At 42.3% G+C, this 143675-nt stretch overlaps 1 protein-coding gene across 3 annotated transcripts; it reads left to right on the top strand.

Moving 5' to 3' along the window:
- The first annotated feature begins 22662 nt into the window (after window positions 1-22662).
- Window positions 22663-132747, top strand: ARHGEF7 (Rho guanine nucleotide exchange factor 7). 3 transcript variants are annotated; one of them, XM_084536336.1, is made up of 22 exons: window positions 22663-23069; window positions 34906-34992; window positions 62406-62490; window positions 65947-66077; window positions 68576-68777; window positions 73954-74042; window positions 80320-80414; window positions 80723-80818; window positions 88388-88510; window positions 97786-97924; window positions 98819-98878; window positions 100112-100258; window positions 102110-102196; window positions 105563-105641; window positions 107043-107182; window positions 107849-108073; window positions 110266-110359; window positions 114436-114525; window positions 117767-117943; window positions 126187-126286; window positions 126975-127029; window positions 129568-132747. In XM_084536336.1, the coding sequence occupies exons 1-22, from the start codon at window positions 22905-22907 to the stop codon at window positions 129688-129690; spliced, it is 2589 nt and encodes an 862-aa protein (XP_084392462.1). In that variant the 5' UTR covers window positions 22663-22904; the 3' UTR covers window positions 129691-132747. The 3 variants fall into 3 exon arrangements, with proteins under 3 accessions (XP_084392462.1, XP_084392463.1, XP_084392464.1); XM_084536338.1 differs by lacking the exon at window positions 22663-23069 and adding an exon at window positions 34735-34794; XM_084536337.1 differs by lacking the exon at window positions 117767-117943 and having other exon boundaries at window positions 22668-23069.
- Window positions 132748-143675: the final 10928 nt, after the last annotated feature.

Raw genomic sequence — 143675 nt, 5'->3', positions numbered from 1 at the left:
CCTAGAAGTGTTAGCTCCGTTTTATTCAGGATTTCCATGGTTTTATTGCCAGGCAGTTTAACTGAGAGTAATTCAATTTTCCCTTGCGTCTTTTATTATGGGAAAGAACCTGTAACTGCTGGGAGTTTGTATGATGCTTCACTTTTTTTTTTTTTTCTTGGGATAGTGATGTAATTCCTGCACGATGTATGTGTTATAGCATTACCTAGGCTTTACAGTTACTATTATACAGCTGACATACTTCAGGGAACATGAATGGGAAACTATCACTCAGGACAGCATATTTATAGCAGCAGCACGGTAAGAGCAGGAGCAGAGAGGGCTCTGACTCACCAGTGGTGATGCTCACCTTGTGATGGCTGTGACACGTCCTGCTCCCAGCTGCCCTTCCACCCTCTGACATGCCATTTTCAGGCCCCGGAGCAGACGTGGCTCAGCTGCTCATGTAGCAGCTGCTGAATTTCGGCAATTTGCAGCTCAGCATATGAAGGTAACCCCAAATAATTTTTGGCTTACCTTAAAATATTGGCCTGCCAACTGCAGTTCTTCAGCAGCTGTTCTCCAACTGAGACAGAGTTGCACCAGAACCAAAAATCTCTGGGGAAAGGGAGACAGGATTTCTACAAGTGGCTCCAAAGAGTCAAGAGGTTGGATGAGAGAAAAGTTATTATGTATACTGTGTGGAGAAACTCAGGAACATTTTCAGGCTCTTTGGGTGGAGTAGGTGCCACAGTCTTAACCCAGTTTCAAGTTGAGGTGAAGCATATCCAAGATAAGTCATCTCTGATCATCAGTCAGAACTCCTAGAGTGGGAGCCAGCTCCAGATTCACGAACCTGTTTAGATGCCTGTAGTGTGGGTTTCTACATGTGAGCTGTGTGTTTAATGTGCAAAAGAAGCAGCAACTACAGTCAATGGAGCCTTGAGACCAAGTTTGTATCTTTGTGTGTTATGCCCTCTCCTTTCATTGACCATGCCATGAGTAATGTTCATCGACTCATACTCATCTCTTTATTTCTGCAAGTACTAAAGGCCCTGTGCCTCTCTTCTTATTTGTCATTGTTTCTCTTTCCCATTTGTTGGTAATACTTCTTGAGTCTGTTTGGGACATAACTGTCAGAGACTTCACACACTTTTGTAGAAATCTTATGAACGTTAGTGGATTAAATAGTTTTTGCTTTATATTAGGGACTTGACTCAAAGACGTGCCAGTCTGGCTTAGCACTCTGAGGCCGTGTCAGCCTGCATCATTTGGTGTCCCTCCTCCAACACACAAACTGTCGAGTTTCTCACTGGATCAATAAGATTTTTTATGAGTTCAGAAAGGCTTGCTCTTTTTTTGTTGTTCATCCACATGAAATGGCATTGTGTGTTACCTTATTAATCATTCGGTTGTGCCTTTTCCTCCAATAGACCCTTTAAGAGCACAGCTGTTACCTTGGGCTCAGTTATAGGGAGTCCTTTGTGGTTCACTTTATCCCTTGGTGACTTCATCCATCTGTAAGATTGCCTGTATAGCCAGAGCACCTACAAGTTTCTTCCCATATCCCCAGCATTATAGTACTGGAAGAATTCCCCATAGGTCTGTGAAATGTACCCTTATGCTGACCATCATTATGTTTCCCTTTCCTTCCAAGACTTTCCAGGGGTTTTCATTAGTTTTTCCTTTAAACACTGTTCTTTACAAGTGTGGCTGGGATTAAACAGGAACATTGTTCAGAGAGAAAAGGGCTTCTGGTAGAACAGATGTCACTTGCAGGACCATATATCCCCCTTCCCTTGGCAACAGACAGAAGATCTGGCGAACTTATAAGTGGGCATCATGCCCTCCCAACAGATGGTCAGAAGTGCGGGGAGCCAAAAACCCATCTATGGACATGAAATATGTTTAAGAGGGCATGTCTGGACACAAATGTTGAACTAGCTTTTTAAGCTGAACTTCTGTGCCTGCAGTCAATCTAAATGAAGGGACGTGTTTTAAAAAAGGAACATTCTGTGTCAGCATATGGCTGCTTTGGTGTTTGGAGCTGCCGATGGTTATTGGGAGGGTTGAGGAGCAGAAGATCATAAAGTAATCACCATAATATAAGAGGTACTCCATTTGGGGTTTCTTTCTGTTGGGAATATCTAGGAAGAGACCAAACTAAAGTTCTGGTTCATCTGAGTTTCACAAAATAAGTTCAGGAAATCAGAGGAATCTGCAGTGCAGTTGCTGACCTGAACATGTAGCCGTAGAGTATCACCTGTGTTTTGGTAGAAAGTTGAACTTGTTTTCTTATGGTTTTGTCATATTTGCCAACAACATTAAGAATCAGAGCAGTTTTTATTGTGACAAATCTGTCTCACAAAATAAAGAAGTTATAATAGTTCTTAGAAGTTATAGTGGTTCTTAGCAAGTTTTTAGGAGAAAGTCTACATGTGCTACCGTAGCTGGGCAAGGAAAAGTATATTGCAATAAGGATACATAACGACATAAAGATTTGTGCCCTAAACTTTCCTACAGCTGAAAATGCTCACTAGCATACAGTCTATACTTTACTCATGATCTGCCTTTGCTTTTACCTGTTGAACTCTTACCCATCTGAACTTGAAAATCAAGTAGGTTTAAGTTGGTTGCCTGGTGTGCTAGATAAAGCCATAGCAAGCTGTGATAAACACTTGCAAGAAGTTTATTGGCTAACATTAAGAAACTGATGGAGATTTATATGCATCAAGGCAGCTCAGCTGCAGAATTTGTTTTTGCATGTGTGTAATGGAGCAGCTGACTTCAGCTTTGAAGGAAAAAAGAGTCAAAGATTCATGAACTGAGAGAGGGACAGAGTATTTCTGTGTGAGATGAGAAACTGAAGGAACTGGCTGGTTCATCTCTGTGTCCTGTGAGTGACGGCACAGTTGGAGTGCGTACCAGTACAAACACAGCTAGGTCATTCTTTACTCTTCATCATCAGTGCAATCAGACAGCTCTTGATAATTGCCTTTCTTGTGGCAAAAGGGAGCTTAACCTCTAGCTAGTGTGTGCTCTGGCAGAAATGCTACCAAATACAACAATGATTTGGTAGTGTGTGCACTTCCCTGGCTAGAGACTGTTTGGACTTCACTTGCCTGGCTAGAGACTGTTTGGATGTTTCACTTACAAGTGGAAATTGTGTAATAATTATTTTCATTCCCTGCCCAGCCTGTTTTGATGACCCAGGGCTGAATAGTCACGCCTCACATTGTCATTCACCTACACGTTCCACTTGCTGGATCCAACTCCGTTCTGCTTCACGCTGATTTCACAGCTATACTTTTCACTGTAATTTCTGAGTATTCTGAATTTTGGCATTTTCTGATGTAGCCAAAATCATTTGCCTCATGGTTTTATTTAATTTATTTATTTTTATAGTTGTATCCTGTATGGATGTACGATTTGACTGCATACATGTTGTTCTGTAGCTGGAGAAGATTATGAAGTCAATCTCTAAGTGAGCTAGCAGTGTGCATTCAGGAGCACTCCTCATTAGTTAGTTCATAAAAGCATTTTTTTAAAATTTCTTCAGCATGAATCTCAGAATTGTCTAGGTTGGAAGAAACCTCATGATCATCGAGTCCAACCTCATGAAGTACCCTGTGAACTCAGTACCAGCTTCTTGGTATTTACCAGCCTGTTTTCCATTCTCTTGTAGCCCAGCTAAAAATTACTTTGACTAAATCCTAGCTGACACAAAGTCTCATGAGCAACACGAGGTTTCCTTATTAATAGTATTTTATTTCAATTAATAAATGCACAACTGTGTTGAATTGTGGTGCCTGCTTCTGCAGTGTTCCCAGGCTCCTTGTCTCTCTAGCATTTAAAGCATGCACAGAGCTTGTAAGGAAGGTGGACACAGCCTGTCCTGTGGGGTAGAAGAGTAAGTCTGTGTGTGAGTGCTGCGAAAATGCCTCATCGAGGACCTAAATCCATGTTTCCATATACTGCCTGGAGAAATCCGACTGCAGTCCCGCCTGCTCCAAGCATGCCTTTGCGCAGCAAAGTGTGTACACACGAGTACTATGCCGAGCGCTAAGTAAATCTCCAGACAAATCTAAGGGAGTGTTACCTGGGCGAGGACGGTGTTGCTGACCTCTTATCTTCAGGGAATCGTATTTCGCAGTCCAACAGTTGCATAAGTTGACTCATGCAATGGATTCTCATCCTCATTTACAGCTAACATGCTACCCTAATTAATAGAAAAATTCCTATGTTTACAGAAAAAAAAAAAAAAAAAAGAATAATTTGATAGCAATTCCTTCTATTGCAAGGTCATCATAAGGAATCTCACTGCGATGATTTTGGTGGTGTTGGCACACACATCACAAGCCACAGACCCAGGTGCACACTGAATGCAGACATAGGTCACAGGGGTGGTTTAGCTGCTGGGCTATAGGCCAAGGTGAGGGCAAAAGTTTTTCATCACTCTTGTGCAGGCTGGGCCACGGTGTGGCATGGGGAGCTCGAGGAGACTCTGAAGTGGTAAACCTTCAAGTTGTGGACAGTAGAAAAGATGACAGTTTTTAAACTCTGTGGGTTCAGGTTTACCTGTGTTCTGCACAGAAAAAAAAAAAAGTCATCTTTGAGTCTGAATATGCAATAGGAGTGTGCACAGGGTGCTGCCTGTTTTCCTCACGTAGAAGCTTCTAGCTTATCAAATTACAGCCGTTTATTTAGTAAATGTGTCATGTCAATGAACAATTATTAATTGAATATGCTTGTGCGTGTTACCATGGTTAATTCTACACACTTACTGCAGAACGGCTGCGTAAATGAGGAGATTATTGGTGTGGCTAATATGTATGCCACATCTGATGCATAAAACAGAGCTTTCTTATTTGTAGACAGAGCCATGGGGACACAGGGTGGCCTTGGGACAGCCAAGCCAGCGGGCACTGCTGCCTCATGTCATTTGGTCTCGAGTTATTCCTCAGGTTAGACAGATGCAGGTTGCTAACCTGCATGGTTCTACTGCAACATTTGGTATTTTCCTTGAAACTTCAGCTTTTCTTTAAAAACCTCATTTCTTCCAAATAATAGTAAAGCCTCTAGCCCTAGGTATTGGAGGGAGCTGCCTGGAAAGATTAAAAACAATGTGGGAAGGATCCTGGAGGGCAAATAAATGGAGCTGAGAATGAATTACTGGGAAGCAAATCGGAAACTTTTTGCAGGCTCGTCCTTTTTGCATCTGAGGAATAAATCTGGAATTTGTAAAGGTGTAGTGTGTTCAAAACTGTAAAAAATATATGTAACAAAAAGCCTCTTTTTCCTGCAGTTTATTGTTATTAATGATTATTGAAAGGGTGAATGAGTTGGTACACGAAGTGGCCTGCTACGTTAACCCCTAAATTTTTGGAGTTTATGTTCCTTGGCAGCACAAGAAACTTTCCTTAAACCTTTCAGAAACGCTGATGCATTTGCTGGCTTTCCAGTTATTTTCTCCACAACTACATTTCTAGTACAGTACAGTATTGTATTGCTAATCGAGTAATTTTAGGAATTTTTTGGTAGAGCTTCCACGTTTCTCTGATGAATTCAACTTCTGAATTACTAGCTTTATACACTACTCTCAGCTTTCATTGTAAATAAAGATCTACACATTTCACTTTGCAAAGAAATGCTTGAAAATATGACTGGAGCACACTCTAGAGGCTTAAAAACTCAACGGCAGATAAATAACTCCAAATTTATTCATATTTCAAATTTCATGATTTTTAAGCCAATCTCATGATTTTTTTTAAGCTTGATTAGTTTCTGAGGAAGACTTGAAGCATGATTTATGGATAATATGGATTTACATATCTGCTTTTCGTTAGGAGAGCTATCTTTTATTAATTTCTTTCTGCTAATCTGCAGCTGAGTGTTGTATGTTCCTGATTGCTAAATCCTACAATCTAGGTCAGAGATGCATGAAACTCTGCCAGCTCATAGAGGTGCTGGCATTGTTTCTGGAGGGTTTTGGAAGCTTGCAAAATGTATCCTTGATAGATTTTATGAAAGGATCATGTCCTGGAAAGAATGAATGCTACACTTTATAAAATTATTTGGAGGACTAAGATGTGTATATGTAAATGAAGAAAATTTTTAACAGCTCTATGGATGTCATTAGGTTTTACTACTTAAAAAGGGTCATTACCCTATACTGAGGCTATATGTTCTGTGGCATTTTACATCTTGTCACTTGACTTGGGAACTTGCATGGAGAAATGAAAGTGCAAGCTTGATAAAAGTCTTGATTTATATGTTGCTTCAAATTGTCTGAGTTAAACCATGAGTCTATCCATCTCCACTCTGCAAGTAATTTTTATCTGTATAATACTTCCAATAAAACATGAAGCTCTTCAAGTGTAGCGAAAGGATTAGTGAATTCTTGGACTGCTGACACCTCAGGATAATGTTTAGCAATGGGTTCGAGTTACTCTCTTGAAGCATCGTGCAGATATGGCTAGAAGTCTAATTGAGTGACCTAGACAGCTGAGTGTTGTCACTGTATCTGAGCAGCAGTTCGTAAAATCATTCATGCTTTTTTTTCTGGGCTGTCAAATAGGCAGCTATCATCACTGTCACATTTTTGTTGTTATTTTCAGCTATTTATTAGGCATACATGTTGCCTGCTTGGACTGTGTTGATCATATATTATTTTATGCTGGCACTCCAGAGCCTCAGAGATGAATCAAACCAAGGCATCCACGTCTGGGTGTGGAGCAGACATCCAGTGGTCACAAGACCTTTCTTTTTTTAAACTGCAGTTGCCATCTCTGTTCCCACTTCTTTGGCTGGTCATTGCTTCAGGAGACAGAAGATCCATCCTCCGGCCTTAATTCCTGTGTTGATTACGCTGCCTACTGGAGTACCACAGGGCAGGACAAATCGTAGAATTGTAGAGTATCCAGAGCTGGAAGGGACCCACAAGGATCATTGAGTCCCAACTCCTGGCACCACACAGGTGTACTCAAAAATTCAGGCCATGTGACTGAGTGCATGGGATATCTGGGATAAAAGGGTGAAAAACCCTCAAAGATAAAGAAAATGCCAACCAGGAGCAAAACTGAAAGCATTTATTCCCCTTACACAGCAGGAACACACCTGAGCTGCTACATCAGAGTAAGTCCTCTAATGATTATTAAGGTAAGGGAAGGCCATGGATACAAAAAACGGTAGGACCAAAAAGCCTGAGTTGCTTTTCTGAAGGAAGAAATGTTCTGCATATCTCTATAGTTAACTGAACAATGCATCTGGGCAGATTTGTTTTCCTTAAAATGTATGTACCACTCCAGAACAAAACCAAACAAAAAACCTCACTTTTGATTGAAAAATGTTTTGGGAAAACCAAAGCATTTTCATTAAAAAAAAAATAAATACAGAGAATAAAAATAATAATAATAATAAAAAAAAGCTTTTTTTTTTTTTATCGGTAAAACCTATTTTCAAGGGATATTTTACTTACTTTCTCATCAGAAGATATTTTTACTAGTTCTACTGGTTAGTTTTCAAGACTAGATCAAATACCTCCAATTTTTCTGCCAACCAAAACTTCCCGCCTTTCTAATCTCTCACTTTCTTTTCACCTCTCTTTCACCACTTTTCGAATACCATCTGTGGTATTCATCGGTGTTTAATTCAGCCTTTGCCAGCATCCTGCATCTTGGGCAGGCCGAAAAATCTTGGGCTAGGCCAAACTCTGGTTACAGAAATGGTTTTGGCAGTACTAACTCCTGATATCTATGCACACACAGTTAAATTCCTCTGGGAAGAAAATCTTATGTTTTCACAGTAACTACCTACAATAATAAAAGAAAAATAATAATAATAATAATAATAAAAAGAAATAAGAAAGGATAAAAAGACAGGGGATAAATAAAGTAAATATGAATGAAGAAGAGAGCATCAAGAAAAATAGAAGGAAATAAAGTCATGTGTCATGTAACTGGTCAAAGAGGGAAATAGCATGTAATACACCTAAGAGAGTTTACATATATCACTTCATCTTTCAATTAAATAAGAGTAATTAAGAGCTATACATAAGATGGGACCTTCTTAGAGAAGACTCCATTCATTTTTGCTTTTTTTCAATGAGTTTGCTACAACTCAATGTCTGTTGTTGTGTGTGGTTTTTTTTTTTTTTTCCCTCCAAAAATTGTTCCTGATTCTGCAACTGCAAATAAAAACATGGGGTAATTTCTGCTTGCTCTGTAGCCTTTGTGTGTGCAAGCAGTACCTCCTTATATATAGCTTGAGGCTAAGGGAAAGCCAGTGTGAAGTGTTGCCAGAAGGGCTTGTTCCTTACCTGCTTTTTAAAAAGTCTTATTTGTTTAAATACCACTGGTTTTAAGTCTTGAGAAAAAAATACTCATTTTGTTGACCTTTTTCTTTTTTCAGAATTAAAAACAACAACAACAACAACAACAACAACAAAAAAACACAACAAAACAGTTTAATGGCTAGTTATGTGAGGATAGTTTGTAACACCTTTCTATAAACATTTTATGATTTATTACTCTTTATGTTCTCCAGGTTAGTGTTCAGCTCTGCTTCTTTTGAATTGCTTGTACAGCTGCCTTTGTCCTTTGCTAAAATAAAGAGGGACGTTCACAGTAGGGCAAAATTAAGAAAATCATGCAGTGGCTCTATAGTTTTTAGCTACTATTACACATGAGGGTGCATAATATCAGCCTGTGTGGACGGATAAAATCATGGTGCCTGAGTAAAATCTGTATGTATGCTGCAGTCTGAACTCTGCAGCGAAAGTTGGAGGGAGCCTTTCACCGCTGGGGACGTGACAGGAAGCAGAAGCTGCTCTGGCTTGGATCTGTAATGAAGTTAGCTCCAATTCATCTAGCTCATCTTACGGGTAGGGGGAGGCACTGTGAAAGCAATTATTAAGAGACAGAGCTAAGAACATCACTGAGCTCAGCATACTAAGCTTTTGAGCTTTTGTGATTTTATTAGATACACGGATGAGGTCACCTTTTAAAATAGCTGAGAGGAAGAGAAAGGAGAAAAGATGTGGGTTGCCTACGGTTGTGCTGCTAAAGAAATCAAGGAGCCTCTAGCTAACACACGGCGGTTCATTTTGGGCTGCTATTTTCATTATTCTGAAAAATATGCTGACAAATTGGGATTCCCCTGTTTCGTTTTGCTTACCTGAAAATTCTTGAGGAGTAAATCAGAACCATTTTTGTAAATGCAGCCTCTAGTCCTGGAAATCCATAAGCAACCACTGAAATTGTTTCAGTCTTTCTGGCCGTGGGTGACCAAAGAGAAATTCTGTTTTATGTCTGCATTTTAAGGCCAGAAGCACGACCGATTATTTAGTTTGACATTCTCTATATCTCAGATCACATCTGAAGTCATATTCATGGAGGCTCCGTTAGATAACTGGCTGCTGTCTCATCTGCTTGCTCAGTACTGAGTAATAAAATGCCTTGAGCATTTATATATAAATATATATATATACAGTTTTTCTAATGTCAAGGTAACTAATATGAATTTTCTTTAGCAAATACCATCTAAAACCTCTTGATTATTGATCTTTCTTGTAGAGGTGTAATTCTAGTTCAGATCATATTTTAGGCTGTAATTTAGAATCGGTGCTATCTTTTTATTCCTGTGTTCGCTATATAAAAGCTTCTGTACGAAATCGTCACGCTTGAAGGGCCATCAAGGTTCACGTAGTGCATCTTCCTGTTCCCAGGCAGGAACACGCAGAGATATATCACTTCTGACAGATACTTGTCTCATGCTTTCTTAAAGGTTGCAAACAATGCTAAGATTACAACAGCTCCCCAGAAAAGCTGTAAAGACATTTCCCAGTGTTGCATCTGAATTTGCCTTGCCACAGTTTAAGCCTGTTCCTTCTCATTTCATGCACCACAGACACGGGAAACACATTATTTCCATCTGTTTTGCAACAGCCTTTCTATGTGCTCGAAGATTTGCTCCATCTTTTCTCATAGGTCATACGCTTTGTGTCTTGCTCCTTCCTCGCATTCTCACTTTCCCCTTGCTGTTATCAGCAGCTTCATTAGCACATGTGCTTGTTGTTATTCTTAACATTATTTTACTTTTGCCTCAAGTACTTGGAGTTAGAAGCTTCACAGGGAATAACTCCTGGATAGTGAATCATCAAAGCTTGTTTTTATAATTTAGCTGTATTATTCTATCCATACTGATAAAGACACAGGATTTATAAAGTCAATACATCAAGAATTTTTGCCAAGTCATTGGAATATAAATAATTTATTTAAATACTGACTTCAGTATTTATATAAATACCAATTTCAGTTTTAATCTCCCCAGTATAAAAGTGCTCTCCACCTGGAAAACAGGTAGGTAACAGTTTTGTTTGCCTCCAGTTTCTGGATGTCACATTCAATGATTTTTGTGAAGGTGTCATTCCTTCCAGTGAAGGAATCTATATCTAAATATCTATATCTACATCTACATCTACATCTACATCTACATGTACATCTACATCTACATCTACATCTACATCTCTATTTATCTATCTCTATCTTTCTCTATATTTATACCTATATTTATATCTATCTATCTATCTATCTATACATAAATACATACATACATACATAATAGATACAGATATCTAGATCTCTATATCTTGTCTTCCAGAAAGATTTAGCTTTGACTTAGCTAGAAGACTGGTGCTACAGGCTGGTGGAGAGTTTGCCTAGCAGGCAGCTCTTGTTGTGTGATGGTACTCACTTCCATGCCCAGCTTTCAACAGTGAAACTTCAGTGCTGCCTGCCATGCACACCTCCACAATTGCATCTCACCTCATTGCTGAGCAGAACCGTGGGTAACTGAGGTCAGAAGGGACCCCTGGATGTCTCTAGTCCAGCCTCCTGCTCAAAGCAAGGCCACCTGCAGTTAGATCAGCTCGTGGTGGCCTTTCTCTAGCTGAGTTTTGAATAACTACACACACCCTGGAAGCTGCTTCTTCTGGGCAGCCTGTCCCAGCCCCTCATTGCTCTCCCTGTGACTTGATTTCCCACATCCACTCAGAAGTTCCTTGCAGTGACTTGAGTCTTCACCGCGTGTCTCTGAGGAGCATCAGGTCCTGTCTCCTCTGCAGCCCCCCATTAGGTAAGCAGAGGCGGCAAACAGCTGTCTCCTCAGCCTGCTCTTTTCCAGGCTGAACTAACCCAGCTTTCTGTCTCTCCTTTTATCTCACAGGCTCCAGCCCCTCAGCCATCCTCATCCCGTGCTGGACTGGCTCTAGATGGCCAAGAAATCTCTTGTTCTGGGGAGCCCAGGACAGGATGCAGTGCTCCAGAAGTGGCCTCACAAATGGGAAGCATCCCTTCCCTTGCCCTGCTGGCTGCACTCTGGCACTGAGTGCACAAGGCAGCAGGGCATTAATGTGACCAAGCTAAAGTTTCTGTACTGGCCTAAAAGTTTTATTCTTTTTTTTCCCCTTTTGCTTCAGGCTGTTCCAACGAGTTTTCTTCAGAAGCAGTATTTTTGCCTAGTCACCACGCACACAGCTTTACCTAGAGCTTTATCTCTCTCTGTAGTCCTTCTCACTCTTTTGTGCTACCAGCACCATATGCTTCCCAGGCCTTTAAACAAATGGGAACTAATGGCTGTGCTGGAAATTGATCTGTTTGCAGGCTTGTGTTGTATAAAGCCTGTTTAAAGGAATAACTCTCTGCAGATCTCATTTTCGTCTACAATATGTGTCAACATTATTAACTGAATATTCAGATCGCTTGCAACATTCCTCCCGTCGCTGTACTAACACCTCCCTGCAGGAGTGGATAGCGGAGGCTGCGCTGTGCTGCGGTTGGCAAACTCCTTCTGCGCTTTATTTTGGGAGCTCAACTGGCTGCTACAGAGGGGCAGCTTCCGCTCCGCCTGAGCACATCATGTGCTGGTTAAATACCTCAATCATGAACATATGTTACAGGAAATGCAGTCCCAGCACAGAGCTTTTATTTATTTATTTATTTATTTATTTATTTATTTATTTATTGTTATTCTTAGAGTTATGACTAAAGGGCCGTGTGAAAGTTCATGGTCTAAAAGTGAAGAGTTCTTGACAGTCTTTTTTTTTTTTTTTTTTTTTTTTTTTCGGTCCTTTAACTTGAAACACGATTCTTCTTGGCTTTAAATGGTAACTTAAAGCTGTAATTTACAGTAAACAATGAAATACCTTTGTTGAAGCTAAATTAGCTTATGAGAGACAGATTCTAGTGTTTACAAACCTAACAAAAAGAACATTAATTAACTATAAAAAGTTAAATTCTTTCAAAGTTTCTTTGTGTAGTTTTTTTTCAGAGTTATTATTTCCACCATTTGGAAGAGGAAGTTAAATTATATCCAGCTTTGTAGTCCAGCAGGCTTGACATGTCATCACTACTTTTTTTTATTTATTTTCCCTTTTTGTTAGTTTATTTTGCTGTAAATTATGAATATGTATATTTCAGATAGAACTATACAGTTTAATACATACAGCTCTAAAACATACTTTAAAATAAAGCAAATAATCTGCCTTGTGCTTTGCAAATTAAAACATAACAACAGAGTATTAAATAAAAGAGCCTGGGGTCCAGACTTTTATCTTATTGTATGGAATAGTAGCTCTTCCTCAAACAGCCCTGCTGTGTCTTTTTGAGGATTAAAAGCCCCTTCCACACAAATAAGACTATCCAGCTTTTTCACACAATGTATAATTATGTTTAATTACTGCTATAGAAGATCTGCTGTTATAGATGTTTAGGCAAAGATCCCACGGCATTTAATAGGGACTGAATAAAAATCGTGGAGTCAATCCGTAGCTACTATGAAGCCAAACGTGCTATGGGCTGGTTTTGTGTAATGGTTAAATAAACTTACAGGGTGTAGGACTACTTGGTCCATAATTCTCACTGGCTGGAGGCTTCTAAGGCTTAAACTTTTGAAGAAACTGGGATACTAGCAGAAAGAGCATAGATAAAGATCTCCAGTAATTGCAGAACTCATTGCTTTATTATTTTCATTTATTTTTTATTCATGCAAAAAAATAGCTCTGGTCCAAATGCAGTGTTGCATCTGTTTAAGGAATAGTTCATTGCAGCTTCTGTATAAAAAACAACCTTTATTTAGATCAATATTAAAAATCCTGAGAGATTCAGAACAATTTTCCCTAGACATTAATTATTTCTTCATGAATTAAAATCAAGAGGAAAAAATGACGAAGGAAAATCCCTGTAAAGTTCCCTCTTCAGTTCTCTCCATGGTCTTTTTATTTGGGAAAAATGAAGCTTGTATTCAACAGAATGGGGGAAGGAGTCTGGAAGACATACGGACTTCTTGTGTCGGTGCTTCTCTGGTTGTTTTGCACTCCCTCCATACCCAGTTGAGGCTCTGGATCCATTCTCCATGGGGCAGGAAAGTGCATAGGTGTGTGGTGGGGTATGATCCATCTTCTGCAGCAAAAGCGAGGGTGCAATTTTCCAATGAGTGCAAAGTGCAGGCTCTGAGGTGAGCTCCCCTGCTGGAGCTGGTGAACGGTCCAATTCCACTTTTAAGGAGATAGCGACAGTGGGTGGTGTCTTTGAGTTTTCATTTGTCGTTTCAGAAAGTTGTTAATGACTTTCCTTTCTTCCTGTGAAGAAAGGCTGAGAGAGCTGGGGATGTTCAGCCTGGAGAGGAGAAGGCTCTGGGAAGACCTCATTGTGACCTTTCAATACTTAAAGGGGACTTATAGAAAAGATGGAGAAGGACTCTACTCGGGTAAGTAAAGATAGGACAAAGGGGAATGGCCTTAAACTAAAAGAGGGTAGATTTAGACTAGATATTAGGAGGAAATTCTTCACTGTAAGGGCAGTGAGGCACTAGAACAGGCTGCCCAGAGAAGCTGTGGATGCCCCATCCCTGGAGGTGTTCAAGGCCAGGCTGGATGGGGCCTTGGCCAACCTTGTCTAGTGGGTGGCATCCCTGCCTGTGGCAGGGGGGTTGGAGTTAGATGAGCTTTGAGGTCCCTTCCAACCTGAGCCATTCTATGATTCTACGACAGGAAACAGTGATGTTTGCCTTTTTCTCTTGAAATATTTCACGTGTGTGTGGAAGATGCTCAAAAGACTTATTTTTAAGTTGGTTTGAGCAAAGAGTGCAGTCGTACAGGCACGACAGTGGCTGAGTGCATTTTTCTCCTAGCTCGCTTGGAAAATAAGCCAATCTTGAAGTTGAACTTCTGAACAGCTCTAATGTCAAGAACAAAAAGTTGGAATTGGTGCACAGGAGCCCACTTTTGAGTGATCTGCTTTCTGGTGGTTCAGCCTCATCTGTTTTGTATTGATTAAGTTGTCTGAGCTTGAAATCTCAGGTGGAGCAGTCCTGGTGAAACTCTGTCCCTAGACAGATTTCGATGGTCAACTCCACAGCTTGGGAAGTTACACTGAGGAAAACATGAGTGCTAGCTTTTAAATATTACTCATCTATGCGTTTGATGGAAAAGATTATTGTTGTCAGTAGAAGATGCAGACAGAAGTTGCCACAGACTAATCTGATGTGCTGCAATGTCTTTTGAAAAAGAGATAATGTGAAATGTCATACTTTATGGTTAAAGCATGACTTTCCCTTTCTTTTGCACTGAAATTTAGGAGAACAAAAAGAGCCAGACACTGAGTGTTTGTTGAATATTTTGTCAGTCCTTTCTCATGTAAAACTCTCATGTTACTTTCTGAGAATTTGCTTGAGAATGGACTTCAGTGTTTGCCTTCTCTATCACCTAATTAAATAGGCCTATTTTTGAGAATTATTTGATCAGTAGGCACAAACAGCTATGCTGGAGTGTAATGATGTTGTAATAACCATTACTGGTCCAGACAGTCTTATGAGTTTGGATGGAACAAAATGATGTGAAAGCAATGTGGGTTTGAACCACAAGGATTTAAAGACTCAGTTTCAGCCTTTATTTATTTATTTTTAACTCCCTCCCCCATATTTTTTTTTTCAGGCTTTGCCTCATTTCCTACTATGTATTTGCAAGGTTAAATAGTTAGATCAAGTTATTTTGGTGGTGTTATTTCTGCACAGTGGCATTAAGCCATGACATTCAATCCACAGCAGTAGAGCCAAATAACATTTGAGACTCTCTGTGTGCATTATTTATGTCAGGCATCAAAGCGGGAGGCTCACATTTACGTCTGACCCCACCCTTGTTATTAAATTTAAGGCGATGGCAGCGCTGTTGTGAGTTACACATCAGCTATATCTGATATGTGGAAAACATATCTGAATGTGGAAACACCTCAGATTGTCTCGGTGTGATTAGATGGTAAATGTAATTTACACGTTGAACAGTGGAAAAGTTCTTCCTTGTACTAACAAGCATACATAAAACAACGTCTCTAGCAGGTTTCCTTCCCTTCATGTCCTTCTTAAGCTTCTTAAGTTTTTGTTTTATACACTTCCTAATCCCAAATTAGTGCAGGTAGTACTGATTTAGTGCTATTTAGTATTGATGTAGTGATTGCTCATGTTTTTTCTGACCGATGTACATGATGAGAAGCTTTTCATTTCTGAACTGAACAATTATGGACTTGTTTTGCTGTTGAACTGAATATGCAAATAATTATGAAGAAAATAGGCAGTGCTCCCAGAAAAGCCTCTGGTTTCCAAGTCTCGTCCAATTAGTAAAGAGGGAAACTTTCTTACCCAGCTTTTATCATGGCCCGTTTCACTGATCAGATAGTGATTATGAGTAGAGACGAGACTGAATGCTCTTCAGATCGGAAAGCAATTACAGAGTCAGTCCATTGCAGCAATTCCCGATTAATGTAATACAGCCATCGCATGTAGTCATGGCAGGTAATACGCTGAAAATAAATGGAGATCTCCAGTGCTTTGGAAGTGCCCTAGAAAATCCAAGGTAAACACTGAAAAACTTTTTTTTTGCTTAATTTAAAAGCAGATTTTATCTTACCTTCGCTATGTGTTTCCCTTTTGCAGCTATATCTGATAAGGAGCTGGAATATGCCTGCTGGAAACTAGATGAGTGATGTGGAAGCAATGACTGCAGAGCTGTCTTTCAAAAAATGTTTTACATAGATGTAGAAAATCTCCGTTGGAAGCTTAGGAAACATCAGCACCGGAAAAGGAGACAAAAATTTCAGGCAATCTTCAGCCCAGGGTTCTTACAGTGTTTTATTATCCGGTTCCCGTGCTTAAAAGCAAGAATATCCCATTACTTTGTCGGAAGCATGAGGCTTTATATGAGACCACTGAGTAATGGAGGCCTGACTCGTTCCTTACCAGGGGCATTTTCACGTGGGGCAATAGCTTCACCTGAAAAACGCCAGGAGAAATTAAGAGAGGGCAGACCTAGCAGATAGTTAATCGCTAAGAGATGACATTACCTAAACTTGAGACCTCTAGGAAATCCAGCTTGATGGTGACTTATTTCTCCTCTCTGAGCAGCTGTGATGTGACTCTGTGCATACACCTTGGCTTTTATAAATTTCTAGATCTTCAGGATTCAAGGCCTCTGGACAATCTTGTGTACAAAGCTGCTTGTCATGTGGTTACTAGTTAATCAGAACATACTTTGCAAGTTAATTTGGCTAAAGTTAAAAGCACTAAAAATGCTAATTGCTGCAAACAGGGCTAGAAAAGCCAAGGAACAATACACAATTTCTTTAACACTGGGAGCTCAAAGAGAAAAAGGTGAAGGGCTGAGATGAATAACCAGCTCCATAATCCATCTCCATCAGGTGACTGCAGTATTCACCTGCACGAAAGAGAGCAGCCAGAGGTGTGTGGAGCTGGTGAGGAGAAGCAGAAGGGCAGGGGCAGCTCCCTCAGGTGGACCTGGTCCTGGTAGCAGCACCACTGCAAGCCCTTTAGGTAAAGGTTTGGTAAGCTAGCTGGGTCTTCAGAGAGATTTTTGTTGGAACAGTTCATTTTGTGCTTGGCTTCTTTCAGAAGGAGCACTTGGGGAATGTGCTACTGCTGGGTGAGAGGGGCTGAAGCAAGTCTAAAGCGAACCAGTGGTGATACGAAGGTCTGCAACCTAAATGGATGTAATATAAATACATGATCATGAGGGCTGAAAGAGTGCAGACGCTAACTGTAAGGCAAACGGTGACATTCGTTATCTGCAGCGTTTATTGACTGTAACATATATTGGCAGATCATTAAACGGCTTCTTTCACCTTGGCACTTCGATACCCACTGCATGCGAAATGCACGTAGTCAACAAATTGTACTGTAGGACTAAAAATAAAAACTCCATAAACTCACGTGGTCTGCTGCAGAAATAGTCCAGGGAGCACTTAAAAGCTTGATCGAGCCGATAGCCGCTCTCGCTGAGCCTTGCTACGTGCCACACGCGGGCTGTGGCCAGGAGCCAAAGGGAGCAGGCTCCCAAAGCCCTCCCTGCCAGTACCAGCAGTGCAACCCTGCGCCCAAAAAATAAAAAGAGGGGAGCAGGGAGGCGGTGACACTTGCTGTGCCATGTGGAGACGGTGATTTCCCGTGTAAATAAGGGGTAATCCAGTTTTCTGGTTGTATCAAATGTACTGGGATCGAAGTGTGGAAATGCTATCACACGTCTGCTGACTGGAGAGTTGCTCTTTTTGTTGCTGCTGACCAATGCAGTGACCAAGAACCTCCAGCATCCTGCTGTTCTCCTCCCCTTTCCCACCCTGTGTGCTGCCTTTCCATCCTCCTGTACTCCAGGAACTTGGAAAAACGCCTGTCTACTGCCCGGACCTTCGGAGTCAGGGAGGGGACAGGCTATTGGTACCACTAGCAGGACCCTACTTCGCTCTGGTAGGGACTGCATTTTTTAAGGCAAGCTGGCAGAGGTCTGTGGCAAACTTTCATAGGGCTGGAAAATATTTACAAAAAAGGACACTACAAAGTACATGCAAGGGTCACCGCGTGTGGCTTCCAACCCAGTGGCCGTGTCCCTCAGAGAAGAGGATTTTCTTCCATTAACCTAGTTTACCAAGTGAATTTTCCATGCAGCGCTGAACGAGTGTCATTAGCATTCACTGGGAGTGAAGGAATGGCTTTGACTGTGGTTCTGCTTATTTGACTCCTCACACTAAACAGCATCCATCATGATGAATGCTTGGCCCACTTTGATTCTGGTAGGCAAAGCACAAATTTTGCCGGGCAATTTCTGCTGAGGAAGGGAGCCCGGGCAAAGCCCAGTCCCTGCTACTGCAGTCGAGTGGTATAATCACTTCAATCCACTCGTTGCACTTCTTTCAAAAAATGGCTGGGCGACTCGCCCCACTACTTCTTATTCGCGTTGAAGAATTTTATGGCCAGAAGAATCGAGCCCTTTTCTGATTTCCAGCATAAATTGATTCAGGTCTTGTTTGTATCCATTTGTTTTTGTGCTAGCATTGTCCTTAAGCTTAAATAGCTCTGGTCTATCTGTGATATTTACTCACTGGTGTATTTATAGACAGCAATCCTATCCCCTTTCTCAGGCTTTGTTTTGCCAGGCTAAACAAGCCAGGCTCTCAGAAGATCACTGTCACTCTTCCAATGACTCTGTTCCAGTGTGATTTAATTTTTCTTGAATGTGGTTGTCCAAGTTGCTGTGCTGTACTCTAAATGAGGTTTCACCGATGACTCTGCAAAACCCTTACTCTGCCCAGAACTCTCCATCAGGTATATCCTACAGTCCTCTGTTTCTGGACGGTCATGTCAGGGCTCTGTCGTGAGAGTTCAGAGCAAAAGTTTTAGGGCTCGCTGTTTAAAAACGTCACAGATTCATCAACTTCAAGGCAGCCGTGACAACTGCTACCAGCTGGGGATCTGCATCTGATATTTCAGCCTGCAGGACACGGCTTTCTCTGTGACTGGCCTGAAAGTGCGGAGGCACTGCCAAATTCCCTTCCCCCAACACCTTCCCCAGGGGAACCGCTGCTTTGCTTCCGCCCAGCCTGCGTTGTTAAAAAAGCACTTACTCCATCTCATGCTAACAAAATGTAGGGCAAATTTTGGTAAATACTGTCCATTCAGTATTCACACATTAAAAAAGACAAAAATCTGAAAATCTTGACTCCTTTTTTGGTTTAAATTCAAGCCCTTTTCAATCATTTCTAGCCATTTTGATTTCTAGACATTCAATCCCTGTCCTTCATTTCTTCCTCGGTCCTCATTAAGCATGAATAAAATACTTCCAAAATGGCAATTAAAATAGATTTCTTTCCTCTTGTGTGACTGCACCGCTGACTATTGTCCTTTTTCATTTCTTCCTTTCTCAGGTCTATCCTTCATCTTCTATCGTGCGTGATTTAGACTAAGCCCTCAGTTGCGAGGACCGTCATTTTATATTCATCTCTGCCTGAAGTGGAGATACTTATTATTGGTTTCTGAAAAAATGAGGGATATAACAGATCAATGCCATTATCCTGAATTGCACTTAGAAGACACAGGTAGTGTAGCTGTTGAATCGATGGTCTCAGGAGCACGGAAGCAGAGCTACATTTGGGGCTACCACAGGCTTGCCAGAGGACTCTGCGGGTATTTCCATCTAAAGATAATAGCCAGGATAAAAGCTACAGAAGGTCATGATAAAGCTTATAACACAGAGAGTTGTCTTAATTGCCCTGTGAAATGAAGCAGACCTTCAAAAAAAATCTGATTGTTAAGACCAAGATCGCCAATCTGCCTGGCCACCTGTCCGCTGAGCACCACGGTCCCGAGCATCAGGGTGCCCGTGTCCCACTGCTAAACACGGGCTCCAGGAGTCTCCTCTCTGTGCTTCTGCACCAGCACTGTAACTGCACTCCCCATGTACTCATTCCTTTATGCTTGGTTGACACGCTCTCGGCACCAGAAATTTTGCATCTGCCTATCAAAATACTTTGGCACCTCGAAGATAATTAAAGATATTGGGTATAAAGTTATCCAAATATAACTGTGTCTCTGTTGTTGGTCTATTTTTTCCCCCACTCGTATCTCCTACACATTTTTCTCTTCAAGTTTATTTTATTTTATTGATCCATTTGTATTTATTTCCTTCCTCTCTCTCTGTCTTCCTTGTACTCACTAGAAAACAACTTAGTTTTCTAGTTAGTTTTCTAGCACAGCTCAGTCCAGAGGAAAGCATGATCTCTTGCTGTCTCCCTCACTAAAATTGATGCTTTTGGAGAAGAGAAGCTGAGGCTGACCGAGCCTATGCCTGCTGCAGGTTTCTGTCCTGCCTTAGCTACTAAAGGCATCTCTCTGAGAGGAGATGGGCAGACAGCTCTCCAAGTGCCTACCCTTGCTTTGTCAGAAGCAGCAGCCTCCTATTTGCAATGGGAGCCCAGCAAACCTGACCACATAGCTTCATCCATGTAGAGTGGTCTTCTACTCTGTATTTCTCCATCTTCACCTGTGCTGGTACCGTGGGGCTGGTGGGTCTGCCTTCCAAGGGCTCCAACTCCATCTCTGGCATGCAGATGTATGTGCGAGAGCCCTAGCTCCCCTGCCAGCTGGAGGCACTTCAGGGCACTTTTGAAAGGTAGGTTCAACCAGACGTGGAAACATACCTCTGAGTTTCATACAAGTATTGCTTTGTTGGGGTGAGGTTTTTACTCTAAGGGATGTAAACCTCCATAGGCAAATCTACAGAGACAGTTACTACTGCACGGGCATCCCAGGACAGTGATTGATCCAGTAAGACCCCTACATAGCTAATTACAGTCTGTCAAGGTGATTTCTATCCAAGCTGGACTGATATTTAATTAGCCTCCTCCCCATCGAAATGCTGACCTTGGTTTGGCACAGGGAAAGCAGAGAATTGTGTATCTGGCCAGAGCACCTCATTGCTGCTCCAGGAGCTGACGGGTGAGGTATTAATAGCTGGAAATGAAAAATGGAAAATGGGAGTCCAAAATGGAGCAGAAGCTTTCTCTACCTGCTGTTTCCTTCCTCTCCTTTTCCCCCTCCTCTGAAAACTGTTGCTTGCAGGCTGAAAGATGGAATAAAACATGCAGGAGTACAATTGCCTTTTCATCACTTTAAGCTTGGGATAAATACTCAGGACAACTCAGCCTACGTTGCAGAATACAGGAGGTATCTCCAGCATTAACTTTTCATCGAATTGAAAACTGCCAATTTATTCCTGCTGTTTTGTCTTTCAACCACTTGCTAATCCATGGCAGAAATTTACCTTCTACCTTGTGACTACCTGGTTTCTTTAATAACTTCTTGTAAGACAAAAGCTTCCGAAAGTCCAAAGAAATTGTCAAGTGTTAAATCTTTATTTGCTGAAAATGAAGTGCTGCTAGATCTACAAGATCTCTGCCAAATTTGGCTAGCATGTCTTCATCTCTTTCAAAGAGGGGTCCAGATCTTCTTAGTAAGCTAAATTAAACTAGAAGTAAAATTAAAAATATAAAAATCTCTTTGTGTAAAGAGAGTTTCCTGAACCTACTACGTATGTGCTCTGTATCTATTCTTTATGAGTCAATACCAAAATGACTTTTTCATCTTTGCCTATATTTAAAAATGTTTTATAGGAAAAGGTAGTTAAAATCATGCCTTTTGATGTCTTCAGAAAGGTTTTAGGTTGCTTAAATATTACCATACGGGGTTCCCAAATACAGGGCATCATCAGCCTATGATTGATTTAGAAGCAAAAGTGGGACTGAAGTCAGGACATAAAATAATCTGAACAGCTTCGTGGTGAAACAAAGAAGAGAAAGGAGGGAAAACTGGTCATAGTGACATGCCCCATCCTTTGTGTTACTTCCGAACTTTCCCTCCCGATACAGCTTGCGCTCACGGGATGAGGTGGATGCAGGGCATCGGTCAGTCCTAGCAGCTTTTGGTACGAATGGGACTGAGACCAGAAGGAGGAAAGCACAAAACAGGCAAGCAGTGTGGTGGGATGGATGGTAAGCACCTTCCAGGGGGAAGCCTGAAAGGAAAGGAAGCTGGGAAGAGACTGGCATGCTCCTCAACATTTTGGGCACCTCCACCCAGATTTGGAAAGATTTGGAGGCTGTTCCCCAGCCTTGAGGAACTCTTGGACGTGGTTAAGCCATCTGTGCTGCTTTCTGATCACGAGAAATAGGTGAGCTTGCCTTCTCTGTAGCTATCTAGTAGGCAGCTGTTGCTCCAAATATGCACCAAGAAGGCAAAGCAGGGAAGCAGAAGTCTCAGATGGTTGGTGCCGAGAAATGTTGGAAGAGATATTGCACCTCGGGCGTCAGAGTTTAAGAAAATCTGCCTGTGTTATGGGTTAGAGTTGGCTTATCTCGTCATGGGTCCAAAGGCACCACTGCCCCTTGGCAGAAGATCTGATCACAGCTGGGGTATTATGGAGCCATTTGGGCTGCAAGGGACCTTAAAGCCGACCCAGTTCCAGCCCCCCCGGGCTGGGATGCTGCCCACCGGAGCAGGTTGCTCAAGGCATCACCCAGCCTGGCCTTGAGCACCTCCAGGGATGGGGCACCCACAGCCTCTCTGGGCAGCCTGTGCCAGCCTCAGAGCCTCCCTTTTTCACCCAAAAACCTCCCTGGGGGGGCTGCCGGGCTCCCCCCGAGCCCGGGGCGGCCGGCGGGGGGCAGCCTCCGCCCGGCCCTGGCGGAGCCTCCGCGGGCGCGCAAGCCCCGTGATGTCAGGGGGCGGGGAGGAGGCGGCTCTGCGGCTGCATGTGTGTGTGTGTGTGTGTGTGTGTGTGTGTGTGAGTGAGTGTGTGAGGGTGTGTGTGAGAGGGTGTGAGTGTGTGAGGGTGTGAGTGTGTGTGTGTGTGAGGGCGTCTGACACGGGGTGGCGGTGTGACGGCGGGGCGTCGTCATCTGCATTCACATGGGGGAGGCGGGGGCATCCGCTTGAAGCCCCCCCCCTCCCCCTAAAAATCACCCCCCCCTCTCCCCATCATCATCATCATCCTCCTCCTCATCCTCCTCCTCCTCCTCCTCATCGCCTCCGCGGCCATGACTTCGGCCGAGCAGACCGTTACGTGGCTGATCGCCCTGGGCGTGCTGGAGTCGCCCAAGAAGACGGTGGCCGACCCCGAGGCTTTCCTGCAGTCCTCCCTGAAGGACGGCGTGGTGCTCTGCCGCCTCCTCGAGCGCCTGCTGCCGGGCTCCATCGACAAAGTAAGCGGCTGCCCGGCATGGCGGGGCCGGGCGGGGGGGGCTGCACCGCCTTTGTGCGGCCTCCGACACCGCCCCCGGGGTGCCGAGCTCCCCCGTGGGGGCACCCGGCTGCTCGGGGAGCCCCCCAACCCCTCCCCGCCCTCCCCACACACCCCCGCCGTTCCCAGTCGTAATAACGACCCCCTGGTTTGAGGTGTTCTTGTTGCTTTTTTTATTATTATTTTCGGTGGGCTGCGGTACCCTACTGGGGAAAGTTTCCCCCTGGGGATGAGCGAAGGGCACTCCCCATGTTGGTGGAGGGAGGGGGGGTTCAACTTTTTTGGTTTTTGGGGCTTCCCGCTGAGCCACCAAGTTTGGGAGCCACCACTCGGAGTTTGGTAGGGCGCCGGGCTCGGTGTGCCACGCACGGGGAGTTGTCGCTGCTTTGTGTTGTGCCATGGCACTGAGGTCCAGGACTGGCGTCCCCTGGGCTCAGTGGGGTCATTCCCGTTCCCGTGAGCAAAGTGGGGACGCGGAAACCAGCCAGGAACGCCACCAAGATGATTAGAGGGATGAGACCTCCTCCATGAGCAACATGGGAGCCACCACGGGTGACGGGCAGAGCTGCCCGGGATGGCTGCCACCACCTTTCCCCTCCAGTTGCCACCTGCATGTTGGAGGTGAAAACGCTGCGCGCCTGCTCCAAGGCTTTGGGTGCTGAGCTGTGAGGTAGGGAGAGGCTTTGGGGAAGCTCCTTCCCCTTCTGGAGGTGTCGGCCAGCCTGGTGGGACGGTGCCCTGAGCTTGTCATGAGGAACAGGCTCTACGGCAGGCTCGAAAATAAACACGAGCATGACAGAAAGAAGTGCTGGAAGAGTGTTTCCCAACTTCACGTGCTTTTCTCTGTACGGTATTGCCAGGAGTGGCTCTGCTGATGTGAACGAGAGGCTCTCTCTTGTTTTCACTTCAGAGCAGCCAACACCTCAGGTGTTGGGGTCCCTTCCCGACCCCAAGTCCAGGGGAGGCTTTGCAGAGGGGCACAGCTGCCTGCAGCCTGCCCTGTGCCCAGCGGGGTGCACCAGGAGCTGTCTGTGGGGTGCTGGGATCTGTCCTGTGCACGTCGGTGTGGACCTGGTGGTGTGGAGACACGGGGTCTGGCAGCAGGTGGTGGTGGGCAGGCTGGGACTGCTGGGAGAGTCGAGGAGGAAGAGCTGCCATGGGAGGAAGGCTGCTGCTTCTCCGCCAGACAGGGCATGGGGCGCATAGCTGCCCGAAGTCCCATGCTGGTCTGAGGTCCCTTTCTCCTCTGGCTTTAGTTTAGTCTGGGGGGAAATCACTTTTTCTGCCCCTTTTTCTTCTTTTTTTGAAGGGCTATTTCTTTGCTTACCTGTTTTGTGAGGGGGTCCCAACTTATTTTTGTGGGTCTTTCCCACTGTACTTTCTAGCTCACAGATGCATCTGAAGGACTCATGAACTCATTTTCCAATCCAACTGTGTGAATATTTTCTCTGTAGCTTCAGAGTGTATACCACACAGGCTGGCAGTGAGAAAGTAGTGTAAGTCTGAAGGAGGTATAACTGAGATATTTCCATAATACTTTTTCTTTTTTTTCTTTTTCTTCTGCATTGCTAATAAGACATAAAATTTGCATCCTTCCCTGAATTCAGCTATTTTTTTCCATGCCTTTTTTTGCTACTGCTGTTATTTATGCATTATTTTTATCCTGAGAGCATTTTAAATATGAGCCCTTTTATTAGCTATTTGTCGTGAAAGCTGACACTTCAAATTGGGCTTTTTTTGAGGTTTAAACAATACACAGTTTGGCCCACAGATGTAGGCTGATTCAGCTCTCAAACTCATTTAAGATCGGAACTTTCTATAAATACCTGACATCAGCAGGCACTTTGAAGACTGACAGAGCTCCCTTTCCTGTAAATACAAAGTAGCAACGAAAACCAAAAAGAACCTTAAAAAAATATACAAATTAAAAATAAGCAGGAATGTTTATCAGTTTCTTGAAGATGTTTTCTAGAAAATGCTTTAAGTTCATTTCTTTCTTTCCAAAATTGTTTAGAAAGAGGATTCGATATGTGTAGGAATGTAATAGTACATTTTTTGGCATTTTGTGCTTTTAAAGCCTCTGGGTACCCTGCGAGTAATTAGCAGAAGAATTTTAATAAATAAAAGGTTGTTTGACCATAAAAGGAATAAAGCACTTGAAGGTCAAAGAACAGATTTTTCTTCAGTCGATAAAAACAAATTGGTGGGTTTGAAGGCTGGGTAGCGTGCTCTTCCTTTGGACTGCTTTGTAGATGTGCGCCGTCTTTGCACAGAATAACTTCTTGTCAGGAAGCTTTGGCTACGTTTGCTTACATGACAGTCATCTGTTCTGGAGAAGAGCAGAAGACAGATATTAAATTGAGCTGATTCCAGGATCTGTGAATGAAAACACGTTGGAAAGTGATGTTATTGTGAATTGTGTCTCTCACTTTGGGGCTGCTGTTGGACATCCCTGCGATTCCTTTGCGTTTCAAGGGAGGATGTGCTGAGGTAAAGCAGAAGGGCTGGGTTGGGCGGTGTGATGGTACTGCTGAGCAACCTGTGCCTGGGGGACAGGGTAAGGGAAAGAGAGAAAAGGGAGAGCAGTTACCGAACCCAGCACCCAGTGCCCAAATCCAGCGGTGTCTCAGCTCTTGTAAGTCCTTGAGGAGTCACACTAAGATCATGTTTGAATGAAGCCAGGGTTTCAAGTTACAGCTTCTCGCCCCCGCGCTGTAAAATTGAGTGGCTCAGAGGGCCAGGGAGAGGATCGCCATGGAGGTATCACGGCGTGATACTGCTCGCTGCGTGGACGCTTTTCATTGCAGAGATCATTCTCCAAACCAATCCCTCCACTGCAGACCCGTTTGACCCACTTTTGACATTGTAAATAGAGATTAGAACTGGGGCGGGAATTTTCCTTGTCATATTAGACTTCGCGCTCCATTAAGTTTCGTTTGTACTTTCATTTTTTTCGGCCGGTTGTTCGACTGATAAGCGTGTCTTTGAGGACAGCTCCATTCGCCTGAAGAAGAAAACAGGGAAGATGCCTCAGGGGAAGGAGTCTGGCTCTTGGGGTCAGCCCGGCATCGAGCACTGCGTCCAGGGGCTGATATCCGTGGCATGTGGGGAGCCTGGTGTCGGTGTTTGGTTATCTGTTGGCACCGTGACAGGATTGGTGGGAGGTTTGACTTAGCAATTGAGGTCTTTGGTGGAAAAAAGCATTCTGGGTTTTAATTTAAGAAGGAATGGCTCCCAAGGCGAAAGGATTGCTCTACATGAGGCCCCAGGAGGAGGGCCCAGGCTGTGGTGGCCATCTTGTCAGCCTTAGGACAGGTGCAAGCAGCAGGTGAAGGCAGGCCTCACTGGGCTCTGGTTTCACATGGACATCTCGGGGCCGAGTATTTCTGTCCTGGCGAGGAGGACGGACCTGACCGTGGTGTTTCAGGCATTGCAAAGCAAGGGAAGGTGCTTAGGAGGACCATTAATAACCAGCAGTGCTTTTGCAGCCAGGTGCCTCAGCAGAGGGCGCGGGCCAAAAGCCTGCCCTCACTGAAACCACAGGGACGGTGCTGCCGCAGCAGGTCAACCTAGGGCTAGACCAGGGAGACGAGAAGCTAAATCTGCATTTCAACGTGCATATGCTCTCTCCCCCGGGCAACAGTCCTCAGGCAGAGCCTCCCGAGGAGATTATTTGTGCTTCTGGCAAGAATAATCCCCGCCGGGCAGCTGCGCCTGCGGGCAGGCCGCCGTGTGGCCGCTGTGCGGGCAGGTGGTGCTGCTGCGGGGCGGAGGAGCCACGAGGGCGAGCCCGGCTCTTGGGGAAGGTTAGCCCAGGTGAGAGCATTAAAACACCTTTTTCCTAAATAGGGCTCATTCTCTTAAGTGCTACTGTGAGCTTCCTCGTGGGATCGTTTGGTCTTATTACGGAGTTGTCATTGACCATGCTGTCAGTCACCATGTTGCTCCTGCTGCCTTGTGAGCACAAGAGTACAGGAGGGTCGCTGATGGAGGGCGCTGCTGCTTTTTGCATTTATTCACTGGCTGTGTAACTGTGGTGGCTGTGATGTTGTCCAGAGAAACACGGTATGCTGAGGAAGCAGAGGACCTGTGTCTGCATTTGGTGTCCCTTTCTCCTTCAAATATCAGACCTTCTTACAGCCGAAGGATCTAGGCTGAGTTAAATAAGGGAATGCCAGACCCAGAGAAGAGGGGGAAATTTGTGAAAGTATTTGTGAGGAAATCATTTTTGTGAGAAAAATACAGAGAGAGTGTAGTTTTGCCGATCTCACCCTCCTTAACATCCTTTTTACAGCCCCTAGATGTGTTCTTTCTAGGTCTGCATGTAATACAGACAACAGAAGAGGTGATACTGTAGCCCTTGGGTACCCAGACCGTCCTCCGAGCACCACATCTCTGTGGGGAAAAGGAGGAGCTTTGGGGTGCTGTCAGTGCTCTCCCTGTGGTTAATACAGCGTGCTAGGGGGCAGAGTGCAGAGCATCGTTCAGGTGACGATGTCTACGACTGTAACTTGGAAAAACCTTGGAAAAAACTGCACGTCTGGCCTTACAGTGAAGTTTACACATTTTATAGATATAAGTATACATTTATTTAAAATTCCCCTAGCTCTGTTCCTCCCTGCAGACCGTGTGGGTAGAGTCCCCTCTTGGCCCACTAAACGCTGTTCGGGTCCGGGAGCATTCGGGTCTCCATTTTCCAGCTCTGCAGCAAGCACCATAGGAAAATGCTGGCAGCTTGCCCGGGGCAGGGTCTCCGCTGTAGGGTTTTTGTAGGCCCGTGGAGTATTTTCACACAGGCAGAGGGGGGAAAAAAGCCGTCAAGTCCTACGCCCCCAGCCGATGCAGCTGTGCTGACAGAGCGGTGCTTTAGTTGGCTGCGTCGATGTCACTGGGGGAAGCGGTACGGTTAGACTGGCAGAGGAATTCCCTCTCTGGCATATGTTACATCCACACGGAGGAGCGATGCCAGCACCGCTAGCAGCAGAGCTCTTCCAGTGTAAACAAACCCTGAGCGATTGGACTCCTGCAGCCCGAGCGCACGCTGCATCCGAACAGCGGCGCTGCCTGCCGCACCGGGGGCACTGCAGGGGGCCGTGGGAGGGGGTGCAGCACCCCTGCTTACCGGCCTCCGCTGCTGACAGAGCTCCCAAATTACCCCTTCAGCTGGGTTTCGTCGGCTGCTGCCCCAACGCTGCTGGCAGCTGGAGCAGCACGTCACGGTGCTTCGCCCACTCCAGCTCCAGGGAATGCTCCGCATCGTCCTGGGTCGCTCCTGGAGCCCAGCAGCCCCGGGCTGGTAAAGTCACAGGGGGCTGCGACAGCTGCCTGCTAGCTGCTGCCACCTTTTTCTTTAAATAGACAAGAAAATAAGAAAAAAAAATGGTGGCGGGGGGGATGTAGGACTAGGAGTATTTGGAAACGGTGGAAATATTACTTGTGCAGTTGTAACCAGACCTCATGCGTGCCGATGTGTGATGCTTTATGCATTTATGCATTCTCACATGCATGCGTGTCAGCAGACTCAGCCTGATCTAGTTCGCAAGGTGGGCCCGCAGGTGGATTGTAATTGCAGTTGCAAATGCAACTCTCAGTCTTGTATTTGCTAAGTTTTACAGGCTTGGCATTCTCTGTGCTGTCTTACAGTTTTTTTTTTATTTGTTTGTTTGTTTGCCTTTTTTTTTTGTGTGTGTGAAATCTAAAAATATAATGGAAACTTCTGAAAACAAAGCTGTAGCATCTGGAACACCACGACACCCTTAACTTACTGTGTTTGTATCTTAGGGAGTGATCAAATACCTGTCCCATGGAAGTTTATAGGCTTTGATGGGAATTTGACCAGGGTCCAAGGAAGGTAACAAAAATCCAGTACTTCCACTGCAAAGAACATACTGTTTTCCTGAGCGTTGTTTAATACAGGTGCAGATCTGAAGGGATGATCTCAAACAGCTGTATCAGTCTCACGGTATCATTTCCACAAGGCAGTTTAAAGAGAAAAGTGGCTCTTGGTGTTGTGTAAGACTCAGAGAACCAGTTTATCAAGGCTGCCACAGAAGTGGTTGGCATTTTAAGAGGGCTGTAAATTTCCTTCCCAGACTTGCCAGCATTAGCTGAACTTGGTGTTTTGAGGGCTGTTTCCAACAAAGGGGCATTTTTGAACATGTGCAGAAGAAGAACTTGGAGATAGAGAAGTCTTCAGACAACCAAAGTGCTCCTGCTACAGCTGCTCTAACCGGGTGGAAATCGAGGGAGCAGGGAGCTGTGGCTGGTGAGCTGGTATGGCCCACGGGATGGTCAAGGAAGGGTGGTAGGCTCCTGATCAGTGGGATAAGGTTGCAAGGCAAAAAAGTGGGGCTAAACATGGGACTAGAATTGCTGGGTTGAAAGGTGGCTTGATTCTTGGTTTACTTCAGTCTGGGTGTCCTTCTCAGCATACAAGCCATTTAGGTTGTATTTTAAGGCACCTACCTTCCCTTCTTGGGTCTGTGGATAAGTTTTCTGAGTGAGCACTGCGAATTTAAAAATCTGGTTGCTGGAGTATGTGGCTTGTGAGAGTCTTCTATTGGATCCAGCTCTCACTTTGTACACTGTGTCTGCTGCTGGGTTTTCAGAGCATGGGTTTCCTCGTGCCAGAGCGCAGGTGTGTAGCACACAGCAGCTGCTGTGCTGCTGATTATTAAAACTTTGTGGGCAGCAAGTTTTATAGATTCGGAAAAATCAGTACTAAAGAGCCACTGTACAGCAGAAACAAACTCATTGTGAGGTCTGGTGCTCCATCAAGGTGCCTACAGCCCAGAATGTGTCTTTCTAAGAATCCCGCTCTGTGTTTTTGGTTTAACTGCAGGGTCCTGCTAGTGCCACCTCACCAGCAAGACCTGCAGTCTTGGCTCGAGTGCAGGATGCTCCTCAGCCACAGGCGTGAGTGATGCGACCCATAAAGTGCAGCTGCACCTTCTGCTGTCACCGTGGCTCTGTGCTCCTTTCTTTACTGTCCCTGCCGGATCCGACTGATGCGGATGGGTGCTGTGGGAAGGAGGGACAGAGCAGGAACCCGAAAGCTGTTGGTGTCTCTGCCCCAAGGGATGGGCCCTTATGGTCAGTGTCTTGGGCGGATAAGGTGCAAAAAAGACCACGGGCAGAATGAACAGGAAAAATGATCGGCACGTAGTGACAGAGGACAGCGCCCTCGTCCATAACACGTCCCCTTATGATTTCATTCTTCTGCAATGCTCTTTGAAGTGCAGGACTGCCTCTTTACAGGAATTTTTCCCCTAGCGTGCCTGCTTGGAGGCTGAGTCTTTGAACTCTGGACTCAGGAAGCCACGCTCCTGGCACAGAACACTTTCAAGTGTCTGCTGGACACACCTGCTAGTTGGCAGGTACCCCTTCTGTTTGCTGCTGGTTCTGCTTTCTTCTCACTGGGACGGTCTCCCTTCGTACCAAACTGTGTTGTACATATTGTATGCTGTGCTAGATAAATGACTGAATGACAGCAAGCTTCCTACACAGCAGTTCCAAGAATCAGTCTCTTCCTACTGCCTTCACTCCAGTTTGTTTGAAAGACCTCTCTTACGTTGGCCCATTTTGCTCATCAGATGAATGCGAGTGCACAGCCAGTTTTCCATACGCAGAAGTAGAAGACATCAGCAGCTATTAATTTATAGATTTTACTCTTTGCAATTGAAGGGATATATTTTTGCGTTTTAAACTCATTTATAGTTATACATTCCTTGCTTATTTTCTTGGCATACTTTCGTTGTCCAACAGGTAGCCTTTTTCATTTTTCCTGAGACAGCCCCTGTCGTTCCTTTTCCCAGTAATTCCTGTCTCTGCTTTGCCCTTCTTTATGCATTTGTTGATTAAAATTACAGAGTTAAACTGAATCAAAACAGAGGTAATTCTAGCTGGGCACCATCTATTTGTATCATACATTTTTTACCCTCCAGAGAAGATGGAGAACAATGTAGTCCACTTCTTGACAGCTGTGGTGCCTCGCATGCGTGTCCTTGTTGAACTACCCATCATTTCTGGAACTATTCCCCGAGGGATGAAGGCTTAATCAGAACCTGTCCCTGAACCACGAAGTGGTTGAGGCTGTTACTGCCGCTCTGTGCATTACCTCCGCTCATCGCGCTGGATTCCTCTGTGGAGCCCCGGTCCCTAATTAAGAATCTGTCAGGTCCCTCTGGAAGTCCTGTCTTTTCTAATTACAGTTATTCTTTTTTATTTGTGTTACTCTAGCACGTAGAGGTTCCAGTTGGACACTGAGGCTTCTTTGTACTGCGGGTGGTATAGGCTTGTAACAAGATGACAGCCCCTGCTAATGAACTGACAGCGCTGGGCTGTGACAGCAAGAGGAGGAAGCAAACACCGGCGAGGAAAGCATGCAACCGCTTCTTTTCATTGCCTTTACGTACATGCAATCGGCTTTCTGTTAAGCTAAGTAATGTTGGAGTATGACCCTCTTTGGTTTTGGTTTATTTATCCTGGCTTTCTGAACGTGTTTGGTTTCTTTCGGGCAAACTAATCCTTGCCTGCCTGTGCTCTGCTTGCATTTATGCTGCGTTGTGAATAGTCCGTGGGCTATAAATGCTACCTGTGTCGCTGCCTGTAACGGGATCAAGTGTCTGCTACCACAGGTGTAATTTTAACACTGACTTGGCCCACAGAATTGAACTTGGAGATTCGCTCAGAGGTTCTGCGTGTGCCGCTCGGGTCATCGTGCTTCTTGGTAGAAGATTGCTGGAGTCACATTGAGGTTTCCCATTTAAATAACCTAATGGATTTGCTTCTTTTTGTGGGATCATTAACACTTCACATTTCCAGCAGGATACAAATGCTGCGATATTTTTAGATTCTTTACCCATATGCTTCTGTCTCCCGTTGGATAAAAATGCCACTGTACCCACGGAGCTGAGAAGATGTAGCCTGCTTGTGTCACCCCCCCGTACTGCTCAAGTCCATTACCCTCCCTTGTTTTGACAGAGAAAACAAATTATTTTAAAAAGATTTACCATAACTTATTCTATTCTTTTTGAGGGAAGATGATTTTTAACTGCAAACATGCATTTGAGTTCTGGTTGGACTGAGATTTCACAGACATATCTGGCATGTTTGGCTTTTTTTTTTTTTTTTTCTTATTGTTTCTTTAATCAGAAGTTTTTGCCCTCTAAATCAGGTGTCCTTCCTAATCCTTTTTTTTTTTTTTTTTTTTTTTTTTGACCTATTCCCTGGTACTGTGAAATCTTCTATGAGGTATGTGCAGTCTCTTCTGAGGTAGTCATTCACATATCTGGGTTTCTCGCCATTACTGAATTTGGTGCTTAACTTATTCAGCACTTTGGGAATAAGGAGTGTTAAGTTGAGACACCTGACTACATTATGAAGCAAGAAGCTTGTTTCTTTTAAGAGAAATCTAGATTTCAAGTGATTTCTTGTTAGAGGTTATTCTTGCTTGGAGATCATGAGTAATTTTAAGCTTAAGGATGAAGAGGCTTTGATGAAGTAGAAGCAACCAAGAAATAGTGGGTGCTAAAAAAGGGATGAGGCAGTATGACCTGTAAAGGGAGATCAAAACCAGATATTTTGCAATCAGTATAAGAAAAAAGTTACAGATTGCAACTCTGTAATTATTGTGTGTCCCATGTTAGACAGCAATATGAGGCAGGAGCATGCCAGAAGCATAAGCCAGGAGTTACTGACAGAATTCTCCAGAAACATTTCTAACAGCGGGTGTTGGGATCATTAGCTAAGCGTGAGATTGCCTAAGAAAATTAAGAAGTAAATTAATTGGAGCAATCAAAACATGTAGCAGACAATAAACACAAAACTGGCAAAAACAATGCAAGGGGGATGAAGCTCATCATATTTCCGAGGGGGTTCTGTTTCTGTTTGTATCTTTCCCAAACTTACTGTGATTCCCATTTAGGCTGTTGTACTCACGTCAGACTTCTTTGGCACTCCCTTTACGTTTTTTATAATGAAAGGGTTATGGTTATTCCTAACCCACAGCAGTATATCATAGTACCAAACAATTGGAGGAGCTTGGTGTGTGTGTGTGCTTGCTTGAGAAAAGGAGACTTCTTCCTGTGCCTGGTGACAGGATGAGGGGGAACGGGCTAAAGTTGCATCAAGGGTGTTTTAGGTTGGATATTAGGAAGAACTTCTTTACTGAGAGGGTTGTGAGGCATTGGAATGGGCTGCCCAGGGAAGTGGTGGAGTCACCATCCCTGGAGGTCTTTAAAAGACGTTTAGATGTTGAACTTAGTGATATGGTTTAGTGGAGGACTTGTTAGTGTTAGGTCAGAGGTTGGACTCAATGATCTTGCGGTCTCTTCCAACACAGACAATTCTGTGATTCTGTAATTCAGTTGATATTGATAGCAATTCCTTGTATGATGAAATAGAGGCATTCATTTGAAATTAATCTGAATTTTGTGTTTAGAAAGTGAGAGCAACTTGTGTTTTACATACCTTTGTTCCAGGTTCAGCCTGTCATGCTGTTGTGTTGTCAATGCTTGTGGTACCACAGGGTCAGAAATATCTGTGATGCTCTACTAGCTCTGCAGGAAGGCCCTACCTTGTTTCTGGCTTGATGCAGTATTTGGAGGCAGCCTTGTGCTAAGTTTCAGGCACTCTGGATGCCCATCATCTGGAGACGACGGATTATGTGTGAGTTTGTGTTGCCTTGACACGGGTGTGCGTGTAACAAAACTTCCTTTCCAGCGACCTTATTGCTCTTTACAGATACCTTAAAGGAGGCTGTAGCGAGGTGGGGGTTGGCCTGTTCTCCCACATGCCTGGTGACAGGACGAGGGGGAATGGGCTAAAGTTGCGCCAGGGGAGTTTTAGGTTGGATGTTAGGAAGAACTTCTTTACTGAAAGGGTTGTTAGACACTGGAACAGGCTGCCCAGGGAAGTGGTGGAGTCACCATCCCTGGAAGTCTTTAAAAGATGTTTAGATGTAGAGCTTAGGGATATGGTTTAGTGGGGACTGCTAGCGTTAGGTCAGAGGTTGGACTCGATGATCTTGAGGTCTCTTCCAACGTAGAAATTCTGTGATTCTGTGATTCTGATTCTGTGCTGTGTAGGCAAAGGATGCGATGGCTGGCAGAGCCACCTTTGCCTCCAATGTCTTCCAGTGCACTTTTGCTCTTGGCTTTGCTGCTCAAGCAGAGCTTCGCGTCCAGGGCTCTGAGTCTGGTTACCTCATGGTTTGAGCAGCGCTTTCTGTGGTAAAGTGCTTCGTAAGAACTCAATGGTGATTTATTTATTTTTTGTGGGGGTGAGACGATGCTTACACACACAGCATTTGAGTGGCGATGAGTGTGTGCAGCGTGTATCTGGCTCCTGTGGGCACCTTGCAGGGGACACCTCCCGGCTGAGTCCCCTCAGGGCTCTCCCCTTCCTCAGGCGCCTTCAGTGGGCTGGGACGCGGCGTTTCCTCACAGCACCTCCGGAGCCACGCCGGGTGAAGCCAACCGGCCGCGGGCTGGGTTTTTAATCCCTAATTTTAACAAGCAGCGAGCGTGCCCACAGCCTCCCCCTTTCCCTTCCCTTTCCCTTCCCTTCATCCCGCCCCGTGTGGGGGCGGGCTCCTGCCCCGCCCGCCATTTCCTGCGCTCCCTGTTTACTTCCCGGGTCGAGCCCTGCCCAGCCGCCGCCGCCGCCGCCCGCGGAGGGGAGGGGAGGTGAGGGGCGAGCCGGGGGGGATTAAAAAAAAAAAAAAAGAAAAAAAAAGGATAGTAAAAGGGATGGAGGGGAGGACCCCTCGCTGAGCACGGCCGCCTCTTGCCTTGCAGGTGTTCCCGGAGCCGCGCACGGAGGCCGAGTGCCTGAGCAACATCCGCGAGTTCCTGCGGGGCTGCGCTGCCGCCCTCCGCCTGGAGGTGAGTGCGGGGGGACGGGGGGACGGGGCCGCCCCGCCACAAGATGGAGGCGCCCCGGGGGGGGGGGGGAACGGCTGCTGGCACGGGGGAAGATCTGAAACATGCCTTTTTTATTTTAATTTTATCCCGTTCCCTGTGAAATAAGGCTTGATGCCCCCTAAAAAAATAAAAATATCTTCTAAAATCGAGAGGGCAAATAAAATGTGAGGCAAATAAAAACCCCCCAGGGTTGGCTCCCCAGGAGCCAGCTTTGTGTTGTCTTAAGCCTTCTGGTTTGCCTCACAGCTGCTGTTTTTTTTAAATTTTTATTTTTTAACACCTGTGCTAAGTCATATTTTGAGCTTTCACGTGTGGGAGCCGATCTAAGGTTCAAGTAGTGGACGTGTGTGAGGCAGAGTGAGGCGGTGAGGGAGACACATGGAGTCTCCCTTCAGAAATAAATGCAGTATTGCAAACGTGAGAGCCAAAGGTGGGAGAAAACCACCACGGATATCCATCTCTCTCTTCACTCATCCCCTCAGGCAGGTCTCTCACCAAGCTTGGAGTCATTTCAGTGGTACCAGGCTGGGAGCAGGCAGCGTTGCAGCTTGGTCTTTTGTAGCTGCGGTGAGCTTTTGTCAGCTCTTGTGCTGAGAAGGTGAAGAAAAAAGATTTAAAAAAATAAAGATAATTCTGGTCTTCCTCTCGGAACCTGAATATTTCTTGGGCATAACCAAATTGTTGACGTGGCCTCAGGGGCTTCTCAGCCAGATTGCCGGAAACTCCTTTCTTCTGCCTTCCAGCTCAGCGTGTCGGAGCAGGAATCGTTCCCAAGCTACCAGGAGAGGTGAGAGGCTGGCAGGAAGGGGCACAAATGCCTGGGCGTATGGAGCCTTCTGTGCGAGCCTTACGAACTCTGGTTGTGCTCCCAGGTTGGCTGTTCCCTGTTGTTTTCTCATTAATTTCTCCAGCCCCCTTGCTGTGGCCAAAGATGAGAGGAATGGCAGCCTGGACTCAACAAGTGGGTATCTGGCAGGACCGCTGAGCCTGGGCTCTTTTTCCTGCCTCCTTTAACAAGGTGTGAGTCAGCCCTCGTGGATCTCTGCCTCACTCGCTGTGGGAACTGGGGAGGTGCCATAGCTTCTCTGTGCAGTGTCTGTAACGCTGCCTTGCTGGTGGTCAGGCTTTAGAAGAGGCTGGTTGCTCGCTTTGAAGGTTGCCTTTGGTTTTTGCATTGAGTGAAGAGCATCTCTGGAAACAGCAAGAGGGATTTTTTTTTCAGGGGCATATTATCTCAGAGGGCAGATTCACCACTGAAGATTTAATGGTGAGTATAAATGATTGATAAACCAGTGGTTGTGATCATTGAAACAGAAGAGACATGTGAACAGTGCAGGTGTCAGAGGGAGCTCTGGAATGGTGCTGGGAAATGCGACCTTGTGAATGTGATTTTCCTACGTGTTCCTTGTGGAGCTTTGCATGGCTCTACTTGAGACTGGTGTTGAGTTATATGTGGCCAGGTTGGGTGATTTTCTGTAGGATTTTTCGAGTATGGTACAAAGACAGCACTGGTTTGCTTAGCCAAGGGTCAGCCTTGCACAAGCACTTCCAGTTCTTAGGTCTGAAGTAGTCAAGGGTGTAGTAGAACTGTAGTTTGACAAAGCTGTGCCAGAGCTCCTTGCTTCTTAGTCTGTGTGGCTCTGGCTTTGGAGCCTCTGTTATGGCACGTTTATGGAACTTGATGAAGGGCCATGGTTGATGGAGAGCAGCGCTGCAGTAGTTGTTTTTTTTTTTTTTAATGTTTTTCTCTGTGATGTCGATTTATGGAGGATGTGATGGCAGCTGCCTTCCTACCATAAAGATAAGGAACAGAGGTGAGAAATGTTCTTGGCCTGGGAACGTTCAGATGTCTGAAAGTTACCATCTTCTTCCTCTGCTCAGTAAGTCTGAGCAGTTAAATTGCATATCCAGAAAGGATAGCTCAGATGCTAATGAGGACCCCTGTTCCTCAAAGGGAACCAATGGCTCCTTTTTTGCCCCTGCAGTACTTGATGTTTAAGTGTTCCAGAGTAAAATGAATGCTTAATCCGGAGCTTGCAGTAATCCTTTGTAAGTTGAAATTTGTGTTCGTAAAGCAGAAATAGTTTCAATAAATATTCAGAAGATTGTTCTGCAAGTATTGTCTTTTAATACTTCTTTAAAATAAAGATTTCTCATGTACGGATTAAAAAATGAGACCTGTTCGTGAAAAAATGTTCCTGAGATCTCAGTTAGGGCCTGAATATGGAACTCCATATTGCTTTTTTTTTTTTTCCCCCTTCTGGAAACTGTTAATGTTTGCTTAGAATAATTGGAGTGTGGAGCAGTTTAAAGCTTCGAAGCTCGGTTGCATACGACAAATGTCTACGTCGAGGGAACAGACTGTGGAGCAGCTGCCCGCGTTGCAAGTTCACAACTTACTGCGTGGCTTCCTCCAGGAGGTACAGTAGCTATATGCTGCTCTTCCCAGCCCTGTTTTAAGGGTCGTTTTCCCACACAGTTTTATCTTTGGGTGAAAAAAACACTTAGCTATGTTGCCTTTAAAGGAAGAAAGGCCTGCTTGGCTAAATGGGTTCGGGGAAAAGGCTTGCAGCATGATGGTTGTGCGTGGTGGACTCTGCTCTGGAGGAATATCAGTAGATCCATGTAATTGGTGTGGGACTCGCTGCAGACACGCAGCATCTTCCACAGAAGTCTGGCTGGAGACAGAAATGACAAGGTGACGGTCACAGAGCATTTGTTCCTGTCGGAGCCCTAATATGTCTCTCTGTAATGATTGTCTTGTACCTGTGTCATTACTCTGGGTTTGTTCCTTTTTCAAAGGAGCCTCAGCTTCCTGGATAGATGTACTTTCCTCTTTCTTTGATCAGAGCTGCTTAACAGCTTGTGGGGCCAAAAACAGGCCATTAGAGAAATCTTTGTCTAGTTCAGCAGCAGAGAGGTTTGTTTGGGGAACAGTTAAACGTGGGTTAATAGAAGAACAAAGCTGCGCATTGCTGTCCCTTGTTTAAAGGAGCGAATAGCTGATGTATCCTGTGAACACCACCAAGTCCTACTTCCTCAAATTTCCGGAGTCCCATCTTGCAACATGTTTCTGCTGGCTTTCATGGAAGGAAAATGATTATTGCCTGCTTAACTGCAAGTGTGGCGTGAGCTCCAAAATATTTTGTATTTGTTATGCTGATGGGAAAGATGGCAACTGGCTCATGGAGAAAGATAGGTGAGCCAAGGAGCTGAGAGTCTTCTCCATACCTGTGCCTCTGTCATTCAGGTTGGTCACTTTATTACAGAGACAGCAAGGCCAAAATCGGGATTTTATTCCTCTAGTAAATCTATTAAAGGAGAAACAAAGCAAGCCTGGTCTCTTGTAAATCTCGAAGGATTTACCCTTAAGGTTCAGAACACCACATGCAAATGTGGGAAATGAAGTCTCAAGGGTTATGAATTCTATCAAGATATACAAATGTGCCCGAAACGCAGCTGTGGCCCTGGGGAGAAGTTTGTGAGGGCTGCCAATGTTCTGCTAGACCAGGTGATCGTTTGGGAGCAGGTTTGCCTGTCTTTCTCTTCCCACCCAGCCATGGCAGCTCATCTGTTAGGCGATGTTACTTTTCTCCCCGAGCCTTGTGCATTTCTGTAGCTTGTTACAGCTGCAGTCCTGTGTGGCTGTGGGAAGGTACTGTGCACGTTGGCGTTTGGAGATCCATTTATACAAGGTGCAGATTGAACAAAGATTTAGGTTGAACTAAGCTGCTAACATGAATGGGCTTAGCTGACGTCTGCCAGTGAATCAGGAGCGGCGAGGGTTCTCGTGCGGAAGAGCTTCAGGCCAGTATTACAATGATATTATAGAAATTCAATCACACACCTACCCTTCCGGCACTTGTTCAGACTCTCATCTTGCCTTGTCAGAGAAATATTTTCTTTAGCTCTGCTCCTTGGTTTTATTCCAGTAGAAAGAAGGTCTTTCTAGCATGGGAGGTGTGCTACCAGATGTCTTAGCTGAACGCCTTTCTGCTGCTTTGTCATAAATATTTTCCAGCATTTTGATGTTTTAAAGTTACTGCTATTTACTTCCAGTTAAACACTGGAAAGCTTTTATTTGGAGACTGAGATCTTGGCTAGATTTTTGGTAACAGAGGGATTATACAAAGAATTTACACATCTTTTGTTCAAGATGTGTCCACTGCCTTCCCCCCTTCCTGATTTCTGTCCTCTTCCTCCTGTACTGGTATTACAGTTCTGCAAATGACTGTTTCATGCAGTTCCTTCTTGATTTTCTTAGTCTGTTTTGCTCATCATAAATAAGTCAAGTACAGCCTGACTTGTGTTACTGGCGTTCTGTTAGCACATCTTGGATCCTTTTGAAGACAGGAGGGTGCTGTTACGTGGCTGTTTACACACATTTTTACAGAGTGGCTCCTGTGTGATCCGAAGGATTCTTGTGCACAAAGAGGACGCCTGGAGTGGTGATTCACAAGTTCACCAATTCTTTGTGTTCCCATTGAGGAGAAGGCTTTGAATATTACTTTGTTAGAGGTGTCCTACAATGACATGGTGGGAAAGTTATTATTATTTATTTTTTTATTAAGAATGCTTTTTTTTAAGGTCAAACCAAATCTGTGTGCTGTTTGCATGGCTCTGTGCGTGGTGAGGTGACGCAGAGGCAGAGCCACACGGTGTGGGGCAGGGAGGATTGGTAGTGGCAGAAGCTGGCACAGCTTCAGTGTGTAAGACACAGCCTCACACGTGAGTGTGCCTGACAGCATTTCAGGTTCTCACCCTGCTCCCTTTAACCTTCCTGCTCTTCCCAGGGGAATTTTTTTTGGGGTTCTGCCTGAGCTGTTGCAGCACTCAGTGTTATGTTGTACTATGGCTGGCAAACCACTGATTTCAGTGGTTTTTATTAAATAGGAGGAATGATTTTCTTTGAAGTACATGTTCAGAAGCACCTGATACCGATTTAAACATCGACATTTTGAAAAGTGGGGGAAAAAAAACCCAAGCTCTCACAAAAATTACAAAAGTGAATGACAGGTGTGTGCCTCCCTACGGAGTACTGTCACAAAAATGGTTGGGGAATGTACTAGCATTTTTTTTGGCTACTTAGGGTCTGTATTGAATGTTCCTTGAGTAAAAATCTGTTCAGAAGTTTTGAGCTAGACCTTAAATGTTTGTATACCTGCAAATTATTGTGTGTTGCATGCTGACACAACCCCTGGAGCACGAATGTGAGCCTGCCGCAGACATCGATGCGTCTGCCCTCACTGCGTGGGACACACGTGAGGGGTGTGTGGCAGGGCAGACCCGCTCCAGGATGCTTCAGTGCACACAGGGAGAGCTGCAGAGATGTGCTGCTCCTCTCTGCTCTGCCTCTCGCCTGGGATATATCTGCTAAGGGCACGCTGTGCCACTGCCCGGGTGAATTGCCCTGTGCTTTGGGAGAGTCCTCAGTGCAACCGCTTCGTTTGTGGGGCTGGTTTTAGTCCTGAGGTCTGAATAAAGCCTCGTCCTGCAATTAAAAGGAAAAAAAAAAAAGTGTGTTGTGCTGTTAATACAGAACGCAGCAGATCTCAGCACTGCAGTCGTACGCTCAAATATAGCCCACGGCTTTCACTAAAGGGTGGCCGTGCTTTTTTGGTAGAAGAGGAGCTGATCATGTGAGGGGAAGTGTGGGAGCTAGGAAATCCAGGGAAACCAGAGAGCTGGAGGGGAGGAGGCTTTGGGCAGAGCTTCAGAGACCCTGCGGAGAAAGAAAAGAGAACGCAAAGGTTGCTTGCTGCCTCGTGCTCTTCTCCTGCCTTGTCAGAGGGGTTCGGGCTGTCTGCTTTCCTTCGCCTCCCCTGCCCTCCAGCTCTCTGCTGGGAAGCTCGGCGGGGAAGGGTTCTGCTCGCTTTCTGAACTTCTCTGCCTGGCCCTGAGCAGCTGCTGCGAGGTGAGTGCCGGGCTGTGAAGCGTGCTCCGGGGGGCAGCTCTGTGCACGGGTCAGAGCCTCGCTGCCTCTTATTCTTTCCGTGCCCCTTTCCAGGGAATGGCTGTGGTCGTGCTGGTTGCTGTCGTGGCTTTTACAGGTGACTTGTGAAGTTGTGCTCCAGAGGCCTTGCCACCTTCTTCACGTATTTTTGAGGACTTGTAAGAAATGTAACTGACGGGTGACCTGTAAGCAGAAATGGAGGTAAAGCTGAGGTTGTACAACCACAGCTGGGTGTGCTGAATGCAGTTACCTTGTTGTTAGGTGTCAGCTGAATTTCCCAGGCCTGTGTGTGACACACAGAATCTCCTGAGTTGCAAGGGACCTACAAGGACCATCGAGTCCAACTCTGGCTCCACACAAGACCACCCAAAAATCAGACCACGTGTCTGAGAGCGTTGTCCAAAGGCTTCTTGAACTCCGGCAGGCTCGGTGCCGTGACCACTGTCCTTGGCAGCCTGTCTCGGTGCCCGAGCACCCTCTGGGTGCAGACCCTTTCCCCAACCCCCAGCCTGACCCTCCCCTGTCCCAGCTCCATGCCGTTCCCTCGGGTCCTGTCGCTGTCCCCAGAGAGCAGAGCTCAGCGCCTGCCCCTCCGCTCCCCTCGTGAGGGAGCTGCAGGCCGCCATGAGGCCTCCCCTCAGCCTCCCCTAGACTGAAGAACAGCTCTGGCAGAACAGGGGCTTTGAAGACGACCTGAGGTGAGAACTATCCAGAAGAGAGTCCACAGAAACAGGCCGTGGCTTTAGCTTTTGTTTACTGATTTCAGCAGAATCCTCTTTTGATTCTTATTTCTGACTTAGGAGGTGTTCTAGGTTGATGCTGTGTGGATATGATGCAATATCTAATTTAGATGGTCTGTGATTTGCTGTGATTTCTTAAACGCTTTCAGCTTAGCAACTACTCCTGACTTCTGCTTGCATGCAGATCTCTTGGTATGTGTGGGAAAGGTGCTGTGCAGTCTGCTCTGGAGACGAGGCTTTGCAAGCCTGATTTTTGCATTATTGTCTTGCTGAGAGGAGAAAAGCACCTTGCTCACTTCCTCTAATTTAAAGGAAAAGACCTAGTTAGAATATGGTGATTTTTGCGTTTCCTTGGGGGGAATTAATCTGATCTTACCGAGTTCAGCTGAACACCAGGATAACTCTCTAACTCCTGCGTGTCCCAGCTTGAACTCTCTGTTCTGCTGCAGCTACCTGGATGGAGATGTTTCATCAGATGTCAGTGCTACTGAGAGCTGGAACAGTGAGCCTGCCCAGTGTGGGAAATGTGCCTTTTTTTTATGTTGCCAGCTTTTTCCAGGTCTTTGCATCTTCCAGGAAATACTGAAAAATTCTCGATAGCAGAGAATTTACCAATAGTGGTGGTAACCTCAGACTGCTGTTACTGAAAATGAGGTGTCTTCAGCCATGCTGCCTCAGTCCTCTTGGATGGAGCAAGTGGTGTCCCGACAGCAGGTCCAGAGGGAAGGCCAGGTTTGTGGGAGGGCGATGGGGTGTTTCAGCAGGTGGCAGTCTCTTCTCTGAATCCACCCAGGGCTGGTGCTGCAGCCTGCTCTGGGAGAGGGGAGAAGAGAGAGAGACTTCTTTCTGTCAGTGCCATCTTGTGGGCCAAGCATTAATACAGACTCTGAGTACTGGTGGATTAAAAAAGAAGGGGGAAAATCCTTTTTTGGGGTGCTCTAGATAGTTTCCTAAGGTTTTTTCTCCTCACTGACAGACTTTGCATCTGGAAAACAGGGCCAGGTGTTTTCAGAGTGAGCTGTGTTTCCTGACGGGCTGGGCTAAAGATGAAGACTTATATCCAGCAGGTGAAACATCTTGCTGAGCCTTCTTTCCCCGTAAGCTGTCGCTGAAGTCGAGGGGGGAACCACTACCCGAGAAAAATCCCTTAATTTTCTGGCTTTCTTTGTGCGTAGCATCCAGAAACAATTAACTAGAGTTGCTTTTGGGTCCCAGTTAGGAAACAAATGGGTTTGTTCCCTGCTCCAGCACAGGAATCCAGCCTGTTCCCTCCCACCCCCTAAAAGAGGAAACAACCACACTGCCCGCAGCGCACAGTCCTGCTTCCCCCAAGCCCGTGCTGCTGGGATAGCGAGCGTGGTTCCATTGGAGGGGAAAAAAGAAAAAAAATAGAGGAGGAATTAGGGCCGTGTCGTTAAGGCTGTGTGCTTCAGCAGTTGTCTGGATGGGGTCTGAAATCCTGCTCTAACCTTCAAACGAAAGCAATCAGTTTTGGTAATCCTGTAAGGGAGGCAGGGCCAGGTGGGCTTCCACCAGCTCAGTGTTTGGTCTTCCCTGTAACTCTGGCTGCAAGCAGCTACTGCCTGAGTGTTATTCTTACCGCGTTTCATTGTGTTTAGCCTGTTTTGTGTGCATTTCTAATGAGTTCTGAGCAGGAGCACCCCTTGCTGTATTTCTACACAAGCTGCCACGGTGGCTGTTAAGGGTTTGCTGCTTCCCTGCCGGTCTCTGGTGACTGAGGCTATTTTCTCCCATCAGGACTATTTAGCCATGAGGCTATTTTCTCCTCGCTGGGTGCCAGCACCAGTGTTTGTAGGGGCTGTGGGTGAGCAGCAGGGAGGCCACCTCCACCTACAGGTAGTGCAACCTCTCGTTGAGGTTGATTTGAGGGGGAATTGATCAGCCCCCTACCCCCCGACACTCTTGCTTGTTTGCTCAAGTGATGAATAAGAATGAGGTTTAGGGAAAAAGACAGCCCTTAATGCTGAAAGCCTGTTGGCAGGCAGTGCCTAGGAGCAGTTTTATTTAAACGAGCAGCCACAAATGCTCCTACCCCTGGTAAACTAACTGGGTCTCCTTGCAAAATGCATTGAAACATATTTTTCTTGCAGGTTCTGTGTGTTTAGTAGCTGCACGGAGTGGAAATGCTCCCTGAACTGATGACCGTGTGCAGTGTAAAAGCAGAAATCGCCGTGCAGTTTGTTTGCTGTCACTTCTTCAGGTTCCTTGTGTGTGTTAAAGCGTTTTGAGTGTGCAGAGATGGGGTAATACCCCCCCTGTTTTTCCTTAGGCTGGTTCCTGTGTCACACGGACGTCTCGTGGAAGGTAGCTCGGGTGTACAAACACAGCCGAAGCCTTCGTGAGACTTGGCAGAGGAACGGAGCGAGCAATCCTTCATTGTTACGATACAAAGTTGTTGTAATTAGCTGGCTTTGATATTGTGAACTGCTGATAGTTAAATTGACCACATCTGGGTGTTATTTATGGCCTGAGTTAATTACTTGGCTTAGAGGGCTCTGCAGTTTGGAAGAGGCCTGTCAGCTTGCTGACTTCTTTCCTGCCTGTGCTTGCTTGTGAAGATGGCTTATCTTTTAATTCTTGGTAATGCTGCTTGCTGGGAGAAGTACCCTGCTTTCAGACGTCAGTATGTCACTCTCAATTAAGTGAGTGATTGTAATTTTATTTATAGCTGCTGTCAGCAAGAAGAAAATGTAGGTGTTCCCTTAGAGCAGTCCAAAACCCTCAGATCTTGGGAAAGCACCATCTGAGGCAGGAATGAGAAAGAGCACTGTAACTTACAGTGACACAGACTGGTTTTTAAAAACATTTCAGGACCATAAAGTAATTTGTGCCAGACTGCCCTCGAATTATTGTAGCTGTGAATGCTACTAAGGCTTTGAAAAGACTGAAGAGAGCTTTTTGGTTTCGGTGTAACAACTTTATTGGTCCCACTGTGCGTGTGTGCTGTGATAACGTGCCACTGCTTGGTTTGCTGTAGGAACCTGTCCCGGTTTCGGCTGGTGAGCTGTCGGGTGCTCTTCCCTGTGTTGGCTGCAGGAGGTGGCCTCAGCCTGGTGCTGGATACAGCTGGAGTCGTAGTTTGCAGGCAAAATCATAGCGTGGATGTCCTGCAACGCTCCCCCATAGTGCTGGATCCTCACAGACATTAAGTATTTTAGGAGGGTGTCCTGAATGGCAGGGATGGGCTGCGAAATGAATTTGCCAGTCAGGGCATTTTAAGGCTTCCTGATCCATCCTTTGACCTGCCTTGTCCTCGGTTCTGAATGGGGACAGAGACCTCGAGGGAAATGTTCAGTTGCACAGTGGATATGCAGATCACTTCTAGGTGGAAAAAAACAAGTCTGACTCTATTCCTGAACCCAGACAGAGCCTGCCTTTTACAGGCAACAAAAGAAACCCTTCCAGAGGGTGACCTGTTCATCCCTCTGGGGACAGAGAGGGAGACAGCAGACATCTGAAAATCAGTTTCCTAAAATGAGACGAGGCACAGTCATGGCTTTGTCATTCTTCCATTCCCTGGCTCCTTAGTTCTGCATCCAGCTGGTGTGTCCTGGTGATAGAGTTGGACTGTCACCTTCTCGTAGGGGCTCCCTCTTTTGGTGTTAGCATCTGAACATTTAGGGACTTTGGGAAATGCTCTACTCTGTCCTCTGCAGGTGGAGTCCTATAGGAATCTGACAAATTTAGTCTTTCCTTGGCATGCAGATAGGTTGGTTTAAAGAGAAGAAGAAAAATAAAAGGTCTTAATCTGATTAAAATTGAGTATTTTTTTTCCCCCTTTCTTAGGGGACAGTTTCTGGTACGTTTTTGAGAGAAACTTTGACAGTACAGATCCAAAGCAAGGGGAGCTGAAGTGTTTCAGAGTTTGCATTCCCCCAAGGTGAATTCTGACGAGCATCGTTTTCTTGTTCTCATTTCTGGTGAGGGCAGAATGGGGAAGGTCTGCACAGAGCACTGCTAATCAGGTAAAGCACGAGGCAAGTGCACTTCATGAAATAGCTCACAAACGTTTGAGCTTTGAGAAAGCTCAAGAGAAAGTAAAAAAATTATTACTGTAAAGCATCGATGGGGCTGCCAGCCTTGATGCCACACGTGTACTAATGACAAGATTTCACACCCCTGTGTAGTGCACATCACCTGAAGATGGAGCTTCGGTGCAGGGGTCGTAAGTTGGCCTTCAGAGGAGCTGTGGTATCATTGTCAGTCGTTAATGCAGTGCTTCAGCAGGACAAAATTGACCCAAATCAGCCATAAACTTTTGTTAAAGTAAGCGAAATACATACTGCAGTGAAGTAACAGAAATACTCTGGTTGTGGATGGCCTGCTGATCTGCTGTAAAGACTGCCTGGCATCTCTGGGTGTCTTTTGGAGGGACTGGAGCTGTTGGAGTGATGTTGTACTGCCGTGCTCTGCACCTGAAATGGGGCCTTGGTGGTTTTGTTTCACCACTGAGAGTCCTGAAGCAGGATTGATGTTCACCTCATTGCTGTCTGTGATGGCTTTGAAGTTCGGGTTTGTTCTTGGTAGCGGTTAATGCAGGTCTCCTTACAGGGGTGTTCTCGCAGTTTCTCCAGATAAAACTACCCGAGAGAAATAATGGCACCTTCATGGCAGTGCCTGCCTTCAGGAAACTGGCAATGCTTGAGGTGAGGTACGCTGAGGTTAGTTTGAAATGATCCTGATCTTAATATTAAGGTCCTTTTTCATCTTTCTACACTTCTTCTGCCTCAGTAGAATATGGAGGCTCTGTAGTCCTGAAGAAGCTGCCTCAGGTGCCATTCCTGCAAGTTAACGAAGTGACATTCCCCTCACAGCATGAAACCCTTCTCCCTTGCCTTCCTGGCTTTTTTAAAACAGCCTCTCCAAGGGGATCCATGCAAGCAGATGCAGCCTGCCTTTGGAGTCAGTGAGCTGGTCTCTTCCATAGCTGAAGAACCCTTTGCTCAAGCAACTTGCAGTGAGCACAGCTGCAGGTTCCTGCTGTCAGAGCTGGAAAAGGGTTGGGCAGAACGCCTTGGGCAGCAGAATGGCACTGCAAGGGGACACCCTTGTGCCAGAAGGTAGTAGGGTGTTTTGTAGGCCTTTAGGGGTTAAGTCCCTTGGGAAGCACTGGTGGCCGATCCCAGAGTGAGGGTGATGAGTTGTCACGAAGCAGAACTTGCATTACTTAGGTGCAATCCAGACATTTGAAGCGTGCTGTAGGAACTCAGTTTTAAAAAGTGGGAACTTCGTTTTAAAAGCTGGTGATGGTGCAGGTTAGAGGGTGTCTGTGTCTCGGGAAGCTGCTTTTAGAGCTGCCAGAAGGTACTGCGGGAGCTACTGCAGATGCTTTAAGAGCAGTCTTCATAGCAGGATTTATTTTCTGGGTGCTCTAGAATTAATTCTGCTGCAAGGCACTAAGATAGGGAGAATGTACCGTGTGTGTAGTATTTTACCAGGTGTGCAGGACTGGGCAGCATGCCAGTCTTGTACGAAATGAGGCAGGCTATTCCAGAAGCCTTGCAAAGGCTGGTGTAAAGCCAGGGCTGCTTGACTAACTTACTGTACGAAACAAGCGTTTTCAGTCTGTTCTTAAAAATGAATAAGAAGTGTGTCTTCATCATTATTTGATGGGTCAGATGTGTCTAAATGGTGGATGTTTCCTTCCAAACCCCACTGTGTTGCTTCCAAGAGGGTACTCAGGGTACTAAACAGGGTATTCACTTGGGATTGTTCACTCCGAGTTGGGATGTGTTGGAAAACTCTAATACAGTCCTAGATTTTTTTGTTGTTGTTAGCTTGGCTTTCTGTTTCTTGCAACATATCTAAAAGGATTTCTGTCCTCTGAAAGAACTTAACTGTGTTCTTCTGCATGCAAGGCAACTTCTTGGTGTTGTCTTCCATGAAGATAACACTTGATCCAACAGCTTTTTGAGATAGTGTTGCTGAAGTCTCTGAAGCAGTTCCAGTTTGTTGGAGCTGCATCTTTGCTCTCTGATGCTTCTGGAACATCCCTTTGGAAAGACTTCAGCCTAGCAGTGCGTATTGTGCTCCAATAAATTATCCTGTAACTTCAGTTCCTCCTACTTGCAGCATCTGATGCCACTTGTCATTCCTATCAGAGGAAGCAGTGGGACTTCAGAAAGCTGTCAGTTTGCAAACGTTTGTTGCTTTAGATTGGGAAAGAGGAGGATACCCAGGGACTGTTCGGGTGAGATTTGGGTTTAGGCAGAGGTGAGTGAGATCCTCCACAGAAGGTGAGTGTTAGCATCACTGTGCCAGGCACATGGAACAAACCTGGCTCTGCACGTGGAAGCTGTGCTACTGAACAGCTTATTCATAGCCCCTTAGTTCCTGCATTTGCTAAGGATTTGAAGTCTTGCTGCCAGTGCTTTCTTTGCCATTGCATTGTTGCAATCCTAGTCTGGATTAAAAATTGCTGCAGTTGCCTCCCGCTGCTCCCGGAGCAATCCAGCAGCACACGAAGAGCTCCCAGGGGGCAGCTCTGTGGATTCAGCCTGCTTCTGCTATTTGCCCACTTGGGCACAAGGGAGAAGCCTTTGCTTTTATTTGGTCAGGGTAAGGCACTGGCTGCAGTAGGCTTTAAATGGGTGATAAATTGCAGTTCTTGGTTTGTTTTATCTTTGAGTCGTAGGCTGTGCTTTTGGGTGTGATTAGACACAGAAAAACTTTTCCCTCTTTTGAAGCCAGTCTAGATGTTATTGCCCCTGCTTTAAGAAAGAGGGGCAGCAGGAGGGCATCACTTTGGGTGTTGCTTGGTGTGAAGCCGGCTTTTGCCCTGCGCAGGGCACCCTGCTTGGTTTTGTGATGAACTCCTCTGAGGCTGGGTTCTGTTTCCAGTGTGTGACTCTAGCTGCAAAGCACCAGCTGCAAAGATGGGGCAAGGTAATAATCCATGGCGTGTTTTTCCAGGCTCAGCCTGGTCTTTATGCTGTTTAAACAGCAAAGATTAAATGGGGGGGAAGGGGGGGACCCCAAAATGTGTTAATATATCTTGTGATTTTTTTTTATAACAAAATGTTATCATCAATATTCTTTGCTATAGCTATTGGTGTAGTAGTGATAGGTGGAGCTGTTCCTTCTCTCTTGTCTCTTTTTCTTTAAACCTGGACACGATGGCTGGTTAGTTTTGGCCTGGTGCAGTTCGGTGCATGCTGGCATTTAAGCCATGCATTTGGTGATGCTGGCCCTGCTGTGTTCACCTCTCTTAATGGTAGGTGCAGCTCATTAGCTGTGGGCTGCTCATCCCAGCAGTCCCACTTCCCCTGTGACAGACGGACAGCACGGTTGCAGGGCAAGGTGTTTCATGTGGCAGGCCACAGCTGAAAAGCTTCCAGCAGCTGGCTGCCCAGTGGCCGGATCTGGCCCCGGGGAGGTGTGTAGGGTGCACCCGCGGAGGGCACCGAGTCAGGGTTGCCCCTTCGGGTAGTGGGGTGCAGTTGTAGTGGTGTAGGGAAAACATACTGCCAGGTTTATTGCGGGTAGTTTGGCATTATGGTGCTTTGAGACTCTGGGAAGTAAAGGCTAGCTATTGGTGCTTGAGCAGTGTCTTACAGAGGGGTTTTCTGTAGTGATGGAAAACTTTTTTTTTTCCCTATCTTGATTTTGGAGGTTAAAAACGTAGGAATAATCTGACTGCTGAGCTAAGGATCACAGAACCATGAAATGGATTGCATTGGATGCAACCTTAAAACCCATCCAGTTCCAACCCCCTGCCATGGGCAGGGACACCTCCCACCAGCCCAGGCTGCCCACAGCCCCATCCAGCCTGGCCTTGAACACCTCCAGGGATGGGGCAGCCACAGCTTCTCTGGGCAGCCTATGCCAGGGCCTCACCACCCTCTGAGTGGAGAATTTCTTCCCAGTATCTAATAAAAGTCTGCCCTCTTCTAGTTTAAGACCATTCCCCACTGTCGTATCATTATCTACCTAGTATCTAGTGAAGAGTCCTTCTACATCTTTTTTATAAGACCCATTTAAGTATTGAAAGGCCACATTGAGGTCTCCCTGGAGCCTTCTCTTCTCCAGGCTGAACAGCCCCAGCTCCCTCAGCCTGTCTTTGTAGAAGAGGTGCTCCAGCCCCTGATCACCTTAATGGCGCTCCTCTGGACCTGCTCTAACAGGTCCACGTTTTTCTCATGCTGGGGGTGCCAAACCTCGATGCAGTACTCCAAGGATGAGTGTACAAATACAGGTAAAAGTCTGTTTAGCTTGTAACCCTGAGAGATAGTGGTCTGTAAGAGGTGCTTTGGAGAAAAGGTATGAGAAATGGCAAAAATACAGCATGATTCTGTTAAATCTACCCAGCTACTTACAGTCTGTAGCTGAGGAGCTTCTTGAGGAGCCATGGATGTTACTTGCATCCCTGTATTTTTGACAGCTCCATGGACCTTCTGTGGCTTTTGTGTGTCTTTCTGAAGCTATTCTGAGCTTTTTTGACCTCCACAGCATCCAATAACAATGAGTTCAATGGTTTAACCATGCATTTTATTTTAAAACAACGAAGAAAAACAAAAACCCAACCTTTCTTTTGTTTGTTCAGCTGCTGCAGCTGTTGGGAGTGGATCTGTTCTTACTTTATGGATGATCTCCACAATATACATGACTTTGTGTGACACTGCAGTATGTGTACCATGCTGCACCTCTGTACCCTTTCTTGTTCCACCATATTGTGATGGACCAGAGCAGTATTTGAGATGTGGAGGCAGTATGCAAATGACAAAAGCAATTCATTTGCAGCCTCAGGCTTTTCTAACTATTTCCAGCATTGTTTCCTTTAGACTTCCTGATTTGGCTGATCCTGCACCTGCAGTTGTTTGCTGACTCTCATCTGTTGGTGGGACAGCTAATTTGGGGCTCATCTATTTATGCCAGTGAAATTTGGGTACCCCCTTGAGGTGGTGTTTTTGCTCTTGTTAGGACCAGATTGCTAATATTTGCTATGAATTCAACTATTGATTAACTTCAATGGTTGGGTATCCTCAACAACAACAAAAACTTCTTCTGGCATGTGTGGTGAGTTGTATTATAGCAGTTCCCAAGAGAAATGTATTTAAAGGAAAGCAAAGAGTCTGCCATTTGAAGATTTAACACCAAGCGTTACAAGAAAAAGTAAGGAATTTCTTCTTGCACAGGAGCTAAGGGTTACTTGGGGGGAAAAAACAAGCAATTGGCAAGGTTGCAGCAAATGGAAGGAAGTGATTCTTCACACTCTAACCGAACCGTGCTGATGATTTCTGTGGGTTTTTATAGAAGCTGAAGATGCACGGATCACAGAAGTGGCTAGAGAAGGCTGCAAAATCCATTTAAAGCTTTTAAATGCCGATAGTCCCTGAGACGAACTGTTGGGAGAACATCTTGGTCAAGTACTACTATGTAATATTTGCTTTTCTGTAGTGGAAATCCTTTCCACCAGGAGAAGCAGCTTCAACCCCTGCGTGTTGCTGCGAGAGAGACAGAAGGACTCATGCTGAAACAACCACACCAGTCACTGAATTGCAGCTGGTAGAAGCCCACGGTGCTGTGTCCGAGTCTTCATTGGGATGTCCCAAGGTTCAGAGCCTGCAGACACATGGTTTCCTGGCCCCATGGTTTCCATCCAGCCACCTGGCTGCAGGAGGTGGTGGCAGCGAGATGCCCCCACATGGGTACTGTTGACCAGGTGACTGCTTTGTTCAGTGCCTGCTGAGGAAAGCCAGCAACTCCTTCAGGTTGGGGTCCAGGCGGTGTTGGTGAGGTGGGTAGGATGTGGCACAAGCGGCAGGCTGGATTTAGGGCTGTTCTGTGAGGGTTTGAGTGGGAGAGGTGGTGTTTTGGAGAGGATGTTGAAGTTACGGCGTCTGTAATAGGTAAGACGATGGCATGAGACTAGAAGATTGCTGGGCTGTGGTGATAAGAAAATTCAGGTGGAAAGGAGGAACTGAGATAGTGCTGAGGCTGTCTGCTCACTGTAATGCCTTTAGCTCTCCTTGCCAGCTGGGGTCCCCAGCCCATCAGGCAGTGAGTCAGAGCCAGACGATCCTTGCAGCAGCTAACTTCTTGGGCAGGTTTTCTCGATTCCCTTCAGCTCGTGCCCCCAGGCATTACTGTGAATTAGCAGAATTGCTGTGGATTTGTTTTTTGTTGTTTGTGATCTGCTAGAGGTGATCATTTATTAATGTTTGGAAAAGTTTGTAAAAACTTCTGAACTCCATAGGCTGTGTGAAGTTTTTTAGAGGAACATTACTGAACATCAGCACGATGTTGGAAGACTGGGTTGGGGGAGGTTGTTGCCAAGTCTTCCCTGTTGGAAAATAGCTGAACTGTGACATTTCCCAGTGCCTCAAGTGAATTGTCTTCCCCTGCCAGACAAAATGTTTCCCTCCTACACGTTAGCTTGGGTGCTAATCTGGCCCTGCATTGGGCTGCTTTAGCTCCTGAAACTTAGAGCAATCTTCCCACTTCCCCAGTGAGCGTTCTTCCAGGTCAGCTGTTTGAGCAGGGCTGCTGTGAGAGTTTAATGAATCAATCCCGCGCTAAATGAGCATGAGACAGTGTGGAAGCGCTGGGCTGGGAGACGGGAAGAAGAGCAATTCCCTGCCTCAAGCCTTGCCCTGATGAGAGGGCTGCACAGGAATGATTCACCTGGGCCTGGGTTGCATTTCTGGCCCCGGGGTGTCTGCTCCACCCCTCCCAGGGATGACCCAGCTGCTGCTGGATGGCCCCAGGCTGCATTTTGCTGCAGCAAATCGGCTTCTGCTTTTTTCCCTGCTCCTTGCCCGAGGATGCTGAGCTCTCCCGCTGCTGCCGAGACAGCCAGACCAGCCCTGCAGTGGTGACTTTTGTAATTTTGTAAGTGCTGGTTGCTCCTGGATCACGTTACTGTGGGTGCCTGGAAGAGAGGGGGCGATCCCTGGGCTTCTTGCTAGCAGCATTTGTGCTTGCTGAAATCAGAGGTGTAAGCAGAGAATGGAAAAGGAAAAAGCATCTTCAGAGGAGCTGCAGCTCAGAGTGCACACACGGCTCTCAGCGGATTTTACCACGGCAGTGTTACAAAGGGCTTCACTCGGAGCCAACAGAAACTTGAATTCTCATTTCTGGGGGCTGCTCTGCTTCTGCTCGATGCTTTGGGGTTGCCGTTTTCCTTTTGGCGATCATAAATGAAAGCTTCAACGGGCTGCATAGAAATTCAGTAAGCCTTTGTTCTTTATTTTGGCACTTCCCACGGTATATTCAGGAAGCAATTGAGATTTCTGATAAATCCCCTCTGAGCAGAAGGGGATAGCGCTCCCTTGTTGTTTGTTGTTCTTCTTGAATTTCTAAGTCACCTTGCCTTTCCCTTCCCACTTCTTTGTGTGCGTGCTCTGATCACGGTGAGTCAAATCCTGCCCCGTGCCAGAAACCTCAAAACACCAATTCCCCTTCAGCCTGCTACCTCCAGCTGCTAGCACACAACTGCACGAGCATTTTCCTGTTTCTTAGTTATACTTTTCGTTTTAATAGAGGTGGTGTGTGCACCACGAGGCAAGCCACTTCTGCATGCTGCTAAGCAGCAGGCCACACGCAGTGCTTGTTTGAGGTCAGTGGGGGCTCTTTTTGTCTTGTGCCTCATCTCTAGCCTCTCCTCCATTGATCCTGAAGCTGTGCATCATCTGACACTCGGCTGAATGCATTTGCTCCAGATGACACGTGAGCATGTGATGGCCTTGGAGCTGTGGGCAGAGCACGTGGTGCTGTAGTGAAGCAGCCTGCGGGCTATTTTAAGAGGCTGGGTGATAACCTCATGGCGTGCAAGAGCTCTTGCAGCGAGATGAGCCCCTTGGAACCACCCCCAGCCCCTGCTCCCTGCCACGCTCTGGGTGTGTCTGTCTGAGCGCTGATGTTTGAAGTCTCAGCAATCTCACCGTGCACCCGTGGTGCTGGGGTTTGATGGCAGTGCCTTAAACTGGTATCTAGCTACTGGTAGCCCTGTTGTGCAAATGGAGAGCTGGATTACAGGTGAAACGGGTAACGCTGCCTGTTTGGGACCCAGAGAAAATGCTTTTCCTTTTTTTCACCCCTTTTCAAATTCTTCATGGTGTAAGTTCAGGTTTTTGCTTTACTACATAGCCCTTTCCTTGCTTCCTTATTTTAAAAGGTAAATCTAAAATCCAAATATTCCAAGATAGGCCATCTCGCTTCCTAATGTCTCAAGTCTAATTACAAGTTTCCTAAATGTACTAACTCCTTCAGTACTTGATTGATCTTGAGCCTTAAAAAAATTGATGTATCACTGCTGAGTTCAGTCATTGGCACACAGCAGTTTGTAAAACCTAGCGCAGAGATTGACTTAAATATTTATGTTCAAGATCTGCTTTCAGAACCCTCTTAGCGGGGTGAGTTTTCTCTGTTCTTCAGGCCAAACGGGCAGTCTGCTTCTGTAATCTTAAGCAACTTTCACTTGTTGCTGTTAAGTCATTTTGGTTTCTGCAGTCATTACATGTGATCTGTTTGAGGTCAGTCTTCATCTTCGTTACTTTGATACGTTCAGTTAGCATGAGGTGTTGGTCTAGTGTTTCAGTGTGAAGAGCCATTTCTTGCATTCTTCCTTCAAAGCTTTTTTCCTAACGTGTTTCTTTCTAGCTTTTTTTTTTTTTTTAAAAAAAAAGTCTAATAAATTGTAGATGCGTGAAAATGCATGCAGCCGTGATGTGTGGATTACTCACTAGCACTGGATTCATCTACTTGCCTATACTTCAAGTTGGGACATAGTTTGCAGCTTCCATTAGGGTGACTTTTCTTGTGAGTATGGCATTTCTCTGTAAGTCATGGACAGGAAGGTGCAGAGCTGCCTCTATCTGCTGCAGGTCATGCCGGGCTTCCTCTAAACCCTGACTCAGGAATGCTTGTGTGCTCTGCTGCTCCTTCATGGGGATGTTGGATGGGGCTGGTGGAAAGATAGGTGCCCAACGAGGATCTGAAACAGCATTGGGAGGAAGGATTGGCTTCCCCAAACCACGATCTGCATAATGTGACATCAAAGAAGTGCAGCCGCTCTGGCAACCAGCCACTCCAGCGACTTGCATCCATCGACATCTAACAAGGATCACAGGGTTGCAGACGTGACCAGTCGGTATTGGTGTAGGCATCCCATGAATTTAGAAGTCCAAAATGTGCCGCTTCATTTCTTGTGTGCAATTGCAAGTTATTTACGAACTAATTCAAACTGTTTGTCTCATACAAAGGCCTAAAAACTCAACTGACTTGGCCAGTTTTGTCCTGCTGCATTGACCTTTATAAGCTATTCATACAGGAAAAAGTGGTTTCATGAAGCACAAGCAGCTATTCACTCTCCGAATTGAAAGAGCAACCCTCGGGTAGATGTTGGCATTGTTCTCAGAAAAAGCAGGGACTCGAAGCTGCCTTCCTCTTCTGCAGCCTATTTATATTGAGAGAGCCTCCTGGTAGTTCTCTGTGGTTTGTTTGCTTTGGTTTGTAAAATTTGGGCTGGCCTTTTTTTGAGTTGTGGCTCTGTATCCAATCCCATTTGTAGTTTTGGCTTCTAGTCTGCTCACAGCCTTCAGGGCTGCGTGCACTTCTCATCTGTGCTGTCTATAAGAAGCCTTATGAGAGCAGGAGCTTTTTTCTTTAGTAAAAGGTAGCTGATATGTTACAACTTGCTGTAATATCTGCTGATAGAGACTTCAGAAATGTTTGTTTTTCCATTATAGGGCCAGATGACAGTGCTTTTCAAGAAGAAAAATACTTTGACGCTTCTGAGAAACTTCTCACTGGTGCCTTGAGGAGCGGTTCTGGGAGTGCAGTGGCTTTGGCCTCTGGAGCATTGTAGATTTCATGTAGAAGCCATCAGTGAAGTGAGGAAATTAATGTGAATGTGGGCTAACTGAGAACCTGCTCTTGGCCATCAGAAAGTATCGTTGTTCTGTACAGGCAGCTTTCATCTAAACGGGTCGTCACCAGGCTCAAGTTCTTCGCTTGGCTTCAATTCTAGTTTTTACTCCACATTCGTTCAAATATCTTTAGTTCTGTTCTTAGAAATTGGACCACTGGGACAAGGATAAGGTAGAATATTTGGTTTTTCTTTTTGGAAAGAAAAGCTTCTTACAGTTCAGTAGCACAGCCTTTAACCTTTCTTGCGTGGTTCTCCCCAGGCTGTATGACTCTCTAAACACGTCAGATGTGTGGCTGCCTGTGTGACCTGTTCACTTCCTAGCCAGACAGTCATTTTTATCACAGAGTGCTCACCAGCATGCTGCAGGCAGAGGGACTGAATGATGACTTGGTCATTAGGCAGTCTTCCTCTTGTGCAAGCAGGGATGAAGCTGGATAGCAGAGTTCCCCATGCGTTTTGGCCTAGATACCCCCAGCTGGGTTTCCTGATGTAGGAAAGTAGTTTATACAGTTCTTGCTTATATATATGTGTCAGAAAGAAAGGTGAGTTTTACAGGGCTGGATCTTCCTCAGGAAATGTTTCTTTTTTCCCAGTTGAGATCCCTCTCTGCATGAACACTAGGAGGTGCTTATGCTATTGCTTTGTTCCAGCTGAACAAGTCAGTGTGAGCTGTTGTGTTGGAAATCGCCGAGAAATCTCAGCTTTGGTGTCCTGATCAAATTTTATGTTTGGTAACTTCATTTCATCGGCTTTTATTTTTGCCCGGAGTTCCAAGAATGTGAATTTTAAGCCCTTAGTGCTCAATCACTTACTAATATGTCACTAAATGTCTTTTTTTTTTTTTTTTTTCTTCCAGTGGCAAGTGAGTTTATCATGTCTGGTATTATCTGTCAGATTGAAAACCTACAAAGCAATTTTAAAGCAAGTTAGGATGAAAATGTGATAGGTGTAGTTCTTGTTGTACAAGTAGAAATTTGGAACAAACTTCTTTTTTTTTTCTTGAATAAAAATACAAATGCAGGTGTTGCAAACACTTTTCTCTCTGTAATTGCATATTGTTTTGCTGCTATTAAAAGCCTGTAGCTTAAAATACAAAACTCTGTAACTTTCTTGCTAAAGAAAGCCCTTCCAGAATTCATCTGAGGATGCTAACTTGCTGTGTCACATCCTAAAAACAACTTCAGAAAGCCCCTCCAATTGTACAACCCCCTTCCAGAAAGGAGCCTGGTATCTTTGTGTGGATGTTTTTCCACGTCATTTTTCTGGGGTTCATGACAAGTAAGTCGTATGTGTTTAACTTTAGGAAAGCTTAGGTGGTGACTTTGAAGCAATGGCAAAAATGTTGTTTGAAGTGAATGCTCTGCATTAGTGCTTTGATGCAGCTGGCTTTGGGGGGAGAAATCTTGGAGATGAAAGGCTTTAGTACATCTTTGGGCACTCTACTGATGTTTTTTTAACCTTTGTCCTCTTCAAATTCGTGTTGTAGATGTGTATTGGGATTCAGGTATGTGCACACATGCGCACACTGCAAACTTCCATATATGCTTTGAATTTGGGTTGTGCCTGCTTTAGTACATAATGTGTTAGGTTTTTAAAGCACTATTCATTATTGAAATCTGAGCTTTTTAGGTGTTCTTAATATAATTAAGTTTTTGGTTTTGAGGAAGAGTTTTATGAGCAATGAATTTAATTCCAGATCTCTGAATCTTTATATATTCTTTGCATATATACACCAAAGAGTTTTAATTTCCCTTGCAAACTGTTCCCAGGTCACACACATCCTGCACTGCAGATCTGTTTTCCCAGTTATTTGTCTTGTTCTAAAAATTAAAAGCAATGTATTATTTTCTTGAGCTTTCCCTTGTGCTGTGCATTATGATTTGGGAAACAGCGTGCTTCGTACCAATTTCCAGAACACTTGTAATCATCTCTCCTCCCCCATCCCCTTTCCTTCCTCCCTGTTGTCATAGCTCCCCGCTTTTCTTATCTTTCCTCTTGCTGCCGCAGCTTTCAGATGATAATTCCCTACTCGGAGCCGGCTGCTGCAGAAGAGCTGAATGAGACCCAGCACACTCACAGCTGACCTGATGCTGGAAGGAACAAAGACATCAGTCCGTGCTTTGCCTGTGGGCTTACCGATGGCATCTCCTCCCCAGCCTGGCCGTGTTAGGCGTGATCACAGGAAGGTGCAAAGGGAACAGCACTCCTGGCTGCCCCTTGCCAGCTGCTGTAGGGGCAGAAATACACAGGGCGAGTGGGGTGGAGGACCAGGAGGTTCCTAATATTTGCGAAGGAGGTCACCATTTTGTAACAGAGCTGTTGTTTTTTTCCTGCCCCTCGTTTCTTGGCTCTCCCGTGGCCAAAAGCTCCGCAGCCTGCCCGCCAGGGCCAGGTGGGATGACGCATTCCCTGCGGTCATGCCGGCCGCTGCCAGACTCGGCAGGTGACGCCGCGAGACCCTGCTCATTTCCTCTCGTTTCCGCCGGCTGAGCGAGCCAACGTGCTTGTAATCTTTCCCACAAGGGGCCCTAGGCCACCAGGCTGAGCTGGAAAGCCTCCGGCTGGTTTTGTGCGCTCAGCCCCGGGGTTGCAGCTTGCTTTGGGGCCGGCTGGCGAGGCGAGCAGGGCAGCCCAATCTGTGCTACGCAGATATCTGGGCTCTTCACGGGGCAGCTCCTCAGCTGCTGTGATTCCCAGTGCAGGGCTTTAAAGGAAGCTGCCATCTATTTCTGTCAGGTGCTTAAGATGCTAATATCTGCTTGGAATATGGTATGTGTGGTTATTCGGGGTACCACTCTAGCAATAAAATGCTTATTTAAAAAAATCTTCTCATTTTTCTGTTAACCATTTTGTGAACTTTTCTTACAATGACAGCTGGTGCTGTGATGGTTTAAGGGTTCCACTCATCTTCAATCTGCTGGTGGACCTAGGTGATGAAAAAGTGCCTGCCCAGCAGCTTGTCTCAACCAGCCCCCAGTTTTTCCTGTCCCCAGCTTCTCATTGGAGACATGGTATTTTGAGAATATTTCCACCGTGACCAGCTTCTGACTTTGTGGGCTAAAAGGGAAGAAGCACAGTACGATAAAGGATGCCTGAGGACTTGGAAGTGGAGAGTTTGAAGAAAAATCAGTGCTTGCTGCAGGCTTTTGGCATGCCTGGGTTTGCTCTCACCAGATGCATTCTTGACCTTATTTTCCTCTTTACCTGTTCTTTCACATGTTCCTCTGTTAATGTTTTTGTCACTTCAGAAGGCACTGCTTGTTGCAGGGATGTGAAGGACGGGTATTTATTGGTTTTAATTCATCAGCAGCAGCTCATAACCACCTTCTGAACAGATTTCCACCCCCAGAGGGTGAGCAGTTCAAGTGCCGTAGGCTGACCCGAGTGTATTGCCATGACTGTTTTTAATGTGCTGGAGTTTAAATGGGCACAGGCAGGAGTCAGCTGTGCTCTGAAATGAGAGGATGGGTCTGGTAGCTGCAGAACATGACGGGGATGAAATGCATCTCCGAGGTGTTTCAGTGTGGTGGTGAAGAAATGTCAGAAATGGAAAAATCAATATAGCTCATATGTAATGAATTTTAAAACTGTCTAATTAATAGCTCTTGAAGCAATTACAAATGAGGAATTGCCTTCCAACGTGCATCTTCCTGTAGGTATTTGCTGCCACTGATACGTGACCACGTTTAATGTTTCATGCATCACCCAGAAGAGGTCAGGACATCCTTGCCAACACAGTTTGCCTCCTGCTGAAGTCCTCAGGGCAGAAAACACAGGTGTAGTTACAGGGAGCCAGGCTCGTACACTGAGAACTGGGGGTATGGAGGGGGAAGGCAGCTTCTGAGGGTTGTGGTCTGGTCTGCTTGTAGAGTGCAGTCCGTGCCTGGGATATTGGCGTGCTGGTGTTGTCCAGCAATGCTGAGCAGAGGAGTTCCCAAATGACACTCTCAGGTCCAGCCAGGATGTTTTAAAGGGTCAGCTCTCCCAGCAGACCTGCTTTTAGGTGCCAGAATGAAGGCAACAAACCACATACCAGTCTGACTTCTGCCGAAAACCCGGAATGAAATCTTTTTTTCTCCAGCAATTCCCCTTAAGCTCTTCTGAAAACATCTTGAGATGATTTTACTCAGTTGGAGAGGCTTTGGATGCCTTGTGAAACCAGCAAATCTGCCCGAAAATAGAAGGAGGATGTTTGTTGTGGGTGTTTTGTCTCTTTTTGGACACAAGATATTTATAATCAAGGATTTGAACTCGGTGTTGATGCGCAGCAGCCTCACAAGTTCAGAGCACCTGCGGTTTTTCCATCCTCCTTTATCTCTCCATCAGTTTATCCTTAAGCATTTGTCACAGCACTACAAAGCCCCTCTGGAGGGTGTCCTGGCCCCCTTCCTTTTATTAAAAGCTATTAATGGCATCCTGGCCGGGACGGTGCTGCGGGTGGCTTCCTGTCACGCTGGCCCTGCCCGGCCCCGCGGGGAAGCAGACGGTTCTCGTATCCTCTCATTGTGCTGCTGTTTCCTGCGAGGAGGCAGCAGGCTGGGCGCATGCCCTGGATCCAGGCCTTTTTATGGCCCCCAGCGTGTCGGAGAGCCCGCTCACCTCCTTCTCGGGTCCCTCCTAGCCCAGCTCAGCAGGAAGCCAGGCGCGCCCGCGTCCTGTTGTGCTCCGGTTAGCCTGCCCGGGAGAGCGCTCCGCTGAGTCCGAGTTCAGAATGAAGGTGAGCTTAAATCTATCTAAGATAACTATTATCAGTGTTGGTAGCACTGAGTTTTAAGCTAGAGCTTATAATATTATCTTAAATACTCCTTTTTGATAGTTCTCTCCCAGCTTTTTGGTGCCTTTCTGACCAATTCTGGAGTCTGCACAAGCACTTGACTCTCATATGTCCTTTTTTTTAGGATCAGAGCTGCTATTTTGTGATTCTGTTCGTTCTTTGTTTGCTAGTTTAAGAACTGCCACAGTGAGCATATAGTGAGCAATGAAAACTATAAGCTCCTGTTGCTTGCTTCTTCCATAGGAGCTTTCTTTGTTCCAATTAGATCAATTTAACCACTGCTCATCAGCCTGTTTTTCCATGTGAGTGAGGCTTTTAAGTTCTGTTGTCACTTAAGCTATTTACTTATCGTGCTTGTGTGCGTTTTAAAATAATTGCCTGTGTTTCTGGAAAAGAATTGACACCTATGGGTGGTGAGGCCCTGGCACAGGCTGCCCAGAGACGCTGTGGCTGCCCCATCCCTGGAGGTGTTCAAGGCCAGGCTGGATGGGGCTTTGGGCAGCCTGGGCTGGTGGGAGGTGTCCCTGCCCATGGCAGGGGGGTGGAACTGGGTGATCTTTAAGGTTTCTTCCAACCTTTCTGTGATTGTGAGAGTCTGTTACAGAGCCCACATCAGGGCAATTCCCTGGTCCCTCTACTTTATCCTTACAGCTTCAAATAAATATGAATACTCCTGAAATTATCTGTAGCCCGGTGAAACTTGATGAAATAATTAGGACTGACTTTGTGCGAGCAATAGTGGCTTGGTGCAAGAATAGAGTGAATTCTTTGGGAAACCTTTTTTTCCCCCTTTATTGAATAAGTCTGTCGCTTAAATGTTCCCTAAAGCTGCTCCACTGTTGTTAGCGGATAACACAACAGGTCGCAACTGGTCTGTCAGTCCCTTAGGTGGCTACTTTAGATAAATTCCATGAAAGTTTTCCCTACTCTTGTTTTAACCAAGCTCCCCTTCTCGTCGCAGCCTTCCTGTGCCCCTCTCTCTGGGGATGGAGCCTTTTCCTGTCCTGCCCCTGCCGGCTGCCTTCCGCACTGCAGGCATCCCGTGGTAGTGCCTGCGGGCTGGGTCTTGCCAGGAAAATAACCCACTTGTTGTTGACTCTTTTTTTTAGATAAAAGCTGTGACGCTGCAGGAAACTGAATCTTTCTGTTTCTTAAATCAGCTGGAACAACTGTAATAGCAGCCTTTTTTGCTGTCCTCTTTTAATCTTGCACAAGGGAATAGTGCGACTCCTTTCAACCTGTGCACAATCTGCTGCGAGAGCGATTTTCTTGAGATGGTGGATGAGTGTTTCCATTGCCTCAGGCAAATATTATGGGTCTCTTTTCTTTTTTTCCCTTCCCCTCAAAAATCCAGATGTTCAATGTCATCACCCAGTGCTTGAAAGCTACTGGTGTGTTTTCTAAGAGATAGTTTGAGGTTTGGATCTGCTTACCACAGTTAAAAATTAAATCAAGTGAAATACCTTCACCTTTTACTCCTCCCCTTCCCGAACATCATTCTTCATCTAACCTATCCAGCAACGTAAGATTCATTAACTCTTAAGAAATGCAGTATTCCTCTGCCTTGTAGAATAAAGAGGTGGCAAGTACGTTATGATATTTATAAAAGCATTGTATGGACAATCAGGTAGGATGGCTGTGAGCTACTTACAGAAAAAGAAGAACGTGCTGAGAGTAATGCAGTGCTTTGAATGCTACCAGGTGACTTGGTTGGCCAAAATGTCTGAGGATAGGTGCTCTCTTGTGATGATGGCATTTTATTCAGCTTTCCTGTAGTTTAAATGACACTTTCTTTTTTTTTCTTTTTTTTTTAATCAAATGCAGTTGTTTCTGTGTTTTTTCTTTCTATTTAAAAAACAAGTTGTAAAACTGAAAAAAGGGGGGAAACCCCCCCACATTATAACTGATCCATGACAGCCACTGGAAGACTGATCACCTTAATCATCGTGATGATGATAGATGCGCTCAGTTTAAAGGCTTGTTTCTAGGACTTAATGTATGCTCTTTTCTTTTCAGACTTTTGATGCAAATGATCTGTATCAGGGACAGAACTTCAGCAAAGTTCTCAGCTCTCTAGTTGCGTTAAACAAGGTAACTGCAGGTAAGTACAGTTCACTCTTTACTTTGCTCTCCTAACTTGTCTTCAACTTGCATCAGTGTACATTTATGCCTGTTCCTATACTTCAGATAAAAAGAAGCTCTGCAGCATTTTAGAAGAGTTTCTTCGTTGCACTCTATTAAGATTTTAGCAGCAGCCTGTCTGGGTTCTCCAGTTTCTTCTTCAGAAGAAAGTTTTGCTGTGGGCCAAAGACTGAACCTTCTAGCTGGCAATAATTCTTAAAAAAAAAAAAAAAAAAAGAACCTATTGTTTGTTAGTGTTATAACTATGTTTTTTCTTTTATAGTCCTCCTTTGGTCCATTAGAAAATGGATTTATTTATTTATTTCTAGCATCAGAAAATACCCCTTAGGAGCGACTTCCCCAGTTGAATTCTTAGTTGTAGTGAGTGGGCATGGAGCAGTACCACGGATTTCTTTGAAGTTACTTAGGCCAGTTGAAGATGCTGCCTGTCATCTCAACTTCAAGTGGAAATGTAGATCGTTACTTTACATCTTTAAAGCTGCTACAGCATGCTGACCCATAGCAGTCTTTAGGAGAGAGGGACGAGTGCAGCTGTTTGGTCCAGACATCAGTAGACTAATATCCACATCCCAAAGTCACAATTGCAGCTGGCCTTAGGGAGGACCCCAACTGATCCCTTTCATGGGGGGAGGGAGGTGTTGCTGTTGGTATGGAAACCAAGAATCAAAACCACATGCAAGCAAACTGTGTTGTTGCCTCATTCCTAGAAGCAAGCAGAGCTGCATAAATCTTCCTGACCAACTGTACTTCCAAACAATTTTAACTGGGGACTCTGTCAAAGGCATTTTAGACCCTACCTCCCTAGTGTAGTATTGGAAGATGACTTTCAGATCTGAGTCTGCAGAAATGTCAGGCATGTGCAGATTCTTCTGAGATGAATCTTTTTGTGAAGGGAGGAGCGTGAGTAATGAGCCTGAAGCGTGATGAAAGGATATTAAATGTGTTCCCTCCATCAGGTTCTTTTACTTTGGAGAGGATAGGACCGAGGTACCAGTTGCTTTTACTAGACAAATAAGGGGAAGAGAATTGGTGTAGGGAAATTGAAGACCATGGAGAGGAAGAGAAGGTGTTACAAACACTGGAAATCATTGGATGGAAGTGTGAAAGTTCTGTGAAAACTACGAAATCCTGTATTTCCCTAACATGCAAACCCTATTGCCAGTCAAGATTCTTCAGTTTTTGGCAGCAGAGATGATTTCTTTTTTTTTCCCCCTGACAATAATGCCACTGAGAAAAATCATGTAACATGTTTATTTGGTATTTGAATGGAAACTTTAGTGGATACGTGGAGTCTGGAAGCCCTTAAAGTCTATCAAAGTGTCTAAATAATACTTGTAAATTATTATTACTACTTATTGGTAAAAACACTTGCAATTTGTGTGGTTTGTTTGTGATATTTTTTCTTTTCAGGTTGTACAGAGGCAGTTTATAATTCAAGCCTCAAAAGGTGCTCTTGTGGTGGCATATTAGTTGTGCTGTTGTAAAACAGAAAACACTGGAAATCAGGCCATGCTTAAGCGATTTTTACGTAGAGCATTTTATGGTTGCCCAGAAGCTGGAACACGCCACAGTGAATAAACCTCATGCTCTTTTCCTGGGTGAACTGCCCCTAGGTTTAATGTTGGATTTGGTGGTGTGTCTCTTCTCCTACTTGACCGCAGACAGGAACCATAACAAAATGGGCATGGCGATGTTTCAGGTTACTTTTAATCCTGAAGTTCTGTCAGTTCTTCATGGCTCTCTTACTACTACAACTTGAAAGCTTTGGGGAGCACTGGAATTAACCATAATGGTATGATTTACAAATGAAGGCCATGACCTAGTCTCATTTCTCTCTAAACATTTTATAAAAAAAAAAAAAAAAAAAAAAAAAAAAGATGAATGAAATAAAGCTTTTGAAAAAAGAAAAAAGATGCCTGTTTTTTTTGTATGGACTATAATCAAATCAGCAGTGTTTATATTAATGCAGTGCCCTTCAAATGCTTTTAAGAAAGCAAGTTCAAAGTGTGAGTTTTTTTATGACTTCAGTGTGTAATGATACTACCCATATGAAATATGCAAGTGAGGATGAATAGTTCTAATATCACACCATTTGACTAGGGAGTTCATCTCCATGTATTTCCTGAAGGATAATGCTTTTTGGAGCATAATAATGACTCACTTAAGGATGCATGTGAGGAAGGTGTTTGCTGCAACCCTGCAGTGGCTGAGCATCCTTTGCCAACATTTCCCTTCTGTCCTCATTGCCCGTGTCACTCTCACCCTTCTGCTGCACCTCGGCTGCTGTTGGATGCTGTGCTGAGGCTGGAAGGCTTTCTCTTGCGGGTTAATCGAGTTGTCCCTTCGGATGTGCCACGGAGCAGCAGATGTACTTTGTTCACCAGTCTCTTTATGGAGCTGAACCTGTGTGTGTTGCTTCTTTCACCCAGAATAACTAGGATTGTGTAACCATTGTTTGCCTTAGTATGAAAGCGACAGTAGGAGAATGCGTTTGTCTCTGTGTACCTCTGATCCAGGTCAAGTGATGGGAGACACAGCGAGCTGCTAGGAAAGATTAAGGGGCATAAAAGCCAGGAGAGCAGGTGGGAGACTTGGCTCGTCCCAAACCTGAATGTCACTAGGCAGAGTGACATTGCTGTGTTGCTTTCAGGGCTCTTTGAAGCTTAGAAGCCCACTAAATAACATCCTTGGGTATGGAAAACATGAGGAAAAGGATCAACTTGTCACACACAGGCCTTGCTGGGCCTGCACTGCCCCGCTCCCAGCTGGGGTGGTGGCCTGGGCCCTGCTGCCCCCTCGCTGTCAGCCCTTTGGGTGAACTCCTCAAGCTTTTTGTGAGAGGGGCAAGTGGAAATGGGGAGAAGTTGCAGGGGGTGAGGTATTCCTTGTTCCAAGCGAGCAGCTTGCTTCCTTTCTGCCCCTTTCTTCCCCCTTGCCCTCAGAGAAGAAGTAGCTGAGCTGGCAAAAAGGACGGGAGAGAGGGCCGTAGGAAGACGGTGGAAAGAATGTCTTAATTGAGAGGGAGATGGCCGTGGTTGGGGGGAAGAATTAAGAAACAGATGTGGCTGGCTTTACTTCAAGCAAGCTTTCTGCATTCAAATGTCTTGGCCACTAGCTAAAACGATGTTGGTTAATTACCTTTAAATAGACTGGTAGTGGGTAGGAATGGAGAAACACAATCCTAACCCTCCTCTTCCTAAATAGCTCAGACTGTTTTCCTGTCTGTACGTGGAAGAAACAGACAGTGGCTCTGGGTTTCAGTTCATACTATTGCTTAATTTTCTTAAAATCTTGAATTATTGAGCAACCACGGATACTTCGAATCTGCTTTAAGTACGTGAGCGTTTCAGGAGTGGGCAGAAAGCTGTATGCAAATCTGTCAAATTCTGACATTTGCTTTTTCTTCCTTCTCCAGACATTGGGCTGGGCAGCGACTCTGTATGTGCACGTCCCTCATCTCATCGGATAAAGTCTTTTGATTCTCTGGGGTCGCAGTCTTTACACAGTAGAACTTCGAAGCTCTTTCAGGGACAATATCGGAGTCTGGTAAGTTCTGGAACTGAAACATGCTGAGGTGTGTTTTTTCTTTTTTACTAAATTGATAAGTAAACAATAGCGTAGCAAACAACTGTTGACTGTGTTTGCTCTCTTTCACCTCTGTAGTTCAAGACTGCGAAGTTCTATTTTTACAGCTTGTTTACGTTCCAAAATACATGCAACTTTTCTGAGAACTTTTAGGTATTTTGTTATTGTTTTTTTTTTTTTTACCTCCCTCATTTACCATTCCATGTTGTCTGCATATGGAGTGTTTTTCCAGAAATTACTTCTGAAGTGTAAGGACTTACTCTTATAAAGGCAAAATCTCATGTTCATCTTCAGCTATACTGACTTAATGAGTTTAGGGATGAAACCTCAGCAAGAGTAGTACTTCTCGTGTTGGTAGTACTGGTAGTTATTCTTCTTTGCTGCTAGGTTTCAAGGTGAATCCTCCAAATAGCTTTCGGGTAACTGGGTGGCACGGGCAGTTGTTTCACAGTGCAGCTGAAATCAAGGTGGACTACTGCACTGAAAATAACTGGTGAAAGGTGCTTTTAGCAACTAAAAGGTTTATAGGAAGGGTTCAGACCCCTACTGTAAACTGCTTTTTTCATGTTTAGGGGAGGCATTTTTGAACTATGTGATGATTGCTATGCGGAACCTTACCACAGTGCTCTGCTTAAATTTTCTTAGGTGTGGTTTGACGTGTTTTCTCTGGTAGCAGGGCCCATGCAAGTTCTTGCCCTAGGCCACTAATTCCAGCTCCCACTCTGTTGTTCGCCACCCACTCCGTTTTGCTGGTGAAACCATGTGAGACCAGCTGTTAACTGGATCACTGAAATAATGAAATTGAAGTGTTTGTATCAACCTAGTGACTTGAGCAGCTTTGTAGATGGTTACAAAGGGGTGGAAAAATGCTAGAGCAAGGAGAAGAGAATTAGTGACCAACACCAAGAAAATACTTGGTTTGGTTTTGTTGCTGTAGATGATCAGTTGGGAACAGTTCTTACCAGTTGTTACTCAGTTGGTTCTGCTGGAGAGCCTGAGAAAGGGAATGGGCTGTAGCTGTTGTCACTATGCAATGTTGTTGTCTATTTCGTGGCTTTTTACTGTTTATGAAGGCAAAATGAGTTTTCTTGTTGAGCAATTGTAATAGATGAGAACGCGTGATGTGCAAGCACAGACTAAGGCGGAGACACTTAACTGGATCTATGCCACTGTCAGATGGTTTGTGACTTGCGGTATCCTGGGGCTTTCTGTGTATTTTCAGTGTTTCATTTGCCCTCATTTTCCTACAGTTTCTCAGCCACTAACAGTCTGATTGTTAAATTGAGATGTGATACAATAACATAATTGCTGTGAATATCAACTGAGCTGACATGTAGTATGATTCTAATGACATTACACAGCAGATATTTTAATCACCTCAAGTATACAGCCAGCGTGTAAGTGAAAATCTCTTACCTGGATGGCTGACTAGGATCGCTTACAGTTGTTTTCTCACTTAAATTACTTTTATTTTGGTTATAAGTAGGCCTTACTTGTAGTAAAGACAGGCATGATTAGTAGTCTTGTTCTCTTGGTTACAATGCAGTGGTTTGTGTTTGGATTATTTAAAGCTGTTCATGTATTTAGCTTTTTTTAGCTATTTTAACGTAGCAGTTAGTCCTAATTCTCATTAAATGAAGTAGAGAAATACAGAAATCCAAGAATAAAATGCCAAGTTTGAACACCATTCCTTTGAAAGACTTGTTAGAGTAGCTGTTAGCATTTAGTTATTACAGAGCCATGAACTGCCTTCACATTTTTGACAGGGAATGAGCATGTGTATGGGCAGCTGCATGTCTGACGTGCTTCAGACTTGCACCTGTGCTAACGTTGTGGCAAATGATTTGTGAGTATGGCACAAAGTACTTAAAAGTACTCAATTATTGAACTGATTCTTAGGTTTTGGGGAAGAGCACCGTTTTCATGCATGGGCAGAGCACTGACGTGCATGTCCCAGTGTGGAACCTTCCAACACGATCCATTATTGGCAGGGGGGAAGCTGCAAGCTCTCCGCTGTCCAGAATTAGAGGTTTTGAGTTAAACCTAACTCAGTACAACTATTCCCAGTCCAGAATGGGTTAGAAAACTCTCTGATGTAAAGCTGTTATGCCTTTTTAGTTGCCAAGGGCAGTTTCAGTTTATACAGAAAATAGAAATTGTGGGTTTTTGTTTGTTTGTTGAGAGTAAGATTTAGTCTCGTTTTTTAGCTCTGTTTACCTGCTTCTGATTTGAAGGAGCTGTAATAAGACGATATGCACCTGGGACTGGTAGAAATCCATGGATATAAACATCAGAGGCACCAGGAATGGCAAATCATCCTTGCAAATCCTTAGAATAAAAATGTGTGCGGGGAGAGGGCTGGCACATGCACACACACACTATTTTAATTCTATGCATGTTTGTTTGTTCATGAAATAATTGTTTAAATATCTAAAGTTATCCATTTTTATCCTTTCTAGGACATGACAGATAACAGCAACCATCAGTTGGTGGTGAGAGCGAAATTTAATTTTCAACAGACGAATGAAGATGAACTTTCTATTTCAAAAGGCGATATTATTCACGTTACAAGAGTGGAAGAAGGAGGCTGGTGGGAAGGAACTCTGAATGGCAAAACAGGGTGGTTTCCAAGCAATTACGTACGAGAAATAAAATCCAATGGTGAGTTCTGAAGGAGGGTGTATTTATACAACTCTGTTTTGCATGGAGGTGGGTAGTTGGGACTGATTAAGAACTAATGTTTCTTATTTAAGCTTGACTGCATTTACTGACCTTCATTCACGGAAATCATTAGGGCTTAGGAACTTGTACTCCTCCCCCAGCTCACTATAAAGAGTGCTGTAGGGGTTTTGAGGAAACACGAAGCTTGCAGAGAACTCCCACGTCCTTTTGCCGTCTGTCGGTTGCAGTTGGGCTGCTGTGACTTCTTCAGTCTGAATTTCTAGAATGCGAGACGCTGGCTCTGACACTGATGTGCTTTGAGTTGGTACTTTGGGCTTAAATAGTGTGGGATTTCCTGCCACCCCAGCCACCTCCCCCACAGAAAACCCCAAACCTACACAGTTCTAGTACTTTGAAGCAAATGGAAGCAAATGACTCCTGCAGGAAATATCCTGAATTATAGCAAAATCTACTGTTAGATTAGAGACAGCTTCGTAAGGTAAAGTATTTGTGATAACTTTTCCCTTTATTGTTCACATACCTTCCCCTTTTTTTGTTCAGGCTGCACTCTTACACCAAAAATTACCCTGAAAATCACATAGTGAAGGTGCCGTCTGTAAATGTCATCTTCACAACCATGTAACTAACCATGTTTTTTAATCTACCAGGATGTTGATGTGGGTGATGCAATCTACTGTTTGTCTCTTCCCTGTCTCTGCTTTCAGAGACTGGGGACATCCCTTTTGCTCTTGTAACTACCCATGAGCTCTGAGAAGCTTTACCACTCTGTACCTTGTCATAGCTCCAATGAAAACACCTCTTCATGGCCATGCTAAAAACATTGGCATAACTTTTTTTAGGCAGCCAGACAGATGCTTGGTTGCTAACTCAAGCTGAGAGGTTAAAATTCAATTTTTAAACTTGTTCTTTCTTTCCCACTTGCATTATCTTACTTCCACCTTGTTATGCTGCCTACAGTCCCTGTTTGCAGAGTGCTGGGCTCTTAGATCTGTGTGTCTCTGTCATTGTCAACTAGATCCTCTTAGGCGTAGTCAGGATATAAAGACTTAGCTTTAATGTTCTTCAGAGGTCTCTCAGATGGGGCTTATCCTGAAAAACAATTCCCAAAGCATGCTTCTTCTTGTCTGCAGTTTTGCAGCAGCCTTTTGCAGCAAACGGGCTGAATATCTATTCCCATTGTTACTCATCTAAAACATTGTTGGGGAGACTTTGTTTGGATTTCATCAGTTCTGATGTCGCCTGACTCCTGAACCTGGGTCAGCAGCAAGGCTCCAGAATGGAAGCAGCTTTTAGCAGTGAATATAAGAGAACCAAAAGCTGCCAGCAACTGAAGCTGAGGTTATTTTAGTCTTTCAAGTATACTTCACTGGGTAAAGTAACTTTCCTAAGCAGGAAAGCTGTGAGGCCAAGGTTAGTACCAAGTGCACTTGGATTCTTGCCAGTCCTCGCAACCCTGCCTGATGCCTGATTCCCTGGGGCTGAGAGGAGCTGCTCCCAGGTTTAACTTCGACTTCTCACCATCAGAAGAGTTTGCTGCTAAGCTCTTCCTCTCCCTGTGCTCTGTAGGCACGTTCCCAGTGCTACAAGGGCTAGCTCCCTCTGGTTTCTGTGAGACTGCTCGCCTTCCTGGAGCACTCCCGTGTGCTCACTTCCTCCTGAGTAAGGGAACATGCACTTGGTTCAAGTAGTGCCAGCACAGAAAGAACGGTGCCACGTGCATGATGCTCGTTACGAGTGGTTGTAGAAAAGATAATGAGCTTTTTAAGCAAAGTATGGTGTTTAGTTTTCTTAGGCTGAAAAATGACTGTAAATTCAGGGGAAATAAAAATCCTTTCCCATCTCAAACTTATTTTGCTGTTGACTCTTTCTCTTCTCTGGAATGGATAAAAGAGGATTTGCTTGAAATTCTGTGCTTATGATCAAATTTCCAAATAAAAGAGCGAAACTGTAGTCATAGTGGCTTTTCAGGTATATGCCTACACTGTAAGGATCAAAGGAAGATGGTCCATTTCTCTCTGCATCTTCCGTGAGCATGCTTACAGTTCCCTTCTCAAGCCGTGTAACACCTTGCTTTTCTAAGTGTTTTTTGATTGCTAGTCAAGAAGTATTTTGAAATACTTTTTTCCCAAATCTTCATGCTGCTGTTATGTTCCACGTGACAGGGTAGAAGATTTAGGTATTTGACAGTGTGGCCTTAATGAGTTTTTATTTCTTACATAGAGCAGGGGGGGAATCTTAAGGTTTAGGTGGGGTCTTACCTTGTAATGCTGCTTCTGGCTTGCACAGTAGAGAGGTTTGGAGACTTTGAGAGTTACCTTAGGAAAAGACTAGCATTTGGCCAAGCTGGGAAGCACTTATATAGCGACTGCTATTAGCTAATCAGTTTAAAAAACAATAACAAAACATTACACGGTGACTTTCTGGGTATTAACATTGTAACCCCTTTAAATGGCACAACTATGCAGATGATGATACAGCTTTGAAAAAAAAGACATTTGGTTTTGCAAACATTGTTTTCTAACTCTTCAATGAAATTCATGTTTGATTACTGTCTTGCTTCTCTTCTGTCAGGCTCTCCTGGCGGTTCTGTTGGTAGCAGGCCCAGCGCACATCAGTGTTAATAGTTCTTCTACTTGGATGGCTTTAAAATAAACCAATAAATCAGGTCATGGGAAAAGGCAGGGTATAGTGGAAGAGTAAAGTGTATCTGCTGGTCCCATCCTGTGGTGCTCAAGGGAAGGACAAACACCCTTTCAGCTTTAAAAATAATTAAGAAAAAAAAGAAAGGAAAGTGCTGCTTTTCTTCTCCCCACCCATGCACGCTTGGAGGGATATTTTGTTCTCTTGTCAAGTGCTGTTCTACAGGCAAGAATAGATGAGACCAGTACTTGAGCAGGTGCTTGTTTGGTTTGGATCTGCTTGTGTGCTGTACATGTTCTTGCCGCGTTTTCAGCACTAATGGGACAGGTTTACACTGGGATGAGGAGAAAAGCAGGCAGAAGGAAGAGGCTGTTGTATGGGAAAGCCGGGTGTCTGGCTTAGGTCACACTTGGGAAGCTGCAGCTCGCAGTGCTTTGAGGAACGGCGCTTGTGTTGGAGCAGGCAAGGTGCCAGGGCCTTGCTAATGCTTCTGAAACCTGTGGATTCCCTGATTGGAGACCTTTACGTGTTCCCAGCATTTTGATTGGGGTGACACCTGCTTGAAACGTTGACAGAATTATGCTGTATGCTTGTGCAAGTACTCTGTTCTCTTGTGCAGGGTGATAAGTGACACTTATCTTGTTTTTTTTTTTTTTGCTGAGGAAGTGATTCCTTATATGCAAGATCAGGGTTTTCTCCTCTGTGATGCGCTGTGTAATAAGCTCCTTGCAACAAGACTGTCTTACTGCTCCTTGTGAAGCCAGGCAGGGCTCGGAGGCAGGATACCAGACGTGACAGACAGATGGACTGATTTGCTGTGTCTGATTCTGTGTTTCTACAACAGAAATGGCCTTTGCATTTTAAAAGCTGAGCGTTGATGATGGCTGTTCAGGCAAAATGGCTCTAATGTGTGATGCTTTTTTCTTTCCTCTTTTTAAACCTGAATTTGTTCTTGTGTTTCTTCTGGATAACTGATTTCAGCTGAACAGCTGGTAACAGAAATAACTGTGTATTTCAGCAGAAATCTCCTGTCTTCAACAGCTTAGGACAGAAGCACAATGTTGGGGAAATAGATGTGTTCTTACACCCTTTAAGATGACGAAGTAGCTGGAAGAAGAGCCCCTATTCTATGAGCAGCCAGCTCCTGCCAGATTAACAAGGGTTGGACATCTGTATTCTGATGGAGTTCAGTGATGGGTGTTTACCTTCTTCCCCAAGCATATCAGGCTGTTTGGTCTCTCCTTTCATGTTTTTGGGCATGTGATTAATGGCACTCGAGGTTTGTGGTGGACCTGAAAGTTGCTATAAATCATAGGATCAGCTGAGTGCTCCCAGAGAGAATGAAAGTAAATCACCAAGTTTATACAAACCGCATCATTTCCATCCTTCAGTACAAGGAAACAAGCTGTGACTGCCCCATAAATGTGTAGCATTATCTATTATACATAAATGAGTAGCTGTGTGGCAGCTTATGGCTGACTCTGGCTGCTGGGATCTTAACTAAAAGGATCTTGTCTCTGAACGTGGTAAGAAGTGTTTTTGTGCGTGTTTAGTAGCTTTATGACCATACTACATTTTTAGAATAGCTTCTTTGAGGAGTGTGGCAGTACAATACAGAGAAAATCCCCGTAAAGATGCCCCATGAGCGCTCCTGGGGACTAAGCATTCCCTTTGAGGACTGCTGGCTAAACCCTCTGGTCCTGCCAGCCCATCCAGCCCTCCTGCCTGCGGAGATGCAAGGATGCAAGGGTGCATGTCTGGGACTGCAGCTGGGCAGCCCAAAGAAGCACTCAGTTACTGTACCCAGCACACAGTCCAGCAAGAGCTGGTACCCCGTGGGCTGTTCTGCTTGTGATGCTGTTTCCCTGGTTGGCTCCACTGAAATGGGAATTTCCCACAGCTGTCCCTTAACGTGGCTGGCTGGGCTTCTGCTGTAAAGGCAGCTCTCTGAGATTTGCATAATTTATTCTTAAAGGCCTGAGGTATCAGGTAAACTCAAGTTAAATTATTCATGGATGTTTATTAAAATGCATTTGAAAAACCAGCTTGCTTTTAAAATAAAGGTAAAACTTTCGGTAGGTGTGTTTTGATTTTTTTTTTTTTTTTTTTGGATTACATACAACTAAAAGGCTTATCAAGTGTTTGCATATTAGACAATCCTGCTTATTTAAAACAACCCAAAACACCGTAGTGTCCTGATGAATACAGTCTCACAAGCATCTTCACTTGGTTGTGCACTAGGTCAAGTGTCAGAGATCAAAAAGAGATGCAGTAAGGTAAAAAGTAGCTCATTGTAGCTCATGGTAGCCTCATTGAGGCTACCATGTCATTCATCGTGAATATACAAACAGTTTTGATTCTTTATCACTAATTCCAAGCACAAATATATGCATTTGTCAGTGAAGCATTATTTTCATTGAATCTTACTAAAAATATTTGAAAGCAGTTTGTTTGACCTCTAGTGTTGAGCTATGAAACTGCACCGAATTCACACAAAAAATACCTTTTATTTCAGAAAAGCCAGTCTCCCCCAAATCAGGTACGCTGAAGAGTCCACCTAAAGGCTTCGATACGTCTGCAATCAACAAAAGCTATTACAATGTGGTGAGTGAGCCTTTTTCTTCCTTGTGTGCTTTTATATACAGTAGAACCTCATTTCACTAAATGCTTGTATTGCTACAGAGAAATGGGCAGTCTTACAGACCCTCAGTGCCAAAACTAGATAGGGGTTTTTGTGACTTCTCTATAAATAGGATTGCTGTTAAATGCAATATCACACACATGGATTTTTTAAGTGTGATGCAAAATTGTAGTCTGAAGTGAGTGATATGCATTACTGTAATATATTGTGCTCATTTTGCTTGCTTGGCTAGCTGTTAACTTCCCTTTTCTCCTCTCACCCCCCCCCAAATATGCAGGCACTCTTCCCTGATCACCAAGAATTAACGAAAGTTTGAATTTAAAGGATAAAGAATATTTTGTACTTTTTGTTGAAGACGACATTGAACATCTGCAATGAATTTGCCTTCTTTGTATTTACGCTTATGAAATCAACTCAATAATTAACTTTGGGAACCGTGTCCTTACGCTGATCAATTGATTTCATGGCAAAAGCTGTACAGAATCAGGATCAGCCTCTAAAAATACACGAGGATTCTTTAGTCTAGTACCCATATATCTTTAGTAGATGCATGTAAGAAACATACCCAAATTATCTTTATTCCTGTTGTAACCATTTTGAGAAACCTTTGTTTACTAACAGAATACTTTTCGAAGGAAAAACAGTAAGATGCTTTTTGTTAACCACTGCTCCCTGCTGGTGTAAAAAGAAAGCACAAGCTTTTCTTTCCTTTTTCTTTGGTTCCACTGCCAGGTTTTCTTTTTTTTCAAGTTTGCTTTATTTGTCAGCTTTTAGCAGGCTCATAAAGCATCATTTTATGCTTTCATCTCTTGTGGTTGTGGCATAAATAACATGAACCACCTGGAAGAACAGAGCAGTTCTGCATGTTGGGCCGTAACTGAAAACACTGAAGCAAGCTCCTGCTCCTCCCCACTCACATGGTGCTTCTGCCAACAGCCCTAATTCATCATCAATGAATTAATGAATCAATGGAGGGCTGTGATTCTTTGGCTATTGTATTCCCCACCTGCTAGTCACAATGAATAATACCTGTGCAGACCCGTTCCTTCAAATTGCAGGAAGTAACGCTCTTACTGTGTTATATCAAGCAACAAAATATCCGATAGCTTTTCATTTTTATTTTTTGCACTGTATCTCTTTGTAGTCTTTTTTTATAGTCAGCTTTTTTCAAAGTTGCTGTAGTGTGTAGTAGCAAAGATGTAGAAGCCTACATATTCCTTATGAGTAAACTGAAGTGAATGCAATGAAAGAAGGATTTAGTTGCTTCTATAGGTAGAATGATGCTTTTACTTCCATTTATTATAAAACTATGTGGAAATTTTAATCAAAGGAAATTGGCAGCTCTTTAGGTTAAAAAAAAAATCAGTGGTAAAGATCTTCCTAAAATATAATGTGATTTCTCTTGATAGGTCCTAATACTACATAAAGTAATAATAAATATACATAATGTGATGGTAAAGTAACAGTGGCTTAGTTATAACTCAAGATTCAATTAATTTTGGACACCGGTAAACTGGTGGTTGCAATTTTATTTAGTTATTTAGAACAATTTTTGGAGTACCAATGTACTTCAGTGAAAATAAAAGGAAATAAATGTTTGAATTTGCCTAAAACCATAGCTAAGGAGGTGAAGTTACAAAAGACCATGCAATTTTGAAGTAATATCTTTGTTTGCTTTTTATATTTGTGTTCACTGAATAACCTTATTTTTATTATTGTGGAGGCTTGAGTTACTCTCCAGTTCTGGAAACAGCTAGCCATAGCTGCCTTTTAAAGTTGTCTGTATTTTTTGTTTTAAATTATTAAAAAAAAATAAATATATGATATTGGTGACCATCATATTCTTAAAATCAGGTTATTTTTCACCTTGCTCAGGTACAACTACCTTGGTGTGTTCAACTGATGTAGTAAGATTCCCAGTCTGAGTGCTAGCTGTTTATGAACTGTAGAGGATAATTTATGTCATGAGGTAGAAGAATGACCCATTCATCGTAGTATAGATGGCCCTAGAGTAGTGTTCTTAAGTCTGTTTGCAGTGAACTGGATAATTATCTTGTTTTCACCTTCTTTTACACAGTGTAGCAAATGCCCCCAATTTTTAAGCTCATCATATTGTTATTTTTGTTTAAAGAATGAGAGGCTTTGCTATAGCATGTGCTTTGTTTCAGAGAGGTAAGACCCTATTGCTGTTCCTAAGCCCTAAATTAGGATAGCTGGCATCTACATTTTCTTAAAAAATAAGTGCTTGCATTTGCAATATAACTACAAGATAATGATTTAGAGTAATTATTAAATACGTAGTGATATTTATATGTAGATTAATGTTCAAACAGTTTGAACGGTGAGTTGAGGTTTTGTTCTGTTTTGCTATGTCAGCTGCAACTTCAGCTTCTTGTAGCTGGTCCTTCTCACAGGCGTGGGACTTCCCTGTGCTTGTTGTTCTATCAGTCTGTGCTGATACCAAAATTGAGCCCAGACTAAGGGAGGACCAGGGCAGTTCCTAATAAACCTGTAGCAACTGTAGCTGAAAGTTTGTAGCTTGAGTTAAGTTAAAAGCTGTGTTAAAGTCTCTTGACTTGCATGTTTTGAGACCAGTACCCTGGGACTCCTTGCTACCTGTAAGTTGTGACTGTATTATTCCTCCATACGTAAACCTCATGATTATTTATTGCTGTCTTTCCTAGGGAGAGATTTGTGGTGCAGGCAGCAGCTGTGGGTGCATTGGTCAGCCTGAGGAAAAAGAATCAAAAGGCAGTTCAGAGGTAGCTCAGGAAAGGGTATGGGAGGCTCTGCTAATCTCCCCTTCTGGGAAGATGAGTGCATAGGCTAATGGCACCATGCATTTAATGAAGATGAGACTGCTTTACCGCTTTTTGTTCTTTACCCTCTTGTAAACATGTTCTGTATTTGTGGATTCACATGGCTCCATCTGAAGTTGGGAATACAGACCAGCTAGATGTTTATTTCAGTGTGCTTTAATAGGTGCTCCTTGCACTAGATGTTGCAGAGAGTACAGGGCACATGTTAATCCCTTGGGAGTTTAAAACTTGGTGTCCCAAATAAAATTGTTGCCTCTGCTTACAAGGCAACTGCCCGGAGGTTAAGCAGCTGTTCTAAAAGCAGGTAACAAAACGGGCAACTTTCTCCCTAATGGGAGCATTTGGATGACTTCATTTTTCATTTAAGTATTTGATAAGTGATTGAAAACAGAGCATGCCTGTCACGCTTTCCAAGTTGGATCAAACGTTTTTATTTATCAAAGTTCATGAAAATTTTTGAGGAGCCTTGAGGTACGGAATGCTTTTGTGCTGATTTACGTGGCCCTTCTTCAGGGCCTGTTTTTAAGAAGGCAGTCTCTGATTTTTGTGACCCAGGAAAATTGTGTGTTGATCAAGGTAGTGCTGAACAACGTGATGTTTCAGCTGAGTGCCTTACTGCTCCCATAAAATGGGCATGGACTACGGGATCGTGCCCAAGCATAGCTGTGAAATCTGCCTCTTCTCCCTCTGTGGAAGGTGATCAGCTTTGTGTTAGATCACTTACACCCATTTTTGGGTGGTAGCTTTTGCCCTAGGGAGATGACTGGGGTTTTGTGTGACGGAGCTGTTAACCACGCTTGAATTTTCCATGCCCTGTGATTGAGAGAGCTTGTGCTCTCCGAGCTCAGTTTTCTGTGCCTGCCATTCATCAGTGTTAGGGATTGTAAAAGCTGCCGCTTCAATGCTGCTCTTTTGGTACCCAGCCTTGTCTGGGCAAATGTTGTGGTGGAGTTGTGGAAACAAGGTCTTGGAGGTCTCATGGGGTCCTGCAGCAGCCAGAACACGCAGAAGGCAGGAAAGGGAAGAAAGGTGATTATCAGAGCTCGCGGGCGAGATGTGGATATGAGGAATGTCAGGGTGCTCTGGTGCCAAAATACTGACTTGCAACACTGAGCACTTATCGCTTCAAAGCGTAGCCCAGGCGTTTTATCCTCATAGCTTCGTCCTGAGGTAGGTAAGTCAAGCTGGAAGGATGCGAGAGGTCACAAACTCCTGTTTTAGAACTGTGTAAGCAAGATTATTCTTAAAAACAATTTTCAAAGAATGTTGTATGGAGTGGAAACTGTGCTTGTAAAAAAGGGAAATAGGTTTAACTCCTTTTAAGAGGCATTTAAAGCTATGTGCATGTCTAAAGTATTGTGCAGTGCTGTGAACTCCTAGAATAATGTAAAGCAGTATCTAGTGCTTTGCATAGGCTTTGTAGCATAGTTTTATTAAGTTACATTTATTTTCTTTATTCCAGTAACTTACCAGGTTGCTGCTTTTGCTTTTGAAGCTTTCTCATTCTTTTTTCCCCATCCTTTAAGTCTTTTTCCTCCTACCTTTTACGTATTCCAAATAAAGCCTTCAAATAAAAATCCAAATAAGATGAGAAAATAATTGAGTTTTAAAACATGAAACAACTTTCATTTCAGCCTCCTCAGACAGCTGTTTATAGCAAAGGGTGGAAAATACTCTCTGCAAAAATGGATCTGCCCTTCAAGATTGCTAGCAATTTTTTTCTGCCCCGTCTTCGGATGTTTTCTGATAGTGTTCAGTGCTTTGTCAATATATTTCACTTTCATCCTTGGTTTTGTCTCCTTTTCCTAACCAATGGCTATATAATGACTTCTGGCTGGCAGATTTTTGTAGGAAAAGCAATGCTGGAAAAGATTCATCTTGCATTTAGTTTTGAATTGTATGGATCCTAAGTACTTACAGGTTTCCATTTTAACAACCAACTTTTTTGTATTATATTTGTGTTAGAAAGTGGGATTTTAATTTGTTTTATGATCAGTGCAAATATGGATTTAGTTTTTTTGGTTCCCTCTGGTCTAAATGGTAAAGGTTTTTAGCTTTTTTTAATAAATTGTGCACCCATATTGTACTTCATGCTGCAGTTTTCTATTTAACAGCTATAGCTTTCTCTGTGACATTCTTCTGCCATCGTGTTTAGCAGAGAATGGAGACATTTTAATCTTCGGTTCAGATTTCCAACAAAAGAATGAACTCAAAAGTGGTCTCTCTCTTTCTCCAAATGAATAGAAGCATTGAAGGAATAAGCAGAATCAATGACACCAATGAAAGGAACAGTGAATTCTTCATTGACATACTGAACTATTTAAAGTTATTTCATCAGGTTTGCATTTAGGAATGAATGGCTTTTTTTTATTTCCTGAGAAAGAGTATTGACTAGAACAGTGAATAATGCACTCAATTACAGTCGTTACTATAAATGCTGAAATGAGATATTACTGTAGGCTTGACAAATACGGCATGCACCAAAATGAAAAGGTTTCTGATGTGGCTTATGAGCAATAAATTACAGAAAGTTTTCGAAGCTTACTCTGTCCTGTGAGCTGCATTTAATTCTGATGATTCCCCTGCTAGATCGTTATCTTCTTGAAGACAAAAACTAATCTATTGCTAGAAGCACGGTAGAATTTGATGCGAATACATCGGAGGATATCTTAAAGCAGACTGCTTGGAGATGGCCCAGTAAAATGCTTCCTTGTACGTAGTTGGGAGTATTCCAGTTGTTGGATTTATATTCAGCCAAAAAGCAAGTGTGTGCTGTGTCTTATAAACTTGTAATTTCCTTGTGGTAGTGTACGTTACTGCACTCACAGTTGAAGCTTAGGCATCCCTGTTTAAAAGGAATGCAATGAGGCTAAGGATTTTGCTAAGTGAAGGTGATGGTTATTTGGTGTTTATAAGCTGACCTTTCCACTATCTGAGTCAGTGAACACTTAGCAAGCAAGATAAGTTGTTCTGAGTTGTAACTGAGACTGAGAAAACAACGCTCATTGTTTCTTTTATAACTTCTAATGTGTTTTACCATTCTCTGCTCTTTGAGTGTTTTGCAGTACACGGCAGGAATAACTACTCCTTGCTCTGGAAGAACACTCTGTATAGCTCTCTACTTTTATGATTAAAATTTACTTTAGCATAATGTATTTCTGTTACCACTTTTTTGTTATGTGACTGAAGGATGGCTTGTGTGCGTGTATAATTTTTCCCGAGAGTTTCATAAATACAGAGTCTTTAATGCTTTTCTCTTGATATTAACATTTTTAATACAGGACCCTTCTTTTAAATTTTGAAATTTTTAAATGACTAAGTAATTTCTAGTACATTTTAAAACTGTTAACAGGTTGAGCCTTTTAAAGGATTTCTTAAAAAAAAAAAAAAAATACCGATTAGCAATTGTCATTTATTGCAGGTGCTACAAAATATATTAGAAACAGAAAACGAATACGCTAAGGAGCTACAGACAATGCTTTCAAACTACCTGCGACCACTGCAAGCTAGTGAAAAGTATGTGAGTTTGTTTTGGCTTCTAAAGTAAGGCTGGAGATCACGTGGGGACTGGGGAGGGTTTATGTGGTTGAAGCTTCAGTTTTAGTGAATAATGCATGTTTTCTTGTGTGGACCCTGAGATCCTTGAGGCAGGGATTGCTGCTTCAAGTTTCTTTTATTCTGCTTGATTGCTGATCAGGACAGGCTGATCTTGATCAAAGATGTGTTTTTTTTTTTTTTTTTTTTTTTTTAAGTTGTAGGTTTTATTAAAGCACAATTAGTCAATAACTGCAAAGCTAAACACCTTTTATTTACCTTGGCTCCAGGTTAAACTCAGCAAACACTTCATACTTAATGGGAAACCTGGAAGAAATAAGTTCTTTCCAACAAATGCTTGTACAGTCCTTAGAAGAATGCACCAAGTAAGTACAATGCGTACCAGATGCTGAAAAATCCTAACAAGCAAATATTATATTACCTCTCCTGTTGTGTATGTTAATGTTTGAGATGAAACTTTGTTGCTCTAATTGTAACTATAGCTGCTACAGCAAAAGATGGATAGGTGTTTGGGTAATCACTGCTTGCTCGCACAGATAGCTATTGGCCCTAGGATGCAATTGCAGAGGTAGCAGTTTTTGGAATAGCTTGGAAACAATTTATAAATAGCCATGAGTTGCTTACCAGTGGGAAGGTGCTTTAAAAAAAAAAAAGAAGCAGTGGTTTTTACTTTGGAGGCTGGAATTTCTAGATGAATAAGAGATTAAGAGAAGGAAGGGATCTTACACTGTGATGGAGCAGTGGAGGCTGGGGGAAGTGACCGTATAAGAAGCATGAAGCAGAGAGAGAGCGAGAAGGGAAAGAAGATTGAGAGAACCTGTTTTCTTTCTATAGGTTAGGTGAGTGGTAGTTGGATATTTCTTAGCTTGTTCCTCTGCACTCTGCGGGTGCAAGAAAGAAGGTCAGCATCACATTTGATTGTTCTAACAGTTTTCTATTGTTGAAACTCCACTGAAAGTTTAGTTCCCATTCTTAACCTTGGTTGTATCCTTCACATAGAAACACAGAATGATTTGGGTTAGAAGGGACCTTAAGAATCATCCTGTTCCACTCCTGCTGCCATGGGCAGGGACACCTCCCATAGATCAGGTTGCCCAAAGCCCCATCCAGCCTGGCCTTGAACACCTCCAGGGATGGGGCAGCCACAGCTTCTCTGGGCAGCCTGTGCCTGTGCCTCACCACCCTCCTAGTAAAAGAATGTCTTCCAGAGATCTAATCTCAACCTACCCTCTTTCAGTTTAAAGCCATTCCCCCTTGTCCTGTCACTCCACTCCCTGACAAGGAGTCCCTCCCCAGCTTCCTGTAGCCCCCCTTAGGCACTGGAAGGCCGCTGTAAGGTCTCCCCAGAGCCTTCTCTTCTCCAGGCTGAACAACCCCAACTCCCTCAGCCTCTCTTCATAGGAGAGGTGCTCCAGCCCTCTGATCATCCTCATGGCCCTCCTCTGGAGTCGCTCTAATACACCCATGTCCTTCTTGTGCTGGTGGCCCCAGAGCTGAATACAGGGCCATGTGCTGACCATGTGGTGACCTAATGTGGCTGCTAATCCAAATTTGCTTGTTTACTGCCAAATTAATCATTTGAATTGCTACTGAGGGCTGAGGCGAGCTTCAGCCTGTGCAGGGGAACTAACTACTGGGAGTACTTGGCTGTGAGCAGGAGAGAATGTGTTGGATGGAGGAGAAAACACCTATTTTGGCAGCAGTGATCTTCGAGATGAGCTCTGTGTGTTTTGTTTTGACTTCTCCCTCCTCTGTTCCTCTGAGCTACTCCATGTTAAGAGGAAGCTTTAGTGATGACAAAGTGTAAGCCGTGTCTCCTCCAGACACTGATTTATGTCTGGGTTTGTTGCTGACTTTGGATCTCATGTCCCCCTGCCACCTGGCTTCTCTCCCTCTCTTCAGTCTCCAGACAGCATAGACTGGAGAGGATGGAAAGGATGGTGTAGCATTGATAACTTTCTTTTATCGGTGGAATAGAGACAATCTTGAAGTGGCCTTTCTTCCTTTCTTAAACTTAAGACTTGGCTAGCTAAGCGGTGTCTGAATCCCCAAGAGTGACAGTGTATCCTTGTACCTAAACGTTGTCATCTTTCCTCTTGTCACTTCACTTCCTATTGTTGCATTCTTTTATCTGTTTCTTTCTGTGATTTAAACTATGTTTGCACAACACCTTTCCTAATGGTCTTTGTTTTTTCTTGGTGGGAAGTGAGATATTACTGCCTAACAAATTAGGAAACATAATGGCTCATAGTAGGTGGGCAAAGGAAGTGACACCTCAGGATTACTGAAGGGTTACTACAAATGTTTTGTGTTATTTCCTTTCTGTGAATGCGCTGGCCATGCCAAGTTATGTTTGCAGTTTAATTTTCATTGTAGCATATCGACTTGAGCATCCAGCTTCCTCCTGTTTTGAATCTAATCCACGATAATTCCCATCATGCGGAAGAACGCCTGCCCTGCTCTCTTGTTGTTTTGTCATTTTGCCATGTTTTTTTGGCTGGTGAGCCTGCTCTATAAACTCAGAGCAGCTCCCAGGCTGAGAATAGATTTATCATTTTATTTTATTTTTGGCAGAGAGCTTGCCATCCCATCGTTCAGGCACTTCAAGTTGCAGCATCCGGTGTGATGTGTTTTTTTTAAGGTGGCATGTCACGATGACCAGGCACAGATGTCCTGCCAGCTGTAGTGCTGCCAGCCTCCACGGCTTGACAAACTCTTGCTCCTGTGCCTGGGAGTTGAATAGTGGTTCAGTTCCACCCCCCACTTGAGTCAGTTTGTCATTTCAGTTACCTCTTAATCCTTGAATGTGAAGCTTTCTGATGTTTTTTCTCTTCTCATCTGCACTGTGTTGCCTTATTTAACCCTCGTTTTGTTAAACACTGGTTGCTTTCAAAGCACAGAATGCTGTAGTGATTTTTTTTCTGAGGGAGGGAGTTGTTAGGATGCTGTTTGGTTTTTGTGTGCCACACTCCCCTCCTCCTGCCCTGGCCGCTTTCCCAAACCTGAGAGCTCCTCTGGTTCCCTGCTGCAGGTTTGTCCTCTTTGAGCTCATCCAGGTTGGCCTCCACTGCAGTACAACCACGGTGCTCCTGCTGACTGCTCCATCTGTCATAGTCCTGGGAACGTTTCTTGTCTGCATGCTGGGGACTGCCAGACAGATGCTTTGGGGTTACATCTGCCTTCGTCATTTCTTTTTGTCATTCAGCAAACAAAAAAGGTGAAACAAGTCTAAGTAGCACTGAGTGACAATCTTCTCAATCTGCTTCAAAAGAGCATTTCTTCACTGATCAGCTTCGAGTGCACTTAGTGTTGGTGGATGGAAAAGAGCAGTAAGAGGCAAGGCAGAGAGATGCTGCTGGAGTCTTCAGTTACAAAAAGGAGGGTTTCTGATCATAAAACAGAGCAAGAGCACTCCAGTCTCTTGAAGACGAAGTGGTCTGGTGCTCTAGAGCTCCTTCCAGATCTGTGATCCAGTGCCAGCTCCCAGTTCTGCTGTGGCTCACACAGCACAGGAGGGTCTGAACAGACAAGCTCAGCCATCTCTCTCTGTTTATCTAAGTGATCTTTAGCTCTGAAGTATTCCTCTATGGATATCTTTGTAGCAGGAGATTGAACAGATGTCTTCCGCTCTAAAAAAAAAAAATTCTTCTGTTCACCTGGGAGCAGAAGCTGTCAGTCTGTGGCTGTAATTCTCAACAAGGGAAGACAGGCTGTCTGGTGGACTGCGAATAAATTGAATAGTGCCCCAGCTTGTGAAAATAATAGCTCAGAAAGCTGTGAAGCTTCTTCCTTATTTCAGCAGCTCTGTTAACTGTGAAGCCTTGGGAGATGATATAACCTAGTGTTGCTTTCTCAAACTGCATCCTTCAAAGTCATCAGCCACAGAGGTCCTGTAACCATTTTTGTAGACCTTCAGTTGTTCTTGAAGTTCTCAGCTACCAGCTTTAAGTTCAAAACATTCCCTGTATAATTCTGCACTTTTTTTTGTTTTGTTTTTGTGGAAATGGAGAAGAACAGAAAATGCTGCCCAGATAATTGAAAGTTTTTCCAGTTTTTGATCGGCTCTGTAGGTGAATGTGTAGGGACTAGGGACGTAGATGTCACTGTACAATGCTTTTCTGGTAACTGCAGCCAAGTGAGATTTAGACAGAGCTGAATTCAACCTGGCAAAAAGGAAGCACACGTACAGCATGCAGTACTGATTACACCATTATCTACGTTTGCTGACTTTGTTAGCCTGTGTCAGAACTTGCCAGCTTCATCAGAGTTTCCACACCCTTTACCAGAACGTCGTAAAGGTCAGTAACGTGAAGACTCAGGTAAACTTCTTCAGAGTGCACAGGATGTAATTAGTTATTCTGTAACGTCACTATTGCTTTGCTGGCTGCCGCTGTAGCTTTTAGTCCCGTTATGCTCACTGGCGTTGAGCAGGTTCTTAAAGTAAACGTGACTGAGCCACTAGGTCATTTTTCCCTCACTGTTCTCAGATGATTTTGTGATGGGAACCCACTCTAAGTCTGAGGAAACAAAGCTGGTAGCTATCAGGTACAAGTCCACCAAACTGCTGATCTATTTGAGAACGTAGGTGCCATTGTATGTTGATGGTGCCTGTACTGTGTGTACAACAGCAGAGACTTTGTTACCGTTCTGTAGTTCTGTAAATGAAATTAAAACATGTCTTTGGCCTTCTTACAGCTGAAGTTATCACCACTCTTTACATATATCTCTATAATATCTCTATAAAAATATACATAATACGTGTCTGTATATATTACTTGTGATTCCTTTTTAATTAAGGTATTAAATATGAGGATATTACTGGGATGCCGACTTCAGAATCCATCATCAAACTGTGCTCTTCATGGAATTTGAAGGCATTAATTACCAGAAGGTTTATATGATGTGGTGACAGGCATTAAGTTGTTTTTCAGGCAGTTAAAGGAGATGCACACGAGTTATTAATTACCCCTGTGAAATTAGTAGAATACTCTCAACTAATGTGCGTAGTTAAAAGTCAAAGGGGATGAGTCGCCCCCCTTCATAAAGTCTGTTAATTATCTTAATTCAGCAAAGAATCTGGGGCATAAAGTTACAATGCGTGCGTAACATCCGAGAGAGCATAATGTCCATCTTTCATTCTCCTGAAAGAAGGGCAGGCTGAGGGGAGACAGATGTCTCCTTGATGCGAGCAGCCATAACTCACTCCTTTTCCCCAGGCGTCCCGCTGTGAAGAGACAACTTAAGCGTTTGCAGCGATTGTTTCTTGGGGCCTCTGACTATTTAGTACTGAGCTGGATGCCCCCAGTACGTCTTCAGTCTGAGGCTTGTGCTGTCTCTGTTGCTTGAAGAATGTGGTGTTAGCTCATGCTGACATTTCTTAAAGGAGGCTAGCTGCTAGATGGGGAATCCTGCTATAGGGTGGCCCTCTGAATGGCCTTCCCTCTGTGCTGGGGAATGCCCCATTGCTCCTGAAATGCCTCCAGAAGTGGCATTGTGTCAGAATTGAATCTTTTTTTCAAGGGATGTAATTACAGAGGATAAAGTACAGGCCCTAGCTCTTAACGTAAGGAGCCCTGACAGCCTGGTCAGTGCATGGGGCATGGCGTGCCAGCTGGGTATTCGGCTGTTGGTTTTGGGATACCTGCAGTGATGGTGTTCTCGGATAAGGAAACATCTTTCCCTTGCCTCTCAGCTTGAACATCTCTGCAGTCAGTTTCAGTTTCCCAGAGGTTAGGTCTCCCCACACCGTGCAGAGGGAGTGAACAGCCTAGTAGGACTTCATGGTTTGCAGTTCGGGGCCTGTTTCGCGGGGGTGAACTTGTGAATTTTAACTACTCTGAATGAAGCGGAGGAGTGGGACGAAACAAATGTATTTCAGCAGGATCAGCAGAGGAGCAGCTGTCCTGAGAGCCTGAGCAGTTCTTTTGTGCTAGAGTTCACAGGAGCATCCCTCACTTCTTAAAAGGGAATGTACTGCACACTGATACTTAGAAATGTTATGAACGTGTTCAGGGTGATGAGAAATTCTTTTCTTAACATAAAACCAATATTTTATCTGAGAGAATCGTTGGAACTAATGTCAGCATGAAAGCACCTGCCTGTACCAGCAGTGTGTCTGTTGGGTATGTAACTAGCTTCAGAGCAGCGTGAAATACTGGAGACAAGAGGAATTAAATGCATAACAACAGCAGCAAAAACTCTGCTGTTTGCTTTAGCCTGTTTGCAAGATGAGACAAAGACTTGCCATATTTATGTAAGGAAACACAGTATTTGTACAAGAAACGGAAATATCTGAAGGAAGTAAAACATTTTGCCTCCTTGCATATGTTGTACACGGGCTTTAGGTGAGGTATCATGGACAAACACGGTCTAGGACTGCTAAAAACTTTGCCCTGTCTTCTGGGTAAGTTCAGTGTGGGTTATGTGATCAGCCATTGGCTGTATAACCTGCTCTTGAAGGGGCTTAGTGTTTAAAGTGAGGGTTGCTTTATAGAAAATAGGGTTTCACCTGTTCCAGCACCCTTAGGTGATCTTGTTAATCCAATTTATTCTTTCACATGTAAAAAATACCCATATTAGATAACTTTCTATGAGTAGCTCTAAAAATGACATGGTAGTAGTAAGGAAGCACGGCTACTTCTTCCCATCGGTTCGTGTTCAACTTGAAGAACACTTCAGATTTCTAAAAAGTATTTGAGGCTTTCTTCTACATACGAAGTATGCACCTGAAGGAGATACTAAACACATTACAAGAAACTCTCACAATCTTATTCTTATTTGTGCTGTTTATACAGATGCGAAATCAAAGTTCAGGCTTTCTGCTGCTTTGTACATGTTCTCAGCTGGTGTCACACAGCCATTGTCAGATATTTATAATCCTGAAATTTTCTTACTACAACTACACAATTCTACTAAAATCTTTTCAAAATCACGCTGTGTACTCATTATTTTTCGTTCTGCTTCCATCACTTAATGTGGATAAAATGCATATTTAGCCTTTGGATAAACCTGGTCAAAACTGATTGTGTTCCCAAGACTGTGGAAAAATAACCTTTTCTTCTAAATGCTGCTTCACTTGCTGAGCCATCTTTTTGTTTTTGTTTTTGGACATAGTAACTGATGCCACTATTACTTACTTGACCAAAAAAAAAAAAAAACAAACACCTCTTATGCACAGAATTGTTTTTGATAGGGCTAAAGTGAAAATTTCCTTCGCTGTTTAGCAGATGTGGTTCATTCTGGCATGGAAGATGATAAAATGCAAGTTACAGAGAATATTTCTGTATCAGTGGTAGTGAAGCAGCATTTTTACCCTGGTTGCAAATGAATATAAATGTGCTTTATGGTCCTTGAAAGGCAAGATGAATGATTGTGTAAAAGCTACCTGTAACTGCACTATAACTGGCTGTGCTATCAGAACTTAATATGGTACTTCCATTAAAATTTTAAGCATGTTGTCTGTATTGGTGGAGGAAAGAGGGAGAGAATCCTATTGCTTACTCTATCCTGTTTTGCCAAAGTGTTGAATGCTGATTTTGAGACTTGGCATAGGGTAAGTACGTGGGTAGGAACCAATAGGTACATTCACTAAAAATCAAGCTCCTGAATTGTGTTAGTTCTTGAAAAAGACTGACCAAATGAACGTCTTAGGCATGACATTGTATATATTCCTACACTGTGATCAGATAAGCAGGCCTGACAGATATAGGGCTGAAGCTGTAAAGGAAGAGAATGCTGTTTGCTGGTCAGTGACCATAGGAATCCAGCTATTTGTTTATATAATTCATGTTATGTATATTATTTTCATATTACATGTTCATATTTTTTAAAAAAGATACTCATTAAGAATATCCACTGCCTTGCCAGGCTCTAATTTATTTCTTTGGTTTGTATTGCTGTAACTTCATCTTTATCTATTCTTCATCTCTTTTTAGGTTGCCTGAAGCTCAGCAGAGGGTTGGAGGATGTTTTCTAAATCTGATGCCACAAATGAAAAGCTTATACCTTGCATACTGTGCCAATCATCCATCAGCAGTAAATGTTCTCACAGAACACAGGTATGTTTACCTTGTAGTCTGTAGATTTTTTTCTTCATTTTTATTTATTTGAAGCAAAAACCATAGCACGAAGCTGTTTGATGCAGTCATGACCAGCCTGTCACTTTTGACGGCTTCTTATCAACTGAGATAATTTTATCATTTATGGAGCACATGCTGGACTTTGGATATGCGAAACAAACTGTAGTTATTGTCATCTTCATTTTAAGAATGTCAGGATAAAAAAGTCTACTAAAGTATGTGATAATAGACGTGATTACTAGAAAGTTTTTTATACAGTTGGCTGATTATAACTTAGCCCTGTAAAAGCCTGTGCATTTGTTAGTATGTACTGCATTTTGTAATGGCATACCCCTAGGTCAATTTTGAGTGATAGAGAGGAGTGTGAGCTTTTCAAGTTCACAAATTGCTATTTCCTGCATATAAGATGTAGGATTCTGAGTTAACCTTGCAGGGGTTGCACAGCTTTGGGACTGAGCTCAAATTTACATAGAAGCTCACACTGAGGAAAGAGCGTCAAGGCCAGAATTTGATTTTTAAGTCTGCTAGCATAAAATTTCCCTATAAATTCTCCTGATGAGCACATGCTGCAGCAGCTGTTACCTTGGTGCTGTTTGTCTGCCTATGGTGCAGGATGGAACCACGATTTTCTCTTTAAGGTTAGACACAGGACAAATTCTAGCAGGATATCTGTTTTTTTGCTTTTTCCAGACTTTTTCTTGATGTTTTTCTTGATGTTCTTGATGTTATGGACCAAAGACAAGGTTCTTTGAATACGCTCCTTTTCGTTTTGGGAGAGTTAAGCATAATTGACTTGTTTTCTGTAATGTTAAGTTCTTCCAACTTGCATTTTATTTTAACAGCAACAGGTTGTGGTGTATTTAGGACTCTTACTCATAATGGGATAAATCAAAAAGCTTCCAGCTACTAAAGACTATGAACTACAGTTCAGGGATTGGAACTAGATGGTGTTTAAGGTCCCTTCCAACCCGAGTCATTCTATGAACTATTGCTTATGTTAGTAAATCTCTTGTTCCCTTTGGAAAATAGAGCCACAAATTCACATTGCAATTTAGGCTGGAAGAAGGTATTTTTAGTCAGACACAATAACAAAGTTAAACAAGAGCAGAAAAAAAAAATAAAATCAAATTCCTCTGTGTTTTCTTTCAAATTGCCTGCCTTCAGTAACATTATCTGTAAATGCTAAAATACTTAGGTGATTTAAGCCTACATGTTTGTAATGCTCTTGGGTTTAGATTTAGTTGTTGTTTGTGCCTTTGTAGTCTTTCTGTACAGAGGTCTGGGATTTAATTTGTAGATGGGAGATGGTAAATGATAGCAAAGTAAACACCTACGTTTAAGATTTTGAGATATTTGTAAAGAATTATGTGGATTTTCAGAACTCTTGGAAAGCAGAGGGAACAGGTATGTCTGGGAAACGGCGATTAAGAGTATGAGAGAGGAAAGTGAATTGTTTTGCAAATAGGGAAGAGAAGTATTTCATCTCTTCTGTGTTGCTTTGGGCATTGTTTGTCCTTAGCAAAAATCAGCTTCTGGTCTGTAAAGCCAGCCTGCTGTCAAGCCCTGCTGGAGTCAATATAAGCATCATAGAGCAATTAAGTAATTCAGATGTAGGAGTAGGTTCAAAGCAATTGCATTGTTCATAAGAGATAGCTCAAGGGGAGATAAGTTCTGATAAACAGCTTTCTGTTTAATGCTATTGTCTTGTAAGGCATGAGTCAACAGAAGTGAATCCTGTTTTTTTTTTTTTTTTAAATTACCCCTATTTTATTATTCTAAGCCCTTCAGTTTTGCTGAATGCTGTTGCTGTAGGTAGCAAGTGGCTCAACTGAGAATTCTGCTTCAGGCAGCTGCCTTGAAGAAATGGGAAAGTGGCTTTGAGCAATGCTAAGCCTTTTCGTCTCAGAATACAAGAAACCTTTTAATTACGGTATTTTAAATGTAGAGAAAAAGTCACTTTTGCTTGTATACACTGATTAAGGACATGGGGAAAAGGAAAACACTCAGAACTGTCTCCTTGTTTCATTAGTTGAAATGGTTTTATTATGTAAAAGCATCTCTCATAAACTTTAATGTGAAAATTACTGTGAGCTTTGAGGATTGTCATGACTGCAGTAGTAACAAAACGACCACGTTGCAGTTAACACTAGATCAGCATTGGAATGAGATTTCTTCAGAGTTCTCAAAGATTGGTTTAGACTCCCAAGAAATTGTGATGATGTGTTGGCTGTTTGTGGTATAGTTATGTGCTTTAATACCAACGGGTATAGATTTGAGCATCGAGTTTCTAACAGCTGCACTTCTCAGTAGCCTCTTAGAGTGAGGAAAATGGAACAGTCTCGAGTGGTTTGGATTAGAGCATAAATTCTTACTGTCTACATCAGATTATTTCTTGCCATGAATTCTGTGCACTTTGTAAACTGACAACGTGCCTTAGCTGTGCTTTTGAAATGTGTTCTTTAAAAAGAACTAGCAGGTAATTTTTAAGTCAGGTTCTTATATCATAAAATTAGTAATCTCTGCAGTTTATTAAGTTTGCTTGCTTTTCAAAGGGAATTGGCTATTGTTTTGAAGCATTAACCGTGCTATTTCTTTAGCCAGTTGGATCACTGTAACATCAAAATTACTGTAAGCCATCATCTGGCTTGATGGAATATTTCAGACAAAGGTTTTATGTCATTTTCTGAAAAATCAGGCATGCTCTTTGAGTACCTGTTAAGAGGTCCTTGCTACCCGGTAAAGAGTCTGTACATATACTTAAAAACTGATGATCCTAAACTATTCAGAATTATTTTGAACTTGTATTGAAAAGCCTCTTTTGAATAGGAGTTTGTAAAATCGATTTTTTCAGTAGTGGTACTTGAGATTGGCTGGAGATTTAGGTGGGGCATTCAGTGGGAATGTGACTTTTCCCCCATGCCACTCACTCAGTGTGAATGCCAGCCTGATGTTTCCTGTTTCTGTTCTGTCATTTGCTTTTTGGTCATGTGTAAAAATGACATGGGTAGTCTTAGTACAAAATAAGGCATGTGCATGTATGGCATGTACGTACATATTCACGTGTGTATAAATAAAAATACACAGGGTGAAAGGTGTTGGTTTTAGTATTACTGCATGAAAGAGCTTTTTAATTTTCAAATGTTCAAAGCTACAAGCATCTTTTGTTTCCTTAACTGTTAATAGTTAAACTACTAAAGTGAATATCAATAGAGACTTCCATGAGTATGCAGAAGTGGGAATAAAACCTTGTACAGCCCGTACAGGAGTTCAGGTTCCAGAGCTAAATGTTTTTTGAGGTTGTATTTGGGTCTGACAATAAGAACAACAGCAAAAATCTTCTGCTGTCTTACTTCTTTTAAGTTTGGAGCATTGTGAGCAGGTGGTCTTACCTGATTCCAGTCATGTCACTCTAGAGCTGCTAATCAGCATCATTTCTCCAGTTTTGTACAGTTTGAAATTTTGTAGGCTCTTTTTGTTTGAGGAATTGGGTCAGAGCTGTTGCATGTTTTTTATTTTTATTTTTTCCAGACCTAAAATTCTTCCAGTTTGAGAGACACTCAAGGAAAAATGACGACTATTTAACATACTTAGGTCTGTCACCTTGTCTTATAATCATCTTAAGCCACTTGCTAGAGCTTAAGAGATGGAGCTCACCAGGTGCAGCTGGGTGGTGACTCTTGCAGAGATCAGTGTTTTGTTTGTTTCCATCACTGTCTCCTGGCTCATTCTCCACAGTCCCTTCTCCAGTTGTGGCTGTAGTGCCACTGTATGTGATTCCTATTTTCTTTACTTCATTCTCTAACAGTCACACCTCTTTGGCAGTGTTGTATGAGCTTTCAGTCCCATAGTTCTGCTTGAAGATCCCAGTTCAAGTCCAAGGGTAGATGATCCAATGCAATAATCCTGTATTATTTTTGGAGAGAATTGTGCAGTACTGTCTCAAGGGCATAGCATTTAGTTGAAGCAGCGTTGTTTGCCATTTGAGATTCTGATCATAGAAGTATACTTGCCTTCCAGTAAGAGAAGAAACAGGATGAACAACCTCAGGCATGAAAGAAGGAATTTTCCTCAAACCAATTTAAGAAACAAAAACCAAACAGTTGGATACAAAGGACAGAAACGGATAATTGCAGAGGAGTAAGGAGTCTCAGGAACTTGAGATGGTATTACTCCTGGCATCAGAACAGACATCAGAAGTTGTAAAGTTCAGTGCAAGAGTAAAGTCCAGCAAAGAAAAAGAAGAGGCAGCAGCTAGGACTGGGAATGTATGTAGACTATATCCAAAATGACAAGGGAAAAGATAATTTAAGTATAGAACTACCTGACAGGTGGATACCAATGAGGGGGAGGTGGTCTAAAAGTCAGTGGGATGTTGAGCTTTAAAAAAATACAGAGTATAGACCCAATTGTAATCAGTATTAAATATGTAATTATTGGGGGGAGAGAGACCTTTAAGCTTTTTGACTTTTGTTTAAGATAAACATGGCATTGTTTAAACAAAATGTAAGAAAAATGTTTCTAAAAGAAGAAACTAATTTATTCCAAAAGAAGCCAAAAATCAGTAATGTTGGTTGCTTTTGTGTTGCAAAACAAGTGTTGAGCCAGTTTTCAGCTGGAAGAATAGCTGGAAGCTATTTGCAAAACTTCAATTGTTCAAATATTACTTTTGCTAGATCCTTCAGCTTTCTTAGATAACATATCCCCAGCATGTTCTGCATTTGCATCACTGACCTAGCAGTCTGGATAAAGTTTCTGGAGCTGAAACATTACAATTACTCTGAGTAACTGGAGCGTGGAATACAGATCAGCTTGAGTCAGAAAACCCTTTGTGCCTCCCCCTCTTCTGTGCATCCCTGAGCCTGCAAGTGTGCAGGCTGATGTCATACGCGGAGCAGCAGTCCCCGAGTGAGCAGCTCGCCTGGGAAGGTTAGCACTAGGAAACTCAAAGCTGCAGTCGAGGGGTTGCTGAGCCAAGCTGTGCCACAACGCTCTCAAAATGCGGTGCCTGTGTGCAGTCCTCAGACCCCTCAGCAGTGATAGCTCCTGCTCCATCTATTACAAACAGAGACCTACTTCAGAAGTGTAAGTTGTGCTTTCAAATATACATTTTAGTTCCTGAAAATGTTTTCCTCGAGTTTAAATGACTTTTTTTTTTTTTTTTTGCTTTCTGTTACTGTAGGCACCTCTGAACTTGTTTTCTTCCCTCTCCCCAGCCTGACTTGCAGCTTTTAGAGACAGCTGCTCTAAGAAAGATTTGAATATGTTAATATGGCTTAAAGACATTTTTTGTAGTGACTTCTAAAATAACTTTTGCTGTGAACTAACGTTAGTTTGAAGAAGAGGGAGAACTCTTCAGCTAGGGATTTTGTGGGTAAATGAAGCACAGTGCTTTTGTATGCTTCTCTGCTTTTTAGTCTGTAAAATGACACAAGTAGTGAATTGAAATCTCATCTGCTTCTTTCTAAAAAGGTATTTACATAGCCAGTTGTGACTGAGTTGGTTTTAACTGTTCAAAAATTTTTTCTGTTTAAGCAAATCAATATATATTTTTCTATTTTAAAATAAAAACAACATACAGTTTAGCTTTGGGTCAGAGCTTTTATTTTAGCATACATTCTGACGTGTAAGCACTGGTTGAAATTGTGACATGAAAGAGCCATTGTCTTTGTCAAAGCAGCTGTGCTCTTAAGCTAACAATAGGGATTTTTTTTAAGCTGCTATTAATTAAGAAACAGTTGTGAACTGTTGTCATATTCAAACAGTGTTCTAAACCACCCGTGTTGTATCGAATTAAACCTTTCCATTATGTTTGTATTTGTCCTTCATGAATAAATGAAGGACATTTACTTTAGCTCAAAGTAATGTCCTTTTTGCCAAATACTTCTGTTTTCAAGGCTGTGGAGTTGGCAGGTTGGTTTAGTTTGGGCAGTCTGGTAACAGGGGCTGCGCCACGACGCTGCTTGAACAATATTTTTGCTCCTATTGTGTTCAGAGTGTGTGTGCCTGTGTTCGTCCTGGAGTTTGAACAAGCCAGCGTGTTGAAACTTGTCAGGGCGACGTATAGGAGCGTATGAAAGAAAACATTGTCCTCCTGGGAACGTTGGGAGGAAAACTACGTAATTCAGTTTTAATTGCACCGATTAACACCGCGCTGTGTAAAGGGCTTCCTGATGATGCCATTGTTAAGCGTGTTTCTCAGGACGTTGTGTACACTTCAAGAGAGCTGTGGTTTATACTTGCTCTGTGGGTTCTCACACTGTGATTAAGTGAAACCCAGGAGATAATCAACAAAGTGTCATATGGTGGAGAGCAGCCCTGGCTGGCAACTGCTGTGACCTTGCGTAAGGATGGAGCTTTTCAGTTTAAAAAAAAAAAAAAAAAAGGAAAAAATAAAGTTTCTTTATTTTGTCAGGTTGCAAAGTAGAGGATTCTCTGCAGCAAGCTCTCCCCTGTTTTCTGACGCATCTGTTTCACAATGCCGGGCTTGGGAAGAAAAGGAACAGAGGCGATGAAAAATCAGCAGCGTTGAATGTGGGTGAAGTGGATTTGGTAACCACAGTGTTCCTCCTGTTGTGGAGGCATTAAATAATAAAATAATTAAAAGGAGAAGACAAATGCATTGTGTTAGGGGATAGCTCAGCAAATGCCACTTCTGTAATGCAGTTGTGTGCACACAGCAGCATGGGGATGGCCAAAGTAATTAGGGATGGGGGTTTTTGTGTCTTTGCAACCGAAAGCTGAAAATCAGCATTGCTGAGAACAATGTTGAATTGAAATGGCCTGCTGTATTCATGGCTGGCATTTCGGAGCAGAAAAGTTGTGTGGACGTGCATGGGTTGTGCTGCCTGAAATGGGAAAGGGTGAGAGATAACGAGGAAGGAAATAGTTCCTACAGTTCTGCTGTAGGGGCTGCGTGTCTGGCTGAAGTAAACAATGCAAAGAAGGAATGTTTCCTTCCTGTTAGTTCTTGTAGCACTACCTTTAGTGTCTGGCACTGAAAAAAGGGCCTTCACATCTGAGCTTTGCTAAACCCTGCTGGAAACAGCCACATCCCCTGAGCAGATCCCCTGAGCTGCACCCCTCCCCTGGCACAACCTGAGGCCATTCCCTCCGGTCCTGTCACTAGTTTCCTGTGAGAAGAGGCCAACCCCAGCTCCCTACATTTTCCTTTCAGGTAGCTGCAGAGAGCAATAAGGTCTTCCCTCAGTCTCCTCTTCTCCAGACCAAACACCCCCAGTTCCCTCAGCCGCCCCTCACAGGCCTTGTGCTCCAGGCCTCTCACCAGCTTCGTAGCCCTGCTCTGGACATGCTCCAGGGCCTCGATGCCCTTCTTGTAGTGAGGGGCCCAAATTAGTCGAAATCCTGGATGAACAACTAGCTGGTAACACTGTAAACCAACCTAAGTGTGAGCAGAAAGCCTTAGTTCATGAAGGTGCCACCAGAATCAGTCATCATTTTGTGAAATTGATGCGATTTTTATGCAGACTGTTCATAAGAAAGCTTAAGGCAAATAAGTCTTGTGGATCTAGATATTCAGTGGGCAGCTTTTCTTCTTAAATCAAACCCAAAGCCAGGAAAGTACTCAGGCTTATCTGTGTTGCTTTATAATGATTTTCCACACAATTTACTGTAGGAGGTTTTTCAATGAGTTTCAATTTTGGCTAAAAGCTGACCATGTCACGGGCTGGTTTTGGGAGGCCTGGAGCTGCTGATAGAGGCTGCCTGAGAGGGGTGGGGAAGGGAGGTCTGCCTCCTGGAGCTGTGGTGTTCACCAGTGTGTCAAACCCTTCCCTCTGCGTCTTCATGATGCAAAGCAGGTGTTGGGGAAACTCCTTCCTATCTGCTTCCTTCACCGTGCTGGTCCAGAACAGCAGAAGCATGCATTTGCTCTGAGAAGGGCCTGGGTCTAGTGTGAAATGCTCTGGAAGAGGTGGTGTTAAGGTTATGCCCTCCCTGGCAGTACAGAAGCAGTATTGGATCTAATTAAACCACCTAGCTAATGTGAAGATAAGTAAAAAAATTGGAGTTATCTGCATGGAGAAGTGTCTTCTGTTCTGTGAACCTGGGGAAACCAGGAGGAGAAACGTCTGGGTGGGCCGATGGGTGAAGTGCTTGCGTGAGGTGGGAAAGGCTCAGTTCATGTTCTTGGCTTGCTTTCTTCATCTGTCTGGGTAAATGTCAGTAATAAAGTGTAAGTTACCCTGAAATCAGAAGGTGCTGCTTGGCTTCCTTTCCCTAAAGAGGAGGCTGATTTTATTCCTGGCCATTTACACTCTTAAATCTCATCCTGGACCTTACTTTTCTGAAATCTTTGGTTTTTAAGGGAGCTGAGAATGTAGATATTGTAAGTTTCCTTGATAGCAAAGTCAGCACAAATTCCTATGGTGTTCTCTGCTGCCTTTTAATGGAGTTCATGGGGCAAGCTGAAGGGCTGTGCTGCAAATGAGTTCCTGGACATGATCCAAGTATGAGAAGCTGTGGGTAAAGGATGTAGCAGTTCATGATACTTGGAGCGTGTGGGTTTCTTAAACCAATTTTGTTGTCAAAACAAGCGTGTTGTATAATTATACCCTCCGTGAAACCCTGGCTCTTGTGAGGATGAACTGCACACCAGTTACTTCCGCTGTGGTCTGCCATTTGTGTGGCTGCTGGTTAGTCAGTCAGTAACTCCTGGGATGCGTGATACAAGGTCGTTAAGTGCCTAAGTGTGGGAGGAAGAAGGTTTTGAAACACTCTGTGCCTTCGCGTTAGTGCTTGCCACCTTAAAAACAGCAGTGCCCACCTGACTGAATGCGGAGCTGTTCTCTAGTTTACTCCTGGGAATTACCTTTTTCAGCCACCTCTAAGGTCAGATGTCTCTTTACTAGAATAAAGAGGTAAGTAATAAAATATTGTGCAAAGGCTTGATTCTGTAACTCTTGCTTGAATGGGGTAGCATTTAGGAGCTGTCTCTGATCATCAGTTGCCTAGAGTGTGGATGCAATTCCATTTCTGTTCCCTGGATTAATGGTGGACCCATTATCCCAACAAATCCCAACAAATGTCTTTCTAGATTAAACAAAATACTGGAGCAAACTGAGGTCAGCACTTATGTTGTGCTTAATTTTGATTTGATTTATTTGATAAATTTATTTGGCCTTTTTGTTTTACTGGCAGAATTCATTGCAGGTGGAAGCCTGAAGTGAAGAATCTAACACAATTCTAATTGTCTCGATAATTTGATGTTAATTTGCTTAAATATCTTCTGTGCACAGTGAGGAGCTAGGAGAATTCATGGAGATGAAAGGTGCCAACAGCCCTGGGATCCTTGTACTGACCACAGGCCTCAGCAAACCTTTTATGCGTCTGGATAAATACCCCACGTTACTCAAAGAACTTGAAAGGCACATGGAGGTATATCTTATCAGCATTTATGTTCCAGCTTAATGATGATTTGACAACAATTATTTTAAAGGTACATGTCAAACATGACGGGACCCAAAATTACCTTTGTTTCCTCTTCCTTCAGCCTCCTGAAATACAGGCTGCAATAGTTTAAGACGGTGCAGTAAAAAACTTCCTGCAAAAGCTAAATGTTTACGGTAAAGCTAGCCAGAGAAGCTAACCTTCACTCCTAGAACAGCCTTGCACGGACTTTGGTTGACTCGATGTTGAGTTCATCTCCTGCACACAACTTGAGGCTACTTTATCTTGTAGGAGTGCTGCTTCCCATCTTAGGACCTCAACCTGTTGGACACTTCACCTTGACTTCTACTGCACACTATCCCAAAATGATCTTTCCCATGGGGGAAGGTGTTTGAGGAGCTACTGTTTCTGCATTTGCATTTTATAGGTTAGATTTGTGGGGTGTGAAGGAGGGAGAGAAATAGAAGGCATATGGGTCTTCGTTGTGTCACATGGTTTGTCAGTCAGTGACAAGACATACTAATCTGGAAGGAATGTGTTTTTTGTGACAAAGAAAGGTAACATGCCAAATAAAACCCTCTAAAATGAACGCTTTCCTATTAGGATTTCAAGTTGGAAAGCAATTTTTTGTCCAATAGTTCCTGTAAAATTTTCTTGGCTCTATTTTAGGCATAAATAGCAAAGTTGTAAATGGCATTTTACTTTTTCTTTTTACAAGACAGACAACCGGTTTTTGATATAAGAGTAAGACGGCTGTGAAAAGAGAGATCTAAAAGCTTTTATTTTATAGGATTATTTGTATTTAGTTAAGCCTCTAAATACTTTGTTATTATTTTTACTAGAACTAAATCTTATATTCTGTTCTTTTTCCCTTGCTTTTAGGATTATCATCCGGATCGTCCAGATATTCAAAAATCCATGACTGCCTTCAAAAATCTTTCTGTAAGAGTGATGAAAAATAGATAATGTGTATTTTTCAGTATAGTTTTCTCTAATTTCATCTCTATCCATTGCTTTTAAAATGTGAAACTTTTTTGTACACTTTGGTATAAGAAATTTTTGTGAAACTTCTTTTGAGCCCTGGAAATCAATGCAGTTTACGGGCAGAGCTAAGGATTGCAAGCTGTGGGGGAGTTACAGCAAATAGACTATTGACAGAAGAGCCTTGCAAGCATTCTGCAATTCTCAGTCTGCCCTCTCACTTGTGCTTTATTTTCCTTTCTGTGAGCACACACGTGACTAGTGACCTAAAGAAGGGCCACAATGCTTGACTATATTTAAAAAAAAAAAAAAAAATAAATTCTGAAGTGCATTTGTTTTAGTGGAATAGTGGTAGAGTTGAGGGAGGAAGGATGAAAAGGGAAGCACAAGATAAACTCCTAAAGATAGGAACTTTCAGTAATAATCAAGGGGATAAGCCTGATTTGAACAAATGGGCTCTTTTTTTCTTAACTTAAAAAAAAAAAAAAAGTGCAACTGCAGCGGGCATGTGTTTAATGTATTCAAAGTGACAATAAACTTAACATTTTGTGTTTCCTGCTGGAAGTGCATGCTGCTGGTAACCTGGTGTTTTTTACATTTTAAAGCAGGAATTTATTGTTACCTGTGTTCAGACGAGGTTTGGGGTTTCCCCGTTCAGTTGAGTACTTCACAAATGAGAGACAATAATCCTGAAAAACTGAAGTGAGATGATTACAGCTAGTAGGGCAGGTTGGCAAGAAATGTAATAAAAATAGGAGCACGTGGTTAGACAGTGTTTGCACAAATGACATGGCAGTTTTTACTGAATAAGAGTATGCTTTGCATGTAGTGATTTGTATGTAGGACAGCTGTGTTACTGTCTTCTGCTCTAGCCAAGCTGTTTGTCTTAAAAGAACAAAAACATGAAATGTAAAGAAAAGGGAAATTTGAGGAATGGGATTTCTCAACTATAGTTTTCTCAAACTATAAATTTTTAGTTGAAGTCAGTGTATTGAAAAGAAAAGTAATAGGGAAGATAGCAAAACTAGTTTTATAAGAAATACTGGTAATGGTCATCTAAATGAAAATGCTTCAAATTGGCTATTGTCTTCTGTTTGCTACAGTGAAAACAGTAAATACAACTGTAGTGCTATTTCTACCCTTAACCGTATTGATGGAGTTGATAGAGATGATATTTTTGCCTATGTTTGCTAGGCACAATGTCAAGAAGTACGGAAACGGAAAGAACTTGAACTACAAATATTAACAGAAGCAATCCGCTGTTGGGAGGGAGAAGATATTAAAACACTTGGCAATGTAATTTACATGTCCCAGGTCATGATTCAGTGTGCTGGAAGTGAGGTAAGGCAGTTCTCATCTTTACTGTCAGTCTGTCTTTCCCTATTGTAATCATAATTATACATATACATATATATATGTATATATATACACACACACACAAAATCATGTAGCACAACATAATATAAATTTTGTAGCAGAAATAATGTTTTGAGATACTAATCTAGAATAGAATCTCTTCCCACTTCTTTAAGGCTTTTATTATAAAATAGGGAAAAAAAAAAACACTTGAAGATGGATGGTCTCATCTGTAAAACTTACTGAAACGTGGCTAATATAACACTTGAAAAATGATCTTACCATGTTTTTAGGTCTGTTTTTGAAGTGCATAATTAAACAAGTTTTTCCATATGTAGTTATATTACAGGATCATTTCACAAACGATTATAACATTTAAATAAGAGTCATACTGTAAGGTGCCTTGAGGTCAATTTTGCCCTTAGTGTTTTGGGAACTTTGCAGAGGCAGTACATTTTTGAAATACAGGTTTGAAAAATCAGTGGTTTTGGAGAAATGGACTAAGAGGAGAAAAGACAAAGGTGACGTTGCAAAGTATGGGTGATTTTTAAAGAAAAAAAATACTACTAGAGATAACATTCTAAAAGATTTTTAAAGCAAGTGTTAACAAAAGAGAAATGTATACAGATTACTGGTGTGTTTTTACTGTAGGCTGTTCTCCTGTATAATCAACTTCGAAGTTGTTGGGGGTTTTTGAATTGCAACCTCATTCAATTTCCTTCTGTAGAACAAAGATTTCAATGCGTATGAGGAAAGAGAAAGATGTTTTTGCAACTGAGTACTTTAAAATTCATCACCTGTTAATTTTTTTTTTTAATTGTTAGGTGTTTATTTAAACTTCAAGTAAGATTTAGTAGAATTCATAGTGCATCTTCTGCAGTTGCCTCTTGTCTTAAAAATAAATTAAAAGCCACCACGATCTTTCATTCTGATTAAAAAGTCAAATATAATAGAGTTCTAGTAGCTTCCACATATATTACGAGATTACTTTTTGACTAGGTATCTAACAGTTTAATTTTGCTAAAACAGTCATTTTAGTGTCTTTTCTAAATGATGTAGACATTTGTAAAGACCTCCTGAAAAACTAGTAGAAACATTCAAACTTGGTAAGGACCTGTATTGTATTGCAAAGATGTTCGGAATTGAGATAGTGACTTTGAGAATGGATATATTTGTTTTGTCATTAAAATAAAAGCTTAATATGTAAATGCTCCTTTCTTTAGGTGTTCATCTATACCAGCTGATTGAGTAAATTTTCTCCTCTTACCACAGACGTACTTCTCAAAAGAAAAAACTAAAGACAACCTCATAAGTGAAACCAGAATACTAAAAACAGAACAAAACAATATTTTTATTGAATATGAGCATTATTACTTTTCTTTCATAATCTTTTGCTAATTTGGAACATAATCTGACATTACAGAAAAATGTGATGTCTCCAATTTAAGAGACACTAAGTCTTGACATTACAGTAACAGCATCCATCCATGCTATATTAACAAATATATCCAGTATGTGATTTTGGCTTTGCTAAAGTCACCGAAACACCGTCTGGGTGAAATACTGGCCTTAAAATTTCTTTTTAAAAAATAAGGCTCTACTCTCCAGAAAGGAGTTATAGGCATGTATTACTGGAAATTTTGAAATAGAAAACTCAATAATCCAAACTCCTTTTACATTTATGAAGGCTTAATTTTGCTAGAGATGAATGCTTATGGAATAACTATAGAGTTGTAACATTGTTGATAGTTTTTAATAATATCTAATATAAAAAGTGGGGAGGGAGCTTGTGATGTTGTATTTACTTTTTCATTTTCTTTTTTTTTTTTTTTAAAGGAAAAGAATGAAAGGTATCTTCTTCTCTTCCCTAACATCTTGCTTATGTTGTCTGCCAGCCCAAGAATGAGTGGGTTTATCTATCAGGTAAAGTAATATATGTACATATGTGTATAAATGCTGGGAGTGTGTTTTCCCAAATGTTTCATAGAAAACATGGAAGGATTATTAAAATTCTGTGTTTACAAAGGGAAAAGGTAATTTCTGCAGTAAGAACTGGTTTTCTGTTTTATGAAGCCTAGAAGCTTGGATTTGACTTTTTTGCAGCTGACGACTTCTGTGACCGTCAGCAAGACATTTTTTCACCTCTGTCCTTCTCGGTATTAGCTAATGAGAGGAAAAATTAATAGCTTTTTAGAGCTACATATGAAAAGGATTCTGTTGTGCAGGCTCATTAGTGATCTTCTGACTGCTGCTTCAATATTACCAAAATTACACAGGACTCTTTAGGCTCTCAGTGGTGCAAGTTAGGCTGAGTTACCATCTAGTTCTTTAGGTGCGTCTGTGAATCAGCAGAGCACTTCTGACATGAGTCTTCTAGTTTTTCCTCTTTACTGACTCTTGAGTCACAGTGTCGGAGTGATCTCAGGGCCTACCAACTGGATTTCCTCTGGATGGAGCTGAACTGGAAGGCATGCTCCAAAAGTACACTTGATCTGCTTCAAGTACTCATTGCCACTTAGTCCATGGCACCAACCTAGAGCTAGCCCAATGTACTAACAATGTACACCTGAAACACATATGCTGTGACCTTCGGGCCTTCAGCACCACCAGATATTTCACTTCACAAATCCACTACTTGTTCCTGGTAGATGGCCTTTAAGCACTGTAGTGTGTTTTCTAGCTGAGTACTTGCTCTTGCAATCTGACTGTAGCTCCAAAGACCTCCTAGAAGGTTAAGTTAGAGCCAGTGCTTACTCCACGAGTTTTTGAAACTTTTGTAAACGTTCAAGTCTGGCTGGGTGATTCCGACATCACAGCAAAACAACCAAAAGCAAGGGAAAATGAAACAAAAATTCTGAAAGGGGCCCAAGATCCCACCTGCTTTAAGTACTTTTGTAAATCATTCAAGCATTCTGTTCCTTTCTCTCAAGTAGTGATTCATCTGCCACAAAGGAATGCTAAAGGTTTATAATTCAGGGTTCTTACACAGTTGGCTACATCCAGTCACAAACAGTGTGACTCAAATTCATGTTCGGATTCATGATAGTAGCTGGATTTATCTAAGACGTGTAGGTCAAATACATAATCAAGCTTCTGTTATCTTTGTGCTGCTCTTAATAACTTTTATCCTGATGTGGATGGAAAAAGATGCTAGGAAAGGCAGGTGAGTGCCAGATCCCAAGTGTCACAGCCATAATTCCTGATGACGGAAGGTGCTTCTAGTACAGAGGCAACTGAGTGGAAGTTTAGTGCGTTAACAAACAACACAAAATTAAGCAATGAATCTGTCAGGCTTAATTCTGCTCTCCTGCTTTTAAACTGCATATACTTTCTTCCTTCTCTCACCCATCTTGTCCCTCAGGTGGATGTCACTGTTCAATAAATAAGCAGTTTTCTGTGCACTTGTCTTCAGGTTCTGTTCAGCATGTTCACAGCGCTTTCTTAGTGTTTACTGCCCAACCCCCTGTTCAATACAAAATTATTGATTTCTTTGTAAGTTCTAATGTGATTTTCCTGACGCTATGAACTTCTCAAATCCTAATGTCTACGTTTTCACAGCAAGGCAGAATTATTTCATTACTTTTTATGTCTGAGACTGTGGCTTCGAGCTGTGTTGGGAATACATAGCACGTGCTGTCTGGATCTTTGTTTTGAGGTTCTTGCCTCTGAAGTGGGATGTGGGCAGATGGTGATGCAGCTCCCTTGGTCATTCCAAGAGAAAAGATGTCCTTGAAAGCAGCATCTTTACATGTCTCTTTTCCTGACTGGTGCATGTCTACAAACAGGGAGAAAGGAGCATTTCCTGATCCTTGCTGTTTAGGTATAAGCTGCAGCTGCTTCATGTTGCAGTACATCCTCATGTATGTCTGAATATTCAAGTTATCAGCAGGCTTCAGGCATTCTAGTTCATAGTGCTGCTATTTACCACATACTGTAATGGACTAGGGGGGAGTACATTTAGCCAGATTTGTAGTTGTGAAGGGTACAAACTATATTTTACATGGGAACTTCACAATTTTCACAATTGTTTCTTGAAAGAAGGGGAATGTCAGTGGTTCCTGAGTTTGTTTCAATTTTCTGTGTTTTGCTGACTTTGTACTTTTTGTCTCCAAGTGGCTCAGGTGATCTTTGTTCTCCATCACCAATCTTTTGCCTGGTGTGTCCCTGTGTTCCCTTTGCACCTATGTCAACATTTCCTGCACCTCACGTATAGCGTGGCTGTATGCTCTGTTATTTACGAATCAGAAAAACAAAATTTTAGGCTGCATTGTAAGACACAATGCTACCATGTTCCCTTCATCAGAGAAACTGTTGCAAGGAAACTTTATTTTTGGCATCTTGGCCTTCAGCATACTCTGTGCATACAGAATACTAAGTAGTTTCAGTTCAGCTTACAAGAAGCCTTTGTCCATGCGGTAGTCATTTAAATAAAATAAAATAAAATCCCCTCCATTGGAGCCAAAATTCCTGAGTACATAGGATTTGCACTTCTGCCAGCATGTGCTGAATAGTGTTTCTGTGCAGAAGAATACAGGATCTGTCTTAAAAGAACTTTAATAAAAGTTGCATTTTTGGTAAAGCCTTTCATCCTGGCAATATTACATCTTATCTGTTCTTCTGTGGTTCGAAATGGACAAAAAGTTATCCTAAACTGACTTTTTTTTTCCAGACTGCTTGGGCTTAAAATGAGATTAGGTTTTCTTCTGCAAAACTAATGTTTTTCTGAAACTTCAGAAACTTTGAAGGTGTTTTTACTGCTTTTGTTCTTTTTCCCCAAATATTTGAGAGTAAATTTAGTAGTGGTAGGAATGTCAGATATAAGTCTTCAGTATAATTGAAGGATTTGCTTAATGAAATCTTCCTTTCTAAACATACCACAAATCTTGTTTTGAGAGCTAATCAATCAGTTTGCAAACAAATGTGATTTAAGATCAGTCATCATTGCCTCCAGTCATGTAACATGGATGACCCTGAACATCTCAGTTCTCAGAACTTGAGGCTATGATGAGTAACCACTCTTATGTTCATATGGATTTGTAGGCTGCCCAGATATCAAATAGTCTCATTAAAATCACAGATCTCGTTTGTAGAAGTTGGGCATTAAAACTTGCATTGCAAGGTGTCTGCTTGGATTTTAAAATATTTTAAATCCATCAGTGTGTTGTGTATGCGTGTTTAGCAATGTATTTTATGTGCACGAGTTCATTCAGAGTTCGAAATTACATATTCTTTACTTGGTAATGGTTTTGTGTGTTTTGGATTTAATTTGTGTGTTTTTTTTTTTCTCAGGGAAAACTGCCAATGACCGGAATGACTATCACAAAGCTAGAAGACAGTGAAAACCATAAAAATGCATTTGAAATATCAGGTATTGTCTGGAAATACTTCTATTTGCTATTTAATGTTTCAATATCAGATGTTTTGTCTAAACGTTTTTCATTCTGAGGATGACTGAGCATTTATCACAGGTTTCCCAGAGGTTGTGGAGCTTCTATGCTTGGAGATACTTAAGAGACTTAAGAGCTGTCTTGATGTGGTCTTGGACAACCAGCTGTGGGTGGCCTTCTTGAGTAGGGATGTTGGACAAGGTGACCTCTAGAGGTCCCTTCCAGTCTCCTCAGCCATCTTGTGGTTTTACAGATTTGGTAAGGCATCTACACAGAGCCTCACGTGAAAATTGCTTTTTACTGCTAGCGTTAAGCAGTTAACAAACTGCCTTTGTATGGGGTTCACCCCTAGATTTCTGCCTTTTAATTAAGGCACTAGCCTTGGAAAAGGTCCTTTATTGGTGAAGCAATTCAGACTGTGCTACTCTCTGGAAGAAAGGAAATTTCAGACAGTCCAGAAGAGCTTTAATCAAGAGCTTTCCTTTAGAAGTAAACAATCAGTCTCTTTACTGAGAGACTGGTAGTAGCTCTGCTAATCGTGCTTGCAGCTGTGCTTTCTTTAGGTATTTTCTCTCTGGAAAGTAGTTTGTTTCAGCATGTAACTTAATTTTGAAGAACAGTTCCTGATGTCAGAATCCTAGGAAGACACACTGGGAGAAGGATCTACACAATGGAGGTTTATACCTTCATTTTTTTCTTGGATCCATTCTGCCCCCAAGCAGGTTGCATTTCAATAAAGTAATTTTGAGGCTCTCAGGTGGCAGGTAAAGGGGAAAAAGCTGTTGATGTTGCTTGTTCTTCTGAGATAATAGCTCCAAAGCTGATCCTCAGATAAGGAATTTGGTGGGTTAAAATGGAGCTAACTTTAGAAATTAAAGTAATCCTGGGTTAATCACCCTGCTGCTTTCCCAAGTGACTTACCTCAGTGTTAATACTAGATTCAGACTGACTCTACGTTTTCTGAATGGTATTTTATCACTTGTCCAATACTATAGCTTGCAGACTAAAGAATGACATTGTAGGCTCTATGTTGGCTTTCCTGGGGAACACGGAGAAGCATAAGGCTACTAGATTGTACCTCTGGATCTCAGGATGAACCTGTCACCTACCTCTATTTATTATCATAAATGTTGTGTTTGTGTTATCCTAAGTGGGGAAGAAAGGTAGAATTCCTCTGCTTTGTGGAGGAACAAATGCACAGAGGAAATGCTATGACATGAAAAAGTAAGATGCTGTGGTTCTGAAAACCTTGAGTAATTTTTTTTCTTGGTACTTTGGGGTTATAATGTTTTAAGAAATGTGTATATTTATTATCAGGTCAGACAGACCGTGTTCTTCTTTGGTTTCCCATGTCTTTTTTTTTTTCTTTTTCTGTCACCTAGGAAATATGATTGAAAGGATACTAGTGTCATGTAACAACCAACAAGACTTGCATGAGTGGGTGGATCATCTGCAGAAGCAAACCAAAGTCACAACTGTTGGGAATCCCACCATTAAACCTCATTCTGTGCCATCTCACACAGTAAGAAATGACTTGTGAAGTAAATAAGCAGTGTAGATAGAATTAGGATATCTGGCAAATATATGACCTTGTAAAGCGTTTTCTTTAACATTTGGTTCTCGTTACTAATGGTTGGTTCTAGTCATAAGGGTTATAACTGTAGTTTAAGGGGTCAAAGTCTTATGTTTTTAATTGCATGAACAGAATAAATGCTTAGCTCTTGGTGTAATAGTTTAATAGGATAAAAGAATATCTGCTATAGTTACTTTTTATAATGACCAAGTAATCACATCATCTTTTAAGTGTCCTTAGGACAGTAGGTTTTAACTGGCAATGTGCGTGGGTCTGTGGAAAAATAATTTCCTGAAGTAGTTTTTTTCAGATTCTGAATTTGAGTTGTCTTATATGAATGGATCTAAATTTATCTTAGTGGTGAAAGAAGTGGGAGCAGAGCTGCTTGTAGCTGTTCTTTCTTTAGTGCATACTCTATCTACAGTAGACAATAAAAACTTCTTTAAGCACTGCTTTTCTAAGCAATAATTCAGTGCTAAAATTTTGAAAGCACAGCTGTAATAAACAGAAGCACTAGAAAGGTGAGATTATTTCACTGGTCCTTCATGGTACTTTGCCTTTATGATGTTAATATTCTTCCTCTCCCTTCCCATAACTGTTACTGTCTTTTGACAGCTTCCTTCCCATCCTGTAACGCCTTCCAGCAAGCATTCAGATAGCAAGCCGATACCACTGACTCCTGCATACCACACTCTCCCTCATCCGTCGCATCATGGGACTCCACATACCACGATAAACTGGGGACCTCTGGAACCTCCGAAAACTCCCAAGCCTTGGAGCCTGAGCTGCTTACGGCCTGCACCTCCATTAAGGCCTTCAGCAGCACTTTGCTATAAAGAGGTGAGATGCAGCAGCCAAGAAGTATTAACTCTGTAAAAGGCCTGTGATGAGAAGCTTAACTTTTTTTTTTATATACCAGTACTTTAAAATTTTGTGCGTATTTTTATATGAAGATGTAGCTAACAGCTAGTGCTGAATGGTGTAATGGACTAGTGAAAGCTGTTTGTTTCAAACAGGCTTTTAGTCTTGCTGCTCAGAAAATACAAAGACTTGTTAGGAGATGTTTTTCCCCCCTGCTGTGTTTCCACTTACTTTCATCCTCTGTCTAGTTACTAAACAAGATTTAAAAACAAACAACAACAACAAAAAAAAACACAACCATAACCCCCCACAATTAGAAATTCTTAAAAAAAAAAAAAATAAATAAAATAAATAAATAAAAAAGGGCACTTTTGTTATATTGATCATCCAGGCTTACTGCAAAGTAAGTTGTTTACTAAGCGTGCTGAGAAGCATCTAGGATAAGGGATTCTGTGGTGCTTCAAAATGCTGTATCAAATCACTTTAAACAGCTCTGGTGGTGTAATTGACTCTTGATTCTGCAGTATTTACCACCGGTACTAGGTAACTAATGTGTTTAGAAAAGAAGTCAAAATACATATTAAAAAGAAAACATTAAAAAGAAACTGTCAAAATACACATAATCTTTTTCTACTTAAATGAATCTTACAGTTAACATCACCATTTAGCAAAAAAAAGACAACCAAGCAACAACAAACACACTCCAAATAACAAACCTACCACCAAACAAAAGAAATTTAGATTTTGAGATGCTGTTGTAGTTTTTAATTAACATGTGGTATGAAACAGGAATCTGTTCTGAGAGAAATACAGTGGTGGTGGTAGGTCGATTTGGTCTTGGCACTACATTCTGCATGGCTTTATACATACTAAGAAAATAGTAGATTGATATTTAAAGTCCATGTTTGTATAAGGAGGATGCTGTGTGGCACGGTAATATCTTCTGTTTTGGCATCTTTTTGTCATGGATTCTCATTGCACTAATTTAATGAAAAGCAACAGGACCCAACAAGGGTAACAGAGAATCATGGAATGGCTTGGGTTGGAAGGGACCTTAAAGATGATCTAGTTCTAACCCCCCTGCCATGAACAAGGACACCCTCTAGATCTGTTTGCCCAAAGTTATGCCTACAAATTTTCTTGTAAGCATGTGATGTTAACAGAGTAATGTTATTTGGTGGGCATGTGAATTGCAGTTTTAGAAACTGTAGCCTAAACGCTGTGCCTCAGTGTGGTGTGGTTGGTTTTGATTGTGGTGGGCGTGCAACTTGCTTTTTCTTTCTAAATCCCTTAAGCAACAGGGGAAAAAACGATAGGTAGCCTTCAGTTGGAAGGCTTAATTATTGTAAGGTGTTCTCTTGTGTAGCTGTACTACATGCTCATCTCTTTGTAAGTTAAATTCCTTTCATGCCTTTTGTGTGTGGCACTAAATTCTCAGACATGGTAAAGTTTCATCTTTACAGTGTTTAGAATATTGATAGTATTCAGTCTATCTTCATCATCTCTGGTCTGTCCTGCTCATTCACTTTTTTACTTTCTTGTTCTGTACTTTTATAGAGGATGTCTTGTACCCTTAAGGTAAGGGATAGACCAGTATATTCCTTTTGTTCCTGTAAAATTAGCATTGCTCCTGTAAATTAGCATGACTGCATTATGAGCAGAAATGCTGTATTTGTTGCTGTATTTTTTTGCTGTAGGTCCGTTCTGAGAAAGCTCTAAACATTTAAAAATTCTGGCTTTAAAGAATATAGGTATACTACCTTCCAAGCTTCCTTTTTAGGTCCTTTTTTTAAAACCTGCTTTTAAGTAGAGAAGTTGAATGGGTTGCCTCTTCAAATGTTAAGGGGGAGAAAAAAGTATTGGTACATGCCTGCCTGTTTCCTTCGCTCTAGCCCCCAAACAGCCTGCATGGTTTTGCAGCAGCTTCTCTGTGTATTTCTGTTGACAGAATAGATTAAAAATATCCGACTTTGTGTATAGTTGGAGGATGGGTAGAGAAGAAATCAGCCAGTTCAGGCAAATCTGAAGTGCCAAAAAAGATTAGTAAACTACATGTTGGTGCTGTTAGCAGATTTTTAGTTATGAACTCCTGTATGCATCTTAGAAGCTAAGATTTGAAATACTGTAGAGAAGCTCTACTTTTTTTCTGTATTTTTGCTCTCCCCTCACAGGATCTCAGTAAAAGCCCTAAAACCATGAAAAAGCTGCTTCCCAAACGCAAGCCAGAACGGAAGCCATCAGATGAAGAGTTTGCACTGAGAAAAAGTAAGACTTGAACAAATGTCTGCATACTACAAAGGCTGAAATTAACATCCATTTAAATTTTGTGGAAATTAAATGTTCAGTCTAAGCAAGTCATCTAGTTTCCTCCCCCTGTCAGGGGAAAGGAAAGAGGATTGTTTATTTTACTCATTTTCAGTATTTATATCACAACGGGATTAATTGCTTACTTAGTATTGACTACAGAATGAAGAAAATTGTCCAAGGCTAAGTGACAGACATCCTGCTTTCCCATGTGTGTCTATAGATTTAAAAAGTGTGTGTGAGGGGAAGGTGGAAGCTGCAGGATGATGCATAGAGGTTTATTCTGATCAAAATTTCCAATCTTTGGTCTGTCAGCAGCACTTGCACTACCTTCCTTTTTCTAATTAGCAATTGTAGCCTGCAACTTTGATGTCAGTATGTTTAGAAACTTGTTTAACTTCTGAGGCTTCGATAATATTATTCCTTCTGCAAACAGGTAACTATTTTTGGTACCTTCAGTTCTGGTGGCACTCATCCTCTGTTCAGATATGTTTCTACTTGAGCTAGTCATTTCAGGCTCCTTTGTAGTTGGCGGAGAGCTGCCTTCCCAGTGTAATTCATGTCCTGAAGTGAACAACCAAACTAGGTCAGGTGAGGTGGGCTGTTGAAGTGCCTTGTAGATTTGTGTGAATGAACGATTCAATTAGTTGTGCCAGTAAAAGATAAGGTGCTTAAAATAGATTGTTTTCTATGTTCACATTTGAAGACCAGATTCCTTTACTGCAACTTCTGCTTCTGTCTGTCTTTTGCTCATAAGCTTCTTCAGTTAGAGGCTGTGTGCCCTGAGTGATAAATACATGAAATATGTTACTATAAACATTGTCTCTCACCAACATCCGCAGGGTTTGAAAGAAAAAGCTTGTCCTCAGGGCTGGTTCTCTTAAGGTAGAAGTGCTTCTGAGTGTGCTGTGACTTTCCAACAGCCAAGAGTTAAGGCAGTGGACAGAATGATCCTTTCTTTGTGGATGTACAGGTGGAGGCTTTAATTCAGGATAAGCTTTATTTTTTATGATGCCTGAACAGGGTTCTCTCATGACAAAGGATGAAAGACCAGTACCTGCATAGTAGCAGAGAACCTTCTATAGAGATGGCTTTTCAGGATTTCCTTACTTCTTGTTCCTCCTGTTACTGGCATGAGGAAGACAGTCAGACTTAACTTGAAAATGATAGAAAATAGGTTGTCCTGTGTTCTATTGATTCCATTCTAGCCACGTCCTTAATACACACTGCATGGTATTCTTAGGTATATCTCATTGTATTCTGTGTGCATCGTGTGTGGTCATTAAGTAGCAAGTATGTGTAGTAGCTTCTATTCAGAATAGTTTAGAAGGATATCTGGAATATAGAAACAAAAGTTACTGAGACTTAAAAACACCAGTGAGAGCTGAAATAGTAACAAGCATGACATGGACACTGTTTTGGGTGGTGTATTTATAAAGGAGTCGTGGCCCTTATTTACATGATGAGTTTCAGGGCATCTTGTTTCTCTTGGTGATAAAGTTTTATGGTCTACAAGAGGCTTCTTAAATACTTGTGACTGTCATCTGTCTGACATGATTTAAAAACTTGATTCTCTATCATGTCTTCAAAAGATTTATTGTGAACTGACCACATAAGAAGCATCCTCATTTAAATTTAAGCAGTCTCTTATAAACTGTTGTAGCAAAGTGCAGTTATGGTTCTCTATAATATGAAAGAAGACATCTTTTTCTAGTCCATTCAAGTTAACATTTGGAGAAGACTGTTTCCATCAGTTGCTTGCACAATAGAAGTTTTATCTTTAAGATGACACTTTTTTCACTTTGGGGAAAAAACAGTAGTGACTCTTTTTACCTAACAAAATTGTTTTTGACTTCCTTGACTCTTCTAAATATGCAGTTTATACTTCTGTGGTGGTGCAATTTTTAAGGAGCAGAGAACTGAAATACCACTAGGGCATTAATAAACACCCCAGTATTAGAAGTTAGATTGTAAATAATGTTTCATTATTTGAATGTGAGAAACAGAAGGACAAAAAAAAGTCTCAACTTTGAAAGTAATAGTCTTAATTTTCCAGTTTAGTTTTACATCACTAGAAACCCTTATGATGTAGCCCTACGAGTTCATTTCGCTTCCCTAATACTACCAGCTGTATTCTTGGAAGACAATATTGAATCATAGAATGGCTTGGGTTGGGAGGGACCTCAAAGATCATCTAACTCCAACCACCTGCCATGGGCAGGGATGCCACCCACCAGACCAAGCTGCCCAGGGTCATCTCCAGCCTGGCCTTGAACACCTCCAAGGATGGGGCAGCCACAGCTTCTCCGAGCAACCTGTGCCAGGGCCTCACTGCCCTTAGAGTGAAGAATTTCTTCCTAATGTCTAGTCTAAATCTACTCTCTCTTAGTTTAAGGCCATTCTCCCTTGTCCTGTCATTATGAGTAAAGTGTCCTTATTCATCCTTTTTTTTTTTTTTTTTTTTTTAATAAAACTTTTAAGTATTTGAAATGAGGTCTCCCCAGAGCCTTCTCTTCTCCAGGCTGAACAGTCCCAGCTCTCTCAGCCTTTCTCCATAGCAGAGGTGCTCCAGCCTCTGTTCATCTTTGTGGCCCTCCTCTGGACTTGCTCCAACAGCCCCACATCCTTGTGCTGGGGGCCCCAGAGCTGGACGCAGCACTCCAGGTGGGGCCTCACAAGGGCAGAGCAGAGGGGCACAATCCCCTCCCTCCACCTGCTGCCCAGGATGCAGTTGGCCTGCTGGGCTTCTTGGGCTTGGAGAAGCTTGAGCTTCTCCAGATTCCCAAGGATTTGTGGGCTGTGTTGAAAACTGCTATGTGAAATTAGCTTTATAACAGGCAAATGAAACTAAATAAGGTGTTTCAGCTGAGTGCCCTTACAGTGCTGATTACAGAAGTGAAAATGCTCGTTTTGCTATGGTAATAATATAGGGCTGAATTCTAACCACAACAAAATTAAATTATTTTTCCTGCCTTGAAAGAGAAATAACCTGCACTTGGGAATATCTGCGTCTCTTAAATTGCGGGGTAGCTATGCCTAGTCAAGATGATTTCTTCAACAATTAGCTTGTCAGTCAATCCTGCCAAATCTTTTGACAGTTAGCTTTGTGGTGGTGGTAATAAATCACAAAAAATAAACCTGGATGCACTGGCTCACAGTGCTTTATCTTGATGTTGAAGGCAGTTCAGATTCATGCAGCAGAGAACTTGAAAGACTAGGAGGTTTTTTTGGGGGGAAGGAGGAGGACGGGAAAAGTGGTTTTAAAACAAAAATTCATCTTGACTTGCCCATAAAAATCCTGGTTCTATCTAAACTAATGGTGCTTCTTTGACATTTGTTCAGAAGTGTGTTTGCTGTATATTGAAAAAATATATATATATTTTGCAATGTTAAGTTTGGCTAGATTTATTTATTTTCTTTTATAATGCTCTTAACTTCTTACTGTCTGGGAAGTTGAATGTACTCCACTTTTCTTAGGTACGGTTGAATGGTGGTGACACGTTACTGCACACTGGGCTGAAATTGTGCCAATGTGTTTTTTTGTTTAATTCTCAGTAGAATGCTGTTTACCTTTCAGGGTAAATCTGATTCGTTTGCAAAAGCTGTCAAGATTTCTCTTCTTTGAATTATATTTGGTTCCTTCATTTCTTTGATAATATTATGAAAGAATAACTGCAGTACGCTATTTTTCAGTTTAACATCTGTTTTGTTTGTAATCCTTGAGATGTCCTGTGCAAATTCACATACTCAGAAAATGTCTTCAATGTATGAGTAATTTCTCTGACTTGTATTTTGTCTTTTGTTGTTTTAAATATATTGTAATAGTATTTTCATTTTTTAAAGTTCTTGTTAGTTTTGGTCATTGAAGCTTGATTTTTGAAATGATTAAGAGAAATTTGGGAGGTTAATTAGGCCAAACTTTGGTCCCAACTGAAATATATAGTATTTAGCTTTAAACAAACATGATTTACAAAGGCCTGTTTGTATTAACAAACATATATCCATGTTTAAAATTTTATTTTTCCCATTGATTCTAGGTACAGCTGCTTTAGAAGAAGATGCTCAAATTCTTAAAGTCATTGAAGCATATTGCACAAGTGCCAAAACACGTCAAACACTAAATTCAAGTAAGTTAGAAAATACTGAAATGACTAATTAAGCCACAAATCAGATAGTTTGCAAAGAAGAGAAGTGTAGTGTCAATGGTCTCAGAACTTCGCAAATTACAAGCTGGACCTGGAAGAAGTAATAATCTGGTTATGGCTTAATATCAGTGCTGGGTGTGTTTAAGTATTGGGAGCCAAGGTCCATGGTTAGAGATCATAGTTCTGAAAAGTGTTTATTTAAAACAAAGAAAAATTGGCTAGTTGTCGTGGTTTAAAATTGCATAAAACCTTCATCAATAAATGAGAGGTTTTGAGGCATCTGTCGACAGTTGCTCAGTATGTTTTTTGATAAATTTCAGGAAGCTGGTAAGTAGGAGGAATGGAGAATAAGTGATAGTTTTTAGAGGAATATAGTTTTCTCTTGATCTGTTCAACAAAGACATATGGTACAAAAAAGTAACATAGACCTGTGAAGATTTATTTTATTGCCACCAGTTATTTTTAGTATTAATTGCAAATTTTAATCCCATCTCATAATTTCAGGAGAAACTGTTCTCAGATCTGTGTGTTGCTTAAAGCCATTTGCAGTTTCTCAGATCAATGCCTAGCTTACTGAAAACCTGTAATGTGCCTCTGGGGTTCTACTTCATTTAATCCCAATCAAGGTTGCCATGTGGAGTTCCTCTGTGTTGTAAGTAAAACATTGCACAAAGCAGGGGAGTCCACCAGCATGTGTCCCACTTATACAAGGAAGGAGGAAATGCTGTTGGGTTTGTTCCAAATTGCACAGTTTTTGCACTGTTGATTAAGGATTTAATTCAGATATCCTTGGAACACAGTATAATGGAACATGGCTTTAATGGAAAACTTGGCCAGTTTTGCTGTTGTCAAGAATTAGAAGAGTGGGCATCATAGACTCCTTGTCCACTAAATTGATTAAATTTGCAGTAGTAAACGCTGGTACTGTTACCATATCTCTGTGCCTGTTTTGCTTCCAAGCAAAAGCACTTTATACTGAAAATTGAGAAGTCTCAAAATATACTTGCAAACATAGTTTATGGATTTTCCTAATAACATTCACTTACTGTTATCACCTTGAAAAATTACAGCTATTGTGTATTCATCTGTACTTTAAAACTGGAATATGACCTCGTGTTAGACTTTTAAAATTTTTAAGTAACAGCAACAACCTCAATTTCAACTTTTTGTTCTTGACAAACTGTAGGTCTCCAAGGTGATAACTGCCAGTTTTGTAAATTAGCTGCTATTACATCATTTTTTATTAATATTGACCTATTTTCTAGTGCTACAGTCATTACAGTAGTGTGCTTAATTGGATAAAAGAAAACGAATGTGTTCAAAATTCTGAAGCTATACTGCTGTTCCAAACAAAACTAAATGAGATGATTGCTGTTAAATGTATTGACTGTGATCTGTTGGTTATATCCAAGGATAATGTGACAAGAAATGGTTGAGGAAACATTTGCACCTGCACAGTATTGTGTGTGTGCAGACACATAATGGATATGATTTTTTTTTGCTTTTTTGCCTATTTTTTTCTTTTCTATGTATATTTAAGAAATATACATAGTGCAGTAGGTATCATTGCATACATCAGTAGTCAGCAGCTTTTATTTGCTCCTAATTGCAGCAAAAACAATGATTTTTTGATTAAGCACATGGCTCTTTTGTTTAGAAAGAAAAGTGCTGTCATCTAGGACATCAGATTTCAGAAGATCCCTTTGTAGATTAGAATTGGTAAAGAGGGGAAAAATGATGCTGCATTGCTTCTGTGGAAGCAGCAGTCAGTGTAGGAGAACAGAAAGAAAGAATTGCCTGTTGTCAATGAAATATGCCACTTCTTTACTTTTACTTCACTTTTACTTCTCTGTTAACATTCTGCCCAGCCCTCACAGCACTGATGTGGCATTTCTTCTAGCTGCACCTTAATCCAAAGCCCTTGGGGTGCTACTTTTGGCAATGTCTGTTCAGCGTAGCTATGGCACCACTGCAAACTGGAAGGCAATGGCATGAGAGGTAGCAGGGCAACTTTTTTCAGTTGCTGGGGTGGGGAAGATGTAGAAATTAATTTGGTCAGACATGGAAATAAAAGAACAATTTTGCTATATTCTGCTGCTTACTTTGCATTTCTGCTCTAAATATGGGCTTAAATATTTTGCAGTGTCATGCGGCTTGTGGCTCATAATGTGGCCACTTGCATGGCTTTTAGTCCTTAGACATTGCCAGGCTTAAAAAAACACACAATACACAAAAAAAGCAAAGGCAGGGGACAAAGTCTTGTTAATTACCTTTGTCTGCTACCATAGACATCTTAAAGTATTTAACTGGGAAGACCATTTGAGGTAGATCTGTAAGAAGAGGTATGTGAGGGGACAGGATGGATCAGTCTGTGTTGCTGTTAGCCTCTTGGCCCTGATTTTCTATCAGTCCAGCTTCCACGTGGTTAAACAAGTATCATGGTTACAGGCACAGAAAGGCTTTAGTTTGTCAGCCCCTTTGAGTGGGTACAGGATGGTGCTGCTGATTTAGAAAGTCAGCAGCCCTGCTCTGCATGAGAACCTTCGCTTTTTCCCCTGCATTTTCCTCTTTGTAGTGTTGACACAAACACTTCTGTGGCTGTACTGTGAGCTGGTGGGGAAATCAGTTAACTGCTTGAAAAACAAACTTGCAGGGTTAGTTTTCATCTGAATCTGTTCCCTGACCTGGTTCACCAAGCAGGCTGTGTCATTGCAAGGGAGGGAAAGGACGGAGGTATGTATTTGTGATGGGGAAGCGGCTATTGTTTTGCTAGTCAGCACTGGACCCTGCTGGTTTTCTGGGTTTGTTGCTCTGTTCCGAATCAGATTGGTTCTTTTCAAGTATGGGGACAGTCGTGGTCTGGAGGCAAACTCCTCCTTCCAAAAAATCTACCCTCAAATGAGATTTTGGTTTCTCAAAATTTTCAACTGAGGCTGCTTAGAAGCTTAAAAAAAGACTTGCCAAAAATTGTATTGTAACAGTTCAAAAACTATTACGATGAGCTTAATTTATACCTAAACCCCAAACAAATTAAAAAAATAAAAAAAAAAAAAAAAGAAAAAAGCTTTGGTGCCTTTTTAACAATATTTTCTCTTTTCCTTCTCTTCCCATCACCTTTTGCTTTTATTTCATGTGTTTGGTTGTGGCTATTCCTTACGTTCTCCTCCTCATCCCACCTCTGCCTATCCACATCCACCATTTCATTTCACCTATACATCCTTAGCATGGCAAGGCACTGACCTGATGCATAATCACGTCTTGGCTGATGATGACCAATCAAGTCTAGACTCCTTGGGTCGTCGCAGTAGTCTTTCTCGTTTGGAGCCTTCAGACCTCTCAGAAGACTCTGACTATGACAGTATATGGACAGCCCATAGTTACAGAATGGGGTCTACATCTCGTAAGAGCTGTTGCTCATATATCTCTCACCAGAACTAATGCACTTCTGAGCTTTTTCTTAACAAATGCTTGTTGTATCACAGCCTGCTTTTCTTAGATGTTTTCTTGCTGTTCCTTGTCTCTTTAATGTGATATTTTAACAACTTCTGAGGGAGCTTCTGAAACTTCAGTTATACCTGGTGGAAGGCTCTATTGCCAATTCAATGCACAAACGAATAAGTCATTCTAAAAAGTGTATGTCCTATCAAGGATGATATTTCTTGAGGGTTTTTTAAGTGACAGATACTAATTTGTAGCTCTGAATGGTCTTTTCTTTTGACTTGGTCAGTGTAGCAACAGATCCTTTCTTCTTTTTCTTTTTTTTTTTTTTTTTTTCCCTTTTGGATACAGCACGTTTTTGTATTTTGTACTGAAACCATACTGGTTTGTGAGCTGAGTGCCAGCAATATGGAAATACTTCAGTGCTAGTTGTTGAATTTTCTACGTATTAACAAAACACAAAGCTGGTAGAGGAAGAAAAATACGGTTTAAAAATAAACAGTACAAGAGCTGTAAAAAAAATCATTCAGATATTCACGTATCTGGCCCGTTTGTTTGGAGAAGCGTTTGCTAATCCATATTTTTTTCTGTTTTTATACTGCTGTCTTTTCCTCATTGCTTAGACGTCTATACGAAGGATCGCACTGCTCTCCCTCGCCCCCAGTCTGGCACTTCCCATGAAAGCCCGGCAGTCCATGCTCATTACATGCAGTGTTTTGATAATGTCATATTACCTATGGTCATATTGTCACTTTACTGTATGCAGTAGTGTGGCAGCAAACAGGGTTTAGATGTTTACTTGCCTGTTAAAATGCACAGCTGTCAAGTGACCATTCTTCTTGAAAAGACGAGGTGAAAATGGTTCCCCAGATGAAAGCTCAAGTGTTCAACATCTGAAACTCTAGGTACAACTGCAATCAAATTGGCTTGTATGAAGTTCTTAAAAATAGAATGCTTGCTTTTTTTTTTTTTTTTTTTTTTTTTTTTTTTACTGTTTGGAGCATGTCTGTTACAGATTTTATCGTCTTGTAACTTCTCTCACGAGCAGGTTTGTTTTCAGCAACAGCTCTTCACTTACAATTGTGTTGGCATTTCAGAGAACTGTGGCACCTTATACACAGCTGGTGGTCTTGAACCTGCATCTGGGGCATGACTGGGGTGAAGTGTGTGTTCTGTCTTGTGGATAATGCAGTTGGGATTGAAACAAAATGTTTTCCAAACCTTCACTAGCATTAGGGAAAGGCATATGATCAAAGGACAGAAATCTCATTTTCACCAGGATCCCTGGATACAATTCTTTTATCCTTTTCCAAGTGTTATCCAGTGTTCAGGTATTAGCCTAGGAATAAATTCAGAGTAATCATAATGCAATTAACTGCTGCCTGGGAACTTGATCACCCTGTTTGAAAGTTTCCAGGTAATTAATATCTTCCTGCGGGTTACGTGATCAGAAAGTTAGTAATTGTTAGATATGAATGAGTCCAGAAGGTGATCAGCATGGAGAAGCTATTTCAAAACAGCTTGATTTGCATTTCATCTTGCATTGTTTGGTCACTTGCTTTATCCTTTATTGTTGTTGTTTGTATTAAAAAAAATTGACTAACAAAAGCAGCAACGCTTACTGAAGAGAATTTTCAGGGGTATATCTTACTGGAAATCATACAAGTTCCCGGTCATTAAGTTAGTATATATTTCAAACTTTTTCCAAAGTGGAGGAATATTGCTTAGAGAAATGTATGTGTGCTCCATACCATTCCACAGTGCATCTGTAAGCCACTTAACTTCCCCTTTTCCTTTGAGTTTTTGTTTTACATAAATGGAAAGTATGGATTTTTTTTTTTTTCCTGTTGAGCTGTGGTGTTCTAGTTAAATAATGTTTTCTGCATTGGATAAATGATAATTCTTTTATGTCTGTTTCATGTTACAGTGTAAATATGAGTTTGAAATACAGTTGCTGCACTTGAATTTCCTTATCACACAGAATGTTTTGTTGTCAAGATCCGAAGATTTTATTGACTTTCTATGCACCAAAGCTTTGACAGTTTACCACCATTAATTATTGTAGCATTTGAGTCATTAACTTGGATCATAATTATGCTCTTTCATATTAACATTATTACGCATTTAAACCATTCAGTGTCCTCAGTGTTACAGGCCACTCGCTATAGTGAACCGATCAGGCGTGTTACTATGCCATGCTTAAAAAAATGCAATGTGGAAATGGTGGTATTCAGTCCAAAGGTTCAGTGTTTCTATTTTTGTGGAACTTGAGTCCTGGTAATAATAGTACCTTCTGTTTATGCAATTCTGTAAAATATATGTGTACAGTTACTGATATACTGGAAGGATGGAGAATCTGAGTTAGAAGGTAGGTTCAAGCCATTGTCAGCCCCTCCTCACACAGCTTACACAGTGTTCCCATAAATTAGTATTTGCCATAAATTGAAGCCAACCAACATGAATTGGGTGTTTTGCATAATCCTGCCAAAACACAGTAATGTGTATATAGTGACGTACAACATAGGAAAACATGATATATGGTGCACTTCATTTGTGAATGGGAGAAGCCATCTTCAGTAGGTGACTGCCTTTTGGAAATACAAAATGGATGTATATCTGAATGTTGCATTGTACTGTACAGTATGCATATTGTTTGTGGTTGCATATATCAAGTGTTTTGTTTTATATAAAAAAGGACATCTGTTATGTACAGTTGAAATAAATTTTGCATTTGCTAGACTGTGACTTTAATATTTAATTATTACACAGGGGGAAAGGACAGCATAACTTGTAACTTAACATATTGCTCCCTATTCTCCCCATGCCTCCTTTCTCTCCCTCCCCTCTCCTTAAAGGAATCAAATGCTGAAGTGAAAAAGCTTTTTTTGACATAAGTGTATAATCTTTATTTTAATGTAATTGACAATTGCAGGAAATTCCTTGTAAAGTATCCTCTTTATTTTTAAAATAATGTATCCTCTTTATCTTTAAAAGAAATGGCAAAAACGAGTGAAGTGGCAAAATTTCTGAAGAGTTAAAATGTTTGTTTTTGTTGCCTCCTCCCCTCCTCCCCCCAATTGACTTTTTTTTTGGAATTGGTGTATTTTCAGTAAAATTTGAATTTTTTGAACAATTTAGAACATACTACTGCAGGTCCTGTTACTACAGAGTTTATAAATTTGATATTGATTTCTAAAACCTTTACACACTTTCATGATTTAATATTGCAACATTTTTCTCTTTAAAGCAAGTCTTCTTGTGTTCCTTCTTAAGATATTTATATTTGAGTGATTTAAAATAATAACCTAATGCACATACTAAGATATCTGTAATGGAACAAAAATACAATCTAGTTCTGTTAAATATAATATCTTTTTGCTATGACTTCAGCAACTCTAATTTTTGTCCTATAGCCCTCTGGTTTCTTTTTTTTATTGCTTAGTGAAATGTAGTAAATCTTGAGGGATGATCTGCCACTTCAGATGATGTATCTGTCTTTCAAACTCTTCATCCCGTTATTAAGTGACTCAGGTTTGCACATAGAATTGTATGTTTGTTTCAGTCTATTTTCATTTTAATCATCAAAATGTTTTGCTGTAAACTGCTTAGATCTGTCATCTGAGTCGTGTGGGGTTCTTCCCTATTTGTGTACTGCTGCTAGTGAAAAAGAAATAAATAAGCTTCGTGCCAAACTTTTTTTTTTTTTTGCTACTCCTAAGAGTTTGCGAAAAAAAAAAAAAAAGTATATTTTATACAGTGTGCTAAAGTTTGGCCTGATGTTTGGTTTCTATTTTCTTGTTATCTTCACAAGATATTAAAGGGCTCCCTTTTGACTTTTGACAGATCTATAGCGTGAAGGATTTCTTTTTTTTTTTTTTTTTTTTTTTTTTCCCTCAATACTTCAATCTCAACATACCCAGAGTTTGGGAGCACCATGTTTACAATTCTTCACACTAGGACTTCATCAAAGAGTCACTGAGAAAGAGAAGGTTAACTTGGAAGGTCTGCTCATCCACTTTAGCATCTTGAATCTAACTAATACAATGAAGAACTGAGTGTTTTAAATAACAAGTAATGTTTGTTTTTTTTCATCACTTGCTTCCACAGGAAAATGACATGTCTTTTGTGTACAACAGTGGCTAAGTTATCTAAAAGAAAACAAAACAAAACAATTTGTGTTGCACATACTTGTCTTCAAGAGGCAAGTCAGACTTCTGCCTTTGAAACTCCAGGAAGTAATTTGGAAGAGTTTCCTAGCTTGTGAAGAAGCTATTAAAGTTGGTAGAAAAGGGGCTGCATAGTTACAAATACTCTTTCTCCTTTTTTATGTTTATTGTGCCTTTATAGTGAAGAAAACTCTAGTTCTTACTTCTTGTGCAGAAGAAACATTGCTGATGGCCTGAATTTATGCCATACACTTTTTTGTTAAGTTTAACTTAAGTAAGTTAAGTTAAGTTTAACTTTACTTGAGTTAAGTAAAGATCACTATGGGTCTAATTTCAGTAGCTTAAATTAGGAACCTCATGGTTGCAGGAAGAAGTTAGACTTTCAGAGAATGTCATGGAAAGTACCTCGGTTGAGCCTTTTCCTCAAAATGGCCACCTGGAGGAAGGAGCCCATTTCTTGTCTGACTGTGAGGACAGCAAGGTTTGAAATGAGGCCCTGAAGTTAGCAGCTTGCAGTAGGTGAAGTGGATGCCCACCTCCATTTTATTGTTGGCTTAATTGGTTCCTGGACAGAAGGGGATCAGACACTGAAAACTAAAAGCAGCAGCCTGCTCCTGACAGGCCTGCTCTGTAGGCCCCTTGTACCACGTTACCCAGTGGGTGTTGCTCAGGTCTCTAGCCCAGGTGGGCTCTACTGTTACTTGCTTTTTTGTATAGGTTCAACAAACTTAGCCTCCAGTTTAGGATTTGTAAAAAGCATTGAGGCTCTTTGTTCTCCACTCTAGGTCTGTGATGTTAATACGGAATAGATACCTTTGCTTGATTGATGGTATCTAATTGACAGAAACTTTGAACCATGTCCATGGTGGTTTCGAGTTTTGGCTTTGTCTTTGCTATGCAACAGACTCCTAATGGGGGCATGTAAGTCTTCTAGGACACCGGATTTATGAATTTCCCCCTTGGAAAGTTACAGCAACTTCCTCAATTTTTATGTTCCACATCCTTTCTTATTTCCCTCCCCCAACAGTTTCCCTCAAGAAATAAAACCAAACCAAGCCTGCGCTGTAATGCTTGGGATGGTTGTTCTTTTTTTTTTTTTTTAAAAAAAATTCTTTCCCCTTCCTCATTATTTTTAAACTAGTACTTTTTGGTTGTTTTGTCTTGAGGTGTTTCAGGGGCAGAGTTCTTGGAGGTCAGCTTGAACGTTCTCTTTTTGCCTCTTTGACTTGAAGTGATACTGCCCAGTTTCACTATAAGTCAAACAGTTAATACCATTCAGCACAGAAGTTGCAAATTTGAGATTGACAAAGGGCAGATACGGCAACCTGAAGCAACTCTCAAGTCTTCTGCATTATTTTTGTGAAAATGTGGAATACGTCTTGAGGAGGGGCCTTTGACTAAGTGACTTGCAACAACTTCTTGAACTGTCAGTTTAGTTTAGCTCTTCGCACAGGCTCCACAGCGCTGTGATGCAGCCCCCTCTTCACGTCCTAAAGCTGTAGCTTGTAAACCTCAGAGATGATCACACGGAGTATAGTCACAGAGAAACTGGGGGAGGCGAAGGGTGTAGTTTAGGCAATATTGCTGAATGCTGGTCATGAGGTGACACTGCTTGAAGTTAGTTCTAGATGTGTATCTACCAGAAAATGCATCTTTAAACAAAACAAACAGAAAGAGGTAATCAAATTACTGTGCGTGTACTCATTTGATGTCAGGACCCTCCTTTGTTGCAGGATATGTAAATCTTTAATAGTTAGCAACTGCTTGTGAGATTTAAAAAAGAGACTTCCCATTTGTGCCAGAGCAGTGAAGGTGAGGGTAGGACCTGCGATGTCCTGAATTCCGCAGTGGTTGATAGCTGTGGCACAGAAAGGTCGATGTTCGCTTCAGTTTACACCATGTAAGTGTGTATGTGTACTCTGTGGTGGTCTCCTTGTGTGTATAATGTTGGTGAACGTGTTGTTTTTATGAAGCTGTATATGCTGTGTCTCGGTAGTATTAAGTGTTTACTGTGCTACGCTGCACACGCATCAGGATATGCTAGTGGAGACATCTGTTTCACATGGGTGTGTGTATATAACTGTACAGTTAGGACAGACTTTTTTTTAAAGCTGTCTTCTCCATGCTATTTCTGCATTTGGCAAGGACCCATGTTACTCTGACCAGGCAGACAGTTGGATGCATCTCTAAAGAGATAAATGTAACACGTTGCTCTGATTGCTTTGGTTGAAGGGCGTCATGGGTGAGAAACACGTGGCACTGCTGTCTCCCTCAGCACACACTAGGCTAAAGTGGTCAAAATTGGTACAGAGACCTGAAATTTAGTGATATAGTAGCAGCTGGTACCAACTAACTTCCTAAAATACCATGTAGCTCAATGTTGTGTTACATCTCGGGCAAATAAAACCAGTCACCAACTAATTGAAATAAACAGAAGGTAACATTTTTTTTACAACTAAAGATTGATAGTGCAAACAAGGAAACGTCCATGAGCCCTATTTGCTGAGCTTGCTTTGTAGGTTGCTTCTTCCCAGCAAAACGGTGTGTGGGGTTTTTTTTGGGAAGGATTTTTTCACTTGGCAAGATGAAGAACTCAAGGCTTTCAAGGACGAGATTCTGTTCTCAAATACGCGGTTACCTCTATTCCACAAAATGTGACTGTCATGTACTGATATGTTTGATCCTTGCTGTTGTTACCTAAAGGAAACTTTTATCTGTTAAAGGATGTTTGCCATTGCTAAAACCAATTAAATGAGCTTAACAAGTACTGCAAAACTGTGTTCCCTACAAGCTTGTTGTTCAGAACTCAAGACTGCAGCTGTTAAGGAAGTTAGGATTTTTCAATGAACTCAATTTCCTTAACTTTCTATGTGTTTAGATTTATATATATAATGTATATATAAAAAATGTCTTATATATTTGTTATGAATAGTAAAAGAGAAGTACTATTATCACAAATAACTGTTCGGCAGGGGCTATCTCCTGACACATGTAATCCTGTAGTACCTATCAACTTGTTCAAACTGTGCTAGAATAAAGGCATTCCTTGCTAGTGAAAACTCATTATAACATATTAATAGGCAGACATGCCTTGGTTGTTAATACTCATATCTTGGTTAAAATATACAGGAATTTTAATGCCTTATCTGCTGTTTGAATTCTGAACAAATGCTTGGGTAGCAATTTACAGCCCTCTTAAAAATGCTTGTAATTTGTTTTAGCCTGAGTAATATTTCTAGAATGCATGCTTTATGTATGTATGAATGGACGCACACCTCTGAACAGCAGATTTTCTCTTTAGAGCTACACTACTAGAATTTGTGTGAATTATCTTGATGTTAAAGATTGTAATTGTAGAAAATGTTCTGAAGATGTTAGAGTGTTTTGAGTCTTTGTTGTTAAACCATTAAGTGCTTTATTAACATTTTAAACATGACCTATGTATTTCATTATAGGACTAGAAGACTACCTTAAAGTGTGCACAACACAGTTGTGTTGTTTATGGTGTTCTGGGGAAAGGGTTGTTAACTGTTTTCTTCCATTGCTGTATTGTTTTATATCGCTATTCTGCTCCTTACTGATAGAATAATTGGTTTAGGGTGGCATTACGTCTTGGATTTGTATTGTGTGAGATCAGAATCTGTCCTTGAGGCTTAAATTGCTACTACTTGAATGCATCTATCTTTCTCTGACTCAGCTACGGTAGATTTGTATAGATTTTACTGATAGTTGACCTGTGCACTGTTCATTGAACTGTGTAGCATCTTCGTCAATAACACAGAAGTTATCGTCACCAGGATAGAAGTCTCAGACAATACTTATTTTTGTTATAAGGCTGTGGATTCAAATGTAAAAAAAAAAAAAAACAAAAAAAAACCAAAAAAACAAGTCAGTAATCTGTGTATATAGAGGGAAGGGGAGAAATTGAAAGAGATGTACCTTGGTCATGCAGGTGTATCATGCAATGAATGAAATAACCTTTAAAATATCCCTGACTCTGTCCGCAAGTTTCTTATTTTGTAATTTATTTTTACAACAGGTTCCCGCAAAGAATCAGCTCCTCAAGTCCTGCTTCCAGAAGAAGAAAAAATTATTGTAGAAGAAACTAAAAGTAATGGTCAGACTGTTATAGAAGAGAAGTAAGAGAACATTTAATGAATGATGGATTAAGACAGTAAACTTTGCACTTTTATTCCTCCTTCCATCTCTTTTTGCAATAGTGTGTGTATGGTACATTAGTAGTAAGGGATGGAGTTGTCTGGAGTGTGCTGCCAGTCCTTTTTAAGTGCAGTTGGCCTTCATTTAAATGCTTGTTGCCTGGCTTCTGTGTATGGTACTCAGTTTCTTTCTTCTGTGCCAAGAAGTGGTATGCTTCACCTGCAAATAGTTTTCACTTGGAAGTAGCCCTATAGCACTAAATTGTTGTAGGGTTTCACTATTAAATTGGTGTTGTCTTTTTAGTTTGTGTGTAGTGTAATTCTATTTTCTTTTGTTAAGATGTATGTCAGAAATGAAAAATTGCTTGCTGTAACAGAATCATGATATAGGAACCAGTTTAGGTCCTTACGTGTTTGAGAGCTGTATCCTGTCACAGAAACTGGTAGCACGTCCTTGCTGCTTCCATGCTGCCAGGAAGGATTAATGAATGTAAATCAAGATAAGAGATAATTTGTAATGCAAATTTGAAATTACCTCTTTTTGAAATTAACCTCAAGTTAAGCATTAAAAAACAGTTAATTTCAAATTTTCATTGAACAGTTGTTTAATAGTAGATTTAGATGTTTTCCTGAAAACTGTTGTAACAGATCATCTTTTTTTTCATTTTAGAAGCCTTGTTGACACAGTATATGCATTAAAGGATGAAGTTCAGGAGCTAAGACAGGTTGGTAATTTGCTACTTTAGAGCAACATGGAAAATGGAAAGATGGCATGTTATAAAAAAAAACAAAAACAAACACAGCTTGTAAACTGATTGAGTTTGACAGGAGTTAACTTGCATTTTGGACTAGATTAGAAAGTCTAAGATTCACTTTTAAAAGTAGAACATGGCAGTTTGACAAAAATGCCTTCTTTTGTGGTTGTCATCAAAAGGTTGGAGCATCAACCTGTGAGAGGAGTATGAAGAGTCCTGTCTCTGAGGGGACTTATTAAGCTCTGTTTTGTTTGGTTTGGGATGTTACAAGTTGTGAAACATTTAAAGTATTAAATAAATTCAATTCTGATGCATCACCAGCAAAGTAAGTGTATGGAGACTGTGAAATAGCATTTTTGGATTGGATGATTGTAGTAGTATAAATGTCTGGATTTACTTAGGCCTTTATTTACAGTCTTCCAGTAACCTGACCACCTCCTACAAACCAGTTCATAAAGCGTCTCCTTTCTGGAGATGGAGTTCTTTTCACTGCCTACTGTGTGTTCTTTTTAATGAAGGGTAACTCTAACTTAGGGTGCTTGTTTTTCTCATTGGAAATTGCACTAGATCGCACTGACTTGCTGGTATGGTAGTTCCAGATGATGTTTTAAGTGTGTTTTAAATATCCAAACGAGTTGTTTTAATTTTTTTTCTTAACAGGACAGAGCCTGTTTAAACCATATTTGTGCTGCAGTACCTACTCACTGTTTAATGTGTAGGTGAAATAGTTGTATTATCCTCATTGTCCAGTGTGAGAATTTGCCAACTGATCGTAACGGACCTATTGCTCAAAGTCACCTGACTCATAAAATCACCTGTGTTAAAATAAATGTATTTGTATTCAAATTACTTCGGTTTTGGGGCTGTAAACGTGAATCTGAATTCTCTGCCCATCTATAACCGTGCGCAGTATTTTTGAGGATGTCATGCCTGTCCCTTGAAATAGGACAGTTGATGTATTAAATAGTTATTTTTTTTTGCTGTTTTCAGCATATGTTGAAACGTATATATCCTAGGTTTGATGTGATTTTGGCAGTCTTTTTAGAAACACAATTCACTTAATACAGGCAGAAATAACCCACTAATTCTTCTGTGGCATGGCTGCTTCTGTACAAAGGGTAGAAGTGCTGCCTCACTGAGGCCCTGCAGATCTCTTTGTGTCTCTAAACAAAACGTCACCTTCTCGTGAAGTTCAGACAACAGCCCACTTCCCTTGAGCCTCTCCAAATACACTCTTCATAATCTGGCATCTTCCAAAGCCAAGACCTTTTACAGCCTGACTTCATTTTCTTGTATATCAGGAATCTCAGAAGCATTTATTGGCCTGCTGCTTTTTTGTTTCTGACTGGAGAAGTGGCAAAAATAGTCTCTGAGCTGGCAGGGTCCTAGATAACCATAAACATGTATGAAAGCTGTCTGGGAGCACATGGGGCACTAGCTGGTGTAAATCCCAGACTGGCTTTTGGTAAGAGTTGGCCACAAAGTCCTGTAGCAGCTACGACCAGTTATTCATCACTGTTGTTCAGCACTTTAACAGTACAGTCCTGAATTGGCAATAAATAAGTGAAAAGGAAATTGTCTGTACCTACAAGAAAAGATGGAAATTTCTGAGTTTCTCTTGAGGAGAGAATGGAGTTGAGGAGTCCCATTCTGTTTCTAGACATTTCGGTAAGTTGGCAGCTGACAGGAGTCCAGTGGGACCTGATTGCAGACCTGTTTTGAGTTAAACACCCCTAGACTCTTTGTCTTGGGAGCCTGGTCTCATCTGCTGGTTGCTTCTCCACTGTTGCCAACATCACCTTGGCCTCTACTGGATTAAGGAATGTAAGCATTTCTGTGGTTTGGTCAGTGGCATCCTTACAGTCCTGTTGTTTGTGGTATTTCAATATTATTTGATGGTGTCAAACACTGAGATCTGACTCAGTACACAGCGCTGGTGCTTCTTGCAATTCAGACTCCTCTTAGGTTGTCTGGCGTAAAGCTTAGTTACAAAACACTTCACAATGGTTTTCGGGATGCTCCTTTCAAACTGTTTGCTTTCCTGACGAAGCAAGTTAATTTGCATGAAGTTTTCAGATGCTTTTCTAAGATTGCGAAAGGAGTTATAATCCCAGGAGGCTCTTAAAGGGATACTTCCTCTACTCTTTCTGGTCCGTTTCCCGTCTCCATTAACAACAGATACTCTACTGTTCATTGAGCAGCTTTGAGCAGAAGAATTCAAGATTATTGGCCATCTGTTACTAGCAGTAACATTCAGAAGGACCCCTAAGCATAAATACAAAATAGCTCAGTCTCCATTTGGTGTTTATTTTTGTTTTATTGTGTGAATTAACTGTGTAACTTGTAAAATTTTAATAGAAGGCTATTCTTTTGAGCTGCTAATAACCAGCTTACTGAGAAGAGCCTTCAGAATTTGTAATTGAAAGTATTTGCCTGGTCAGAGAAGATCTCTTTTTAAAACAAAATGATCAAAAACCCCAAACTAATAGTTTTGTCTCTGTTAAACAGGATAACAAAAAGATGAAGAAGTCATTAGAAGAAGAACAAAGAGCTCGCAAGGACTTGGAGAAGCTTGTTAGAAAAGTACTAAAGAACATGAACGATCCGTCTTGGGATGAAACCAATTTATAACCATTTTTTTCTTTTTTTTTTTTCTTTCTATTGAAAGACCAGTTGTAAAACTGAGCTGGGAAGCCTTCTGACATTAGTCAGTGTTGCATCAAGAGCACTACAAAACAGGATTTAACTGGATCTAGTGATTTCTTGCTCTGAACATATAGAAACAGCCAAGCCATTTACTGAAGCAATCTGTACTTTAAGTGTGGAGACTCTGGATCCTGAACTCTACTAAACTTAATTTGTTTGCATCTAAATTACCTCATTTTGCAGAAGGTGCAGCACCTGACTAAAAGTCCATGTTTTTCAGTGGCTTTTTAATTAAATATATATTTTTCTTGTAAATATCTGTAATTTTGGATGCATATGTGGTTGGTATATCAGGGCTGATACGTTATTTTTTTCTCTTGTTCTTACAATGCTCACAAGTGTTAGTAATGATGGCAGTACTGTCTTACCTAGGAAGGGTCAGAGTTCTTTGTGGATAATTACGGATTTGCTCCAAATTACCCGCTTATCACACATGCAAATTTTGAAAGTTGTTTTTCCTCTTGACCAGTGTATTTAAATCCTTTACTGTTATTTATGTCTGCACATACATCTTAAAACAGTTTACAATTGTTTAAAAACAGTATTAAACTACAGAAAATTGTTGGACAGTAGAAACAATTTTTAACAGTACTAATGCCCACGACTTACATTCATGTACACTTATTTGGCAGACTAATCTGTTGTGCTTTGGCCACCAGAAGACTGATGTACTTGCCTGCTTTTTATGACTGTGATTTTTAGGTGTTTATGTACTACATTTTCTATTGTTGTGCTTAAACATACAGCTGGCTGATAATTTAATGGATCATGCAGTTTGTTAAAACAAAAAAAAAATCAATCTAATCCAGAATTTTGTGAATAAATTGTTGCTATTTATTTTTATGGTCACAACAATTAAATTCTAGCTAACTTTTTTTTTTTTTTTTTTTGCATAAGATGCATGGGCTAGGCCAAATTCATTCAGAGCTTTGTTTTTATACCACTATGTAAGACTTTGTTTGGAATTCCCAGACTGTGGAAGCAGAGTCATTCCTTTCCCATCCTGTCTTCTCAGCATACTGCTGGTTTCTGTACTACTAGGATTTAAATGGAAACAAATCTGGAAATACGAATTTTTTCGTCATGCTGTAATTCATAATTTGCATCGCTGGCAAATTTGGAAAGCACGTTATCATGAACGTGAATGAAAACTTTTATTCCCTAGTCTGAAAGGTTCAATTGCTGCAATCCTTTCCTGTATTTAAAATAGGAGATGCGACGTTACTGCAAATGCTGAGCTTCGGTTGGAGCACTTAAAACACTAAGCCCATTCAAGCTCATTTATAAGAGTCCCTTGATTTCATCAAACTTTGGATCAAGCTATAGGTGGTGCAATTTTCTGAGGGGTTTTTCTTCACTTGACAGTCAGAAGTGTAGGTATAGCAACAGACCCAGGTCACGCCTTTTGCCCTTCTTGGTTTTCTAGTGTCCTTTGACTCTTTTTAAATACAATGTTTGGAACTAAGCAAATATTTCTATAAACTTCGATGAGTTGGTGCAAGAAATGATTAGGGTGGTAAGAATTGTTGTGCACATTTGAATCTAATGAAGAATATTTTTAAAGCTGTTCTTTGCTGAGAAATGTGGATAGCTTTTTTAATAGGAAAGAACATAAATGATTACGTTACAGACTTGAGAAGCAATTCTGTGAGAATAGGTACTTAATCTGAATAGACAATGAATTGTCTGATTTTTACAAGCTGAATATATTTGTAGGTGTTTTAATTTGTATTCCTATGATTTAAAAATGTCTTCCCTTAATTCTAAAGGAGCAGACTGGGTAAGAAAACTTAAAGTCTACAGTATCCAGCTACATGCACTCACAGAACTTTTAAGTTTATGACAATTCTTGATACCAACATCTTTTCCTTTTGTTTGCGGTTGCACAAAAATGTTGACTGACATCTGTAAATCTTCATATTTGAAAAATGCTCTTGCTAAAAGCTAAGTGACACTAAGCCGTGCAAGTTCATGGCACATTGGCTAAATTTAGAATTGAGAATGCCAATATAATGAAAGTTTCTCTAACATTTCTACTTCACCTGACACTAAGGCTATTCTTAGAGTGCATTTTAACTGTCAATTGAGCATACATAAAAGGACATTCCAGAGGAAGAAGTATAAAAGAAAAACATGAATCTTAGCAGTATTTAGCAAAATTTAACTCAGGAACAACTTCCATCATAACATGGCTTTGTTTTACATTATATTGTAAAGAGTAGCATTGCTGTGTAAATCTGCTGACACTTAGCACCTGTGATTATAATCATTTCTGACAGTACCCCTATACCAACATCTGATGAACATGCCTTAAACACTGGGATCAAGCAGTTGTTAAATATGACCGGGACTTAGGGACTGATTTTACTTGAGGTGGATTTGGATGATTTTTTTTACAAAAAAAAAAAAAAAAAAAAAAGGAAAAAAAATCAAACATTATATGTAGCTCATGTCCTTAGCTCTAGTGCAGAGAGCAAGAGTCAGGCCTTTGGGAACCAAGGAATATCTGAACTTTTTTCTTTTACAATTTGTTATACTGTACATAGAGTGTAAATTTCACCATGGACCTTCTGAATTGTTGGAAACTTTATATAAGCATGGATAAATGGGGCACTGTTTATTTAACCTATTAAAGGGTTATTTCTTTGCTCTCATCATTTAGGGATGAGGAGATGAAGCCATTTCTTATCCTGTAGATGTGAAGCACTTTCAGTTCTGAACTGTTCAAAATGTAGCATAACATTTCTCTGTACTTATTGATGTGTGCGTGTTTGTCTCACCATGTCATGTCATCTTAAATATTAAACAACTGACTGCCTTTGTATAAATTTTTCTTAATGCTGATCATTTAGGGAATTTAGGGTGTCTGTTTACAGTATCTGTGGAGAAGTCAAGTTTAGCTTAGACATCACAATATCCTGATATCGACTACTAAAGTGTTTATGCTACATTATTGTAATTAAACCATGATTTTTTCCCCTACCTAACGAAGTGTTACCTTTCATCTAATATGTGGGTTATGAGATGAAGAAGGAATACTTGTTGATTTCTTTTTTTTTTCTTTTCATATAAATAACCTCTGCTTTTTAATAGCTGGAATAGTATCTTGACAGGGCCTTTTTTGTGGTCTTTTGTAATAACAAATCGATGCCTATGAAACAAACCGAGGGTTTTTTTAAAGGGGTGCAAAATAGGATTTTAACTTTCTTGCACTTAGGAATTTTCACTTTCTTTGGCAACCTGACCTAGGGCAATGTAAGACACGGGAGATAAAGACAGCAGCTAGTGAAAGGGAGAGAAATAAGAAATGGTAGAAAATCAAATTACTGCATAAATAAAATACTTGTCTAGGTGTATGATCGATCAGAATGGATGAGAAATTGCTGGTAAGTGTACATCACAGGGACACTATTGGGTTGGTGCCATGTGAAATAGGTGGGGCTGGTGTGATGGCAGGAGCATCGCCTTCAATACTTTGTGCAGGATGATGGGATGGGTAGTGGAAGGTGTAGGGAGCTGTTTGCTTGAAAAGATGGTATCAGTCTTTTGACAAGACATTTGAGGGGGTTGATAACTGAGCTTAGATTGAAATGAAACCTCTATTCCAGCTCAGTTTATCAAGTAGGTATAATTAAAGAACAGAGGACTTGACGTGTAGCACTGTATAGCTTTAGTCAGAAGAAATTCGTACTTTTCAACTCTTCTCTATGTCCTTCATTGTTAAGACTTTTTACCACATCAATTTGAAACCTCCCTTTATTTTTTATATTGTGTTTTTTCTTCTTGGATGTCTTACTGTGGTGGGTTGACCTTGGTTGGTTGTCAGACCTCCACCCATCCACTCTTCGTTAATAGAAGGAGGGGGAAAGAGTAAGATGGAAAAGCTTGTGGATTGAGATAAAGACGAGAATGTCACCCACAGTTACCATTGTGGGCAAAACAATTTATTGCCCACTGAAACTAGAGGTGTGTGGTGAGGGAGCAAAGACAAAAACTAAACACCTTTCCCCAACCTGACCCTTCGTCCCAGGGTCAACTTCACTCCGTGCCTGACTCCTCTGCCTTACCCCTCCCCTCTCCAAGAGGCACAGGGTGGGTGGGGAGTGGGGCTTGTGGTCAGCCCCTAGCAGTTCCTCTCCCTCCTCGTGCTTTCCCTGCTCCAGTGGGGGTCCTCCCAGGGGCTGCAGGGCCTCTCAGGCCTGCTGCTGCCCAGGCCCCCCGTGGGCCGCAGCCTCCTTCAGGAGGCTTCTCCTGTCAGTGTATTGGCCTCCAGTTCCTTGCTCACCCCTTTACCTGCCTGTTGTTTTTTTCAATCATGTACAGGATTGCCCTCAAAATCACAACATAAGTTGTGTTCTGACAAGTGAGATTCATGTATTTCATAGGAAACGCATTGGCCGTGCTGGCTGTTCTTCCTTCAGGCAGTGCTGAACATGGATCTAAAGACTGCAGTACCGCAGGCTGTGCTAGTAGAAGCAGCAGATTAAAGATGCGGCAGATTAAAGGTACCCTGCTGCCAGCACAGCACGAAGAGCTGTTTCTGCTCATACACTGATGGATTTTTGAGGAAAGTAAGAAGATCTTGAGATGCTTTTCACCACAAATGACTGCAGTCACCACTTAAGGTTAGGCATCCCTGAGCTGCTGCTGCTTGTCCAAGGAGTCTTTAATTTATATTCTGTCAGATCTGCTACACCTACTAGGCTTAGAAATTTAGATGCAACCCTGGTGTTACCTGTTTGCTTTGGACTTCTCTGCTTGCTCTGACAGGGCAAGGGATGGGAAAGGAGGAATCATGACACCACTGTTAATTATGGGAGAAAGCGGGCTAAAATCATCAGGAGAGATGTGGGTGAAATGTGTGTGTATCTGGAAGTACAGGCTGCTGATGCTGAGGGATCAGAGGATTGCAGAGTCTGCACTTTGGAGAAGTGCTGAGATGAAGTTTGAGATTAATTCGCTCTGTAAAGTGTGCTTCACAGTCTGGAGAAGGGATGCAGGCTCGCTGTGTTTCACCTCGTGTGCTCTCTGCTTAAGCTTTCTCTTTGCTTGGCACGAACCAAGTATCATCTTGGAAGGGGAGCTGTGCCTTGGAACCAAGTTGGCCTTCTGAGCTTTTCATTAATTCAAGTGCCTGCCCCCGAGCCCAAATCTAATCACTGTGTTAGAAGAAAAAGAGAGCTGCCATTGCATGAGTTACTGTGAACAATTAAAATTTTGTTCCTATTCAAACAGTGAAAATCTTGGCAGCCCAAAGATGGCCCAGATGGTCGCATTAGTTCCTTGATGTTTGTTCTGGTTTCTTCCCTGTTCTCTCCTGAACACCCACGGGCTGTCTCCATGCATGGCAGAGCTTACAGGGGTATTTTACCCCAGTAACTGCCCCGTGTGGCTGTGAATTGGACGTGTCCCCCATCTGCCTGGCCATGTACACAGGTGGGTGGATCTGCTGGCTTTCCAGTTCATCCCTGTACACATCCCTATGTGTGTAAGGAATGAGTCCGACCACAAGGATGGATTTAGGCTGACATTTTAAAAGCGGTGCAGTGAGAAATCCTTCACCTACTGGCTACTCTTCAATCCCAGGAACTGGATGTGCCATCCGTGGCACCCAGGTTATGATGTTGTACATAGGCCTGCAGAGATTCCCTAATTTTTTTTTTATTTTTTTTTTTAAGCCTATATATTGCTTAGTTTTTGTTATATACCCCTTGCCTGTCAAACAGACCATGACAGCTCTGTTTTCATTATAGACAGGAGATGAGCAATAGAGAAATAGCATGTTTTAGCAGTGTTTTCCCAGCAGGGGACTGTGTTAGCTTTTGCTTTGTCAGAGTCTACTCACAGTTTCTCTGAATTTGTTAATACCGTCCTTCTGTATATACGCTTTTGGAGCTGTCAGGAGTTAGCTCTTTTAATATTTTGGAGCTGTTTCCAAGCCCCAGGAAATATAGTCTATTAATGTTTTATCCTGTTGGATTAAAATAATCAGTCACAGGGCCTGAAGGTGTAGCATTTGGCCTGGCCGTGACTATGGGATTGTATGTTTTTTTTTATCACTTCTCTGTGGCACACGTGATTTATCAGCATCTGTACATTCAGTATCACAAGGGTCCTCTCAACACAATGCAGCGTGGAATTGACATGAGATAAGGTTTCACTGCGTGGAAAAGCTAAGCAAGGGATTTGGCTGCAACCACTGGCTTGTTTAATCTCAGCCCTTATTCTGAGGCAGGCAGAGGAACTGGGAAACATCCATTGCTACAGCACGGGTCTAGCACAGGTCTCATCCCTTCCCACAGAACTCTGTTGCAATGCCTACTCCATCCACTGCGTCTGCTACTGCCACCTGCTTTGTCAAGTGGTATTTCTGCTGGGACTTGAAGACACTGAACTATATTGCCTGTGCTAGGAAGCACCTCTCCTATGAAGACAAGCTGAAGGAGTTGGGGTTGTTCAGCCTGGAGAAGAGAAGGCTCTGGGGAGACCTTACAGCAGCCTTCCAGTGCCTAAAGGGGGCTACAGGAAAGCTGGGGAGGGAGGGACTCCTTGTCAGGGAGTGCAGTGGGATGAGGAGTAATGGCTTTAAACTGAAAGAGGGAACTGAAACTTCATATCCCTTTAACTAATTGGGAATTACATTGCTTTAGTCCAATGCGGTCCCCAGAGCTCACTGAGATGGCTCTAGGTTTGTTGTCTGACAAAACAAAACCTTTCTCCTGCACGATCAGTTGTTGCTTATAAGAAGCCTGCCCGTGCAGTCAGGGTATCTCCAACTGCTGAAGGCATCCTGACGCCTGGGATGCGTGGTAGGACGTGCTCCTGTGCTTCCTCTCCAGATTCACACGCTGAGTGCTGTGACCCCTCTGCTGCAGACCCCAGTGAGATGGGATCTGCTGGGCTTGCTGCCGAGGGTTTTCAGGTCCTGCCCAGTGCCTTCTGTGCCCCGTTTCTTTCCAGGGGTCCTGCTGGCTGTGTGGCCAGTGTAGTCATGGTGCCGATCTCCTGTCTATCAATGGAGAGATGTCACCCTCTTTTATGAGCTATGAATAAAGATTTCCAGGGCCCTGTGCTATCTCAGTCCTGCTGCATGCAGTTTCTTGACTTCAACGATGGCTGGATTTTGTTGTTAGCGTACATGTGCTTCTTGTCCATTACGTTACTGACAGCAGAACTGATTCTGAGCCAGGCACTTCCCTCCTAAATGGACCAGTTGGTCGGCCTGGTGGTCTGTTACCTCTATCCCTTTGGTACAGCCCTTAGCCTCGGTGATCTTAAACTATTTGCTGGAAGTAAAACCAGGTATTTACTGCCATTACTGATAGATCAAGCTCCTTAAAGGATTCATTTTATGTTTCCTAGTTGTAAAGAGCCCTGTCCCTTTGCTGGGCGTGGATGTGCCAAAAGTGACCCCTTGAACATATTTTTCCTGGTTACAGAAAGCAAGTGAGGTTTGAGTATTTGTTGTTAATCCTCACTATTTAGCCTTTTTTTTTTTTTTTTTTTTTTTTTTTTTTTTTTTTTTCCTGATCCTTTCTTCTGGTGCTGTTTTCTTGGGTTTGTTTGAACAAGGCAATTTGGTAATTTATTCAGGAACCCCTATTCTATGGCTGAAATATCTTTGTGTGCTTGCAATAGCCAGGGAACTTGTTTTGTTTTGTTTTTTTCTTACTCTTTGAGGTCCGATCCCCTTGGTTTATCTGACTTGTCTGTAAGGCCAGAAGATTAAAAGCCTTGGCAGCTTCTGCACTGGAACTGTCCAGCAGGGTGAGGGATTGTATCCCAGTGTGTTGTGAAACAGCGGTGGTGCAACCACCCCTTGCAGCTGGAGGCTGACAGCAGAGCTTCCAGCTGCACCAGAGTTCTCTGGCATGGGCCATTGCATCTTACTCTCCTTTACTCTGTCAAACTTTGTGCAAGTCTTGCTTCTGAGACACTGCTGCACAGAGGCAGCTGGGACACCTCTCACCTTGCCTGCTGAACAGTAGGGAGGGTTGGAGGTGAGCTTTGCCCACAGATGTTGCAAGTGATGAACACTCTTCAGTTTTAAGTAGCTGGCTGTGTGTGCGCAGACAGCGCATCTAGGTACTGAAAGCAATTTTTCCTGCTTGTGGAAAAGAAGAAAAAGACAGCTGACTATACAAGAAGCAGATTTACGTGTTGTTACTTGGGGAGAGCAACAAAGAAATGGATGCAAGAATCTCAGCTTGTTCTCATTTAACAGATTTGATTTCTGGTTGAATGGAGAACTTCGATTTTTATATAGAAGTATTGCCAGGCCTTGTTTTGGGGCTGTAAAACACATTTATAATGATCAATTTTATGAGTACAGCATACTCGAGTATCTGCTGTGGATAGCCTCACAAATCAAGACTGCATAATTTGCTTGCTGCAGGTTGTGAAACAGGAAAGCTGTCCTGTAAGGATGTCAGAAGCATACAATATTGTTGTAGAAAATATAGTGGAAATTCAGTCTGCAATGGTCCCCTGAAATGGTTTATCTTCTTGCTGTCTGCCTGTTATTCTGAACACAACAGAGAGCCTCAGCACAAAAATTTGTATTCCGGTTATTTTCACTTCTGTCAGTTTGTGGTCTATTGGAATTCTTTCAGAAGCACCTTTAAAGCAATTCAGATTAACTGGCTTTTATTAGGAAGCAAATTGAAATAACACTTCAATGCAAGAAGTGACTGCTGGGGAAGCGTTCGATCGAAAGGAAAAGCACGCCGTTCTCCAGCTATCCCAAACGGCTTCCTGCTCATTAAGAGTGTCACATTTTATCAGCATCCACCATGGGATACTTACGGTGAACAGTTAAGCCTTCTGCAAGGCTGAGGATGCTCAGAAACATCTGTGTAACAGAAGTGCACTGTGGGGAGATAGGGGGAAGGAAACTGGGAGCTATGACACAGGACCGAGCTCTGTGGTGAGACAAATACAGTAATAATGCACTTTCCTCTTTATCCTGACAGGCAAAGTACTGGCATGATCCTTCGGCACAGCAGCACGTCCTGTGTGCTGTGTTCGCTGTGAAGAGCATGAGTATGAAAACTTGCCTGGGGAGCGACAGACGAGGAGGAGCTTGGGGATGCTCAGAGCCTGGGCTACTGGAAGAGGTGTGATGCAAAGGGGCAAACAGGGCTAAAGATACTGCACAACACACTGGCACAGTCCCTACTGAGCCTGGAAATTTTGTAGTGGGGTTTTGTCCACGGAGCGCTGAGCTCCTCGTTCTGCTGTTCTCTGCTGTTTCTCCTCTGAGTTATGCCTCCCATGTCTGGCAGAGACTACAACTCCATCCAAAACACTATGTGACCTGACCCAGCACTGAGGCAAAATGGTGGGGAAGCAGGTCCTGGGCAGCTGGAAAAGCCTCTGCTGAATGCTTTGGTTTTCTCTCTTGCATGTGTGCCTTAGGTCCCTCCTCTGCTTTTTCCCTGTTGATTCCAGGTGGCTTTCCAGAAACTTGCGTTCTCAGTTTTGCTGACAGAAAGCCAGCAGGGTGCCCACCATGAAGAAGCATTTAATTTTAGTGTGTTTCTTTACAGCTTGCTTTCTCACAGTCAGGTATGTGGGGTAGTCTTCTAAATCAGGCAATGACACGGAGGCTACACACTCTTTTAGCATTCAAATGAGGATATCTTCAAGCTGTCCACGGGGAAGCTTTCCAGGTAGGGTTAGAAAGCAGTGAAGAAGTTTACCCTGCACATACACCCATTTTACAGGTGGTGACTGTGCACATCCTGATATATTAAACTATTCTGTGAGCTATTTACTAGCTTTCTGGGCAAAAACATGCTGGTGTGAGGCTGTCCTGCCTGTTGCCTCAACTGCTGAAGTATTCAGAAGAGGTCCATGGTTGGTCATAGTGAGGCGGCATTTGTATTTGGCTTGACTTAAGGAGGATCCTTAGTCAAGGAGCTCTTCAGACCTGAATAGCATTGGCTTAACTGGAATTCAAGAACCTTTGTCAAACGTGGTGGAAATTTGCAGGAGGTTCAAAAGCTGTTCAGGTTGGGAGGGAGTATGGAAAGCAGATGAGCTGGCCAAGTGATTTGGTGGTTCCTGGTACCTCAGGAAAGTGAAGTAGGAACAGCGTATGCAGACTGGGAATGAAACAGATAATTGCTCATCACTCTTGAAACAACTGCAAGTAATATGACAGATCTGGGCTGCATCAGACACAGTTGTTTTATGGGGCAGAAGGCAACTGTATGTGCGTAAGAGATGCCATTTTTATTGCCATGTCATACGTTATTGAAAATGCCATTTTCATTGGCATTTCATTCTGAAGCATGGCTTTTCCCCCAGGAGTGCTGATACAGGATTTGTGCAGTGCTTACCACAGCAGTGATGAGCAGGGTACTGCTGATCTGGGATATCAGCAAGCAGAAATGACTCCTAACAGCAGACACTACTCAGGATGTGGTGCCTGCATGTCCACGTCTGCTGTCTGCCAAGGATGAAACCTGCTGGAGGCTGTGAGCAGCTGTAAGGTCATGTGGATGTTTGCAGTTCAGCTAAAAATCCCTTTGTAAAGCTGATAACGCTTTGCTTGTTTAATTGCCAAATTCTACTTTAAAAACAGCTGCTCATCAATTTTGGAATTGTGCTGCTGGGTGCTTGTTCCTCTGTTTGTCCCCTTTTTGTGTCACTGCCCCTCTCCACAATAACTGAACCTAGTTAGGTTCAGCTAGCTGGTGAAGTATGGATATTTGAAAATTATATATATATATATATATAAGCTGAGAAATGTGAATAAAGAGAAACTAAAATAAAGAGTTTAAACTAACTAAACTAAAATAAAGAGTTACAGATGCCCTCTGTACCTTGAGCAAAGCAGATGAGAGCAAAATTGAACTTGCTCACCAAAACCCAGCTCCATCAGTTTAACATGGACAGTTTATCATCAGTTTATCATGGACACAAACCCTCTTGTCTCTTAGTGTTTGTCTCTCCTGCTCATGGCACAATGTCTGTCACTGTTCCCAACCCTTTTCTCCTTTTGGTGTCCACGTTACTGGCTCTTGACTGCACAGAGCTCATGCTCCATGCTGGCTGCTCTGCTCCTGGGCAATCTTTTTTCAGTTTATTGGCTCTGAAAAGTCCATTCCTCAAGCAGCCCTGATGCAATCTGATCTTCTTGGACTCAGTTTTTTCCATCTTTCCATGAAAGCACCCTGCTCTGAACCAAGCACTCCCTCCCACTGCCTGCCTAGATGCTGTCCTGGAGCATGGCTGCAGCCCAGTGCGCTAGGGGATTGCTTGGATGTGCTGCTCCAGTAGGTGAAAGAAAGACATGTATTTTAAATGAGGTTGGCTATATGGATCTGAAACCAACACGGCTGTGCCCATATCAATATTAAGCTGAGATGGAAATGAAGACTTGTATGAAGCAGAAAAAACAAACGCTTGGCTGACAGAGATCTTCCTCAGCCCCTGGCTTGAGTGGGTTTGATCTCTGGACGTGCTACCTGTACAGGTGAAAACTGCAAAAAGGGCACACTTGAGGGACAAAACCTGTTAGGATGAACAGAGCAGTTTGCTGCAGCTGAGACTGTCAAGCAGGTAAACATTCACTTCTCCTCTGCCAAAATTGGGCTGGCAAAGCTGAGGGGAATGTATGAGAATGTAATGGGAACACGGTGACTGACAGCCCCATCAGCTGTATTTTCTGCCAAGCTTTGGAGGATGACTCAGGGTAAGTTATTTCAGAATACTCACTTTGAAGTGGTGATAGATGGGGCAAGTTATCATTGTATAAACTGTCATGAGGAAATCAAAGTGCTTCAGGTGAAAATACTTGCTTTGGATTTATGTACCTAGAATATGAAGAGCAGAGGATGTACTTGCATTACGTGGGGTCACAGGGGAGTAAACAAACTGTCTTCAGGGTTAGAAAAAACATGTTTGATTAGAGATAATTCTGGGATGTTAACAAGCAAAGTGCTGTAGCGTTCCACCACAAAATTGTATATATTATAAATGAGTCATGTCACTACTTTGTACTCGGTAAATGAATAAACCAGGTTCAGAAGTGTAATAGCACAGTTCAGCACTGTACTTGTCAGAAAAATATACAATGGGTAAGGCGTTCTGGCAAAAGCTGAGTGCTTCCAAAATCTGGTGCAATTTACTAGATTTTGAAATGTGACGTACAGATAAAGCTCACAGGATTCCCCACTAAGCTCTAATTTATCTCACTTTGTTATTTGAGGCTTTGCGTTGTAAGGAATTTGTGTGGTTTGATGGACGGTCATACACAATGCATTTTCTATACAGGCAAATTTGCAGAAAAATAACAGTAGATCCAGAGGAGCTTGCCATAAATTATGAAACATCGTATGTCTGGAACGAGCACAATCCTGATAAAAGCTGTGTGTAGCCATGATGTAGGAGTACTGGCTGGGGGAGCCAGAGGTCTGTTAGCCCCCTCTCATCTCATTTGTGCTTATCATGATGTTGCGCTGTTCGTATCCAGATCAGAAAATGAAACCCAGGTTTGGTACTGACACCCGAGTGCACCAGGCTTGGATGAGCTCCAAACTGTTCTTGGATGCCCACGTCTTTCAATGTGTAATTTACCTTCGGGTCTGTGAACACCTGCAGCAAAGAGGTGACTCCAAGCAGGGTGGTTCACCAGCCATTGTAGAAATGAATGCCTTTCACTACGGCTTGTGTCAGAGCAGAGGCAGGTAGGAGGAGTAGTGGGAAGGGAAGCGATAAAAAAGGCATAAATTCAGGGTAGCTTACACAGAGAAAGTAAAACAAAGAAATCCCAAGGAACGTTGGCAGGGTTTTCTGTAGTGGCAGTGAGGGCTGAAGGTACTCGGCGCGATCAAAATGTCCTTCAGCAGTGGTGAAGCATCACTTGAGGGAAACCCCCAGTGGTGCCTTCCAGTGAAATGGCACTAAGAAGCTGAACTCCAGGCAGCCTCCCTTCCACCTTCTTCCCCCAAATCTGGTAAAATCCCAAGTGCCGGGTGAGGGAGCATCTTTAACATGGCTGGCCGAGGAAATTCTGCTTTTTATTGTGGCTTCCTACGGCTTTTTACCCCTTTGGAAAAGAGCAAAGCCTGCGGTGTGCAACGGGACTTCCACCTCGTGGCTTTAATTTAATTTAATTTAATTTTTTAAATTGGTTTTCAGCTGGGTGCGATGTGCCGGGGAGCTGCAGGGCTGCCATCAGCGGTGGCGGAGCTCCTCCTGCTGGCTCCTCGGCAGCCCCAGCTGCAGCTTGCTCGGCTTCCCGTTGGCATCTCGGTGTGCATCGTTGTGGCTGTTGTTTTTCCTCCTTTCCTTTTTCCTTTTTTCCTTTTTTCCTTTTTTCCTTTTTCCTTTTTTCCTTTTTTCCTTTTTTCCTTTTTCCTTTTTCCTTTTTCCTTTCCTTCTAAATTATAGGAAACTACCGAGGCAGGGAATAATTTTATGTCCTTATGAGACTGAGCCTCGTGAGGCTGGATGCATGGCTGGGTGTTGTAGTGCTCCCATCCATGTCCATATTCAGCACAGCAGGGTGTGTGTGTGTGTGTGTGATATATTCCAGGTGGGAAGGTGGTGTGTTGAGGCAGATCCTGTCTCCAGAGCACTGGCAGATGAATGTATCTATCTGCTACCTGAGTAGTTACCCTGAGATGCCAGCTATGTACCCACAGGGGGCTTTTTTCTTAATCTCACTGCATGCAATAGGAATCACAGAAAAGAAGGATTTTTGCCTAAATGTTTTTGCCTAAACCCTCCCCAAAAGTCCTTTCTCTCTTCTTCTTTCCCCTCTGCCTGCTTCCAGCTACTTCTCAGACTTGCAGATGCAGAGCTTGCCAGACCCAGACTCCTGAATGTCCATGGTCAGAGGTCAGTGGAAACTTCTTTTTTTCCTTCCTCAGCTCTTGGCAGGTTTGTGGCTTTGTGTG

This window comes from Aythya ferina (genome assembly GCF_964211825.1).
Source record: "Aythya ferina genome assembly, chromosome: 1".
NCBI classification, from domain to species: domain Eukaryota; kingdom Metazoa; phylum Chordata; class Aves; order Anseriformes; family Anatidae; genus Aythya; species Aythya ferina.
Note: the sequence above shows the minus strand (reverse complement) of the source record. Positions and strands in the feature narration are given on the sequence as shown.

Bases quoted from the DNA above. Each gene is read 5' to 3' on its own strand.
- ARHGEF7 (XM_084536336.1), top strand. From the start codon at position 22,905: ATGACTTCGGCCGAGCAGACCGTTACGTGGCTGATCGCCCTGGGCGTG. The intron at 110,360-114,435 runs GTAAGACTTGAA...CATTGATTCTAG, and splicing joins AGAGTTTGCACTGAGAAAAA to GTACAGCTGCTTTAGAAGAA. The intron at 127,030-129,567 runs GTTGGTAATTTG...TCTGTTAAACAG, and splicing joins AAGTTCAGGAGCTAAGACAG to GATAACAAAAAGATGAAGAA.